Genomic DNA, 142,485 nt, shown 5'->3' on the forward strand with positions numbered 1-142,485 from the left:
ATCCCTCCCTCACTTTCTTTGAGAACCTGAATCTAATGTCATTCCAATGCCATAAAAAAAACCATAGTTCCCCCCTCACAGACCCTTTGTGTCATGTGGGATGACTGTGACAGCAGAAACTAGCTTTGCTCCCTCACACAATTAGAAAAGCCTCGAAAGTTGCCCTGCAGGCCAAGAGTTGGCATAACTGGGATTTAGCAAGTAAGCATGGCAGAGGCTGCCATGTGAGTCCTTTCGTGTTACAGCAGGAGGGCAAACTTGAGAACTAAGCAGCTGTGGAGATCCGAGGTGATCTGAAGCTGATCTCAAGGAAGGAAGCTGCTTCCCAGGGGACCACTGAGGGTGCCGAGTCAGGGAGGAGGTCAGCTGCAAAGCTGGCTCCTGCAGGCAGCAGAGCTCTTGTGTCTTCATTACAATGCGTGTGGAGGTGCGTGTGTGCATACGGAGGCCAGAGGACAACCTCTCATGCCATTCCTAGGAATACTAACCGCCTTTCCCCTGAGCCACGACCCCTAACTGGCTTGGAGCCCACCGTGTAGATTAGGCAGGCCTGTTATTGAGCCCAGGGATCCACCGGATCTGGCTTTTTGTGTGTGGGTGGGTGGGTGGGGTCTGGGGATAAAACTCATGCATGCAAAGAAAGCACTTTACTGAGTTGGTAAGCTGTCTGCTGTCACTAACTGATTTTTCAAAATACTATCAAGGACATAGACCTAAGGGTTCTCTTACACACTGCCGGTTGGAATACAGTCAGTCACTACAGTCAGTATGGAAGGTTCTTAGAAAACTAACAACAGATGTTCCACATGATCCAGCTCTAGCCTTCCTGAGTATTTATCTGAAGGACATCAACACATCACAGACACTTGGGCATCACTGTTTACTGCAGCAACAGTCATAATAGCCAAGTCAAGCAACCAACCTCTGTCCAGCAACAGAGGAATGGTTGAGGAAGGCGTGGCATGCACACACGGGGGAATCTTTCCCCTTAGGAAGAGCAGGGTCATGTCATCTCAGGGATAACAAACGCAAGTGGAGATAGGTGAATTAAGCTGATCCCGGAAAGACAAACACTGTGTTTTCTCTTGCTCGTGGCTCCTGGAATTCATATAGTTGAATAAAATCATGTATGTCTATATGACATGGAAGTACAAGTAAAGGGGCTGCAGTTGACAAAAGAACAAAGGGAGCTGGAGAGATGGCTCAGTGGTTAAGAGCACTGTCTGCTCTTTCAAAGGACCCAGGTTCAATTCCCAGCATCCACATGGCAGCTCACAACTGTCTGCACCGCCAATTCCAAGGGATCTGACACCTTCACACTAAAGCACATAAAATAAAATTAAATTATTAAAAAAAAAAAAGAAACAGAGGCACTAATACTTACACGATTATTTGTGATTTAGAAAGTAAACCTGCATTTCCATACAAAGTCTCATATCCCTTTAAATCGACCAAACGTAAACATCTTGGCACTCCCAGTTTAGTTCATTCATATGTAATGTGGCAGCAGAAAAAGCTCACTGTCAATTTTTGTTTGCTTTAATTCTTGAATATTCGTCAAGCATGTCTCTGTCTCAAGAAAGCTACCGACAGCAATCCTCAGTACAACGCTGTCACTCAGGGATGGGTGTGGGCACACCCCAACCTTCGTTTCCGGTTCCAGCCGATTCGTAAACAGGTGATTCACACCAGCTCTGTGTTTTCTGAACAGTTTTAACAACTGTGTCCACAGTTCCTTTCCATAGAGACTTCTTCAGAAAGCCACACACAGATTTTTCAGTACATGTGGAAGGGACTGTGGCCGCCTGAGTATGCCTCTGGCAGACCCTGCTCTCCCCATTCAGCCTTGCTAAACCTCATTAGGTCACATTCCTAGAGCTAGCCACCAAAGCTCATTCCCTTATTTCCTTCCTTTCCTCCGGAGGCTGACCGCCATTGTCCAGCTATCACAGTATTAAAATCCAACCATCAGAAGCCCTCTTTGTTCACTGAATTAACATGCCCCATCAAAATTAAACACTCATCCTAACATTGAGGTTCCCCTTCTTCTTTTATAAACTGTCATTTACCTATGGGCCATGTCTATTTCCTTTGTCCCCACTCCATTACATCCCTTTCTCCCTAGTCGTCAACCTCCAGTCTTTGTCTCTTATTTCCTGCTCTCTGTCCCTCTGGGGGAAAAAAAAATCTCTTTTGTGCTGAGAACTTCCTCTTGGGGATCCTAAGCTGATACCAATTCTTTCACTTGTCATATGGTCAAATAAGGCAAAAAAATGAAATATTAATTTCTCCCCTTTTTGGTGGTAGTATGGGAGTGGGGTAAGACAGGGTTTCCCAGTGTAGTTTTGGTTATCCTAGGACTCACTCTGTAGACCAGGCTGGCCTCAAATTCATAAAGCTCTGAATGCCTCTGCCTCCCAAATGCTGGAACTAAAGGTGCGTGTCACCACCATCTGGCCTTTTTTTTCTTTTTCAGTTTTTTTTTTTTTTTCCCCTTTTGAAAGTATCAGAAATCTTGGGTTTTTAAAAAGTTCCTGTGTGTATGAGTGCGGATGCTCTTGTGAGCCAGAAGAGGGCGTCAGATCTCCTGAAACTGGAGCAGGAGGCTGTGAGGCCAAAAGTATGTGCCAGGAAACAAACGCAGATATTCTGCAAAAGTAGCAAGCGCTCCTAACCGCCAAGACATCACTGGCCCCTGGATGATCTTTTTGTAGTTGTTGTCGTTTTAATCCTCCCACTCTGGAGCCCCACATCATGACAGAAGCTAATGGTTTACATCTAGTTCTGTCTCTAACTGAAATTTATTAACAGATGTCATAGATTTATAGATAGCCACAGCCTGAGTTCATTCTTTTAGGTTGAATTAACACTTCTTTCACAATTTGGAAGTCCTGTGAAATAAAATGGATCTGAATTATCTATTGAATGGTCTTTCTGTCGAATGTCTCACTTAAAACTAAAGAAAAGTATCAATTGAAAACCATTTCAGCCAACCAATCTTCAATATGGTTGAGAAGTTTTATCTTAGAGAGGCAATGGTTTGGTGGCTTAATTGAAGATTTTAAACTTTAGTTTTTTAAGAAAAAATTTTTTACAGCCAGAATGAATTCTTTTATAGTCTTTCCAGCTCAAGTTATTTTTGTTTGGCAACTGTCTGAGCCATTTCATTGCTCCCCAACGTTACAAAGCTCAGGTCCTGTGAAACATCACTCACAAAGCTGAGCCAGGCCAGGCGGCCCAAGCTGTCATAGAGCTACCTGGGAGGCTGAAGGAACTTTGAAAGTCCAGGTCCTGGGGGGGGGGGGCGGGTAAAGGCTTGCCAGCAAGCCTGATGACCGAGCTTTTTTCTCTGTGACCCACTCCTGCAAGTTGTCATCTGACCTCCACAGGTGTCCTGTGGCATGCACGCACACACACGTGCACACACATGATTTTGAAAAAATAATTTTGAGGCCTACCTGGACAGCTTTGTGAGACCTTATTTATAATAAAATCAGGCACCATTAGTCCCAGTACTTGGGCAGCAGGAACAGGTAGATCTCTGTGAGGTGGAGGCCAACCTGGTCTACATAGGGAGGACAGGACAAGATAGATAGAGAGCCAAGGCAAGATGGAGAGACCCCATCTTAAAAACAAAATTAATCAGCCAGGTGGTGGTGTATGCCTTTGACCTCAGCACTAGGGAGGCAGAGACAAGCAGATCTCTCAGTTCAAGCCCAGTCTTGTCTACAGAATGAGTTCCAGGGCAACCAAGGCTACACAGAGAAACACTGTCTTGAAAAACCAGCCAACCCAAAACAAAATTAATCAAAACCAAAGAGGGCTGGGGATACAGCCCAGTGGTAAAGCTCTTGTCTAGCAGGTAGAGTTCCTACATTTTTTCCAGTATTGCCCCCTATTTTTTTCCCTAGACATTTAAAACTGAACTAAATTAACTAAAAATGTAAAATTTTTCTGTTCTGTTTGGACTACCGTGAGGACATTTCTTAAGTTCACTGTGTGAGTTATTTATTGCTCCTTACCAAGTTAACCCAACACAGCACATAACTTACTTCACAGTTTCTGCAGAGTCTGAGGGTGATGTAGCCAGAGATTCTGGCCCAGAATTCCAAATCCCCAGGGAATCTCTTTCACACTCACACACTTAGCAGTGCCCATCACTTACTGTTTGACCACTGGCTAGAGGCCTTGGTGACAGCCTGGGCACTCCAGACTTGGCTTCTGGGCTTGCTTCTTCCAGAAAGATCTGGCAGAGAAAAAAGAAAAACTGGAAGCCCGACTTCCCCTGGGGAATGGTGTGCTTCTTCTCATACTGGAGGAGAAATGTATCTCCATTTGATTGCTGTGGGGTTGTTTGTTTGTTTTATTTTTCTATGTAGGCTGGGCTTGCTATGTTGCCCGACATCACTGTCCATGCAGTTCCCTGGTAAACATATAAGACTATGCACAGTGTGGGCTCTGCCCTCTAGCTTCCAGCTACCCTTCAAATAGATGATCTGCTGTCTTCCATAGTCTAAAACGTGGACACATGAAAGATCGGACACTTTCTGTGTTGTCTCATTGAGTAGAAAGGGACAGAATGAGATTTCAGGAAGGAGATTGACAAAATTTCTAACTGTGCTCCAGCCGCCCATGGGCAAACAATACCAGCCTGGTGCAGGAGGTGCTCCGCAGCCATTCTCATTTCCTTCCTCCCAACATACCTGACACAGCCACGGGGCTTCCACAGCTCAGAACTAGACAGCAGCCTGGAAGCCATCTGCCCAGACAAGGCCCATGCCCAGCCTGATGTGAACTCATCTGAACCAAGTTGCAGAACAGACGCCAGACTTCATTAGGAAAGAATAAATGGGGTGCAAGTCAGAGGCCTCTATCTCCGATGGGAAAGTTTGGGGGTGGGCTAGCCTTAAAGTCATTTTGTCCTTATCGAATGGGCCTACGGGACAGTTTCAAGGTAGGACCAGCTTTAGGGTCATTTTGTCCCTATTGAAAGGGCCTCCATTACTCTTCAGTAATGAAGTATATGTTCAGACAAGTGAAATCATCTATAATGCTATAGTTGTTGTGTAAGACCTGGGGTCTCACAGCTCAGGAGTTCACGATTGCGCCCTTCCCAGAAACTCCCCCAGACCAAGACTCGTTGCAAAAGCAAGAGGTTTATTAACCATTGCACAATGGGGTTACCCCTGCCGGTCAGCAAAGAGTGGCACCGGGAGACACAGGCCTTTAGGTTTTTAAAAGAAAAGTTGCGGGAGATTTGAAGTTGCAGTCTTGGCAATTTAGGATTGGATGAGGAAGCTAGAAAGTAAGATAATTGGTTAGTCTTAGGTGCTCAATCTTGGCCAGTCCTGCCAAGTGTGGATGCAGCTGCAATTTAAGGTGGGGGTGGCTAGCTCATCCTTGAAGATTAGGGGCTACAGACTTTTGGCTGGAGGTCAAAAGCTACTCAGAAGTAGTCTAGGTTCGTTGCTATCTCAAAGACAAGGGTCTGGTCCTTCTTTTGCTGAGTGAAGGTCATTGCTTGCTTGCCTTTTTTTATATCTGTCCTCACAGATAGGGTCACATTCCTCCATTCTCTGGAAAGATACTAAGAGGCTTTAGCTTAACCTGGACCTAAAACTCAAAACTATAAGCTTTAGAAGACATATAGGTTACAAAGTTAGCCTAACCCTTTCAGTTGGTCCTCCCGAACTGTGTAATTTTGTGCTTAAATTATCTACCGAGTCTGTCCTGAGCACACAAACAAAACATAGCCGTGGGAAGGACTAGAGAGGGTGCTCAAACAAAACATAGCCGTGGGAAGGACTAGAGAGGGTGCTCAAACAAAACATAGCCGTGGGAAGGACTAGAGAGGGTGCTCAGTGATTAGGATTACATACAGTCCTCAGATAGGACTCCAGTTGGATCACAGGACTGAGGTCAGGGCTTACAACCTTCAATGACTCCAAACTCCAGGGAGTCCCATCCCCTCTTCTGGCCTCTAATGACACAGCACTCACATGCACATACAATATGTATATAGGAAGGTTAAAAACCTCAGCAATCAAATAATCTTTTCATGCAAACATATAAAAATTAAAATTAATAGAAAAATAATCCATGATAGCACTTTAGATAAAAAACAAGATCAGAAACTGCATGCTCTGTGGAGCCATTTACAGCCTGACCAAAAGCCGGGAGAGGAGGGGGAAAGGGTACTGACTTGGGTAATTTTCTCATCCTGAGTCTTTCTGTTACTACTTATTTTTTAATGATTGTACTGAAATATTGTCTTGCTTTCTGAATTTTGTGGTGCCCCCATATGTTGTGTCCCAGAGGCAAGTAACTGCCGCACCCTAGGACCCCTCGTCCTGCAGAGGGGGCCACAGGAAGCAGTGAAGGGCAACCCACAGCGACTCACACCCACGACACGGGGCACTGGACCCTGAGACTCTCAGCAGCGTAGCACCGCGAAGTCTCGCGAGAAGACACGCACTCAGCGCTGGGTGCGCCCAATCCAAGCTCGAATTCGAGCCCAGCAGGCCAATCATGGAGCCGGCCTGCGCACAGCAGGCCAATGGGAGCGCGCCTCGGCGGTGGGCGGGCCGTCGGCAACCGTTACCCGACAAGCCCCAGGGCACAGAGGAGGCGCTGAGGGCAGCCTGGTGGCGAGGTGCGACGACGGGGACGCGACGCTCATGGTGAGCCCGGGCAGCCGGCGCCGGGAGCCTGTTCCCACCCGCGCCGTCCTGCAGCGAGCCCAGGGCTCAGTTGCATTGGTGATCCCACCGCGCAGTAGTAGTCTGCTCTTGTGCTCATTCTTGCAGCGGTTTCGTTGTTAAGACAAGCGCCAAGGTGGCCCAGGCTGGCCTGGGAGTCACACCTCTGGGTGCAGTGCTGGGGTCGGAACCCGGAGCTCCTGTTTGCTAGGCAAGGCCTCTGCCACAGAGCCACAGCGCCAGTGCGCGTGACAGGTACCGTGCTGGTGGCCAGAGAGACAAGTAGGCGCTAATTTCCCAAACGTACCGAGTTGTCACTGAGATCAAATGTTATGGCAATCAGCAAAGGTTGGTCTGTGGCATCTGCGCACACGTGGTGTGTGAGAATCCGTCAGCACCACCTGCACCTGGCATTTTCTTTGAAGGGAAGTTTTTAAATACAGATTTAATTTCCTTAGGAGGTAAGAGACTCTGGAGGCGTTGTTGTACCCCGTGTGTTAGTTTTGGAGGGAAGATTGTAGTTTTCAAGGACGTGTGTCCATCCGACTTGTAGAATTCGTTAGATTAAATTACGATATCCTCTATTATCTCTTTAATACTGCTGATAGGTTAGTGGTTTATGTTCTCTTAGGTAGGAAACAGTTTTTGGCTTTTTGTCCATTCAGCTAATTTTTACTTGTTTACTTTTTATAATTTCTATACTATCTTCTTTGGACTTCATTTATTGCTGCTTTTTCTAGATTTTAAAATCTTTTTATTTGCGCTGTGTATGTATATATTCTACATGTGTGTGGTTTCCTGCAGGGAGCAGAAGAGGCCAAGACTTACAGGTGGTTCTGTGTCACCCACTGTGGGTGCTGAGACTCAAACTTGTATTCTCAGAAAGCAGTAAGTGCTCGGTACCATCTTCCCAGTACATGCTTTTTCTAGTTTCTTTAGAACCTCCAGGCATTTACTGTAAGTCGTTTGTAATAAAAGTATGTAATACTCTCTTTCTGTTGATGAGGTGCTGGTTCTTGAACTCAGGTTCTGTGCATGAGACATTAAGCAAGCACTGACTTACATCACCCGACCCCTAAAGCTGTAAATGTTTCTAAGCACTATTTTAGCTGCATACTGTACATTAAGTTTCAAGATATTTTCCAGGTTCCATTTTGATTTATTTCACCCAGGGACTTTTATGACTGTGTTGTTTCATTTCCAAATTTAAGGAAGTAACATCTTGTATTGCTTTGGTTTTTGTTATTTGTTTTGTCTTTTGGGGACAGGGTCTCATAATGTTGCTCTGACTGACCTGGAACTCACTCTGTAGTTCAGGCTGGCCTCAAACATGGACATTTGCTGATACTAAAGGCAGTCACCACCACATCCAAGGACATGACCATATTAAATAGAAATTTTAGGGAGAAAGTTTGTCAAATATATATAATTTGAACCGAGGGCCTAATGCAGTCTAGGCAAGTGCCATACTATGGAGCTCTATTTTGAAACAGGATCTCAAGTTGTCCTGTCTCCTCCTCACAGGTAGTTTCAACAACACATTCAGGTGCACATGGATTGCTAGATTCCCAACACACTACTGCTAGAGGATTCCTGTGACTTTCTGAGTCCCAAGTCCATTGTAGTGAGTAAAAAGATCAGTGTAGGTACCATCTGTTCTGACAGGGTAGCTACTGACATCATCAACATAGAGAAAGTCAGCTCCTAGGTCACCTGCACAGTGACTGTTTGAAGGCCTGCACATCACGCCCCAATATCCACCTGGTGTCACCCACTAGGCAATATGATGGCATATGCCTATAATTTCAGGACTTGAGAGTTGGGAGACAGTGAGTCAGTGGTTCAAGATCATCCTTGACTACATACATAGTGAACTTGAGGCCAGTTCTGGAGACATAAGACCCCGCCCAGCAACCCTTCCCCCCAAGGTTACTGAGTGTTTTTTAATGTTTAATAGGCTCTGTGATAGTAGATTTCTAAGTTTTATAACTCCATGCCAAGTATATTAATAGTTCACTATCATACCTTTTCTAGAATATACATCTTTGAACTATGCAGGCCACTGCAGTAATAGAAACAGATTCTGATAAAAGCTACCACAAAGATGGAAGAAATCTCCAAAAAGGTAAGGATGCAGACCTGTTTGAGAAGGGTGCTAATTGTAAACAGAGCTTTTCTTTCAGGGTTGCTGTTTTAAAGCTGGGACAGTTCAGCATGTTTAACTTTGCCAACTCCCTCATGAATTTCTGGTAGCTATGGGCAAATTATTTTTATTTTACAGTAGGAAAGACAAAAGACACATCTTGTAAGTCCACAGAAGACAAATCTGTTTCACTAATCTGCTAAAATTGTAATATGACAAGACAACATAAAAAGTTAAAGTGTGCAATACATTAACTCATATCAGTGTCTCGTGTGAAAATAACTGCTGTGTAATCTCTGTGTTTATTACAGTTTGCTGTGTAGAGGAATTTTAATCCAACAACCTGGCTAACTCTGGCTGTAATCCACACCCTTAATTCCTCTGGCTGGAATTTAGACACAACACAGCTTTAATCCTTCTGGTTGGAGTATGGTACATACCTTTAATCTCAAACAATGATGTCTATTCGAGACAAGTGATAAATCAGAGAAATATTTGACAGAATGATTCAGAGAGACAGGGTACACCAACTCTCATGAGGACTTGACAGGAAAGAGAAGCTATTTAAGAGAGTGCATGGGGGGCGGAGTTCACAGAGACAGTAGAGATTGGGAGTACAGTACTTTTCCATACTGTTCAGTTCAGTTCATGGAGTTCAGAGGCAGTTTTTCCAAGCAGAGCAATTGAGTGAGAAGCTGAGAGAACCCAGTTTGTATCAGTCAGCTTGAAGAGGAGTTTTTAGTCAGAACAGCAGAGTTGAACCAGCCAGCCAGAGTTCAGAAAGAACTAGAAAGAATGGGTTTATTCAGCAGTAAGTCTCAGAGGCTGAAAACACTCTAGCAGATGGAGGCTGGAAGCTGAATCCTTCAAGCTCTGGGCTTGCAGAAGAGTAGATTGTACAGAGGCTACAGCTTCCAGGCCTAGGCCTAGGGTCAGTTGGATAGAAATGCTCTGGGCTCAGCCCAAGCCATGTATTCATAAAGCTTGGGTAAGGCTCTCATCCCAACCCCTCATCTGAGGAAATAAAAACAACATTTGCATTGCTGAGCGTTTACAGCTGGGTCTTCTCTCAGTAGCTTCATATCCGTTTGCCTGCGCTGAATTCTGTCTTCCTCCTCGCTTGTCTTACTTTTCCCTTCCCTCCTATAAACCTGCTCTTCATGGCAGTTCACCTCTTCAGCGCTGAACATTACTGCTCAGACGTATTGCCCGGTGAATCTGAGAGTGGTACTTGAGCAGGTAGTGACCCATCAGTGGACCATGAAATAAAGTGAGCTAATTGTGCTTTTTAGTAAAATGAAATAGAAGATTCCAGAACACATTGGAACAAGAGTGATTACTGTTCTAAATAGTTTTGTTTCACTTCTGTGCACATTTATTCAGAGACCGTTATTCAGTGCCCTCTCTAGTCTTAACTTTTGCACTCTCGGTCTACCTGCCTTCACGTTCCAAGCTCTTAAAAGAGCTCTCCACAGCTCAGTCCCTTCACATGACCACTCTCAAGAGGCTTGCAGTGGCTTCCCTTCTCCTAGGATGAGAGCCAGATGTCTTAGCAGCTTACAAAAGGCTTCACGAGTGCCCAGTACTCCACTCAGACAGCTCCTCTACTCCTTGCAGGCTGGATTAGTTTCCTGCAGCGGCTACGCTCATTTGCCACAGGCAGCTGCACTTGCTGTTTGATTTGTCTAAGGCAAATTTGTCTGTTTTGTTTGAAGATACTTGTCAGATACAAAGTTTTCCTCAAACTCTGCCCCCAGCATGATGCCCCCAGCACGATGCCCCCTGCTTGTCTTTTAACAGGGGTTGGTTCTGTGTGCTATCCATGCCGCTCAGGAAAGCCGTCAGACGCGGACACAGTGGCACAGCTCGTGCCTCATTTATACACTGCCTGCAACTGACCCCCAAAGGATGCTGTTTCTTATTAGACATATCCACAAGTGAAGTGGCTGTCCTATAAAGAAAAGACCTCTCACCACTGAAAGAATTCAGGAAGAATGTTGACACTTGTATATCTTGGATAACTATAACAAAATACCAGCAATTAAGTGTCTTAAACAACTTCGGGTTGTTTTCTCATAGTTCTGGCTAAAAGCGTGAGATTCAGATGCCAGGATGGTCAGATCCTCTTGAGGTATCTCTTTCCTAGCTGGTAAATGGCTCATATTGTATCTTATTGTGCTGTGTGACTTGACAACATTTTGAGGATTAATCCTATCATGAGGGTCCTGCCCTAATGGCCTCATCTAAACCTATTTACCTCTAATGGCCCATCTTTAATAACCATCACAGGGGGCTAGGGCTTCACTGTGCTTGCTTGGGAGATGGGCTTTAATCTCTTTAAGTTGGGCTGTTTGTGTTTGTCATTGATGATGTAAAAGTAGCCTAGGACTTGGAGGATCTAGGACCAGATAATATCTAGTTTTTTCCAATGTTTAGTTTCTATAATGTTGTTGTTAACATATTCTCTTCTACTATTTTGAACAGATAAACTTTGTAATCCTAAGAAAGAAAATGTGTTATTTTCCAATGGTTGCAATGAAATCAAATTGGCTTTTCCTGATGGTGAATGGGACTCCTTGACAGTAGAACAAAAAGCCAGTCACAAAGAAATCAGCAGTATTGACAAGATAGATTTATCAGAATCATCTTTTTCAGTAAATCAAGATACAAATGTAGAGAATATTTTCTCTCAGTCAAGTGAGTTTGAAGACAGTATTGACGATGCCTTTTTGAATGAGACGTACTCCATACATTATTCAGAATCAAAACTCAAGAATGAAAATCTTCCGCATTTATATTCAGAATTACGTCCCGAAGAGCACAAAAGAGTGGAGATGTTTTTTGATACTTTAGGACCTCAAAATAATAATAGTATTGGGCTGGAAGGGAGCCACGAGCTTTCAGGTGCTGGCCGTGGAGAGCTGCAGAAGAGTGACGGGGAGGATGACTCCCAGCAGGAGTACCACAGTGCAGAGCAGGAGTGCATAAGCACCCACCTGCCTTCCGGCCCGGCCAGGACAGCAGGCAAGTCTAATCTGGAGCTCCGTGAGTCGAAAGCACCAAGCTGCACCCCTAAGTGTGGTGATGACTTAGAAGACAATCATGTTCAAGTAGAGAGTGATTCTAGTCCCTCTTTGGGGTCATTTAGTGTTTTTGCACAAGAATGTTCTCCTCAAGTCTCCACATCTCAGAGTTCTGATATGTTAAAAGAATATCATGAACCAAAATATGAAAAATGTAAGGAGCAAGAGATTGATTTAACATACCATAAAGCATTTGATGACATTTTACATAGAAGCAGTTCTCCATTAAACCCGCAAAAAGTACCTCAAACTAAAATGTGTACTAAAGAAATGAATTCTCAGACAACTGAAAGTAAAGATTTTTGTGGAAACAGAATTTTCAAGAACAAAGCATTACAGCATCCTGAGAACCCTATCACATTTCCCCAAGGCCAAGCCCTTGAAACACAGCTACAGGCTAATAATGATTGCCAGACTTCCAGGACTTCTGTGTTTGATGACTCAGTCATTTCTCTCTATGGCTCTTTGCAATATAAAAGCCTCCCTGAGCCAGGCTTTTTTTCTCCTGTGTTACCAAGGGTGGCAGTCACAGATAATCAGGCAGAATTAGAAGGCAGCTGCCTACACCATCTAAAAGGCAGTGGCACAGATAAAACATGCTCTCTTGATGTGAAGGAAATATGTCTTAAGTCACCGCCCGACGCAACAAGCTGTGTGCTCCCGGCTCAGCGGACACTGGATGTGAGCCGCAAGGCAAACGCAAGGTCTTCCATGGTGTCTCCATCCAGCAGCGCAGAGGTGGTAAAAGCAGCGCAGCCTGAGGAGTGGCGAAGGGAGAAACAAAGTGTGGCTTGTAATACAGACTGGTCTTGTGGGCAGACGCGCACAGACGCTTGGATGGCTGCGTCAAGAGAACCGGAAAGGTCACTCTCAGTTGACTGCCTGAAGCCTTATGGGAATTCTCTGAATGAGGTAAAGTCAGTAGTATCAAAATCTTAATCTACTCTGCAGATTCTAAAGTTGTGCAGATGTGGCTGGGTTTGGAGTTTTGGAGTCTTAGCAGATGCTAGCAGGGGAAGGTGATAGGGTTCCACAGCTCTGTCTTCTGCTGGCAGACATTGTCACAAAATTGTTGGAAAGTTTGGCTTCACATTTTACCATTTTGGAACTCCATGTATAACATTTTTGTCATATATTTATATTTTTATTTTACATTGTTTACAGAATTCCTTGGAATTAAGAAAAACATCAGATACTACAGACAGAAAGAGACATCCTGAGAGGTAGGCCTATTGTTTAAATTCACACATGTTTATGGGAAGGAAAAGCTCAAAATTGTATTTATTTTCTGTGTAGCATATTTAACCATGTAGAACTAAAAGGACTTTAAGAAATTTGACATTTTGCCTGCTCCTTCTAGCACGTAGACACTAAAGCAACATAAAATGTTAGGACTCATCCTGAAGAGCCTGCAGGCGCCACCTTCAGGGACATCACCCTCCCTCAGGAGACATCGCCCTCCCTCATTCAAGCCTCGTCCATACTAACTTGGTTTTCTTCTTTTGCTTTGTCACCCATAGATTAAACAAGCTAGCACCTTAGGGAAAATGCCATATATTTAAAGAATACCTATACACATTAAAGTATTGTTAAACTTTCATCATTGGTTTTACTTTGCATTTTGTATTGATTAATGATCCAAAAGACAAAGTCAGAAAGTGAGAGTAGAAGAAAAAAGAGCCAACTATATTGCCATACCCTAAAATCATGTGTGTGTTTGTATGTTTGTTTTTGTCTCTTTTGGTTTTTCGAGACAGGGTTTCTCTGTGTGGCCTTGGCTGTCCTGGACTCGCTCTGTAGACCAGGCTGGCCTCAAACTCCCAGAGATCACCTGCTTCTGCCTCCTGAGTGCTGGGATTACAGGCGTGTACCACTGCATCTGGCTGTTTTTGTCAGTTTTTAAAAAATGAGTTTAGTCTAGTATCCCAAAGCTATAACATTAAGTTTAAAAATTAAACTTCCAAAACAGCAGTAGGTGAAACTGGTACTTGAGGGAATCTCCAAAAACTCTTAAACTAGAAACTCTAGTGACTTGGGCTCTTAAAGAAAACAACTTTTAAATTATATTTCTTTAGTAGAGATGGAGACGCATGTGGAGGTCAGAGGACGACGGCAGGATTTGATTCTCTCTTTCCATGGCGTGGGGCTCAGGGATTGAACTCAGACTGTCAGTTTTGAAGGGAGCATCTTCACCCACTGAGCCTTTGCACTGGTCTGGCTCGAGGCTTCTTGAAATATAGCAAAATATTGCTTTTATGAATGTCTTAATAATTAAGAAAAGTGTAAATTGTGTCTGTTTTCTATTAAATATATTTAACAGCAGTTTCTGGCTAAAAAGCCTGTGATGATAAAAAGCCTGGCCAGATCTTGACTGAGACTGAAAACAAAGCCGTCACCTCTGGATGAACAGAGCTGGGACCTGAGGGTGGAACCTCCTCGGGGAGGAACGGCAGCTTGCGAGCGGCTTCTAGCCGAGAATACACAGAGCTGCTGGGCTTTCACTTGATGACGTGTTCCTAGGAGTTTCCCCTTTTTAGTAGGAACTAAATTAAACCTGAATGTAAGAAATGTAAGAAATGTAAAATCTGGCCAGGCAGTGGGGGCATGCATGCCTTTGACCCAGTGCTGAAGAGGCAGAGGCAGGTGGATCTCTTGAGTTCAAGATTAGCCTGATCTACAGACCAAGTTCAGTCAGGGCTACACAAAGAAACCCTGTCTTGAAAACCCAAAAAAAGGAAGAAATTTAAAATCAGTTTTTAGAAAGAAGCCTGTCACTGCTACAGAAAATGTTCAGAATCTCATCAAATTCTGCGTTTTTATTTTAAAGGGCGTTTCAGCTTTGTGAAGAGATCAACTCGTCATCAAAGTGCTGTGAGAAAACCACTGAGAGGGCCAGGAAGGCGGAGAGGCACCTTTTGGATATTTGCTATCAGATGTGCCGTCAGCACTGCTGTCACATTTACAAACTTGTAATGGAGAACAGAACAGGAGCCAATAGGTGCTCGTCAATTTTAAGTCTAGATTTTCTTATTCATCACTCTGACGTTACTCTAGAAATCTGATTTCAACTTCTGAAAGAAAAAACATGGGTTATAACTAGATTTATCAGTTTCCTTAAAAGTAATAAATTTCAAAAAAAAAAAAAAACCAAAAAACTTCTGTTGCTGGGTATGGTTATAATCCTAGGGCTTGGGAAGCAGAGGCAGGGGTATGACTAAGTTAGAGGCTAGCCTGTTCTACCTGTGAATTCCAGGCCAGCCAGGGCTAAATTTTGAGATCTGATTCAAAAATCAAAAATAAAACACAATTAAATGTCATGGTGAGTTGTGGTGGAAATGATTAATCCAGTAAAATCCAGTGTTTGGTTATAAATTCAGAGAAAAGTAAAGTCAGTTGGGGTTTCTTGGGAAAGACTGTCGCAGGCCTTCTGGCTTGCCTCTTGGGGGTGGCTGACACTACCCCTAGAAAATGGATCTACCGTGGTTCATTTATGTAACAGGTGAAAGAAAGATCTGGTAGAGCTAGAACTAAGTGGGTGACAGTGTGTTGTGTTAGGTGAGTGACTTGAGCCTAAATAGTGTGGTTCTGTGAACTTCGTTTTGGACAGGAATTCACCAAGTGATTCTGCCAAGAAGGAATTAGGGTCAGCACTGCTGTCTGTTCTGAAAGACTTGAAAGTGAGGTACATGAACTTGAAAGAGAAAGTTCACAAGGGCATCCCGCTGGAAGAGCTGCCTCCACTGTCGATGGAGTCCAAACTGTTATCTGCCTTCTCCGATTTTGCTTCCAGGGTATGTATGTATTCTAGAATAAAATTTTTACTTTGTTCAGACAGAAAATATACTAAATCTGTTTTTCCCATTTTCAGCTAATGAAAGAAGAAGCATACAGGTAATTATAAATTATAGTTTTATCTAACATAGAACTTACCTGCTTTTCAAAACTTCTTAAGCCATATATCTAAGTTTTGTTTTGTTTCTTTTTGAGACTAATGATAAATTCTTTAAGGAATGTTTATTCAGCCTTTCAGGAGCAAATTCTGAGCTGGTTAATCAGAGTGTACCTGATGTTAATAGTTCTCCAAGCCTACAAAAGACCTTGTCCCAGGTAAGAATTGAAGAGGGACATCTGCCTGTTGGTGTGATGGGTGTGCATGCATGTGTGCACACGCATGTGAAGGCCAGAGGTCAAACTTGGATGTTACTCTTCAGATGCCACCAACATGTGGATTCATGGAGTTAGGGTGAGAGCACACTTGTCACACCAGACGAGTTCCAGGGCTGGTATGTGGACATCAGAAGATGGCCTCTGGTGTCAGTCCTCAACCTCCATCTTGAGACTGGGCCTCAGGCTCACCACTGCACTCTGCCAGGCTAGCTGCTCTGCAGAGCTGCAGGGAGTTCCCTATTCTCCACCTGCCCTTATGCAGTAGAGATCTGGGGTGACAGCCCTGTACTACCTTGCCTGGTGTTTACATGGTTTTGGTCACCCATAGGTCTCCTCGGTACTGGGCCTGCACCATGCCCAGCTTTTTACATGGGTAAAGCACACGCAAACTCAGGCTTCTGATTGCACAGCAAGGCTCTGCCAGCTAAGCTTTCACCCAATCATCTTATCCGCTTAAATCCGTAACTCTCAGAAACCCGCACACCCCATTTCCCACTCACTGACTCACTTCTTGCACTCGCATTTGAGGATCGTGACTGAGCAGAAGGGATGGGTGGCCTGTGTAGGTCCAGTCTTGTTGAGGCAGTAGTCATCAGCTGTGGTGAGAAAAGTAACATGTAATTCACATGAACCTGGAGACAGCAGGCGAAAGGAACAGGAACTTATGATTTACCAGTGTACATATCTGCGCTGTCCAGGCAAGCCAGCATGTGTTGTGAGCTAGAGGGTCACACTGCTGTTTAACTGTTTGTTTTGTGATGTCAGGTAATATTTCCTTTGTTTTGGGCAAGGAAAATGTTAGTTCTTCCCGTATGAAATATGTCTTGGGCTTCCCTCAGTCTGTCCCATCCCCAAGGAACTATTTGTAATGTGGCAGCCAAGAAAGGTGGTTTGTTACATATGAGCACATTGCAGACCAGGCATGGTGGCCCTGTCCATCATCTCAGCACTCAGGAGACAATGGCAAGAGGATCACAAGTTCAAGGCCAGTATAGTCATGTCCCGTAGTGAGATCAAGAAATGAATAAAGAACACACTGAAAATTGTAAGTGATGCCGAAACCTGAGTTTCTCCTTAGCCAATGAGAAGACAGCCAGTCCTGCTTCCCTGATTAAAATTCAGAATGAAAAGCAAAATTCTTAACAGTTTCTACTAGGAAAGTATGCAAACAAATGACACTGAAAGAGCGTCCGGTAGAAAATTCTTCTTTACAAAGAAGTAATAGCTTCAAAGCTAAATTTCATATGCTCAGATTTGTTGTATATTTTTAAAATAATTTAGCCATTTAACAGTCCATGCTGTTGTCCCAATGTATCTGGCAGTGTAACTGTAGTATAGCCTGTTGATTCAGGGGGAAAAAAAAACCTTAAAATACAAGGAGTGGTGCTGAGGCAGGGAGTGGTGCTGAGGCAGGGAGTGGTGCTGAGAACAGCTCTTGTAGAGAGAGCACTTGCCTAGCGTGCAGGAGGCCCCATCCCTAGTACTAAAAACAACATTCTTTCATGTGATAAAGTTCAAAATTCAGTAAACTATAAAACAGTATGAAGGTACTTTTTTATTTTGTGCTTACATGTGTGTAGGCATGTTTGTGTCACAGGCACATGGGAAGGTCAGAGGGCAGCTCCCAGAGTCAGTCAGTTGTGTCCTTTCACCATGTGGGCCATGGAGATCAGACTCGGGTATCCAGGCTTCGTGGCCAGCACCACTACCCCAGCGCCGTCTCACTAGCCCTGGAGTTAGTCATGCCGCTGCAGCTAGGTTGACTGGCTGTGAGGACACTGTTCAGATACTGTCTTCACAGTGTAGCACAGGCACATGTCACCTCTGATGGCTGTGACCTTCTTTAGATATCTCTGGGTTTTTGTTTGTTTGGAGTTTTTTTGGGATCTGGTTGGGTCTTTATTTGCTTTCTGTGGTATTAGAGCTCAAACACAAACCCTCACACTTTGTATGTAAACACTACCTTGAAGTACATTCCAGCCTATAAATGGCCTTTTCAAAAAATGTCAATGTAGAAAACAACTCAGGTCTACATATAGGGCTCTTATTTCCCATAAATAAAAGCTTACACACGGAAATGTATAAAAGGTTACTATCTCAAAAAATCATAAATAACAGTAGTATTTGACCAGCACTGTACATAGAATTAAAACCCAAAATTTACTGAAGTAAAAATTTTTACTGATATTGTCACTACAAAGTCAGAAGATAATGATTTTTTTTTTGTCATAGCCTTCATTATTTGTAGGGCAGAATAATGTAAGTGAAAAGTACCTGTCACCAGGGAGAATGCAGTGATTGTTAGTCCTTATCTTTGTTGTTTTTATTTAATCTTCAGATGTCTTTTGTATCTGTCAATAGTCATCTTAAGCAAGACAAATCTCCCATGAATGCTGTCTTTAAAAATGGTGATATAAACATAGACTTTACCCAGCTGAAACTCGATGACAAAGGTAAGGATGAAAACAGATTTTTTTGTGTAGCTTCCAGAAAACAAGAAATGAATGTTAGGCAAGGTGGTGCATACTTTTAGTCTCAGGATGTGAGTTTGAGGTCAGCCTGGCCCATATAGTGAGCTTCAGAGCAACCAGAGCGCCCGAGTGAGACCCTGTCTCCAAAGCCAAAGCACAGCAAGTAACACAGCATGTTTGTTGGGTTTATTATGGAAACATTTAATCCATAAAGGCTACTTCATTAAAGTGAGAGAGGAGGGCTTTCGACACACAGGACATCATTGTCCAGGGAAGGACATTGGGGAGAGAAGCATTTGACTGAAAAGAGCTGAGTGTTCAGTGCCTGCAACAAGACCCAGGCAGAGACTACCTGGCTCGCTATTCCAGGGCGCTCCTCTCTAGGTCCCTCATAAATGTCATCCTTGTCTTGACAAAGGTGGTATAAATGTGGTCCTGAGGGGCAAACACGTGCAGTTGATGGTTCTTTGTGCTCAATGCTTTAGAGTACAAAAATGCCCGTGAAGTAAGTGAAGACTGGTTTGATGCGACAGAGAGGCTGACTGGAGCTGACTTCTCCGGGACTCAAGAAAACATAACAGAAAACGATGACTGGGATCCAAAGAGTCCGTTAGGTTGGTTCTTAACAGTTTACAGGGAAAAAAAAAATGTTACCTCTCTCACCTGAAAATGGTGGTTACTTTTTCTGTGTTGTTTTGGGAGACAGGCTACAAAAGTATGTTCCTCTTTGTACCTGTTCCTTATTTTTTTTAAGTGAAAAAAATTGTCCAGTTGAGGGTAAATTTTTTTTAAAGAACAAGTAGTTATTAAATTCTCATCTCTTCAGACACAGAGCTCAGCCCACAGGATTGAGCACAGTTTTATTGGACTGGTGAAAGGAGAGGAGATGGGTAGGAGGGGCTTGTGGGTCTTAGTCATTGCTGCTATAGCTCTTGGCTACAGTGCCAGCATCTCCATCGTGAAGAAAGAGCTTAGCTGTTCTCTCTCCAAAACACACACATTATCACCTGATAGACAGATTAGTAAGTTAGTGAGGGAGGCAAGGTCTTAGTAGCGATGAGGGCCTGGGCCTGGATCCAGCGCTGCCTCCTAATAGATGAGTGACTGAAACTGCCAAAGACAAAAGTCGTAGCCTTTAATTTTCATGGCCATTTCAAGAGGCTAAGCTACCCTTATACTTACAAAAAATGGAATTCATAGGTCTTCTATTATTACATAAAAATTATAAAAGGTAAATTAAAACGTCTTTAGACAAGACTATGCACACCTTCTGTGTGCTGGGCGAGGGCTTGCCGGGAACCTGCACTCCGTGGGTGGGGTCTTATTTCACACCCCGTCTTCTCCACAGGAGACCAGGAAAATACAGCATGCAGATTTGTATGCTTTTTGTCAAATAGTAAGAAATCTATGATCCTACATAATGATACCTAAAATCAAGTTACAGATCCTGACAAGGTCTGCAACTTGGCCTGAAACAAAGGTTTCCCGGCAAGTAGACTTGGAGAGAGCTTCCAGGATGACACCAGGCATTAAGAACCTGTGTGCTCACCTGTTCTAAATAAATACACGAGAACGTTTTGTAGGAAAAATTCATGTGGTGAACGTATGCGTTCCAAGGGACTGGACACTGAGTAGCCCACCCTCTTTATTTTAGGGTGACACGAACAAGACGCAGAAAAGACTTACAGACTCTTGCCATCGGTCTGTGGTGTTTGCTTTTTCTAGTTGGGATTTTGTTTTCATTTTTAATCAGTATGGGGCTAGAAAGATGGCTCAAGAGGCTAAGAACACGGAGTTCAAATGGTCCTGAGTTCAATTCCCAGCAACCACATGGTGGCTCACAACCATCAATGATGAGATCTGGTGCCCTCTTCTGTTTCACAGGCACACATGCAGACAGAACACTGTATAATTAATAAATAAATAAATCATTAAAAAAATGTTACAGTGTGTAGCCTAGCTAGCCTTGAACCTAGGATCCTCGTGTCTCAGCTTTCTCAATGATGGGTTGCAGGTGTGTACCAACATGCTTGATTTAATGCGGGTGTTTTCTAACTTCATTGTTTTTACTTTATTTTGTGGGCATGTGTGGGTGTGGGTGTGTCATGGCATGCTTATGGAGGGCAGAGCACAACTTGAAAGAGGCCATTTCTCCTTCCGCTACGTGGGTCCTAAAGATTGGACCTAAGTTAAGAGCAAGTGCATTTGCCTGCTCTCCAGACTAAGGAGTTTGTTTCCCATAATCTGCATGGGAGAAGGAGAGTCCTGGCCCCTACAAGGTGTCCTGTGACTTGCTCACAGGTGCACCATGGCCGGCCTGTGACCATGCACATACGACACACACGTCAATAAATAAGCTTTGGAACTGGAAACAGTGAATAACGTTGCTGGCATTTTCTTAAAACCCTGATGTCACCATGGGCATTTCTGTGATCTTTTTCTATAATCAGAAATGAAGAATGTTGAGCTGCTTCGAAGAGGGAAAGGCTTTTTGATACATGTTGGTGGTCTTTGCCCTTCTGTATCTGAGGTATGCCCAGAATTTCTGTGGAGGCTTCACTTTCAAATTTAAAACTTACTGTGATTTTTTTTCAATCTTTCATAAATTTTATTTTTTTTCTTCTTTTAGGCTGATTTAAGGTTTCATTTCCAGAAATACCAAGTTTCTGAAATTTCCATTTATGATTCTCCTACTAATTACAGGTATGTTACCAAATTCAGCCAGTGTACATGACTGTCTGCTGCGCGACAGATGCAGTAAGCGGAGCTGTTCCTCGGTGGGTCCCAGGCTGGAGAGACGACTGTGGGCCTAACTGCGGCTCTCGCCAGGTCCTCTCCAGGGGCCTTGCTTCTGAAGGTGGTTGCACTGTATAGTCCAGACTGCTAATCCTGTTGTCAGAATCCTGGCTACCGGGATTACAGCATGTAGAGTCACACATGGCCTCTCTGTGGTGTGTAGGAGAGTTAACCGATCTTTGTGTATTGATCTGGCTGTGTGCCACTTCATAGCAGAAGCAGAGTGCATTAACTGAGGAGATGTACTCCAGAAATGGGACTGGGTCAAGTTTCAGCTCCTTTAGTAGCTTGAACGAATTTAAATGCATTACTTGACGTCTTAGTGTTAGCTTGTTTGTAAAGTGAGGCTAAGGATAATAACTATTCTCACACTAGAAGTTGGCTATGTAAAGTACTAGGAATAGAGACAGAAAGTTGGCTTGGAAAGTAATATTTAGCTCAATTCTTTCTGACTTTAGTTACTTTTGCACTGTTTTATTTTTTAAGTAGGTGGCTACATCGCCTCTCTATGGTGTCTGTGTGTGTTTGTGTTGCTGCTTTGATACTTACAGATTATTCAGAATATCCAATTACAGTGATAATTACTTCATGGAGATAGTATACTGTTCTGTTGTAAAAATGATAACTATTGATTTCAGAGGTCCAGACATCAATTAAGCAGGACTTGCTTGTGGTTAGGGTTTTAACTTTATTAAAATAAGCACTAATTTTCTTAATTGTAGTCACTTAGATTGTATGTTTATATTTGAAAAACCTTGCTTAGAGTTGGTATACATCTGTTAACACTGTATAGAGCTGCTGGCTTGACAGGATAGCTCTGGCCCAGCTTTCTCGATTACATAGTTCAAATTCTGATTAGATGTCTAATTTTTTATCTGAGTATTTTCTCACTACTGACTATAAATGCATTTTCATATATTCTGCTATATATTTTCAAATTTTGTCTTTAACATTTCAGCCTTTGAGCTAACACTTTATATTTGTCAGAAAAATTAGCCTGAATTTTTAGAATGTATAACTACTTGGCCCTAGGCCTGAGATCTGTTCAAGTCTGTACATATGTATCATATAGACTGCAATTTAATACACTAAACTTTAATAATTTATAATTATTACAAATTATTCCATTTCCCCTTTCACTTGTTCTGTATTCAGTTATCCTGTATATTTAGTGGTGCATGCCTTTAATCCCAAGCCTTGAGAGAGGCAGGGCCAGGCGATTCTCTGTGAGTTCAAGGCTGGCCTGTTCTACCTAGCTAGCTCCAAGACATCCAGGACTAAATAGAGAGACGCTGTCTAAAAGGTGAAAACCAAAAACAACGACAAACACCTACTTATCCCAAACAAGTGTAAGAACCTTTTTGAGAGCATCTAGCTGTTCTTGTGAAAGCTGCCTCAGTTTTTACAAGATCAAATTGGAGTTGGTCATTAACAAAGAACCTTGGTCTTCTGCTGTCATGTTTTAGATATGCATCACTTGCTTTTGCAAAAAATGGTAATGCAAAGATGGCTGTGAAGGAAATGAATGGTATAGAAATCAATGGAAAATCGGTGAACGTGCGACTGGTGAAAATCCCTGGAGAACACACACCACCACCACTTTTGTCCAAAACTGGGAGCAGCATTAGTGTGAATCATTGGGAGAAAAATACTAACAAAGACGGCACCTCTGCCTGTTCCACCTGTAAACTGCCGAGGGCTTGGCCACGGCATCTGGAGTCCGAACAAGACAGTGAGTTGCCTCCCTCGGAGCAGGTTAGTTTTCCTAACTGATTAGCGGTGGTCGTGAATGGGCCGCGCTGCTGCGCGTGCTGGTGTAATACGCAGCCTCGTGCTGGCAGCAGCCATGGGGCTGCTTCTCCTGTCCCGCCCTAACCTGCTCTCGCTGTGTTCAGAAAGCTAGACATCCCCTGCCAAGCTTTAGAGAAACAGTTTTTCGTTTTCGTTTCGCTGGGTTTCCTGTCGTCTTTCAGTCTTTGTGTCTTTGTTCTTGACAATGCTACTCTATAGTCACTCTTCATCAGTATTTTCTTTTTTACAGTAACCTCTTCCTTCTCAAAACTACAAAACATGGTTATTTCATTTTCATAACCTCATCTTCACCCCATTGCAGTTTTAAATACTTCCTGGAATGTGACAGTTTCACTCAACAAAATGTCTGGTATCCAGTGAGCATTCCATATTTTTATGTGCAATAAAATTCAGTCTTGTTGATGCTCATGACTAGACACATGAACTTGGGCAGGTGCCTCCCACTGACATCAGAGAGGAGAACCAGCATTCCCACAGCTCTTTCCTGTGCTGATGCCTGCACGTGGATTCCACTGTCCTCTGTCCAGCCCTTTCCTGACTCTTAGTTATCTGGTGCCTTTTTTTAATGCATTGATGACTGCATTTCTGTTCAGACCTTTCTCTATTTGTAGGTTTCTCAGCCCTTAATTGTCCTGTGATTTCATTGCCAAGGTTTTCAGTGAAGTACTTATGTGCATTGTCTTCGTTTATTTGATCATTCCTCTTTGTGCTATAATCTGACTTCCTCCTATGAAATCTCACTTTAACTGTTTAATCCATTGTCAGTGGTGACCTCACTCTTGGTCTCCATCTGCTGCCTTCATGAGCGCCTTGCCTCTTTGACAGTGCCGGTCCCTTTTTAAATGCTGCCCTTCATTTCATTGACAATTCATATTTAGGATGGGTTTTAGGGTCCGCAGTGTTCACAGTAGGACAGGAAGAAACAGTTTGCCAGGAGCTGAGCTGACTGTGTGGGAACCATGGTCCTCCCACTGTGGTACACATGGACATCACGGCATCCTTCAGCTCGTCCTGTCTCTCTTCATGTGGGTTTCTATGCTCGTTGCTGCATCCCACTTCACATGGCTCTGGCTGTAGCATTCAGTCAGGCTCTGTGAGTGTTTGACTGAGCTTGTTACCATGTTCCGGTTCCGTAGGTAGGAATGTGCTTGCCCTGTCCTGTGAGCCCAGTGCTGTCTAGTCTGGAGACAGCGCTCCTCGGTCCAGTCAGCTGGAGCTGTGGGCGTTGAGGCTGGCAGAGGGCAAGTGTAAAGAGCACCTCCTGCAGGCTCTGGGTGCAGGTGTGTGATGAAGAGGCCCCTCCTACCGTCTTCGATCTACTGTAGTGTTTAGGTCTCCCACCTTTCTAGACATTTCTTAAGCCTCTTTTGCTCATATTTCCAATATTTATCTCACTTATCTAGGGTGTCAAGAAAAATTTTAACAAGATTGAATCTGGTTATTTATCACCTGAGACACCTTTTCAGTTTATGCCTCCAAATACGTTGAACCTTCGTAGCTTCACCAAGATCATGAAAAGACTGGCTGAACTGCATCCAGACATCAGCAGGTACTAACTGAAGTTACAATTTAATTTCATACCTTTATGTAAGAATGTACTATTCAGAACTTGTGACACATGGGTGTTTTAGAAGCAGAATTGCTCATGCCTGTCTTCCTCTTGGATAGAGACCACATTATAGAGGCGCTTCAGGAAGTGAGGATAAATCATAAGGGTTTTCTGAATGGTTTGTCCATCAATACTATTGTAAAAATGACTTCGTCGTTTCTGAAAAGCTCTGCTTCCCGCTTAAATAAGCACAGAAGCAATACAGAGGTAATGTAGTCATTTGCTTTTATACTTAAATATTAAATGTATTAGTTTCTTTTATAAAGTAGTTGATCTTAAAACAGCAATGCAATAGTAAAATATTACATTTTAAAACAAGTATACTGTGTTAGTTACTGTGGTTTGAAGGCCAGTATATCAGTTACTCTGCTCATATCTGACAGAAACAATGGATCGGAGGGAGGGTTTGCTTCAGCCTCTAGTTTCTGAGGATATAGTCTGTGATGGTGGGGATGGCATGGCAGAAAGGCTCTGTGGTAGCAGAGGTGTGCAGATGAGTCCCTGGATCATGGGCAGACCATGAAGCACAGAAATCAGCAGTAAGGTCCAGGCCGCAACCTTCAAAAGCCTAACCCCCAGTTCCCCACTTTAGCCAGCCGGCAGCTAGGAGTTTGAGAGACCTTTCCAGATAGCACTGCTCCCAGGCAAAAGTGTTCTTGGTTAAACTCAACAAGGATGTTTTAACTGGCAGATGGCTGCCAGTTAAACAAAGGAAAGCACAGCCAGAAAGTTCCTGGTGGGGTACGCTCACACAGTAGCTCGGTACCTCACAGGAGTGGCGCTCTACTGGATTCTGCCCAGAGCTACCGCAACTTTACCACTGCGATGGCCGCTGATACGGGACAGCGGTGGCCTGTTTCTGCTACTAATTTAGTAATTCAGCTAGTGATAGGGTTCACCAGTGCATATACTGTAAATGAATGCATATTCTGGGCAGTGGTGGCACACACCTTTAACCCCAGCACTCGGGAGGCAAAGGAGGCATATCTCTGTGAGTTCAAGGACAGCCTGGTCTACAGAGTGAGTTCCAGGAAAGCTAGAGCTAAATAGTAAGATCCTGTCTTGAAAAAGAAAAAGAAAAGCATATATAGAGTGTGCAAGTGAGTTATAAAATGAATAATATAGTAATGAAGAATCCTGCTAAGTTTTTTTGGAATATGGTATTTGGCATAATCACATTTTATTGTTTTTTTTTTTTTTCTCTTGTGTTCTTGATCCTATAGAAAATATGAGTACCCTTCATCAGAGAATGTTCTACAGCACTTAGGAAAAGTTGTGGTAATACAGTCAAACAGCCTCTATAATTGGACCCAACACTTCAAATATTCTATTTCATAATTCTCCTTTAAAATCTGGCAACACATGTATCAGTAGTATTGAAACCTGTATCTTTTAATTACATTTATAAACTTTATATCAAAATTATTACTGAAGACTTCAAGCTGCATATTAGAATCAGAAAAAATGTGGACATGCCTATTTATAAATCATCATTAATAAGTCAATTTTAAAAATAACTACCCAGAAAACATTTTCTGTTACTGTTTCAAAGTTCATTGCATATGTAAAAATTATGTAAAATATTTATGCAATTGCAAATGTAAAAGTGGAATTTTTCTGGAGCTCACATTGTAGTTTCAGCTCTTGGGACTCGGGTGGGACCATGGGGTACAGATGCGCCATGTTCAGCATGCACAGAGACAAGGGCTGCTGTGATGCTGTCGCGCTCCTTTTGGCGACAGAGTGAGGCATTCAGGTGTGTCCTCCCAGCTGTGCTGTGGCACAGGACTGAAACTAAGAAGTCAGGCCATTTTCTAGCCTGGGTTTGTTAAGTTCTGTTGTACTAGAGTAAAACTTGAAACAATTTTCGAAGACTAATGTGGTTCCCTATCTCATAGCAATGTAGAATGTAAGCTTAACCCCATTCCCTTTCTAATAGTAACTAATTCGCTGGTTAAAGCTGCATTTGTAACCTTAACATTTAGTGCTTTTTTAAATGTTTAAACTGTTTATATGCAATACTTCATTGTTGTTGCTTGATTAAAATTTACCCGTAAGCATTTATATCCGATGCCCTTGTGTTTAATAAAGGTGGTCAGCCTGTAGCTCCTCTCTGACTAGTTCTTTTTGTAAATTGGAGTTTTCGAGTGTGAGCCGTCACCAGTATTTATGTGAATACGTAAAAGTAACTACTGGCTCAAGGTTTGTCTCTTTTAATAATTATTTTGCCTCATTTATTTCTATATTCGCTGCACATATTTGCCGAGAACTAGATTCCTCTGTATGTGTGTACCTAAACTCAGAGTAATTGGTTTGCTCCATGCATCAAATTAGTAGAATTATAAAAATCATGGGCGGTTTCCCTACATACAAAATCACATAACATTTCACTGAAAGGCTACATTGACATTTGCCCCTAATTAGCCTTGTGATACAAACTAGACTTTATCTTTGCAGAAATTATCAAACCTGTAGTCTTGTTTCTAAAGAATAATCAAATAGGGCTGGAGAGATGGCTCAGAGGTTAGGAGCACTGGCTGTTCTTCCAAAGGTCCTGAGTTCAATTCCCAGCAACCACATGGTGGCTCATAACCATCTGTAATGAGATCTGGTCCCCTCTTCTGGTATGCAGGCACACATGCAGGCAGAACACTGTATAAATAATAACTAGATCTTTAAAAGGAATAATCAAATATATATATATTCTCACAAGTGCTCTTTCTCTGTGTAACAATCCTAGCTGTCTTGGAACTCACGCTGTAGACCAGGCTGGCCTTGAACTCACAGAGATCCACTTGCTGCTCTTGCAGAGGATCTGAGTTTGGTTTCCAGCACCCACATGGAGTTTACAACCATCCTTAGCTCCCAGGGGATCTGTTACCCCTTCTGACCTCTGCAGGCACTGTGCATACATCTGGTGCACATACATACATATAGGCAAACACAGGAAGTTTCATGTTTACGCTAAGTAAAATGAATACATCTAATAAGAAAATTTAAAATATAGCAATTTTTAAAAGAAAATTGAATAGTTCTTTAAAAATCTTTTGGAATCTCAAGTGAAAAATCAATTTTTACTTAGGTTCTAAAGTTTCTAATATTATATAGTTATGCTGGTTTGATTTTGTTTTGTTTTTTGAGACAGAGTTTCTCTCTGTAGCCTTGGCTGTCCTGGACTCTCGTTGTAGACCAGACCCGCCTCAAACTCAGAGATCTGTCTGTCTCTACCTCCCGAGTGGGGATTACAGGCGTGTGCCACCGCTGCCTGGTGCTTGTTGAATTTTTAAAAGACTGACCAAGAAGAAAAAAAGACTGATCAAATGTGTCCAAATATCTTCAAAGACAAAATTTCACAAAATCTTAATGTACTTCAGTGTTATTCAAAATGTGTTTTTTTTTTTTTTATAGCAGAAGTTATCAGCAAGATGAAGAATGTCTGGTTATTTCACTAACACAGTTCCCTGAAGCGCCATATTGACTGCCTTGTACCTACCCTGAATCTGGTCATAGGAAATAGTGGGTGGACAGCACATGGTTTTATTAGACATTGTTCCCAGTCAGTATTTTTTAAGTACTGCATTTTCCCAGTTGACTACTGCTGATCATTATCAAGTAGAAGCCTGGTTCAGAATAAAGTGTTGGGGCTCGGGGCAACTTAGTGGTAGGGTGTTTGTCTCACACGTGTATGTCCTTGAGTTCTGCCCCAGCATTGTTTATGCCTAAGAGAGCTATAGACAGTTCACTGTGTAAGCAGGTGAATGAACTTGTAAGATGCCCTATCATCCTTTGTGTGAATGCAAAGAAGGCTGCTGCAAAGTTGGCCTAGTAATGGATAGGTTGCCTGGGTGGCTCAGCCCTTTGATGAGTTCTTGAAATAGCAGATAAAGAGACAAGAGATTAGGAGAGAGAAGCGTCAAGGACTAGTCTTGCACTTGCCACCTTTGAAGCCAGAAAAGCCAGGACTGCAGTCATCTCAGACAGGTGGGGAGGCCTGAGGAGCATGCGCTTCAGCAGCAGACGGAAGCCCTGTCGGCTCCTTGGTTTCTAGCCCAGTGAACCTGCATCAGACTTCTGCGTCCACAAGTGTCACACGCTTGGATTGTCTAGGCCGCTGCTTTGCAGTGATGGTCCAGCCATGGGCAATAGAAAGCAGCCAGCACCTTTCCCTGAAGTACCTGAAGAAGCAGACGAGGGATGAAGGGTCCCTCCAGCTCACAGCTGGACAGTCCATCATGGTGGGAAGTCAAGGCCGCAGGAGCTTGAAGCAGCTGACAATGTGTCCTTGCAGTCAGGAGAGAGCAATGAACGCTTTGCTTAGCTTACTGTCTCCATTTTACACACTCCAGAGCGCTGTCCCAGGGGTCCCACCCGCAAGTAAGATGGATCTTTTCACATCCTTTAACCCAGGTGATACACTCCCCCGAATGTTTGCTTTAAGGCCCACTTTCCAGGTGACTTCAGATCCTGACAACTTCACTGACACTGACCAGCAAAATAAGATTGTTCTGTGTATCTTTGCCTCCTTTTTGAGTCTTGGGGGAAAGCTACATGAGAGCTGTCTTGAGTTAGGTAAACTCCTCTCAGGCTGTTAGCAAGGACAGAACTCACATTCTGATAACATGGCGACAACTGGGGCTGACAGGTCCTAGACTTTCCTTGTGGACATTGACTATTACAAATGGCTTTTGTTTGCTCATACGTAGGGTTTGGTTTCAGATGTGTGCTGTATAGTAATGCAAGCTTCAAGCACTGGAGCCTGGTGTCCTGCTCCACTTTGTTACTGCAGGCATCCATGAGGAGAGGGGTGCCAGAGAGGCAGATGCTCATTGTCCAGGGCAGAGCCGAAGAAGCATAGCATCTGGGGCCATGGGCTCTTTCTAAAGCCCACAGCACTACCATGGGTCAGATCCGAAGGGTTCCCCACTCCCAGGAGAAGTGTCCTCTAACAGCCTCTGAAGGGGCTGAAGAGATGGCCCAGTACTCGAGAGCATTGGCTGCCCTTGCAGAGGACCTACCAGGGTTTGATTCCCAGCATCCACAGGTGGCTCACAACCATTCGTAATCAGTTCCAGGGGCTCTCACACCAGGCCATGCATATAAGCAGACAAATCATCCATACACATAAAATAACAAAATTAAAATTCAAAACAAAACACTGGACATCCTGGCTGGAGAGATGGCTCAGAGGTTAAGAGCAGTGCTTGCTCTTCCAAAGCTCCTGAGTTCAATTCCCAACAACCACATGGTGCTTCACAACCATCTATAATGAGATCTGGTGCCCTCTGCTCGTTTCAGGCACACATGCAGACAGAGCACTGTATACTGTATAATAAATCATTTTTTAAAAAAAAATAACCACTGGGATATATAGGCACACAAGTCTGTAAATGCTCAGTAAATGCTTGAACTTCTCAAGGTGATAATTTTTTATGAAAGCTGTAAAAAACAATACAATAAAAGTATATGCCTCTTTCTGCTTCTGGAATAGCTCATTCGGGATGATTTTTTTTTCCAGATCCCACCATATACCTGCAAATTTCATGATTTCCTTGTTTTTTATTGCTGAGTTAGATTCCATTGTGTAGATATACCACAATTTGTGCATCCATTCCTTCACTGAGGGGTATCTGGGCTGTTTCCAGCTTCTGGCTATTACAAATAAGGCTGCTACAAACATGGTTGAGCAAATGTCCTTATTGTGTACGTGAGCCTCTTTTGGGTATATGCCTAGGAGTGGTATAGCTGGATCTTGAGGAAGCGCTATTCCTAGTTGTCTGAGAAAGCACCAGATTGATTTCCAGAGTAGTTGTACAAGTTTACATTCCCACCAACAGTGGAAGAGGGTTCCTCTTTCTCCACAACCTCTCCAGCATGTGTGAAGCAGAAAGATGCATACAGTATATACTCACTCATATAGACATATAATATAGGATAAACCTACTAAAATCTGTACACCTAAAGAAACTAATCAAGAGGAAGGACTTGCTAAAAAGCTCAATTCCTATCCAGAAAGGCAAAGAGGATGGACATCAGAAGAAGGAGAAAAGAGGGAACAAGTCAGGAGCCTGACACAGAGGACCTCTGAAAGGCTCTGCCCTGCAGACTATCAAAGCAGATGCTGAGACTTATGGGCAATCTTTGGGCAGAGTGCAGGCAATCTTAGGAAAGAAGTGGGAAACAGCAAGATCTGGAGAGGACAGGAACTCCACAAGGAGAGCAACAGAACCAAAAAATCTGGGCACAGGGGTCTTTCCTGAGACTGATACTCCAACCAAGGACCATGCATGGAGATAACCTAAGACCCCTGCACAGATGTAGCCCATGGCAGTTCAGTATCCAAGTGGGTTCCATTATAATAGGAACAGGGACTGTCTCTGACATGAACTGATTGGCCTGCTCTTTAATTACCTCCCCCTGAGGGGGAAGCAGTTTTACCAGGCCACAGAAGAAGACAACAAAGCCACTCATGATGAGACCTAGTTGACTAGGATCAGAAGGAAGGAAAAGAAGACCTCCCCTATCAGTGGACTTGGGGAGGGGCATGCGTGTGGGGGGAAGAGGAAGGGAACCACAGGGGGGATACAAAGTGAATAAAGTGTAATTAATAAAGAATTTAAAAAGTGTATGCCATTCACACTGCTTCTCAGGTAAGCTTACATAGCCACAGTTCAATAATTAGAAATGAGGAAACTGGCATTGTTGCACCTAGCCAACCTCACTTGGTGGTGTCTGTTTCTCCTTGCTCGTTCTTGTTCCACTGTCAAGTCCTTCATCCCACATTACATTTGTGGGTTTTTTTCTTTTAACTTTTATTTTTATACGTATGGGTGTTTTGTCTGCATGTGTATCTGTGCACCACGTGTGACCACGGTGCCCGTGGAGGCCAGCAGGTGTTGTATCTGGGAGTTAAAGCTGGCTGTGACCTGCCATGTGGGTGCTGGGAATCCATCCAGAGTCCTCTGCTGGAACAGTCAGTGCTCCTCGCCCATCTCAGCTGCTGTCGTGTTTTCTCTATCCCATCCGGCCTGTGGTGCTTTCTTGGAGTTCATGACCTTGGCGTTTGTTGGCTATCCTGTAAATGTCCTTTCACCTGGTTATGCATTGGTCACTAAACTCAGAGGCCTGTCGCCTAAGCGAGCACATGTGGGGCGTGGCCCATTTCCACAGATGTTATCCTAACCACTCAGCTGAGAGGACAGCAGTCAGAGGCTGTTGTCTTCTGTTATGGAGGGAGTTCTTACAAGAATCTGAAGTTTCTCTTTCCTGTTCTAGATTTTCCTGCAACTAATTCCTGCCGTGTGTTTAATGGGGACTGTGTGACTTCTGGAAGGTCCTCCTCTCACCAGTTCAGCATCATTAGAGCAGTGTGCAGCCACTGTTCTGAGTTAGCGTGCGTTGCTTGAGTCTTATGCTGTTCACATTAGGTCCGTATTAGCACTCAACTCCTTTTTGTTGGGTTCTGCATCCTTGCAAATGCTTGCTTTCAGCCACCACGGAGCCCTCAGGGTCATCTTGCACATCCCCTGTTCCAACAAACTGTGTTCTTTTATGGTAGAGCAGCATTTAGAAAGCCACAAGGCCAGCAGGACACTCCCTGCCATTGGGTATCTGAGGCTCTCCTAAGCCACAGCTAAGCCCTGCATGTCTGTTGGGCCAACATGGTTAGAGTTGATGTGTATGTCCATGTATGCTCCTGACTATGCTTTGTATGTCTGTTCTTTCTGTAAACTTGGCTCATAGTTGCCATTTATCTGTCCAATTCTAGTCTGTACACAAGGCCATTGCAGCTTTCAAACCATTGTCTTTGAGAAACACAAATTGGCATACAGCATCTGAAAACACTTTTGTTTCATTTCTCCTTAGCCTTTCAAGCTGTAACTCTTCTTTCAGAAGAATTTCTAAACTGACATTGATTAGTGTCTTTTGTTCCCTACTATAATTATGCATTAATATATTTGTTGTATGGTTCAGGCATTTGTTTGGTTTGAGGTTTTGTTCCTGTTTGATACAGGTCTCAGTATCCTGGAACTTTACTAGGTAAAACAGGCTTCTGCCTCTTGAGTTTTAGAATTAAAGTCATATGCTGCCACATCCGCATTTGTAATAGTGTGCGTGTGCGCACGTGTGTATGTGTGTGTGTGTGTGTGTGTGTGTGTGTGTGTGTGTGTAGGTTCCCTTCCATTACATGTATGAAACTTGACTTCATTGTTTGTAGTAGGTAGAGATCTGACTTTTCTCTTGTTCAGCGCCAGGGTTTTAGGGCATTGTTTTTGTTTTATTTCTAGATCATTAAGATATTAACTGTAGTCATGTTTCCATCTCTCTCTCTGACCCTGGCCAGCCTCTGTCTCCTGCCTCCTAGCTATTCTCAGTCTATCCGTTCTCCGCTGTGGTTAGTTGGTAAAGGCTGGGCTGTCTGTCCCTGCTCTCTGCTGTGTGGCTGGTAAAGGCTGGGCTGTCTGTCCCTGCTCTCTGCTGTGGTTAGCTGGTAAAGGCTGGGCTGTCTGTCCCTGCTCTCTGCTGTGGTCAGCTGGTAAAGGCTGGGCTGTCTGTCCCTGCTCTCTGCTGTGGTCAGCTGGTAAAGGCTGGGCTGTCTGTCCCTGCTCTCCGCTGTGGTCAGCTGGTAAAGGGTAGGCTGTCTGTCCCTGCTCTCCGCTGTGGTCAGCTGGTAAAGGCTGGGCTGTCTGTCCCTGTTCTCCGCTGTGGTCAGCTGGTAAAGGGTAGGCTGTCTGTCCCTGCTCTCCGCTGTGGTTAGCTGGTAAAGGCTGGGCTGTCTGTCCCTGTTCTCCGCTGTGGTTAGCTGGTAAAGGCTGGGCTGTCTGTCCCTGCTCTCTGCTGTGGTCAGCTGGTAAAGGCTGGGCTGTCTGTCCCTGCTCTCCACTGTGGTTAGCTGGTAAAGGCTGGGCTGTCTGTCCCTGCTCTCTGCTGTGGTTAGCTGGTAAAGGCTGGGCTGTCTGTCCCTGCTCTCTGCTGTGTGGCTGGTAAAGGCTGGGCTGTCTGTCCCTGCTCTCTGCTGTGGTTAGCTGGTAAAGGGTGGGCTGTGCTCTGAACAGAGCCTGTGATTCCTTTGCCGCTCTTGAGTTGTCCCTGTGATGTGCAGCACATTATATTCTGTCAAATGGACAGTTTACTTCTTGGGGTTTTGTGTGCTTTTCCCTTGAGCACATTTGAGGGAGTAAAGTTCTAAGCTGCTTGCAAGCCCTGAGTGTTTGGGTTTTAACAGCAGCTCCCTTGGGATGCTTGACAAACTGATGCTTGAAGCTGAGTGCTCCTGAGATGCCTTCTGCTGGTCCTTATCTAGCTGTGCTTTAGAACTACCGACTTGTAGTGGCAGTGGCCGGGGTGTGGCCTCCCTTGGAGAGTGGCAGCCTCAAAGCAGCTGGTGCCTTTCCCACCTGTACCTGCAGCTGTCCCCTTGTTTGCTGCGTCTCTTTCCCTGGCTGCTGTTGAGGTTGCCTCTGCCACTGGTGTCGCACAATTGCCTGTGCTGTCCTTTACTGCATTTTCCTCAGGATTCTTGTGTTTGGGGGCTGTTGACATTTTGGGTTTATAGCCCCATGGGTGTATTTCACACTCTTCTTCCAGGCCACTCAAAGTGGAGCCACATTTCTCTGGTGTTTTGTCCTTTTGTGTGTGATCCTGTCTCGGCCGTAGTGGTTACTTGGAGCCGTGAGCTGTGTGGTCTTGCTTGCTGTCAAGCCCCATCAGGTTGTGCTTAGAGCAGCGTCTCTGTTCATCCCGATGCCTGAGGCAGCGCTGCTCTGCTCCTCGCTGCTGCTCTGTGGACCCTTTGTTTCCCTCTACAGTGGTGGGAAGCGGGCAGTTCCAGACTTGTGCGAGCTCTGGTCCTTTCCCTGCCCTCTGCAGACAGGTGTGAAGCCTGCACTCTGGACCTCTCGGTTGTGTCCTCACAGCAGTCTCCTTTCTGTTGCTTAGATTGGTTCCCTGGACCCTGGCTTTCCTCTCTCTACTGTGGTCTGGAAACTCAGTCGGCAGTCCCAGGCTGCCCTGATTTCCTGCTCTCGGAGCTCGCTGCTCTGTCCACCGTGGCGATTGCTGAGGTGTAGTTGCTCTGCAGTGTGCAGGCGGGAGCTGTGTCCACTGAAGATGTGGTACCAACCTGTAGACTGGCTCACTTCCACCGTTAACGGCATCAACGGCCCCTCTTCCTCCGCTGCTGTTTAACCTAGTGTCCCTCCGTGGGGGGAGGGAATCGGATGCTGCCAATTCCCGTGGACTTGGGGGGACCAACCTGTGGTCACGGGCATTCTCACTAGGGCCAGACATCAAAGAGTTGCTTCCTATGTGTGTGAACTGGGAGAAACTCGTGGCCAGTTACCGGGGAACCTCGTAGCCTAGATTCTCAGCTGTAGACATGAAAATAAGAGCTGCCCACCAGATTCTACAAGGCAGGGCTCTGAAGTTCCCGAGCACTGATTTGGGAGTAAAGCCATGCCAATCAATGACAGGCCCTGGCCTCCCAGTAGGTCTTTATAAGGTTCAAAATGAGGGTCCAGACAACCCAAAAGAATGTGTTCCCTTTTCCATGTCACCTTACTTTAGGACACTGGGGTCCTCCAAGTCATAGGTAAGCAGATCCCAAATGTCTGTATGGTCTGTGTTCAGGGCAAGTACCAGCTTGCTGTTAAAGGTCCTGACCACTTGGCCAGAAGGTGGCAGCAGCCCCTAGCCCTGGTCCCTTCCTCTGATGCACGCTGGACCAGAGGTATTGCAGCCCTACGTGAGGCCCTGCCGTTGCATGGGGCCAGTGATAATCTGCTCGGCTGCAGCGTGCAGAGCAGCCACCAGTGAGGTCTTGAGAGTGCAGGCTGCTCGGCCCCTCCGGGTCAGGCCCTACCCTGCACTTTGGGCATCTGCCCCAGGTTTCCCGGCATGCCAGCGTTACACAGCCTGTCTTGCCCCGCTACTGGTCCATTCTGTGTGCGTGTCTCATAGCCAACCCCAACGGAGTCTGTCACCTTTCTACCTGGCAATCCTTTCGTCTCTAAGTTCGGTATGTGTGGACTCTGCTGCTCCACCCTGGCCTATCACCACCTGCTGACAAGCGCACCTTTGTCCCTCCAAGGAACCTTGCTCCCACTGGCCATTCTTTGAGGCCCCAACGCCTACAGATGTTGCCAGGGCTGGTTTTGCCCCCACCACTCTGGCACCCCACCGGGAAAGGAGACGGGACAGCTGGCTGTTGCAGAGCAGACCACAGGATAACTGCGGAACCCAGCCCTTTGGATCGAGGTGCCCGGTCTGCGGACCCGGAGACCCTCCCAGCCCGTTCATCCTGCAGACGTTCCAGAAGACTCTCCTCCAGTCCCAGCTGCACTCCAGCCTCAGGTGCCGCCCGCCAGCTTCCGCCCTCGACAGCCGCGGGCGTGGAGCTGCAGTGGGCCGGGCGCGGCCTCTCCCTAGCTCCCGCCCCCGGCGCGTCTCCAGCGAGCGCAGAGCTCGGCAAGGCGCTGGGACGCTGGGACGGCGGCAGCGGGGCTCTGCTTGCCATGGCCCCGGGCCTGCGGGGCCTCCCGCGGCGCGGCCTCTGGCTGCTGCTGGGTGAGTAGCCAGGGCTGCAGCGCTGGTAGTGACCTGGGGCCGGGAGGGCAACACCTGAACGCACCTTCACTTTAACTCGGGACGTGGGCTCCCCCAGGACAGCAAAGGGTGATGCCGGGGGTTGCAGCACCTAATGCTGACTCGGAGATAGGGCGGCGTGGACACGTCCCCGAGTGGACACGTCCCCGAGCCGGCCCTCCGAAGACACCAACAACTTGTGACCATACAATGGGCGCCTTGCTTTCTGGGCGGGATGGGGCGCGGGGATCCCCTGCCTGCACTTCCATTCCCCAAACTGATGCTGAGCGCAGCTTTACGGACGCGCTGGACTTCAACCAGAGCCAGCTTAGGGATCTGGGCACGGGCTACAGCTAGAGCCCTGACTGTCACCTCCAGCAGTTGCTTGTTGAGACCTTTATTTCCACGGAGGTTTTATTGCTGGCTTGTTAACTTGGCACTTGTGGCTAATAAAGTTAGAGGTGGCACACTTGCTAGGGTTTTTGTTTTCGGGTGATCATGAACTGCAGCCCGTGGGTTGCAACAAGAAACTGTCCATCTCAGTTCCCTTGTCTGTAATGCGCTCAGAATTCCATCAGGACCCTGCGTTGCCATATCTGTTAGACATAATTCAGGTACAGAGCTACCTTTTAATGAAAGCAAATCAGTCCGGTGTCCCTGGCAAGGCCTTGTGGCTTCAGTGGTCCTTGTGCCCTTTTCCCACACCCTGGTGTTGGCCAGAAGCACCTGCTGCGCAGGCTCTGGTGTGGTAGAGGCTGGCCACTGGCACTGTTTATAGGCAAGGAAGCAGCGTGAGGCAGCGTGGCCTGTCTGCTGTGACTGGGCCGGAACAGCACTGAGAGACCTTCCATTTGCCAAGCCAATCTCGCCCATTTGTAAACCTCGCCAAGGAGTGCCAGGTCTGCATTAAAAAAAAAAAAAAAAAAATCTGCTTCTATGTAATAGACTCTGAAGGTGGATGTTACTCCTTACATGCATTAGCTTAACTCGAAATGAAAATCAAAAACCTTATAATAATGTTGGGATCTTTGTGTTAAGATCCTTTTGGCTTGATGAGGAATTTCAGCTTTGGTTTCCTAAGAAATGAACATTTCTGTATTAGCAAGGTGGGGGGAGCTGGTTGGGTAATTTTTTTTTTAAGAATAAGCAAATAAAGGTTCTTTACTAGCATCCCAGGGGTCTGTACCCTGGAAGGCTTGTGTAAATAGAACACTGTGTCTGACCACATGTAAGGCCCTCCTGTGTTTACCAGGAAAGGGCTCTGCTCACAGTCCAGTGTCCTATGCTTGACGTAGCCTTGAGCAGTCTGGCTGATGTTATGTGTTGGGAGAACAAACACAACTTTATGAGGTTATCGGTGAATTAATGTCTTCGGAGCCCAGCTGTGAGGAGCGGAGCTCACTGAGCTCACACTGTTCTTCCCCAGCCCTGCTACTGGCCAGATCTCCTTGGTGATGGAGTTTGATATCCTGCGCCGCTGTGTGGAAGGGTTTCTGTTTTTCCTTAGAGTATGCTGATCTGCAGGACTGAGATCTTAATCTGGGACGATTCATAAACAAGCTGGCTTTACTTGTAGTTATCCAAACCTCGGCAGATAGATCTTTTCCATTTCCCTCTGACTTCCCCGAGTGTGCTGTTGTGTTTGTAAAGCATCTCCTTTGAGACCACGTGCATTTAAAAAAAAAAAAAAATCATGCACAATCATCAAAAGGCTCTTCAGCAGGCAGAAAAAGGTGAGCCGCACTTGCGAGGCAGACCAGCGTGGGCAGCTTTGGGGACGGCCTCGCAAGCTCTGTTTTTGCAGGCTTCACTCGGGCACGCCAGCGGATCAGCTCCCGGATCTTCTGTACTGGGGAAAGCATGCCTTCCTTGTCTGTCATGCTGGAGCCCTAGAAGAGGGGGCGGTTTGAGAGTCGGGACTATTTGTTGAACTATATATAAACTACAAGTGAAACGAGCACCCCAGGAAGTCGGTGTGTGGCTCTGTTGCTGTTTTTATCCAGACCTAGGTCCAGTCGTGGAGTCCAGACCCAAGGACTCTGCTTGCTAATCGAATCACTGTGTTTGTTTGGTATCACTGTGAGCACAGAGGCAGAGAGGGTGTTTGTCTTATTCCCAGAACACATGCTGGGTCTGCGTTGGGACTGTCGGTCCAGCCCAAGGCTGCGGAACAGTCTTCCCATCCATGCTGGCTGCAGCGAGCTGTTACATAGGGAAACGTTTTAGATGCAGTTCTTACCTGGGGCAAGTAGCTCATTGGAAAAGTCTGTGATTTCCCCACACGTGCCCCAGAATGAACCAGTTTCATGGTTTCTGATCAGTCTTAGACTGCATTCTGGTAGAGTGGGTGACGTGGGTACCACATGTGGTATGAATTCCAGTGAAAACGCTGGGCCAGGGAGTGGCTCCCTAAAGCTCACCCTCCAGCACCCCTCCCTTGGGCCCACAGCCCCTCCTCTCTGAGATTCCGTGTGTCCATATGTACCCTCAGTGGGGTGCTGGCCACTGGGGTGGGCACAGGCTGGATAATCAGTTTTCTTCTGGAGCCTGGGAAGGGTGGGTCTGTTTTCAGGGTGATCTGAGTGCCAGTTGCCAGTGTGCAGCCTGCAGGCTACAGGCTCCTCATCTAGGAGTAAGAGAAACAGATGCGCTCCTCATACCTTTTGAGCCCCAGTTGGAATCCACTGCAAGAACCTATCTGTGAGTCAAGAATCTAACCTATCTGTCCCATCACCCAGAGGTCTGACAGTGTCAACACAAAAGCACCAGGCTAAAAGCTGGGTGCTGCTAACTAGCTCTCCTTAGTCCTGCCCTACAGCACAGGACATGCCGATGATTCTCTAGTGATGTCCTCAGCTGCTGAGGACATCTAGTGATGTACCAGCTTCGGGGGCTGAACTTCGACATCAGAAAAGCCTGGGGTTGACACTCTCTTCTCAAGAAACAATCCTGGAATGGCTCCTCTCTGAGGATTGCTCCTTTGGAGTCCTGTGTTTTCATCTGCTGCTACAAATGGAACGTGCTCCCTCAGTACATTCCTAACTGACTGAGCCTGAGCTAAAAAGCACACATTTTTAAATGTATTCATTTGCTTGCATGCGTATGTCTGTAGGCAAGTGTGTCACGGTTCACACTGGAGGTTGAGGGCAACTTGCAGGAAGGAGCTGATACTCTCTTTCCACCATGTAGGTCCCAGGAATGGAGATCACGTCTTCAGCCTTGGAGATAAGCACCTTTGCCTCCTGGGCCATGTCCTAAGTCCCAACAGACTTGTGTGTGCCCTATATAGTGTCTCCCTTCCCTTTATGTTTCTTGTTTGGTATTTAAGCTCCCTTCCTAAGCTTTTCAGACAGGTCACTAGGCCAGCAACAGCTAGGAATGTCCTCCCAGGCATCATGATTTTTTGTTTTGTTTTCACACTAAAGTAGGGAGCTGGCCACAGAGGCTTTCTGCTGTAGGCAGGCTGTGGCAGTAATTCTGCAAACCATCCACCTTCCTCCTGTGGTACAGGGGCTTTTTATCCCGCTGTCCTATAGTGAAGAGGGCAGAAGAATGCAGGATGCCGCATCTCTCTACAGATGAAGTGTTGTGTCACGTTAAGGAAGAGCCATTAATATTCACAGAGCAGCGTGTCCTGCTGGCCTGCGCTGGGAGTGATGATGGAGACTTCCACCACGTGCCTGCTCCCTTCCTGGATAAGGAGGGAAGGTCCCTGCTGCTCCAGGGGCTCCTGTTTGTTCCTGCCTTTGTTACTAATTATTCCTCTGTGGCTTTGTCTGGTGGACTGAGGTTCTCTTCCACATGAACCATGTCAGTGCTGCTTACTGACTTGTTCTCCATGGCTTGCTCAGCCTGTTTCTTATGGCTCTAAGAACCACCAACCCAGGGATGGCATTGCCCACACTGAGCCAGCACTTCCACATCAATAATATGTCAAGAAAATGCCCCACAGGCTTGTCCACAGGTGAGCTGCTGGGGAGCATTTTCTCAATTGAGGTTTCCCCTCTCAAGTGAGTCTAACTTGTATCAAGTTGACATAAAACTAGCCAAGCACAGCTGATGTTTCATCCCTGTCACAAAATACCTAATAAAACCAACTCAAAAGAGGAAGGGTTTATTCTGGCTCAGGATTTTAGAGGTTTCAGCCTGTGGTCACTTAGTTGGATTACCTCCGGACGGTGGTGAGGCAGATTATGGTGGCAGGAACCCTTGATAAAGCACAGCTGCCCAGCTCATGGAAGAAAGGCAAAGCAGTGAGAAGGAAAGAGCCCAAGGATCTGCTTGTTTCAAAGTTATCTGCCAAGAGTCTGTTAAAATGGAATCCCATCACTTACCTACCCAAAAGCCTCACCTCAGTGCTGTGCTGGCCCTTTCCGCATCATCAGGACCTGCCATGTCCAAACTCTAGCACAGAGAGGAAGGCAACACCTCTGTTCTCTATTCTGGGATGTTTTCAGGATCAGTTTTCACCGAATGCCTAATCTGCTTGTGTGAGCAAGTGTGCTCAGTCAGGCCTCTGCTTGGATGACTTGTGTGAGGTTTTGTCTCACATTATCTTCAGAATTTTCTGTTTGTGGTTTCCAGTTCCTCTTTGGCACAGAAAGCATTTGGAAGACAGTTTTTAGAACTCCCATTGGCCAGGCTTTGGGGATCCCAGACAGTCATTACTGGTTTTATTACACCGTGGTTGGGGCAACAGACTTGCCATGGCCCCCACTAAGAATGGCTTTGAGGTGACTCCTTGGCCCTAATCATTGGCTCTTGTGAATGGCCATGAGCCACTAGAATACAGCTCGTGTGTTGATTCCAGCCCTTTGATTAAAACTCCCAGCCCCTGAGAGTTTAAAAAAACAAAACAAAACTGTTTTCCAAATGCTTTCTGTGTTAAAGAGGAAATAGAAACCACTAACAGAAAATTCTGATGATACCAACAGCAGGCACAAGACAGACACAAACTTAGAGAACTCAGCCAAGCAGACTGGGCACGCTCACTCACACATGGGTAAGGTATTCCCTGCGTTAGGTTCAAAAACTTAGTCCGCTGTGTCCTTGCTCACCTTGCATGTCCAGATCTCTGAGCTCTGTCGACCCCACACTTGGGAACGATCCGTTGTTCCTGTCGCTAAGAGACAGATGTGAGCTTGTGCATACAAGCCTTGCCAGCCAGTGCAGCAGGGAGCCCACACATTGGGCCTTTCTGCCCACACGTTGCTTTTGACATTTTATTTTTAATTGTGCTTGTCTTAGTCACAGCTCTCTAGAACAGCAGAACAGACAGGATGAATACACACCGTGAAAGGGGGCTTGCTGGCTGGTGAATACCATGTGGGCTGGGTAGTGAAGCAATGGCTGACTGCTTCCTGAAGAGGCTGGGAAGCTGATAGCTACGCAGCCCACGGGGCTGCGCGCCTCAACAGTCCCAATCTGGCCGAGGAAATCTCGGGAGAGCCCTTGGTCTTCAGTCCACATTGGGAAGCCAGAGAAACTGGAGTCTGACATCAGTGAAATGTAGCAGTAAGGGCAGCTGTGGTAAGGTAGATGCACGCACCAGCAAGAAGGGAAGGCAGGCAAGTAGGCAGAGCCTTTCCCTAGGATCCCTTTATATATGAGCCACAGCTGGAAGGCATTGCCCACTGTAAGGACAGGCTTTTCTCTCCTCAGTCAATCCCTTCCGAAACCCCACACACACAGACACCACACAGACCTCCCTAAAAGCACATCTCTTAGTTGATTCCATATACAGCCAAGTTCCCTAGAGCACAGCTAAGTACTCCACATTCGTGGAGTCCTCAGCCCAGAAACCTCCAGGATGACTAACACTCTGTCCTCATAAAACACTAACCACTGACTCCCTCTTCCTCCATCTCCCAGCCACTGGCAGCCACCACTCTGCTCTCTATGTCTGTGGCTTTAACTATAGTGGTACCATATGGAGTAGAATCATGTGCAATTTGCCCTTCAGCATCCATTCTCAAGATTCATCTAGATTACAATGTGAGTCAAGCTTGCCTTCCTTTAGAAGGTCAAATAGAATTCCACTGTATAGACATACCACATCCTGATTATTTCTCCACCCAAGGAAATGTGGATCAGTTTCTTGGCTCCTGCTGGTCATGTGGTATGCAACTGCCTCTTTCGGTTCTCCTTGAAGCGAGGTTGCTGCATCACATGGTAGGTTTATCTTTGATTCTCTTAGGAGCTGCTGTGCTGTTCTCCGCCACAGCCTCGCCACCCCACACTCTGGCCAGCGGTGCACAGAGCCTCGTCCTCATCAGCTATAGTTATCTCCTAGTTTTGTGTTCACAACAGCCATCCTGAAGGCACCATCCATTACTCTATGGGTGGAGACACATTGTCGGGGACCATACTGTGATTCATCACTTTTAAGTCTTAGATTCTGGAACATCCCACTGCCCATCTTTGGGATGTTCTGGAGTCCCGTGGTAGTGTCTCTTCTTTGAATTTTTTTAAAAGGTTTTACACATTTTTTAATTAAAATAAAATTATATCACTTTTCTCCTTTCCTTTCCTCTCTCTAACCCTTTCTATGTGCCCCCCTCAAACTGATAGACTTTTTTTCTTTATTATTGTTAAAATACTTATGTGTGTGTATACGCACACGTGCATGCTTTGAACACATCCATCTTCACATGTCATGTGTACACACACACACACACAGAGACTCAGAATGAAGAAGAGTAGGCCTACTAACCTCATTGTGATACTGGAGAAAATACTTTCAATTTCCCTGTCTATAGTGTTCTGTGTACAACCTTTATCACGCTACAATCTACCAGAGGTGTGAGTATATCAGTGTGTCTTCAAAACGGGTGTGTAAAAGTGTGTTGTTGTTCTGGATGGTTATGTAGTTCCTGAATAATTCTGTAATTGCTGTGATTTGTCTTGTTATTTATTTCTAGTTTTATTCCACTGTGATCTGATAAGATACTAGAAAAATCTCCGTTCTTTTATATTTGTTAAGACTTGTTTTGTGGCCTAGAAGGTGGTCTAATTTAGAGACAGCCCCATGGCTGCTGAGATGTACATTTTACATCCTCTGCTAGGTGAAATACTTCAGACAGACCTCCTCACACAGCTGGGCTGCCAGCATTAGTGCCAAACAACGAAAAGCCTTTGTTCTTGTGGGACTGTTGGGGGGAGCCTTAGGGATGTCAGCACCGCCCACGCAGGCGGAAGATGCCCTGAAGACCTGGTGTGGGGGTAGAGATGGTGCAGAGGAGTGTTCTCAGTCTGCCCTCATGTTCTCAGGATGTCCCCACTCTCCTCATCCCCAGTTCCTGTGTGGGAGCCATCTGTCACTGAGGGTAGTGAAGTGCAAATGCAGTTTCCAGGTGCCTGGTTACTGCTGGGCACCACTACACTATGGCAGGGACTGTCATCTCCTGGGACGGTCCTATAGTCTCAGAGCCTCTGAGGACAGATGTTAGCCCTGGAGGCTAACCCTGGGGCCTAACCCTGGGGGCTAACCCTGGGGGTTGCTGCTGTTTGAGAGGCCCCAAGCCCACCTCTCCAGAGCTTCTGAGGCAAGCGCACTTCAGGATGGTGGCCGGCACCACTACTCCTGATGTCCTAGACCTGTGATGGCTTCTATCTGTGTGTGATGCTATCTCTGCTCGGCTGGGGCCTTCTACAGTAGTGGAGAGAAGGAGCAGAGCAGAGGTGTTCAATTCTTAAGTTATGCATAGCCGAGGGGAGCGCCTGCCCTGACAGGGAGCTCAAGAAGTCATATCGCCTCAGTCTGCTTTCCAGGAGGCAGCAGTCCTACGGGATTACACTTGCCAGCACACAGAATGGACCCTTGACTCTAAGGGGTGAATTTAAAGTTTGGGGCAGTTTTACTGTTTACTGTTGTCTGTGCTTTAAGAAAAATTAAGGCATTCTTCTGATTACAAAATGAAGCCACTCTCAGCCTGCAGAGCTGCCCATGGCCACAATCCAGATGTGGGCTCTGCACCCTCCAAAGCAGGAAAGGGTGATTACAGCAGAGGGATGATGGGGCTGGCCATAGCTGGCCCCCCCCTTGGGAGATGGAGGAAAATGGGAGGGACAGGGCCAGGTCAGATAGGGTCATCTCTGCAGCCAGACCAGGGAGGCACTAAAACTAGCCAGGAGATCTTAGTCTTAAAGCCAGAAGGAAGGAGGCTGGAGAGATGGCTCAGAGGTTAAGAGCACTGGCTGTTCTTTCAGAAGTTCTGAGTTCAATTCCCAGCAACCACATAGTGGCTCACTAGGATCTATAGTGAGATCTGGTGCCCTCTTCTGGCCTGCAGGCATACGCGCAGACAGAACATTGTATACATAACAAATAAATCTTGGAAAAAAAAAAGGCAGAAGGATGAGGGGAGGGTGGCCCTCCCATGGGAGTGTGACGGGGACATGGTTGGCCCTTCTGGCCCCAGCCTCTTAGTGCCCTTTTTCCTGTTAGGGACCATCTCTCCACAGGAGGCAACAGAGCCATGTACTGGGTTCTAATGCATGTCTCCCAGAACCTTTTCTGAGATATCCCCTTCTCTGCCCTAACATCAACTCTTCCAGAACAGGAAGGAAGGCCATGGTCACTCTTGAGCCTCTCTATTGCCTGGCCCATCCCTTGCACCAAGGGTGGCCCCAGGCGCCCTGGCTTCCATCCCTTAAGGGTGTTTCCTGATAGTTGTGTGTGGGCACCTTAATGTTCTGCTCTGCTGGGTGCCAGGGAGGACAACCCATGTGTGAGTCAGAAACCAGTGGGAGGTGAAAGCATAGCAAAGTTGGTTCAGGAAAAAAAAAAAAAAAAAAAAAAAGAACCTTTGCTCGTCACCCTGAGCACCCCGGATGTGGCTGTGGTTGTGGCTGTGGAGGGTGTGGTGGCTTCCTGCAGCTGTGGGCAACTGGAGGAGGACAGCTTGGGGCATGGAGTTTATGTGAGGAGGGTCAGGTGTGGCACAGAGCGAGTATAGGTGCCAGGAGCCATGAAGTAATGGAAATAGACGGAGAGAGGACCCCACACTCTCGAGGGGCTGAGGGTCTCATCTAGCCTCGGGAGCTTGCTGTGTACCTGCTGCTTCCTGTCTGCCACAGGAAGGCTTCCACAAGGGATCCTGGCCAGTTACGCCTTCTCCAGTCTCCCTTATGCTGGCATGACCAGCAAGTGTGCACTCTTGGATCAGAGGTCCCCAGGTGCACTCACTGTACCCATGTGGCCTGGGCATACCTACCCTATGCCACTGTATGAATCTAAGTGGGTACAGGGACTTGCTGGAGACTGGGGGTGGGTCCTTGCTGTCTTCTGAGCTTCTCCAGCCTCTGGATTAGGCCCAGAACACTTCCAGCAGCCCCTTCCATGGGCCCTTACTAATGGAGGTCTCATGTTGAAGGCTGTTCTTCTGAATCTTCTCCAGAGTGCCTCCCAGGAGTGATTTCCACCTGGCAGCCTTTCCCTTGGGCAGGCCTCTACCCACGCCTGCTCCTAAGCTTTTCCTAAAAGCCCCCAGCACCTCCCTTTGCTCTCAGGACTCTTGTGAGTCCCAGCCCTTAGCCCCTTCCTCAATAGTGCCAGCTCAGAGTTATGGCCATCTCTTTGGGAGACGCACTGTCCAGACACAATCTTCAGGCTCTCTTCCTGAGCAGCTGGCCTCCCACAGTACCCTGCCTTACCCAGCCCAGACCTATTGATTGATGATGCCTATGGGGACTCTCAGGCCAGCAGGGACTAGCCTGGTGGCAGGTTCACCTGCAGTGAGAGAAAGACCAGGTTTGCAGAGCTCTGCCACCAGGCCTCACGTGGCCCCACTTACTGCTGGGGACAGGGCTCTTGTGTGCTGTTTGGGGCTTTAGTTTTAATTAAACACAGGGCCTCACTTTCATTGCTTTGGCCACACCATCAGGACACATGGTCCAGGGTTTGTTATCACCATATGAGGAGGGCTCTCGCACCCAGCTCCTTTCCGGGGGAATTCACTGTGTGCCACCTCTGGCCTGCTCTGTGACACCCTGCCCCAGCTCCATCCCAGCAAGATGTGCGTGCTGCCTTGGTTTCTATAGCTCTGCAGGTATTAGGAGAAATGTGGTGGGAGATGAGACAGTGGAAGGCCAATGCCTGGTGCCAATGCCCATGGTAAGCTTGGGGAAATGGAGGCCATTACCAGCAGCAGAAAGTGTAACAAGGGGCCTCATGGGTCCCACTGTACACAGGTGGGGACTTCACAAATACACAATGTGACTAAGGAAAGAGTCTGTTAGGAGCCTTGGGCACAGTGGGAGTTAATTCTGGTTATTGACCTGACACAACATGGAATGCCCCGGGAGGAGAGTCTTTCCATACTGCGTTGGCCTGTGTCATGTCCGTGTGCGGTTGTCTTAACTAAGTGCTCCACCGTGGGCAGCACCATTCCCTAGGCAGAGTCCTGACTGCGTGAGATGGAGAAACTGAACAGAGCGCAAGCAAGTGAACAGGTATGCATTCACTTCTCTCTGCTCGTGCCTGTGAGCGTGACGTGGCCACCTGTGTCACGTTTCCTCCCTGAGTTGCTTTTTGTCAGGGTATTTTATCACAACTAAAACAGGAGAGATCTCCTCATCACACAGACACACGCTTCTGGCGATGGGTGGGGCAGCAATGGGAGAGGCCACCTACCAGGAGGGAGAGCCAGTAGGTAACAGCCCTCGTATGGTCTCTTGCAGCCCACCATCTCTTCGTGGTCACTGCCTGCCGGAACCCTGCCTATGGCACTCTCATCCAGGAGCTGTGCCTCACCCGCTTCAAAGAAGACATGGAGACCATCGGGAAGACTCTATGGTGTGACTGGGGAAAGACTATAGGGTGAGTCCTGTCAGGAGAGGAGGGCCTGGGAGGCAGGCCTCTCCTTTACATTGGGGCACCAGGCCATTGGGTCTAAAGAGACAAATTGAGGGCAAAGGGAGTACCAGTTTGGCAGGTGGACAATTCAGAGAGTGGAGGAGTTGTGTTCTCAGTGGCTGTCCAGGTAGCCATGGTTACCAGGAGAGCAAGGGATGAAGGGTTCAGATACCCATAACAGCCAAATGCAGGCACCTGGGGGCAGCTGAGCCTCATTCAGTGCCAGAACCCTCAGTGACTGTCTTGTGATAGAAGGCAGGCCTCCAGGGATCTCCCTGCTGGCTCCTTCCATCCTGCCATCAGGCCCGAGCTGACGCCCCATCTCTCTGCCCAGCCCACCCTGTTCAAGCTTCAGAATTGCAGGGCAGGTTATCACTGAAGGGGTGGGCCACAGTCCCACCAAGGGTGGTACACAGTGCACCCTTTCCCTGTGAGACCTGGCTTTTCAACCCAAGGCCCTTCCTTCCTGCTAACACAGTGTTTGCTCACTGTCTCTCAGGCCCCAGGCACCCCACAGCAGGCTGGAGGTTCTCCCTGTCAAAAGCAGGAGTAAGGATCAAAGTTTGCTATGTCCATGTTGCATTCTCTAAGCTTTGTTCCTACTTTATTGTGTGGGATTGGGAGCATCCTGGAGCTCTAGTGGGTGAGTGGGAGTGTAGGGGTGTGTGTATGTGTGTGCTGCCAGCTCCATCTGGGGTTGGGGTGTTACCCAGGTCTAGAAGTTCAGTCCTCAGACAAAAAGTGTTCAAGAGATGAGCATTAGAGATGAAGAGAGCCTTTGACTCATGGCCATAGAACAGAAAAAAAGGAGTAAATTTCTCCAACCCAGGGAGTCAGAGCAGGAATGTCAACAAAAGAGTGACTGATAAGGGGCAGGAATGTCATGTCTTTCTGGGAATTAGCAACTCCCTCCAAGAAACTCAGACATCCCGCTGCTGCTGTTACTGCTGCTGCAGTTGACGCCAAGGCCAACGCCAACGCTGCTACCGCTTCTTCCTCCTCCCCCTTCTCCTCCTCCTCTTCTTTCTTCTTCTCTTCCTCCTCAGCCTCTTCTTTCCTACTTTCTAGTCAGGGTGGCTGGTAGGTGTCCTTAGCCTCAAAAGGACAGTCAGCTGCTAGGCAAATCTAGGTCATGTTCACCCTGTACTACAGCCTGGACAAACTGCCTTTCAAATGACCCACATACTGTCCACACATGTGTAGAGCTAAGAGGAATTTGACCCAAAGCTTGGGGGCAGCAAAGGAAACAGACATGATATGAAAGCAGAGACACCAAGCCTCCTTCCCAGACCCAAACCCTGATGTCTGGGAAGTCAGTGCTATCACCAGAAGCCCCTCATGTCCCTGGGAGGTCGTTACCAGCACAGTAACCACCACATAGCAGAGCAACCATCTGCAACTGAGCACACAGGAACTGCGTGGCCTCCTAACCGTGCAATCTAGTCATCTACAAGCTAGTGAAACTCAGAGGTCTGGTAGCACAAGGAAGAGATTCATGGTGAACGAACTGTGACCCAGCTATGACAGGCCTGCCTGATGTCTGAACGGATTCTGAGGGTGATTGAGGGCATTTCGCAGAACAAGGTTTTCTCCATCATCATGCATAGCACATAGTAGGTGTTCAGTCTTGATGCCCTGTGATAACAGGCACTTTCTTCCAGTGTCCAGGAGAAAAGAGAGGGAGTCCTAGTGACCCATGGTGGGGAAGACAGGAAGAGGGGTCCAGTATCATTCACAAAGAGCATGCTAGGTGATGGGAGGCTCAGGCTTCACCTGGACTCTGGCTGGAGGCCCGGCATGTCCTGTGGGATGATAAATCTCCCATGTGAGCTTCAGAACCTCCCTGGTAGAGGGGGCTGGAGAGCATGGTGGGGAGTAGAGGTTCATGGGATGGGACCCATTTTCCCTCGGGCCCTCCCTGCCCTGCAGAGGCACCTTCTCTCTTACTAAGTGTGGCCAGTGACCTTGTCTTTCCCCGCATTCTGGGGACAGAGCCTTTGCTTCTTCTCTGTGAGATCCTTTGCCACAGCAGGGTGTACGGTCCATGCACACTTGTTGAAGACAGTCTGTAAAATGGAAAAATTAGTTTTATTTTGTTGCTGAGATGAAAGATAACCTGATGTAAAGCAACTTGGAGAGCCGGGGCTTATTCCAGGTTACAGTGATCACTGTGGGAAGTAGGAGGTTCACATCCTAGCCATCAAATCCGTTCAGAGAGAGAGAAACGAACGCATGTGTGCTCGCTTGCTTGTGCTCAGCTCTCTACTCCTAATTCAGGGCCCCTGCCCAGGTGACGGTGCCACCCACAGTGGGCTGGGTCTTCCTACATCAGTTAATAATCCAGATAATACCCCCTCAAGCCAACCCGATCTGGACAATGCCTCAGTTTACACTCTATCCCCAGGTGATCCTAGGTTGTGTCGAGCTGACAGTTAAGACCAATCACAGCACAAGCTGTCTGCCATGGTGGTGCAAGACGAAGGCTTGAATCATGCACCCATGCTCCATCTCCAGGATGGAGAGTTTTGCCAGCTGGGGTCAGCGATATAAACTCAGGCCCTTTGGCTCAGGACCTACAGCTCTGTAGACACAGGTGTCCAGAGGCCCCCAGCGAGCAAGGGGCATTGGGGGCCTGTCAGGGTCTTTATCCACCATCTCCTTACTCTGCCCTACTGGGCTGCTTGGAGACATTTGGCCTCCTCTTCTGAGCTGAGGAATGAATCAGGAGTTGTAAAAGAAGGGACAGGTTGTTAAAATCAGAACAGCCTGTTCTGAGGGCTAATTGGCTTCCTGGCTCAGCTGAGCAGTTTGTGTTTAAATGAAAGTTGCATTTATTATGATCCAGGGAAGACACAGCAGGGCCCTGAGGGGAAGCGCTCACTGCTGGCCCTGCATAGATCAGCGATTGCTCGTATGCGCAGACTGACAGCCAGGGAAGACGGGCAGGATGGCAGACGCTGGCAGGGTGGTGCAAGGGGGTTCTGAAGAAGAAGGGCCGTGGGCTAGAGCCGTGAAGAGGAACGATTAGCATCAGGCCAGGGAGAGGTGGCCGTGGTCAGAGCCTCGGGGTTGTGCAGCAGGGGGCGTCCACATTACAGCAGCACCTTAACAGGTCAACTCGAGCCTGCAAGCTCCAGGTCTATGGTCTACACGGCGATGTCAGGCCCCTGCCCTCCTCTCCGGGTCCTGTGAACCCACTGCATTCCACGGTGTGGGGGAGTCAAGGTGCAGATGGAACTGAAGACAGGAGCTGGATGTCCATACCGTGGAGACCACTCTGGATTCCCCAGGGGGACAGAGTTAATCCAGGGCTCCCTGAAGCCGTGCAGGCTCTTGCACTGCATGACTTTCAAACTGGCTTTTGCCCTTGGACAACACTGGTCCTCATCTGAGCACTTCCTTGCCTTCCTAGGTTTATCTTTGACGTCCCAGGCTGGGAATCCGCCGTTTCTCCAAGGACCCATCATTGCTCCCATCAGGGTATGAAATTCAGGACCCACAGCAGAGTCCAGGTGTATACACACCCATGTAATGCACACACATACATACACATGCAGACCCCGAATTGGATGGACTCAATGTAACCATACAAAGTTAGAAGAAAACATGGGTAGCCCCTCTTTGTAGGGACTTTAATAATTGGTTTATTGCACTGGAGGAATGGCTCAGTGGTTAAGAACACTTGTTGCTCTTCTAGAGGACCCAAGTCAGATTTACAACCTCACACAACTGCCTGTGGTTCCAGCTTCAAGACATCTGGCACCTTTTTCTGGCCTCCTTGGACACGTGTGTGTGTGTGTGTGTGTGTGTGTGTGTGTGTGTGCTCTCGCTCTCTCTCGCTCTCTCTCTCTCTAGAATCACCCTACCCAGCTGGAGAATTTGGTAGATTCCCCAGGGCAGGCAGCCAGCTGAGAAGGTATACAACAGGGCTTGCATATATGTGGATTCATTAGTCTCAGGGCTGGATTTCTTCCCATGGACCAGGTAAGGCCCGCTCACCTCACCGAGATTCTCTCTTGATTGTCAATGTTAAGCACACACCCCAGATTCCCTCAACAGCACCCAGACTGCTGTTTTATTTACTAAAAATTGAGTCCTAGGCCTGGCCATGTGGCTACCCCGGGTGGAGTCAGAGCTCCCTGCCGCCCGCCATCCCTTCCTACTTCTCTGGCCACACCCACTTCCTGTGTCGGATGTCTCATTGTCTCCTTCCGTCCTTCCTGTGTTTCTTTTGCACAGATGAGCAGGTGTGTGCGTTTTTCTTTTATCTTCATTCTTACATAAAGGACAACGTAAAGCTAGGCTGTGATGGTGCACTCCTTTAATCCTAGAGCTCTAGAGGCAGAGGCAGGTGGATCTCTGAGTTCAAGGCCAGCCTGGTCTACACAGTGACTTCCAAGATAGCCAGGGCTACACAGAGAAACCCTGTCTCAACAAACAAACAAACAAACAAATGGGTAGCATATGCATAACTCCACCTCTTCTTGGACTTTAGATCATTTGTTTACTTAACAGTACATTCTGGAACTTCCTCCCTGGCCGTACGTGGAGAGCTTCTCTGTTTTCATAACTGTGTAATATTCCACTATGCAGTTTCTCAACTGGGTTCCTACGAAGAGTCACTGCGGCTGTGTCGGGCATTTTCTCCCTCAGATGACATTCGCACCGGCTGCCTGTGCCTCCCACTGTTGGATAGCTGGGACGCAGGGTCAGAGGTGGTGTCACGAGGGTTGCAGTGCCCGGCCATCTGTGTCCCCAGGGGTTTGCCAGCGGACTGCGCTGTCAAGACTGTCGCCGTCTGGGAAGTGGCCTTTCTCTGGTGACATGAGTCTGAACATCCTTCAGGTGTTTCAAGGATTATCCTTTCCTTTCTGTGACTTGTTTGCTCAGGTCTTTTTTCAAAATTCCTGTTTTTGGTGCTTTCTGAGATCTGTGAATGCAAAGGAGACTCTGGGCATGTCTCCCTGACCCCCTCCAGCTGTCAGCCATCTTTTGACATACTTTTTGTTGGCATGCATTTTTTTTTTTTTAATTTTGACTTGTTGCTGTTGTTTTCTTTTGTGTTGTTTGTTTGTTTTTGAGACAGGGCTTCTCTGTCCTGGAACCCTGTAGACCAGGCTGTCCTCAAACTCCTAGATCTGCCTGCCTCTACCTCTGGAGTGCTGGGATTAAAGGCATGCACCACCAATGCCCAGCAACATGCATTTTTTTAAACTTAGATTTGTCACTCTTCATCATGGCTGAGTTCAAATCAAGGCTAGAAAGTCCTTCCTCACCCTGGCTTTCCTTTGAGCTTATATGGTTCTGCTGGCTGCAGCCACATGCAGGCCAGGCTGGAGCTTATTCCTGTGTACAGGTGTGAAGTAGGAATCCAATTGTATCTTTTCCCGGGTTGTTTTGTTTTCTGCATACAGTCTGTCTTTTAGCTGGTGGCCTGAGATGTGTGCTTTAAAGGACACAGAGACCCTCCAGGGAGAGTTGGGATGATTTCAATCCAGCCAGATCTCTGTGGCTGATGGCCTGATGGTCTGTGGCCATGACAAAAACTGGCCAAGAGGAGGACCCCTGCCTGCACGGAGGGGCCACTGGATTATTTTTAGAGGACTCGGTGGCCCAGGAATACGGCTCAGTGGTGTAGCATTGTTCCTGTTTCTGGAAGGCCCTGGGCTCTATACCAAAACACACACACACACGCACACACACACACACACACACACACACATATATATACACCACACACACACACACACACACACACACACACACACACACACACACACAGCTCTGTGTGTCTCACACACAGAAATAGCCGATAGCATTCAGGTACTGTCCCACAGCAGAAGGCTTACCGGAGTGACTCACCTCAGCCTGTGGCCTGCTTTGGTTTTTTTGCATGGTCAAGGTGTGCAACAATTCTGAGTTTTGTTTTTTGAGACAATCTTACTCTGTAATCCAGGCTGCTGACATGGAACATTCTACATAGGCCTAGTTGGCCTTGAACTTGTGGTCCTCCCCTCAGCCCTGAGGGCTATGAACATAAACCTGGCAAGGTATGCAACAATTACAGTTACCTGAGAGCCTAGCTACTCGCACGGGCCAAGGCTCAAAAGTAGCCCTCCACTTTGACCGTGACCCCCACAGCCCTGCTCCTCATCTGTTACCTCCTAGGTGGATCTGTCAGGAAGCTTGATGGGAGAGAGGCTCGGGATTGCCCGAGTCCTTGATGGTAGCACAGGGCATCTCGGGGTCAGCAGCATCCAGCATGATCCTGCAAAGCCTGAGAACTTAGCACCAGGCCTCTCTGTGTGCTGAGCTGAGATATGTCATTACTGGGATCATCTCATTAAACCACAGCCCTGGCCTGCTAATGGAGACATAATGTCATCTATGTATTAACTGGGAATCTAATCTAACTGGGGAACGTAGAAAGAACATGGAAAAAAAGTGTCATGGGAAGCTCACTACCAGAGACCTCTTCACTGCAGGTGTTGGGAGAGAGAGAAGGCAAAACGACAGAAGGATCCGGAACTTGCGGGATCCAGCTGGAAAGCAGATGCTTTGGTTCTCTTTAACCTACTTTCAATATTTTATTTATCATGACTAATGCATGTGGAACATACACCCCACGACCTATCTGTGGAGGACAACTTGGTTCCCTCCTCCTACCATGTGGGTCCCAGGATGGAACACTGGCTGCCATGCGTGGTTGCAGGTGCCTTTATCCACTGAGCCATCTTGTCAGCCCTATGGTACATAAAACCGTAAGGACCGAACGTGCCAGGTGGCACCGTGTGATGTTTGACCCCCACGTGAGTCAGGTTAAAAACCCTGTCACAGCGTTTATCCTTAGAGCGTAGGGTGAGAACATCCACCACCACTCCTCTCTCTCTTTAAAGAACACGTAGATACTGCTTTCTCTGTGACCCCACTGTGACCCGCAGCCCAGCATTCCTTGCTCCTAGCTGTTAGTTAACTCCGACCTTTCTCCACTCCTCCCTGCCCTTCTGCACAACCCTTAACCATGAGTCCTTTGTTCTCATGTGTCTTGTGGCCAGTTTGTGAGATTCCATGTGTGAGTGAGATCATCTGTTTGTCTTACTCTTCCTGGCCTCCCTCACTTAAGGATCTGGTTCCATCCCTGTCAAAAAATGGTGGCGCCATTTAGTTCTTCCCGATGGTGGGATAAGTGTCCCAGTCGTCCAGTGACAGACACGTAGGTTCTCTCTGTTTCTCAGCTGGTGTGACCAGTGCTTCAGAGGAGGTGTGAGCATGGGTGTCTCTTCAACAGAACATCACTTCTGACAAATCGGAAGCAGAATGCTGGGCTGTGTGGGACTGTCTTCAATTAAAAAAAAAAAACAGTGGCTGTTTCTCACCTCATGAGAAACATTAAACTGGTATCCTGCTTTGCTTGCAATTGCCATAATAAAGAGCTCGGCCCAAAGCAGCTCAGAGAGAAAAGGGCTCATTTCAGTTCAGAGCTTCCATCCAGGGAAATTAGCCTAAGGACTCAACAAAGGCAGGAACCTGGAAGCTGGAACTGAAGCAGGCGCCATTGAGGAGTGGTTTGTTCCCCATGGCTTTCTTAATTTGCTTTCTAACACCCCCCAGGATCACTTGCCCAGGGTGACACCAGCCACAGTGGGCTGAACTCCGTGTCAATCATTAATCAGAAAAATTCCCCCCACAAGCTTGCCTACAGGCCAATCTGTTGGAGGCAGTTTCTCAACTGAGGTTTTGTCTTCCAGGATGACCTAGTTTGTGTTCAATTGTCAAAAGAGCTAACCAGCACAGCTGGTTAATAGTTTCAGGCTCTGAGATGTAAACGTGGGCAGGAGAAAGACACTACAGACAGAAAGACACCAATCTAGACAGGGCTACACCTGCCATGACCCTGTCACCAGACCAAAACACTGTTTACCCTCGTCGCAGGCAAGGTGTCTGCTCTCTGCATTAGGCCATTAGCGTCTGTGACTGCAGGCCCCACCTGCCCCACTCACAGTATCTTACACTGTCCTGGATCCCAGGGGACCGGCTCTCTAAGGGCCGATCAGAGTCCGTGAGGCTGAGGGCCCAAGGCTGCTTCCCAGCAGTGGAGCTGAGCCCAATCTGAGCCACAAAGACTCTCCAGCTGGCTTAGAAGCTGTGGGGTTATGGGTAGCGCTTCCTGGGACATCAGGAGTAAAGGTGGCCGTAGCATGGGTTAACAGGACACCTATCTGAAACCTACTGTGTAAGGCTACCCAGAATCCCATGCTCTGAATAGGAAGTAATATACCCGATCACCGTTTTCAGTAATCAATTTAGGCAGGGGGGATGGCCCACGTGTCTCACTTGGGCTTGCTGTCTGCCCTCCTGTGCCTGGACCTCACAGCCTCCTTTGTCTGACCAGGGCATGAGTTAAGGCAGGAAACTCGGCTCCCAGTTGGCTGAAGGAGTTGCCTATGTTTTGAATTTCCACAGGAGCTGAGAGGGAGGCTTCTTCTTAGCCCTCCAGAGGCTATGAAATGGCAGTTGAGCAGCAGGTAGGCATATGAGCTTCTCTGGGCTCGTGCTCTGCCTGCCTGCCTCACAGAATAGTGAGGTATGCTTTCCCTGTGTGCTCTACGGGGCAGCCATGTTGCCAGAATCATGGCACAGGAGGCTACCCACTGGCCTACACCCCTCCCACTGCCATGATGGGACTTTCTCACTTACCATGGGCATGGCCTCACAAAGGCAGTCATCCGGGAATTTGTCATGTGCCAAGTGAGTACTGAGGTCACCTTTGTGCTGATGACTTCATTTGTGGTGGTGAGAAATTGGGGATGACATAGAAGGGCTTCCTGGCCTAGCAGGACCAATGGATGGGTACCCTGGGAGGCCACGTGGTGCAGGACCTAAAGCAGGCACTGCCTGAGCCAAGGCTACTCCCTGCCCACCACCATACTGTCTGTCAGGCTCTGGGCTTCCCTGTGGCAGAGTAAAGATTGTGAGGAAAAGCCCTTACCTCAGAGGTGACAACTGGCTGGAGCTGTGGAAATAGCTGGCGGTGTGTTACATAGCATAAAACACTCGCACTGAGCTAGGTCAGCCATTGCGCCCACCGTCTGCCCTACTTAACGCTTCTCCTCTCGCTGTAGTCCACAAACTGAAGGGATTGTCTTCGTTTTGAGAGTGACAGGAAGCCCTTCCGGGCTGCAGTAGCGTTTCAGTTGGGATCAGCTCACTGAACCGTGAATGCCTGCCCCACGGTGAGTTCCACCAAAGATCCCCAGAGAATCTGTGGAGCCAGCCTGCTGGGATGGGAAGGCAAGAAAGGGAACCCCATTTCCTTCCTCAGCTCCCAGAGAGGTTGGTGAAGGAGCTGCTGGCAGCTATTTCTTTATGCCCAATGGCCGTTGCGTCATTCTTGGCTCCCTTTGTCCCCGTTTCTGGGCATCTTCCTTGTAGGGGATATGGCTGAGGGAGTGGCACCAAGCCCTCGGTGTTGTTGTTCCCATCTGCTTTGTTTTAAAACCTCAGAGGCAGGGTGCAGCCTTACCGTATGTCTGAAAGTAAAAAGTTCAGACTTGGGACACCACAAAACAGTCCCCACCACGTTGGAAGGCCAGCCAGGTGGGATGTGTCCAGTCATGTAACTTGCTCCCACTTCCCCGTGGACACACTGTTTCCTGCCCCCCCCCCCCCCGGAAACTCCAGAGCCATCAGGCTGTGCAGACTGAAACAGCCAGGTGCTCACACTTGGGCTGCAGTGAGCCTCCTCCCAGGCTGCCTCCTGAGGCTCTGGCAGAGGACAAGATGAACGCATGCTGCTGGTGCCACATCTTGTGTGCTGTGGGGGATAGCTGTGTGGGTGGAGGCGGCAGCCAGCATCTCCCCCGCATGCTTCCCTTCACCCCAGCCATCCTCTGGGCCAAAATTCAGAATCTCCCAAAATCTACCCCCTCGTCCACGACGCAGCTGGTGGGCCTTTCTCAGGGACACGCAGGAAGGGGCCCCCGCCTCCCCCGTGTCCTCACACACCGGCAGCCTCCCTGGGTCTAGTTCGAAGCTGCAGACGCTGAGCCGTCCTCCCTGTGCTCAGTCCCCTCGCCTCCGGAAGTGGTATGTGCCACTTCAAGCAAAGCCAGCATGTGCTTCAACGACGGCTCCGGGTTTCTCCTTCCTATCTCCTTTAGGACCCGGAGCACAGGCGCCGTGTTTGCTCAGTCCTGCACTGTCAGCCCCTCACTTCACCAGGACACACAGAGGTCCTTCTAGTGTTTAACTGCCTACATTCTCAGGCCTCCATTTTTATCTTATCTAGTTTTTCTCTCTTTTCCCCTGTTTAGTTGCCACCTTCTTCATCAGACAGATCAAATGCGGATGGGGCTGGATGGGGCTGGAAAGATAGCTCATCAGTGAAAGCACTGGCTGCTCTTCTGGAGGACCTGCGTTTGGTTCCCAGCACCCACATGGCAGCTCACAACCATTCATAACTTTGCTTCCAGGGTACCCAGTGCCCTCTTATGACCTCCACTGCGACCATGCATTCACATAGTACACACACACACACACACACACACACACACACACACAAGCAAACCACCCATACACACACATACAATAATTTTTTTAGTTTAAAAAATGTTTTTAAAAAGGGAATGAGGAGACCCATTCACTCCTTCATAGCTGACCGGGATGGTCTAGAAGACAAGCTTTGCTTCCCAGAGAGGCGGCTTTAAACACTGTGTTTTTACTTTAACTTTTTTCTCTCTGTGTAGCCTTGGCTACACACTTTGTCCTGGACTCACTTTGTTGACCAGGCTGGCCTAGAACTCACACAGATCCGCCTGCCTCTGCCTCCAGAGTGCTGGGATCACAGGCGTATGCCACCACACCTGGCTTAAAAGTGTTTTTATTGTTTTGTGTTGTGCTGTGGGTTTTTTGTTGTTTTAAACAGAATCTCAGCATGTAGCTCTGTCCTGGAGCTCCCTCTGTAGACCAGGCTGGCCTTAAACTCAGAGCTCTGCCTGCCTCTGCTGCCCAAGTGCTGGGATTAAAGGTGTGTGCCACCACTGCCCAGCTTTACTTTAACTTTTCTAATTCACTTTACTTCTTTTAAAAAAAATTGTCTTTAGGGGCTGAGAAGAGGCTCAGTGGATAAACATGCTTATTACGCAAGCATGAGGCTCTAAGTTCAGATCCCCAGCACCTTCGTAAGAGCTGGCTGTGGACACGCATGCCTGGAACCCCAGTGCGGGAAGGCTCTGAGATAGGAGGCCCCAGGCCTGGCTGGTCCACCACTCCAGGTGGAACCTCTAGTGTCAGCTCCAGTGGGAGACCCTGTCTCAAAATGAAGGTGGAAGACACAGGACATCTTCTTGTGGCCTTCACACTGTAGACACATGGAGACACACGTGTTCACACATGTACCAACACACACATAATTTTAAGGGATTTCTTTTGCTTTTTTCCCTAAGATTTAGTTTCCCCCTTCAGTATATATATTATATAAACTATATATATTATATTTATTTGGTTATGTATGTATATATTTGCTTTCTCGAGTTTCTCTGTGTGTAGCCCTGGCTCTGCTGGAATCACTGTGTAGACTGGGCTGGCCTTGGATTCACAGAGATCTGCCTGCCTCTGCCTCCCGAGTGCTGGGATTAAAGGATGGCGCCACCACTGCCACAGGCTTTCTCTCAGGCGTTTGCATGTGGGTTCTGTTCTGTTCCAAGATGGCCACAGTATGAGCTGCTGCTATCATGATTGCCTCCTGACTCGCCTTATCACATCACATGATCACATAGCAGGAGGTGATGCTTAGACTCCTGTAGACAGTGAAATCCGGCCTTTCAGCAGCTTGTCCTCTGCCTGTTCTTTGATCATCTGTGTTCCTGTACAAGTGCTGGATTTTTCTTCCACATGGATGGCAGCAAGCCTCCTTCCAAAGGCGCTCACATGGAGTTTGTGCTCTTTGTTCTCCCAGGCAATCCACTTTTTGTCTTCTGAAGGTTTTTCCCCCCTCCTTCTATGCTGTTTTCCCCCCTATTGTTGAGACATGATGTGTTTTCTCTTTTTAAGTGAGACTGTAATATTGGCAAGCTATTTTTACCCAACCAGCCATGATGTGTGTGAAACATACATATTTGTATGCTTGTGTTTATTTCTTACTTGTCAAGCCACACAAGTTGGGCCCCTCTCCATGAAAAAGCAGCAATCTCTGACTTCTATTTCCCCGGCTCCCTCTCTCCCTCCCTCCCTCTGTCCCTGCCTCTCTTCCTCTCTCCTCCCCCCCAACTACATCTCTATCTTTCCCCCTTCCACTCCTCACTGACTGCAATTATACATTCTCAAATCTGCCCCTCCCTCTGTCCTCTGTTTGGCTTGACTTTTTCACTGCGTCTGTCTTTGACAGTCATGCTGTCCAGTTGGCATTTCATCCTGGCAACGCAGGCCCTGATCTGGCTTCTCTTCACTTTGCAGATGGCTTGTTGATGTACATGTGTCTTATTATTTTTAATGCCATCATTCCCTCTAATACAGAGCTTTTTCATTCAGGGTGTTGTTAGACATAAGCTGTGCGTCTAAGACATTCACAAGATTCAGATTGCCTGAAGCGCTTCCAGCAGCCTTTGTGTGTGACTGACAGCTTGGCAGGTAACAAGCCTGCGAGTTTTCTAAGTTCCTCTCACTGCTACTCCATTGCCTTTGGTGTCCATGTTAGGCAAGAAGGTGGAGCAATTACAGTTGATTGACTGGCTGCTTGATTGATATGTGGCTGGGAGTTCCTGGCTTTCAGCTTAAAGTGTTTAAACCTTAAAATCTTAAAACCTTAGGGTGGTGGCTTCCTTCAACTATGGGGATATCTGCCCGTTTAGCAACAACTAGGTGTGGTCCTTGAAGGGTGGGCAGGGTCCTCACACTGCCAGCCTAGGGCACTGCCCATCCAACACTTTCTTCCATCTCTTGGTCCTCTTCGGTGTCTGCGCTCCACTCAGCCTTGGGTCAGACTTACACTGTTTTCACTCCTAGCTGCATTTCTCTCTCTGGCTGCATTCTTCGCGAGAGTCTGTTTTTATTTCTGGCCTTTCACTTTTTAGAAAGCATTTCCTTGCTGGATATTGCAGTGACTATCAGTTGAGTCTGTTTTTATTTCTGGCCTTTCACTTTTTAGAAAGCATTTCCTTGCTGGATATTGCAGTGACTATCAGTTGACACCCTAATGCCATGAGCTGACCTTTGTCACTCCCTCGGTCTGAGGACAACTACCCTCAGAAGACCTGATTGCCACCACTGGTGTCACGTGGGTGGCCTCCTGGGGCATTGACACAGTGCTGTCTCTGCCTGGTCTTCATGACTCCAGGGCCCAAGGGGTGGCAGCATTTCAGCAGACTCCTCCCTGGAGACATGGCCAGGCAGGAGGTACAGACAGAGCCTGGTACCTGCATAGAGACCACTTATAGATAAGGAACACGGGCACCTGAGACCTCCTCCCTCCGCAGCTGACCCTGGTTGGGAGTAAGCTCCCCGCCTAGCCGCTGAGTCTAAAGCTCTGTGGGTTTTGATACATGGCAGCTATTCTGTGACCCAGACTTACAATCCAGAGTGACAGGGTCTCCATTTCAGTGGGGACCATGGCTCCCCATTGTGCCTGGCATGTTCAGAGGCTGAACAGACAGAGATCTTCGCAGGAGCTGAGGTGCCAATGCAGTGTAGCTATCACCCTGTGTGGAGTGGGTATCTCTGATATCTCTGACAAGTCATGTAAGGGTCTACGCACCTGAGAGGACTTTAGAGACAAATGATTGACTCAGCTCAGCAGCTGCTTGCTGGGGATGTGGTAGGCATGTGGCCAGGAGTTCTGGCCACCACGTACTAGGCAGGACAGAGCCTTCTGTGCCCTCCTAGAGCCGTATTACCTACTCCTCAGCCTTTGAAGAACCCATGTGCTTCATTGGGATCTGACCCAACAGCAGGTGGGAATGGACCCCATCACCTCTAACCAGCATCCAGCCCATGCCATCAGCTGGGCCAGCCTCCTGCCTGGAGCAAGGGCAAGACAGGAAGTCAAAGGCCACAGAGAAGCCACATCCACTGTCCCTTCTTCAAGGGGCTTTAACCTCAAGTCCCTTTCTGTTTCTCTCAGGGACAACTTCCCCGCTGTCCCATGTCCCTAGATCACAAAGGAGTCAAGGACAGTCCCTTCTTCTAGCTAGTCAGGATTCCTGCAGGGACAGTGAGCACCGGGAGATTTTTGCCTCAGTGTCTCCATTGCCACTCTAGGCTCTTGTGACGCCTGCTGCATGCTCATCCTGTCCCACTGGGCTCACCCAGCTTTCTGACTGGGTTTATATCCTTGGATCAGAGCCCAGGCACGTCCCTTCTTTATGTCCTTCACACTGGTCTGCCTGCCATCTTACACACCTGACAGTGGAAGGTTCTCACACCTGTGGCAGCTAATGAGGTACCAGGCTCTAGTTCTGGTACAAATGGTCTCACCTGGCAGCACGTTTCAGTGACTTAGTGGGTTAGCAAGAGGAGGAAGGCTGCATCACAAGTAGCATAAAACCAGACACAGAGGGATACTCAGGAAGCAGAGACCCTCGGTGGAGGGTGCCACTACAAGCCCCTGGCAGCCCCTGGACCACTCTAAAGCTAAAAACTCCAAGGCTCTATGAATAGGAAGTTGCTATCTCAAAGTCACATTGACGAGGGGCACTACAAGAGTAGGATGTTCCTGATCTTTCCCTTTCCCCCACACTCAGGATTTCTCTAATCCCCAAAAGAGGTTGGGTTAGGACAGGAGGGACAGGGTGGCACAGGGGGCGGGTTAGTGACATGTGTGATGGGTACAGCAGGGAGGACAGTTCAAGGGCACATTCAGGAAGCCCTACAGATAGTCCCAGGAAGTCCCCTGGCTGCAGGCTTTCTCGGGAAGAAAGGCATGGGGAGAGCCAAACTTTGGATGGCTGCCTGGAAGCTTGGACAGAGGGTAGACTGGAGGAGACAGCCCCCTCCTTCCAGCCACCATTGCGTGCTTCATAAGGACAACAGCCCTGGATGGCAGCATCCAAATATAGCATCCCCGGCTGTCACGCCTAATCCCAGGCTTGGACACATGCATGTCCCCAAGAGTGTGGGAGCTGTTGGGCCTCACCCTGCCTGAGTCCCCTGCTCCCTACCCCCACTCAGCTGGACTCAGCTTCTGTTTTCTAGACAGAGGGTCCCCAATGGGGGGGCAGGGGGGTTCTAGGAATGCTCTGGTAACTGAACTCAAGCCACAGGGGAGACACATGTTCCCAGCCACAGAAGCTCAGTCATCAGCCACTGCACCCTGTGTCCTCAGCCCCCAGGGCTGGGCTCACTGACATAAAACAACCCCTTCCTTGCCCAGACCCCGATGCCAATGCTGGGAAAGAAATCTGTGACTTTGCCTTGGACGCTTGCTGAATGTTAACGCTGCCTCATCTCACAGCCCCAGGAGCTGGTTCCTGATCAGGCCTGTTCTCAAAGGTGGCATCGTGCCCACCCTCCTGGTAGGGCCTCTCCATGGGGAGCTGGTTTGGCATCGATGGGCTGCATCTGTGCCAGAGCCAGCTGCATGGGGGGCCGCTGATGGATTTAGAAGCTTCTCTTCCTTCCAGCCTGGGCAGAGGTGCCCAGACTCCTCCCTGGGCTGAAGAGGGGGATAAGGTGCCAGGACAGAAGAGGTTTCTCGGGGCACAGAGGAAGCAGCCGCATGGGTAAAAGGAAAAACAGCATCCGGCACGTCCAGCTCTGCACTGGCCCTCCGTGACCTCTCCAGAGGTCTCCTCACCAAGTACCCTGGTCTGTAAAAGGAACTTACTGTCCCAAGGCTGGGTGGAGAAGTGAGCCCACCATGAGAGTAGGTACCAAGGTTTCCTGCCCTCTGAAAGGCAAGACTTCAGCCATCTCAGGAATATGGTGTGCGAGCAAGCGAGCTATGAGGGTATGAGACCGTCACCCCGCCTAAGTGAGCTCCATTTCACCTGCCTCTAGTTATCATGAGAAGTCCACCCGTCCCGAATAGTGGGGACTTGGCTAGGCCTGCCTGGGCCTCAGCAGCCCTCTGGGGTTCTGGTATCCGCTTTGTTTCAAATCCCTGTTGCCTTGGAGCCTGCATAGCCCCTTTTGTCCTTTCCCCCTACACCCGATTCTCTGTAGGTTGGACTTGGCTGAGGAAGCCTGGGAGGGCATCAAGGCCCAGGGGAGGAGTAAGTGTCTGAGCTACAACTGCCCTTTAGCCAGAGGAGCCTAGGCCTGGGCTCAGAGCTAATGTGTGGCATCAATGTGCTACACTCCCCTACGAGTGGTGTCTCAACACCTAGAAATGTATGAGCAAAACGCAGGATCTCGGGATCATTAGCAGTGCCCTTGGCTGGGCACTTTTCTCTGTGGGACAGTGGGGGCCCTCACAGGCTCTGTTCAGTGACCTGCCATTTAGCCTGAGGCCATCATTCCAGATGAGCAGGCAGGAACGGCCATTTTAGCACAGCTCAGCAGTCACACAGATGATGTCACTTGAAGAGGTGAGGACGGCAAACTGATAACTGAGCAAGCCCAAGCACCCTTTGAGGAAGAGGGACACCCTTCTCCAAACAACGTGTCCCACAGGCAGAGCTGGCAGACAGCAGGGGTGGGTCTGACTGTTCCGCCGAGGAATATGCCCCTGATGTCTCCCACCCCACCCCTGCCTTCAGATCTTTCTTCTCTTCTGCCCAGACCTGAAGGCCAGAGTGGAGCCCTCTGGTGGGCACGGGAATCTCAGATCCCGTTTCATCGTTGTCCACTGGGCCTCTGTGTGGTGGCAGAAATTGGGTGGAGGTACCCATGACTCAGCGGGGAGTCTCTCTCTTGCCACTGGAACCCTCCCAGAGTTCCTTATCTCATGCATTGTTCCTGTTTTGGGTTTCGAGAAAGTAGAGGTGCCCAGCAGTGCTTGGCCAGTGTACCCGGGAAGTGGCTGCAGACTGCAGAGGTTCTGCGCTAAGCTGGTAGTGCTGTTGCTGGGTACTGAGCTCAGGGTCTTGGCAACCTCATCCATGCTGCCATGTCTTGGACAACACCCTTGTACTGCCTGGGAAATGCCTTTGCTCCCTTGTCAGAAAATCATTTTATGCAGTTCTGGGCAACACCATCTTAAAATATTCATCTACCATCACATGGTGGGTGGAATGCTCAGGCTGGCAGAGCACAGGGGCCTCTTACTCCTCAACTTCCCCTTGTAGCCCAGCTCAGGAGGATCACCTGTAGAGTGTCATCCTCCCCCCCTCCTCCCACTGCATGGCCTAGCGGACCAGCCACTGTGTGTGACTCAGAAAGACACAGCTGGCTAGAGCCCACTGGCTTAGCATGCATTTCCCTAGCCTGGGAGAGTGTGGAAGTGCTTTAACCCAACAATTAGCAAGACTTCCTCATACATCTGCCCAGACTCTAGGAAAAAGTGCCCCATTTTTCCCTAACTCCTATAGCACTGGGCAGCTCCCTGGCTTGTCTGAACACCACCAGTAAACTGGATGGGCTGTGTTCTCCCACACCGGAGCAGAAACCTTCTGCATAGACTCGCTGCCCCGGGGGTCAGGGGCTGGCTATTCCCTCCACGCCTGACCATGCTGGACTGAGGAAGTCAGGACTTTCTGCAATCAGGGAAGCATCCTCTGCCCACTGAAGAATAGTCCCTGCTGGCTATTTTGGGGGGTCCTGGGTAGAGCTCTGCCACCAAGGGCAGAAGCCACCATCCATCCAGAAGGCAGCCGAGCCCAAGTGCTTCAAAAGGATCAGCCTCTTCCTGACTGATGGAATGACTCCAGACACCATGATGGAGCAGGTACTTGCTAAGGGAAAGGGCCTCTTCATGGAGAGAGGAGGTCTCAGAAGTAAGTGTTGGCTGGGATGGTGGTACAAGCCTAGGCAGGAGGATCATGAATTTGACGCCAGCCTGGACTACATAACAAGACTCTGTCTCAATGTAATAATAAGGAGAAAAAGGAGGAGGAGGTTAAATGAGTTTTATCAAAAGCTTCTCAACATCAAATTTTCCCGCTTGACATGTTGAAGTATGATTTTACGACAGATTTAAAGCAGTCCTTGACTGTGTTCTGTACAGCTAGATGAAGGTTTGGGGCACTTTGGGGCTCCCTTCTGCACCTCTTCCCTCTTCCTTTCTTCCTTCCTTCTTTCCTTTTCTTTTCTTTCTCTTTTTCTTTCTTTATTTTTTGAGACAAGGTCTCACAACATAGACAGACCAGCTTCACACTTGCAGAGGTCCACTTGCTCTGGAGTGCTGGGCTGACAGGTGTGTGCCACCATACCCAGCCCACTGAATATTGTTTACACGTGAACCTGATGCTCTCTCTAATTTACCTACTCATCCTATTGTTGGTTTTCATTTGTTGTTTTCTACTCTCCTCCCACCCACAGAGACTCTTCAGTCATTCCTGTTTTGCTGTAGCTTTTTTAAATTGTTGTTGTTTGTTTGGTTTGGTTTTTTGAGATCGGGTTTCTCTGTGTAGCTTGCTTATTCTCAGGAACTCCCTGTCCTGGAACGCCCTCTGTAGACCAGGCTGCTGTGGAACTCGGAGATCCGCCTGCTCCCCCCCAAAACCCCCCACACCCCCCACTTCCCAAGCGCTGGGACTAAAAGTGTGCGCCACCACGCCTAACTATTACAGCTGTGTTAGAGAATCCGTGTTTGAGCTGGATGTGGTGGCACATGCCTGTAATCCCAGTGCCCTGGGAGGCAGAGGCAGGAGGATCTCTGTGAGCCTGGTCTACGAAGAGAGAATAGGACAGCCAAGGCTACACAGAGAAACCCTGTCTCAAAAGACAAAAAAAAAAAATCAGCTTTCAAATTTTCTTATCCCTGTTATTGGAGGGTTTTTTTTTTTTGTTGTTGTTGTTTTGTTTTGTTTGTTTATTTTTCTGGTTTGGTTGTTGTTGTTTCAAGACAGGGTTTCTTTGTGTAGCCCTGGCTGTCCTGGAACTTGCTCTGTAGACCAGGCTGACCGCAAACTCACAGACATCCTCCTGCCTCTGCCTCCTCAGTGCTGGGATTAAAGGCCTGTGCCACCACAGCCTGGCTCCTGTTTTAATGCATCATTAAGTTAGTTTTTAGTGGTTTTTAATAGTTATAAATGCGCGTGCACGCACATACGCGCGCACACACACACACACACACACACACACACACACACGTGTGTGAATGGTGGAGGAGGGGGAGGACAAGTGCCACAGCATACACGTGGTGGTCAGAGGACAGCCTTGTGTCATTGATCTCTCCTTCCACCTTTCTGCCAGGAACCCGATTCATGTTGCCAGGTTTGCACAGCCAGAGCCTTTCACCCCCTGAACCATCTCACAAGCCCTTTCTACAGGTCTTGATTTGGATACCCACTTGACAATTTTCTTTTATCCAAGGTCACGACACCTATGGCCCGTGTGGCCTTGAACTCACTGGGTAGCCCAGGCTGACCCCCAGCTCTCAGTGATGCCCCTGCCTCAGCCTTCCAAGTACTGGGATTACAGGGGTGCTGTGTTGACGCTTGGGCTTTTTGTTTACTTTTGTATTTGTATCATAATCATAATTTACAATGGTACATTTTTCTCAGGATTTATTTTGGAGCTGATTTCGTTAACTTTTATATGCACGTAGTGTGGCCTTATTTCCATGACTGCCTCTAATTGAATGTTTGAGTTCACTCTCGGGTGACCCTGGAACTACTTGCACCTTTCATGTCTATGGACTACTTTCTTTAAAATTATCCCTTTTTTCTCTGCTAGAATTTCAGTTTTTAACATTGCAGCCACTGAAATACAGCCTTATGACTTTCACTTTGGGAATTTGTTGGCTTTTTTCCTCTGATGCCTAATATGGATCTGGAGACTTTTGTCAAGATTGTTGGTTCTTGTAGAGTCACAAGGTCTCTTATTATTTTGTATTCATTTGCATTATTTTTGGGCTAAACTTTGGAGGCATGCTAAGGCCTCCTCCCTGATGAAGATGAGAAGGTGTGTATGTTTATCAAACCCCAACACAGACAGACAGACAGACACACACACACACACACACACACACACACACACAGACTGGGATTTGCAGGCCATGGTGCTGCAAAGGTCTCTGCTCTGCACTGTGGTGTCTGCCCTGGTCAGCTCCACGCCTGCTCTCCTGCCTGCCTGACCCTCTGGTTTTGTTCCCCTCTACTGTCAAGGTGACTGTTCTGAGCAGGCTAAGTACGATTAGGCTTTTGCTGGCAGTCTCAGCGATGAGAGTGGGGAAAGCAGAGCGGAGATGTGCAAAGAGCCCTGTTGTGAGTGAGGGTCTTAACAGTTGGTTGTGACCACCCAGGAGCCAGCATGCCTTAGCTTGGGAGGCACAGGCATGGAGATAGAGCTCCTGTGTGGTGGAGACAGACAAGGAGGGAGGAGTTTTATGGAGAAGGGGCAGCCACAGCTCCCCTCCTACCGACAGTGCCCCACTCTGCCCCCACCCCAGGCATCCCTAGTCCCTGCAATGCCCAGGAAGCTGCAGAGACCCCCTGCTTCAGGAAGCAGGAAGGAGACCGTCCCGTGTGGTAGCCACTGCCCACCTCCTGCTGTCCCAGATGTGAGGCACTGGTTAGAAATGCAATGGCCTCTGCTGCAGTTTTCTTCCTAAAATAAACTTCTGTACAACCATAAAAATAATGTATACTAAGTGCAGAAAACCACAGCCTACTGCCCCTGTGTTGGGAAGAAGGCTGGAGGGATGGGCCCTCCTGCAGGGACCCTGCTCCAGCACTGCAGGCTGCCATGTGAACCTGCTCATTTTCTGTATCAGCATCTCCACATAGAGCTGTACCTGCTGCACCCTAGAATTCTGAGAGTTGTCTTTGCAGTGTGCTGGTTTCTGCTTTTCGTGGCTTCGGCCTACACTTCCTCTTGCTGCCTTTTTCCTCATTTCATACATTTTGTTTTGTTTTGAAATAGGGTCTTAATGTAGTCCAAGCTAGCCTCAAACTCAGTATGTAGCCAAGGATGATCCTCCTGCCTGCATTTCCCAAGTGCTGGGATTGCAGGCATGCACAGCAAGGATCAGTTTATGTAATTCTGGGTAGAACCCATGCCTCCTGACTTTTCTTTTTTCCTTAAGGGAGGCTATACCTACGTATTCCTATGGATTGGAATTTGTGACCCTCCGTTCTTGACCTCTTGAGTGTTGATTACAGGTGTCCCTCCAGTCCTGGCTTCCTTCATTTCCGAATAAGTGAGGCTAAGCATTTCTATCTGCAGAAGCAATGTGCAGTCAATCAACCAAGGGCCTCCCTGTCTGCATGTCTGCAGACTCCCACAACCTCTCCATCAACCCGTGTCAGCTGGCATCTCTCCAGCCTCTTGAGGCTGGCCCCAAGTGGGTCAGCTGGGGGCTGGACCGTATAGAGAGCACCCTGTCTCACCAGTGTCAGAAGATGCTGGAGCCTCTGGGCTGTGACTGGACTGGGGAATGGAGGCAAAGGCAAGTGCCAAGACAGTGAACCAAATCTCAAGGGTTTCTCCTGGGAGTTTCTGAGGAATGAGATGCTCCTTGTCAGTAAGCTTTGTCAAGAGTTTATAGGACATAAAGCATACACAGAGTCTTTCACTAGTGGCTGTCAGGGAAAAGAAAACTTGTGGTGTTGAAGTGCCCGTTCTGTCAGGCCGTTGACGTCACTTAGATCCATCCAGCCACCTGGGGAAAGGGCTGCTCTTCCTTTGAAGGCGAGGCTACCGACACAGGGGCATGCGAGATGAAGTCCTTAAGGTTACTTGAGAGAAAGGGTGATGCAGGTACTCAAACCCAAGTGATGGGTGCCAGGACACAGGTTCAGATAGTTGGTGTTAGGGGCAGTAGGGCCAGAAGGCTGACAACTGCAACCTCAAAGTGTCCCTAGAGGAGTAGACTGGTTGTGTGCACTAGTGGGCAGCAAGTCAGTGACCATGAACTGTGGAGCCCACAGCCATGACTCAAGACCAGAGGTCTGGAAAGCTTCCACTGTAGTGTTCAGGAACATTCCAAGCCAAGTTTGCTTAGGGCCTCAGAATAGCAAGCCCTAGCCAAAAAAGGATAATTATTCAGTTACATGAGAGATGAGAATTAGGGAGTTACAGCCAGAGCATGCTTCGTAACTATTTTGAGTTCTCTGGCCATCTCTGTGTTCTTTTAGCAGAGGCATGTCTGCCCTCCAAGGGGAATTCTTTTATCTTATCCTCACTGAGAGAGCACGCACAATTGTCACTGAAAGCCTCCGATGTCACTTCTGCATAAACAAACGGGATGCAATGGGCAGCCATCCCCAGGCTGCAGATATTTTTAGACATAGGTGGCTTCGATCTAGAAGGCTCACGTATCAAGGAAAGAGTCCTGGCCCCAGAATAGCAGGTTGCACGCTCAGCCCCATGCAGCCTTAGAGCAGTCTGTGGTGACCTGGTTTCCAGAATCAGGGACTCCTAACCATTCTGGGCAGCTGAGAAAGAGACGGCACTTCCTGCCAGTGACATCCGCAGGCTGCAGTGGCCAAAACCGTCTCTGGGTTTGGGTGAATCAGGACAGTCTACACCACTAGCGTCCAGTTGACCAACATCGGTTCCAAATGTGGCCTTTGACTTTAAACAAGACATACGTAATAACTGCTATATCGAAGTCTTTCCTGATGAGATCCTGGCTGTCTCAACTTCCTGTGGCTTTTTGCACTTGTGTTTTTGTTGTTGTTGTTAAACTGAACCATGAATCTTCTGCTTCCTCGGAAAGAGCCCAGTGCCAGGGAGCAGTGTGGGCAGGCCTCTCGCGTCCTCTCCATGTCTCGTCCACATTAGCTCTGATGTGGTCTGGGAGAGGCCCTGGTCAGGGTGCCTGACACAGAGGCAGCTGGGGGTGGCGGGGGTTGGGAAACAAACTGGCCCGAGTGTTTTAGATGCCACATGACGCGCTGGTGGAGGAATGCCTGGATTTGGCAAAGCCCCGACATTTGTCAACAAAGCCTCTCAGATGCCCTGGGGGTCTCCTCAGGGCTAATATGTGGCCTTTGCTCTATTTATACACTTTCTAAATTAAAGTAAGAAAAGATATTTTTAATTCCTTTGCCGCCACTTTTGGGCTTTTCACTTATTTTTCTTTTTGGTATGGATCCAAAGTCCTCCTTCAATCTTCTAGTTGAAGAGCTTTCTTTAACCTTCTTTAAAGCACATGTCTGCAAACTCTCTCAACTGCTTTTGTTGTTGTTTTAAGGCTTTATTTTATCCCCATATTTAAAGGATGTATTTGTTGAGTGTTGGCTTCTGGGCTGCCAGCAATGTGACTTCCTTGGCCCGGGGTGTCCCTGGCTTGTCTGTCTCTGGAAAGAAGTCATTAATTCCTATAGGAATTCCTGTTCCTCTGTGTGTTTTTATGACTGAGACTCTTTCTCGGCACTCAGGCTTTGATGCATGTTTGATAATCTCTGTGTATTTATTGATTGTTGCTTTGCCTTTAACCCTGCTTGGGTCCTTCTGACCTTGAGGTTTTTTAATTTAATGTCTTTCATTAATCTGGGGCAAGTCTCAGGCCATTATCATATCAAATACCTCCTTTGCTACATTCCTTCCCACCTCTGGGACTGTTTGACAAGTTGGAGTTTGTCATACACAATGGTATGATTTGCCCGTAGCTCTTGGATCCCTCTGCAATGCCCTCCCTTCTTTTTCCTCTTTGTCTTTCAGTTTGTCCTCCTTCTCACCGACTCCTCCTCCAGCCATGCAGCCCCCTGCTGGGCTGCTCAGCAAAAGAATGGTCTTTTAAAAATTAGATTTATTCATTTTATTTTATGCACGACTGTTGTGCCTGTTTGTTTGTGCGCCACATGCACTCTCGGTGACGTAGTAAATGATGGTTGTAAAGCACCATGTGGGTGATGGGAATTGAATTCCAGTTCTCTGAAAAAGCAGCAAGTGTTCAAAAGTATGATCTTTGATGCTCTTTAATCCCAGTAATCATTCTTGCCACGGCTTCTTCCTTCTACTTCTTCTCCACTTCCTCTTCTTCTTCCTGTTTCATCCCTTGCCCTGTTTGGAAACAGAGTCTCAGTATGTATTCTAGGCTGGCCTGGGACCCTCAATTCTGCTTCTTTTGCTTCCACACCACACCTTTGACTCCCTAAGCTTCCAGCTGCTGAAGTCCCCCATCTGCTTATGTACAGTCCCTTCCTTTCTTGCTGGACCTGTTACTGCCATCATTATCATCATTGTAAAGCCCTTGTCTTGTCTTGCCTTGCCACAATGATACCCAAAGGCACAATGTTGGAGGTTCTGGTGAGGGACCGGTGGCAAACAGCAATGTTGGGGTATGTCCAGAAGCAGGTGCTGCCATCGCCAGAAAGAAAGCCAGAGAGGCTGGTGGGCTGGGCTCAGGCCTGAGAAGATCCCACAAGGCCCCACCTGCCAGAGGTTAGTGCCAACTCCAAAGATCACTATACCACAGTGCTGTAGTCACAGTCTAGAAATGTTGGAGGAAATGTATCACTGTGGAGGCAGGCTTTGGGGACTCCTATATTCAAGCTATGCCCAGTGTGACACGGAGCGCCTTCTGCTGCCTGCAGATCAAGATGTAGAGCTCTCTGCTCCTTTTCCAGCTCCATGTCTGCACACTGTCATGCTTCCTGCCATGCTGATAATGGACTAAACCTCTGAAACTGTAATCCAGCCCCAATTGAATGTTTTTCTTTACAAGAGTTGCCACAGTCACAATGATAAAACTCTAACAAAGAAGACACTACATAAACGTCTGCTCACCTCAGAAAGGAAAACAAGGACAGACCAAAGAACGGCCATCTCCAAAGTCCAACATGGAAGGGGAGAAGTTTGTTGGGGTTACATACGGAAGGGGTACTTCAAGAGCATAGATGACTCAAAGGCAGCTGCACTACCAAAAGCCCACCCAAGCGTAGGTGATTATGACTCAGAAAGGCCTTGACCTTGGAGCTCACTGCTTGACTCAGAGGCAGCTTAACAGGTCAGTGACTTCTAGACAGCTTGGCTGACCTGGCCTGGGCTGAGTCTCCTCGGTGGGTACTATAGCTTAGATAATCTTGGGGAGGGAGGGACTTTACAGAGTCTCCAGACTACCCCCATCTTAGAAAAACCTCTGTCGGGGCATGGTGCAGGGTGCTAGGCCCACAACAGGAGGGTAAGGGCTGCTGCTGTTCCAGGAGACCTTGGGAAATGTGTGGTGTGCTGTGCCTGTCCCCTGCCCTTCCCATCCTGATCATCAGCACCCAGTGGAACTTTCCTCTTGGGAAACTGGGCAGTCAGCAGCCCTGCCAGAGTTTCAGGCCCTGGCAATTTTATAGAGGCTCATGTTTGGCTGCTGTCAGTTGCTACCTGGTGGGGAAAGTGGGGAACTGGTCCCTCACTTTCTCTGGGTAGCATCCTCTTCCTCCTCTGCTTGGCCAGAGTTCAGTGCTCCCTCATGAAACTCAGGTGACTCAGCTCTGCAGCCCAGCTCTGCTAGATCCCAACAAGTGTGAGGTTTTATCGTTGTTCAGTGAGAACTTACCACTTGTAGACTCTAACTGGAAACAGCAGTGAATCACCTTATTTTCTCTCTTCCCCAACTTCCCCCTCCCGTGTGTGTGTGTGTGTGTGTGTGTGTGTGTGTGTGTGTGTGTGTGTGTTTGACATATGCATGTGTCCACATGTGGATACATGTTCCTATGTGTGCACAAGTGGAGGCCAGAGGTCAGTACCAAGTATTTTCTTCCCTCATTCTCCACTCCATTTTTTGAGACAAGCTCTCTCAGGGAACCTGAGATTCCAGTTCCAGCTACCCTGGCTGGCCTAGCCACTGGGCATCCAGGATCTGCCTGACTACCCTGCCTTTATGTGAATACTGGGAATCTCAACTCATGCCCTCATGCTTGCACAGCAGGACTTTACCTACTGAGCCACCTCCCCAGCTACAGTCCACCTTATTTTCTTTTTTGTTGCCATGTTAGGAATGACGAAGGGTCCCCTCTGCCATTGATCTAGACCCCTATCCTGATTCACAATCTGGTAATGACATTTCGGTTTGCTCATATTTGGAGAAAAGTGTCTCCTGGATGTTAGATCCTCTGGACTCCCCAGGCATGTGTACCTCATGAGGGGCGATATTTATGCAAGATTGTATTTAGGGGGCATTGTGTAGACTCAAATGAGACTCATGCCTGCCTCTGGCCTCATGATGCTTGCTTAGCCACATGTGCCCCTGTTACAGGTAGTTCCCAGGCCTGCTTGCTCTGCATAGTTCTCCTAAGCATGCACATCTGAGACCTAGTGACAGTCCTGATGGGCACCTATTCCATCCTGCCACTTACCACACCTGTGCTGTGGATACGCAGAAGCAGAGGGAGCTTGCTCACTGGAGAGGAGCTTGGGAACCCCACGGGCTGGATCTCATTGGGAACCCTGGCCTTGCGGCCCATTGAGGTTTCTAAACCCCCAGAAAGTAAGATTGGGCCCAGACAAGGAAAATCTAACATTCAGCCAGATCTAGGCCCTGAAGCCAAATGGAGAAAACCCTGGTGAGCTTGTAGCACTCATATCCTCCTATATAGCTCCAATTCCTCTTCCATGAGGTCTGGGATTCCAGAGTACCCCAGAGCAAATGAGGCTGCACACAGAATCTGCAGGCCCGAGTCTGGCACACGTGAAAGAATACCCGGGGGATGATGGCTATTGTAGCCATTGTCGTGGGGATATTTATGGAGATGTAGAAGGCCATAGGTTTCTTAGAACAGTCACTGCCTCCAACCCCTGGTAACGACCTTCCGGCCTGAATCCTATGGTCAGCCATCAGGTTTCTATCGAGAAGAGGTATGGAGGCTTGTGAGTTGGGGAGGCAGATGGAGCCCATGTCTTTTTCTTCCGCTTCAAGAACGTGGGATACTTGATTCCCACGTTCTAGCCCAGAAGGTACTCGGGAGAGTGCCAAGGGCAGGGTTCACTTGGGAATGATTTGTTCTACTTCATTTAGTGAAAGTCCATAACAAGAAGCTGTTCAGAACCAGCCTTCACTGGCTCTCCCTAGGGAGCCTTGCCTCCCTATGCCACGGTGACGGGGAGTCCTAAGACACCCAGAAAGGCCTGGAATGGGCTTGCTCGTTCCATTGTCTCTGGAAGAAGTAAGTGCCCGTGGCTTCATTCCAGGTGACATTCAGGTCTTTCCTGAACCCAGTCATCACTACCTTACTCAACCAAGCAGCCAAAACAGTGGTATCGCAGGGTCTCACAGACATGTGAGCGCGCACATAAGGTGTTCCTTCCCTTTTGCCTTGCTGGTGGCAGGCGAGGGCCCCTCCACTCCTATAACAACAGTATTTGCAACCCTGGCTGTTACACAGTTGAGAGACCTATAGTTCAGTGACACAGACACATGGATACACACACATAGCCATACAGAGAGTCACACACACACACACACACACACACACACACAATCATATAATCACACCTGGAGAATAGCAACCACACACATTCATACCCACAAAGAGTCATACAGAGAACAACAGTCTCATCTATCAGGATCAGTCAGTCAGTTTTGCAAATACTGTACCAATAAAATTCCTTCCCTGAGGGAGGGATATGAAGAGTTGCTGATTGATTAAATATCCGAATGAGCTAATGGTGAGACAAAGCTATATTATATAAATGCAGACTTATTGGGAGCAGCGAGGGAGGGGGAGAGACACAGAAAAAGACAGAGAGGAGGATGGGGGAAAGGAAGGGCTGAGAGAGGGAAGGGCAAGAGGAACCAAAATGTCTGCAGTATACAGTGAAGGCCTCTGGGAGAGGGAAAGCCCCGCCCCTAGGTAGAGGGCAGGGTGTGCCAGCCACGCCCCATCTCAGGGACCCTAATCTCTCCTCATAAGGTCCCAATGACAAACCAAAGTAGATTCCCATCACAATTCCCATCCCTGGGAAACTAATTAACCTATCTGGTTCACCTACAGAGCGTGAGTGAGGGGTTATTGGCAGAAACATGAGTGACTTGAAAGCAGGACGCTGGAAAGTCTTACCCAGCATGGATGACGGCTTCCTCACAGCTCAGCTGCACAGACAAGACTCCCTTGTCCTAGTTGTCTCCAGCCTATAGACTCTTCCCCACCTCCAAGACTACCAAGGCCATGAGCAATTGGGAAAATGGCATACACGTAGCTGGAAGAAGTGGCTGGGCAGGCAGAGGACAGCCTCTTGTCTGCAGTCAACAGGCAGCTTGCTGATGGGCACTCAGTAGGCCCAGAGCTCATGAAGGTGGAAGCAGTTCAGCAGGCAGCTTGCTGATGGGCACTCAGTAGGCCCAGAGCTCATGAAGGTGGAAGCAGTCAACAGGCAGCTTGCTGATGGGCACTCAGTAGGCACAGAGCTCATGAAGGTGGAAGCAGTCAACAGGCAGCTTGCTGATGGGCACTCAGTAGGCACAGAGCTCATGAAGGTGGAAGCAGTCAACAGGCAGCTTGCTGATGGGCACTCAGCAGGCACAGATCTCATGAAGGTGGAAGCAGTCAACAGGCAGCTTGCTGATGGGCACTCAGTAGGCCCAGAGCTCATGAAGGTGGAAGCAGTCAACAGGCAGCTTGCTGATGGGCACTCAGTAGGCACAGAGCTCATGAAGGTGGAAGCAGTCAACAGGCAGCTTGCTGATGGGCACTCAGCAGGCACAGATCTCATGAAGGTGGAAGCAGTCAACAGGCAGCTGGCTGATGGGCACTCAGCAGGCCCAGAGTTCATGAAGGTGGAAGCAGTTCAGCTTGATGGACGGTGCCTGTGTAAGTTAGGGCTTCTAGGGCTGTGATAACCAGAAGCAATTTGGAGAGGAAGGAGTTTATTTCAGCTTACAGATCTCAGGTCACCCTTGTCACTGAGGGAGGGCAGAGCAGGAAATCAAGGCAGGAACTGAAGCAGAGGCCACAGGGGAACATTGCTTACTGGTGTTCTCTATGCCTTGCTCAGCCTGCTTCTTTATACAAGTCAGGACCACCTAGCCAGGGGTGGCACCTTTCTCCACCCGCTGTGGGCTGAGCCTGCCCACGTCAATCATGAACCAAGAGGAAGCTCCACAGGCCGCCTACAGGCAAGAAGCTCCACAGGCCGCCTACAGGCAATCTGGCTGAAGGTGTTTTCTCAACTGAGGTTCCTCTGCCCAGACAGCTCTAGCTTGTGTCAAGGTGACAAAAAAACAACAACAAAAACAAAACAAAACAACCCAACAATCATGACAGCACCTTCCATCACTAGATCACTAGGTAGGTCAGAGTCATATGTACACAGTCACTGACACATATACAGGGTCACACACAGCCACCGAGAACAGCACACACTTAGAGTGTTATACGCACTTACAAAAAAGGAGCGACATACACACATATGGACAACCCATGCCTATCAGCTGCACGCCAAGCCATACTGGGTGTCATGGATTCCACTGCTCCTCCATGGACTGTCTCCACAGAAGTCAGGAGGCTTAGAGCTGGTAAGAGGGTTCAAGGAGGTAAAGACCCATGCTGCCAAGTCTGGAGACCTGAGTACAATCCCTAGGACCCACATCGTGGGGAGAGAATCAATTCTTGCAAGTCAGCCTCTTACATTTACATGCGTTACACACACATGATATCTCTCACACACTCACTAAATCAACCAATCAACCAACCAACCATCCAACCAACCAGTAAGTAAATAAGCATGAAAGAAGTCAGAGGACTTTGCCTAAGCAAGCAAGCATGTCTCTCTCAGATCCTGGCCTACTTGTTACAGAGTCATGTAGGTGACCAGCTCAGTGGGAACTTTTGGTAGGCTGACAACAGGAGCAATGATGGGCACAGGGCTTGTCAGCTTGGTCCCCAGTCTTATGGCCTAAGACAATTGGCACCTCACCCCAAATAGCTGGACTTCTGGGACTGGCTGTGAACTATCTAGGATCCTCCCCTGCTAGAGCCAGGGCTCTGCCTTTAGGGCCTGCAAGTCAGCCCCTTGCATCCAAGGAGGAGGGAAAGGACTGATTTGCCTCTAGCTACACAGGCTGAGTCACAGCTGGGTCCCCTGACAGCCTTTTTTTGTACCCACAGGAGCTACGGGGAGCTAACTTTCTGCACCAAGCAAGTGGCAGACGAGATTGGCTGTTTCTGGCCCAATCCGGAGCTGGACAAATTCTTCATTGCTGTCCACCATCACTACTTCAGCAACTGCCCCATCTCTGGCAGGGCCCTGCAGGACCCTCCCAACAGCATTCTCTGCCCTTTCATCATGCTCCCCATCACAGTCACGCTGCTTATGACTGCACTGGTGGTCTGGAGGAGCAAGCACACTGAGGGCATCGTGTAGGTGTCCCAGGCAATGGGGGGGGGGGGCGGTTGGGGAATCATGGGCCTGGTCCAGCAACAGCATCAGGGGCTGAGAGCAAAGCAGGCCCCACATTGCATCCTGCTCTAGCCTAGTTAGCACAGGACTTCAGAGTGGCTCTGCATTAAGCTGAATGTGTCCCAGCTGGAGGCCTCTAGCGGGGAACAGGGGCATGCCTCTACTTACCTCTGCAAGAGTTCTAAGTGCCAGTTCTCTAATGTACTTCATCATTACTGTGGGCATTCTGACCTCCAAGCAAGACTGCTCAGATGGGTGTGTAGATGCATAGTTTATGATTAAAAGAATATTCTTAAACTGGGGAAGTGTTCTAATAATCCATATGGGGAGGCAGAGAGTGGGAGAAAACCAAGCCACACCTACAGACCTGTCTTTTGCTGGTGGAAGTTTATCTCGGAGCCTCTGACCAGGTGATATTCAGTCAAAGGTCCCCCGTGTGTGCTCAGGGGTTCCCAAGTGATTCTGTGCCCTTGGCCTGTACTACACAACCCCCTCCTTTCTTTGGTTTTCCAAGACAGGGTTTCTCTGTGTAGCTCTGCCTATCCTGGAACTCATTCTGTAGACCAGGCTGGCCTCAAACTCATAGAGATCCACCTGCCTCTGCCTCCTGAATGCTGGGACTAAAGATGTGTACCACCACTGACCAGCACAATCCCTGCTTTTAGTATAAATTCAAGACTATCAAGAACACCTACCATAAGCCAGAACCATGTGACAGATTCATGTGACTGAGCAACATGTGGGTAAATTGATGTCCCTTTCTCCCCTTCCCTAAAGGATGCTTCAGTCATCCTACCTTCCCTGGGAAACCCCAATACACAGCATACATGAATACCAAGAAATGCCAGGGTGTGACCTCCTGTTCCCTTCAGCACTGCCCTTTCATCCCTGGGCGGCCAAGACAGCAGTAACAGCATTAATTTGAAAAATAAGATTGAGCTGTGGCAGTGCATGCTTGAATCAGCACTTTGGGCTGTTGAGGTAGGAGGATTGCTGTGCGTTTGAGGTCAGCCTAGGCTACAAGGAGACCCCTGTTCAAAAAAAAAAAAAAAATAGAGCGGGGAGAGAAAGGGGGGAAGCAAGAAGGAAGAGGAGGAGGGACGGACAGAAGAAAAAGGCAAAGAACAGCAAGATTGGACTCATTTGTGATTTGAACTGGAAACCAGCCTGCCTTCCAGGGCTTTGACATGGAAAGCCACAAGGAGGGGAAAAATGAGGCTCTGAAAGTCACAGAATGGAAAAGCAGCAAGAGAACCAGGAAGCTCAGCTTGGGAGATGACACTGACCTAGTGATTCCTTCCCTGAGCTGCTCAGGGAATGAGCTCTCAGGGTTTCCAGAAAACCAAAGCCTGCCCTCTGTGCAGCTAAGCAGGGGCGGGCAGGGAGGTGGTGAGCCCGGGGCCCCCTTGCACATCAGCATTCTAGGGACTCCAGTGGATCTTGATCCATTCATCAAAAAGAGCATGAATGGTATCCTCCTGAGGACAAGTCATAAGTGTAGACCAAGAGTCTGGAGTGTGTGTTCAAAGTGATTTCTCTCCTAGGAACTCATCCCGAGTACGTAATTAACATGTGCATAAGGGCCCGTGGGACCACAAGGGAGCAGAGAGAGGAGACACCCTCCGTGGCCTCACAGGAGGACCACTCTCAGATTAACTCCAGATGACAGAAGACAACTGTTCCCTTGAATGACATCCATGGAGTGTTTCTCATCACTTGGAGTTCATTGAGAAAAAATGCAGAATTTTTTTTAAACAGGAAATCAAGGTGACCTCTATGTTGGGTTTGTTTACACACTTAGTCCCTGTCCTAAGCCACATTATGCTGTGGGAAGCTCATGTAATAGGCCTCCCACAAGACACAATAATGCACTCAGGTCCATATCTGGATGTCACCATCTCAGCTGCTGGACCTCACTTCCTGGTGAAGGATGATATGGTCAAATTCCAACTGGCCGTTGTAGCTGTGTATACTTGAAAAACTAATTCATCTCTGGGAGCCATGGGGGAGATGACCTGGCATGCGTGCACCATCTGCCTTATCCAAAGGATGGTATTTGCTCTCCTGAAAGACCAAGTGGCCAGTCAGAAAAGCCCCATCCTTACAGTCAGGCAGGAAGTGTGATTCCCAAGGAAAGACTGGCAGCTGAGCTAGGAGAAGCAGTAAGACTCACCCTCCCCCTTCTTTTCTCAAGACAGGGTTTCTTTGTGTAGTCCTGGCTGTCCTGGAACTGGCTCTGTGGAACTAGCTCTGTAGACCAGTCCTTGAACTCACAGAGATCCATCTACCTCTGCCCTCTGAGTGTGAAACACACTTTTAAAAAGAAGTCAAAAAATGTGTGTGTATGTGCATGAACATTTGGCCTGCACATATGTATGTGCACCATGCGCATGCCTGATGCCATTGGAGGCCAGAAGTAGCTTTCAGCTCTCTGGAGGTCACAGATGGTTGTGAGCTGCCCTGTGGGTGCTGGGAACTGAACCCAGTTCTCTGCAAGAGCAGCAAGAGCTTTTAACCAAGCCATCCCTCCAGCTCTGAGACACTTTTCTCTGGCTCTGGACAGCCAGGACTACACAAAGAAACCCTGTCTTGAGAAAAGAAGGAGGTGAGGTGGGTCTTACTGTTTCTCCTAGCCCAGCTGTGTGGTGAGCACGAGAAGGCCTACAGCACAGCACTTTTTAAAGCTGTTCAGAAAAGTGAACTCCGTAGGGGAGTAAGCCTAGACGGGCCAAGGGGTTGCCAACGTCACTGCATCTATTCACAAGTGTTAGAAAGTTCCTGAAAGAGGCGACTCTCAAAATGATTCCTCTTCCTGAACCCACCCCAGTCACACCTCCTGCCTGGCCACATGTCATGCAGGACTTTCTCCAACACACTGGCAAGAAGCTGAGGAAACTTGTTCCCTGATCACTGCTGATGTTAGGGCATGAGGCAGGCAGGAGTTCCTAGAGGTCCAGGGCAGGTGGCGACTGCTGTTCATGGTCAGTACAGGCTCTTGTGATAATATCCGCACTCTATACAGGCTCATCCCATCCAAGGCACAGAAAGATACAGAGGTCCACATAAAAAAAAAAAAAAAAAGGACAGGAGATGGTTGAGTTGGTCAAGTGCCATGCAAGTATAATCCCATCACATGATAAAAAAGAACAAAAACAAGTAGGCCTGGTGTTGCCCACTGGTAATCCCTGTGCTGGGAAGGAAGGAACAGGTGACTTGGGTACCTGGCCAGCAAGCCAACCCAGACCAATGAGACTTCCATGTGCATATCTGTTGCCCCCCCCCCCCCCCACACAAATGCAAAGTTGGCACATACAAATGATAGCAAACTGACTGGATAAAGTCAGATGCCAGCTCCGCCAGTGGGGAGGCAAGCCAGTGGCTTGCTACCCAGCAAGGGATGAATGTGGACCTTACACGGTTCAGTATTTGCAAAGACAGCCCTTGACATGTCTCAACACTTCATGAGCGGTCTGTGCACTCTGGCCATGAGGACTCACCTTTGACCTGTGACCCTACAATTACAGCTGTGTCTCCTCTCCCCCAGTGTACCTTTCTACCTCTCAATGTGTCCTTTTTTGTCACCCAGAGGCTAAAAGATGGGTGGTTACTGGTGGTGACAACAGGAACTACTAAAATGGGCACCTTGGAGAACTTTCCTCCTTCCGTTCTGCGTCAGACAGACCTAAAACACTCCCTCATGCTGCTTTGCAGACCCCGCAGGCACCTGCTGTGGGGAAGCTTGCTTCCTCTCCATTCTACAGGCTGGGAGCCTCACATCCAGGGGTCAGCAGGCTTGGCTCCTCCCTGGGGCTTGCAGATTCCAGTCCTGGGGCAGGGCCCACCCAATGGCCTAACTACATCTTTGAAGACCCGCCCTTTAAACGGGATCTGAGATCCTGGGACCTCAACACATGAATTTGGAGATGAGACAGTTTGCCCATGACAAATCTGCGTCTCCCTGCTGCCAGCTGGCTCCTTGCAGCCAGCTGAATCTGTTATGGGCTCGAGTTGCAAATCTCCATGAAAACTAGGGGAAAACAACTCTGGCAGAAGTGCTCCAGAGACAGCATAAGAGGGAACAAAAACCTGCTTCTCATCAAAGCCCATCAGCTTGAATTCTTGTTGGGAAACGCGAGGCTCAATGAAGAAGGCGGGTGGTGGGGAGGGTCTCGGGGGAGAGTCCTCGGAAAATTCCAGGGCCCGTGTTCCTGGCTTTCACTTTGTCTCGTTTTCAGAAAAATAGACAGCGTTCCTCTCCTGCTGCTGTGTTCCTGACCAGATAATGTTTCTTGTTCCTGAGCTGATAATGTTTCTCTCTGCTACCATCTAGACAAGAAAGAAGAGATGAGGGTGGAGGGAAGAAGAAAGAAAAAAATTGTTTTTTTTCTTGGCTTAAGTGGGTCAGCTTTCGGGGAAGCAGGAGTTGGGGTGGAAGATATTCAGGAATGTGGAGGAGGTTTGAGGATACAGAGTGATGAAGGAGGCCAGGAGGCACGCTATTGTAAGAAAAGAGCTGTCTTTGCTCAGGCGTGAAGAAAACACTGGTGCCAAGTCTCCAGGAAGGGTTACCACCTCACTCCCCTCTGCTCCCTGTTGTCCTCGCTCAGAGGTCAGAGGTCATAGACTTACTAGGATGACTGAGGTACATATAGGGCTGTAACACATACTTGGATATCCCTGGGCATGATGGCAGAGCCTGCCTGTGAAGACTGAGCTCTCTGGCCCTGAGAGAGCTCATAAACCTGTGCTGCCCCTTCCTATAGAACTGTGGAAAACCGGAGATTGAGCTTGGCAGGGATGAAGGTGGGGAGTCTGGCTTCCTGAGCTGGAGGTGTCTCTAGAGGGATCACAGCTGGCTGTTTCCTTTTTTTGTTTGTTTTTCTTCCTTTTCTGTTGTTTGTTTTCCTTCCTCCCTCTTTTCTTCCTTCATCTGTCCGTCCCTTTCTTCCTTCCTTCCTTTTTTTTTTTTTTCTGAGACAGGGTTTTTCTTTGTAGCTTTGGCTGTCCTGGAACTCACTCTGTAGACCAGGCTGGTCTCAGATTCAGAGATCTGCCTGCCTCTGCCTCTCAAGTGCTCGGATTAAAGTGTGCCACCACTTCCAGGCTGGCTGAGTGTTTCAACCCAGATACCAAAAACCCAAGTAGGGCCTCCCTCTGCAGGATGACAGCCCTTTCCTGTTCCGCCTTTTCAGTCTGGGTTCTCGGAACTAAGGGACCACCTCTGCAAATTTCACATGAGTCTGCAAGCCTCACCTGTACTTACTGGTGGTGCTTTCTGCTTCAGTTTCCTGTGCTCCCGGAAGGCTGAAGGGCTGGACCCCAACCAGAATAAGCCATTGGTGTGTCCTAGAACAGTCCCAAGCCCAACATCACACTGACCCTAAGATCCCTTGCTGTCTCTATCTCCAGCCCTCTACCTTACCCAAGACTGCCCATTGAATAAAAATGAGGTTATGTCTGTTCCTAGGTATGGTTGAGGAGAAGGGTTTATTATAGATATGAGGTAGAGTACAGCCAGAGGCATCTGGAAGAGTCCAGACTAAACTGGATGATTTGGTTGGGATGGGGGTAAGAACAGAAGAGAGAAGAGAAGAGAGAAGAGAGGGCAAGCAGACCAAGAGAGGAACAGGAGACCAAGAGGCCAAGAGGGAGCCAAGAGAACAAAAAACCAAGAGAATGAATGTTGGAAATGTCTGGGTTATATAGGAAAGAGAAGCTGATGTAAAAGTAGCTTTTATTAGCCAGGAGTAAATGTCTCAAGGCTTGCTGCTGAATAAGCTCACCCTTTCTAGTTCTTTCGGAACTCTGGCTGGCTGATTCAACTGAACTATCCTGTAGGAGCATGAACATAGGAATTAGCTCAATTCTACTTTTTGGTGCCCCCTTTCTCCTCAATGTGTACATTTTGTAGTTTTCCATGTTCAACTTGTTCCTTTTTATCAGAACACTCTTCATAAGATGGAGCCACATGACAGAGTCTGTGCTAGGCTGTTTTGAGATTTCCTTTCCCAAAGCAGTTAATCTAAATCTCTCCACCTTAGCCTCAGGCAGATTTTTGGACAGCAGAAAAAAGCAGTCACATTCTTCACCAAAATATCACAAGAATGATCTCTAGGCAGCATACTAAATTTCTCCTCTGAATACTAAAATTCTCCTCTGAAACCTCTTGAGCCAAGCCCCCACAGTTCAAATAACCCTCAGCACCAATATCTACCATATTTCTACTAAGATAGCCCATCAATCCCCACTTAAAGTATCCCACAGCTTTCCTTATCCAAAGTCCTAAAATCCACATTCCTCCAAATAAAAGCATGGTCAGGCCCATCACAGCAATACCCCAGTCCCTGGTACCAGCTTCCGTCTTAGTTAAGGTTTTATTGCTGTGAACAGACACACCGTGACCAAGGCAACTCTTATAAAGGCAAACATTTAATTAGGGATGGCTTACAGTTTCAGAGGTTCAGTTCATTGTCATCGTGGTGGGAAACATGGCAGCACCCAAGCAAACTTGGTGCTGGAGAAGGAATTGAGAATTCTACATCTTGATCTGCAGGCAGCAGAGACTGCCCGTGCTGGGCATAGCTTGAGCATATATGACCTCAGAGCCCGCCTACACAGTGACACACTTCCTACAACAAGACCACACCTACTCGAATAAGGCCACACATCCTAGCGGTTTTACGCCCTTTGGGCCAAGCATTCAAACATATGAGTCTGTGGTGGCCAAAGTTATTCAAACCACCACAGGTATGTGCATATATGGGTGGTGGCGGCACATTCTTTTAATCTCAGTACTCAGGAGACAAAGGCAGGTGGATCTCTGAGTATGAGGCCAGCCTGGTCTACTGAGTGAGTTCCAGGACAACCAAGGCTACACAGAGAAACCCTATCTCAAAAACAAAAGTTAGAAAATATGTATCATTTTTTTAAATGACCACAGAGTTTTTAGAAGTCCCAGAGGCAAGGGTTTTATCTTTTTTGTTTATACTTGTATAAATAATGCTCTGAAGTGTGCTTCCTTATTTTCATCCTTAAAATAAATGTTTAGAAACAGACTGATGGGTCAAGGAGATCCTTGCGCTTTGAGTAAACACTGCCAGTTCTGTTACAAGCGCTTACATCACACACAGTCACCGTGTCAGCTAGAACTTCTGCTTAGGCTTTTGCCTAAAGGGGACTTGATTTCTTTTCTTTAGCAAAGGGAAAAATCAGTTGTGTGAGGAAAGATGTTCTCATGCATGTCTGACTGGAGTAGCCAACCTGTCTCCTGTGGATACTGACCATAGAAAATCTCAATGAAGTACCACAAAGATCCTTACCACAAACGAATTCCTCCTCTCTTCACCAGAGTGCTCCACTCACAGGCTGATTGTGGTCAAATGGGCACAAAATTCGGTTTTCTTTAACATTTTTTTGAACATCAAATATGAATGTGTAGCTCTTTTTTAAAAGCTGTGTTTTCCTCAGGATTTTGTGAGCTACCCTGTTCATGTCATTTGGTTAAGTAGATTAGAAACTTTCATCTTATTCTGTGCCCTAAATGGTTTGCGGGGCATAAGAAACACAGGGAAGGACCATGGAGGTGCTTGACAGACTTGAGAAGACACCTCACCTCTCAGTTGTGAGTGGCGTCGAAGAGGGTGAAACGGGAAGATCACCTTAAGCGAGGAGTGGTGGTGCACAACTACAATCCCCACACTTGGAGGTGGAAGCAGGAGAATCTAGAGTCCAAGGTCACCCTCAGCTTCCCAGCAAAGGCAAGGCCAACTGAAAACAAACAGCAACAAAAACACCACCAACAAAGGAGGTACAAGTTAAAGAATGGAATGTCATTTCATTTTGTGGATGTCATATTGGCAGGGTTTTTTTTTTTAAGTGATAAAATCCAGTATGTCAATTGTAATCAAGATGTAAAGAATTGCAGCTTTTGGCAAGGTCAAATTATCAGATCTTATCAATTTTTTTTAACGTTTATTAATTTCTTGGAGAGGGTAAAAGTGAAACAACTGAGCTTGTCAGGAAGCTTACTACAATCAGGAGAGACCTTGCTTGGTTTGTACTGAGACAGTAGGAAAAGAACCTTCATGGCAAGACTCCCTCCATAAAAGAACCTACCATGGTGTAAATGTGATAGCTTACTTGAACTGTTTTCATTTAAAAAGAGAATGGTCGGTGACCTGAGAATGGACCCGATTGCTTCCCACATCTTGGGTTTCCTCTCACCAGAAATACAATCACTGGTGTTTTAGGGCCCACAGTTCGGTCTGTTGGTCGCTGTGCAGTCACTGCTGTCCTGCTTATTGGACACAGTATCCTCTTGGCATATACATTCACTAATAAGTGGATATTAGCCATATAATATAAGACAGCCATCTACAGACCTAAAGAAGCTAAAAACTAAGGAGGACCCTAGGGAGGATGCTTAAATCTCATTCAGAAAGGCAAACAGGATAGATACTAGATATGGTGGAAGAGAAGAAACAGGATGGGAGTCTACTATAGAGGGTCCTCTGAAAGGATTCACCCAACAGGGGATCAAAGCAGATACTGAGACTCAGGACCAAACTTTGGGCAGAGCACAGGGAGTCTCATGGAGAAGGAGAGGGTAGGATTAGGGAGACCTGGAGGGTACAGGAGTCCCACAAGGAGATCAACAAAACTAAAAGATCTGAGCCCAAGGGCCCCTGCAGCAGCTGATGTGCCAACGAAAGACCATTCATGGAGAGGACCTAGACCCCCTGCTCAGACATGGCCGATTAGCAACTCAGTCTCCATATAGATCTCTGAGTGAGGGGGATCAGGGGCTGCCTCTATCATGAACTCAGTTGACTGTTCTCTGATCACTCGCCTCTGGTGATGCAGCCTTGCCAGGCCACGGAGGAAGAGGAGCCAGGCAGTCCTGATGAGACTTAACAAGCTATGGGTAGATGGCAATAGTGGAGAACTCCCCTTTCAGTGGACTAGAGGAAGGGGATGAGGAGAAGAGGGAGGAAGGGTGAGACTGGGGGAGTTGAGGGAAGGGGCTTCAATCGGGATATATAATGAATAAATTGTGAAGAAAAAAATTATTAAAAAGAAGAGAATGGCTGAGAAGGTAAATCTTAGGCACCAAGTTCCAACAGGACCACCAAGGGAGATGTTTGCCCAAGTTCAGTCATGCAGGGTCTCTGGGTACACTGCAGCATGGCCCAAAGAGGCCAGACTTCAGCTCAAGCTCACAATAAGATTTGGAGTTGTCCACATAAGACTGGTCTTAAAAACCTGCCTACAGGCAGATGTGAGGAGTGGCAGGCTTCCTTATCCTGGCATTGCTAGATGGAGTGATTCCAGCAACAGGTCTGAAATGTTCTTATTGATCTGAAGGCTCTCCCTCTCTGTTGAAACTGATCCTGTGTCTAGTGCACAAAATGCCAAACAGAAAAAAGATCTGTTGGTGGGTGGCTTCAGCCTTGAGCATGGTTTCTTTTGCCATGCATACATTTAAAAATTGTAAATTCAGCTTTATCCGTAGTTTCTTTCATGCCTTATACTGCTTGTCCTTTCTTTAAATAAAAAAAGACATTTGTTTTCCTTTTATGTATATGAGTGTTTGCTTACATGTATGTCTGTGTACCATGTGCCTGCAGTACCCACAAGGCCCAAAAAGTGCATCAGGTCTCCTAGAAGAGAACTAGTGCCCTTAACCAGTGCCTCAAGCCCCATGCTGTGAAGTGCAGTTTGATAATTCCTACAAAGTTGAGAATGCCTTTTCTCCACCATCCAGCCATTTCAGTTGTGGGGCCAGGCCCCAAGGACTCACCACCTGTCCTCCAGGTGGCTTCCACCAGACAGACTTTAACTGTAATCATTTGCTACTTCAAATAATTGGCAGCAACCAACATACAACATACACAGCAATAGGAATTTTACATTGAGCCTAAAGGTCAAACTGTGAGTTTATTGTGCTTGCCATGACTGGAGCTGCTGGACTGTAAAGGTTTGTTTGTTTGTTTCTGAGACAAGGTTTCTCTGTGTAGCCTTGGCTGTCCTGGACTCACTTTGTAGACCAGGCTGTCCTCAAACTCATAGACATCTGTTAGGGTCTGAAATTCACTAAAGGAAAGACCCAGACTCAAGTAGTTTGTAAAAGCAAAGAGCATTTATTCTGCAGAGAATTCCAGCATTCCCCTTCACAAAAGGGGAGTTTGAAGGCCCTTTTAAAGCCAGAAAGGGAAATTTCTACTGTGGCTATGTGACCTCTGTTGGGATTGGCTGGTCCCCGTGGAGGCTACGTGGTTCCAATTGGGACTGGCTGGCTCTTTGGAATTAAGTCCGCTCAGACCCACCTGCCTCTGCCTCCCTGCGTGCTGGGATTAAAGCTTTGCACATGCCAGCACATGCCGGACTGTAAAGAAGTGCTGGCCAGTGCTGGTAATATCCACTTGCTTTCCAAAGCTGAGGACTGATTCCCACTCCAATTGAGAGGTAGCACATCTGTCATTGTTGGCCTTCTCGTGTACAAAAAGCATGTCAACTGGCCTTTTCCTGTGACTAGTGAAGAGGCACAATGTCATGAGTAGTCAGCTTTTGTAATCTCTCCAGTAACAACTGTGGCTGGTTTTCTTGGGGAAACTGCCTCTTAATTCATGGTCTTCCTAAGGCCATTAATGTCATCCATACACAAATCCTTTCTGTATGTGTATCATGGGCATCTTTTCCCATTCTGCCTTTTTAAAAATTCCTTTCTTCTTAAAAAAAAAAAAACTGTTATTTTATCTATAGGAAATTTTTTAATGCATGTATGTATGTTCATCCATCATCCATGTGCTTGGTGCCATGTGTGATGGAGGTCACTGGATCCCCTGAAACTGGAGTTGTGGTGATTATGAGCTACCATGTGGGTACTGGGAACTGAACCCCAGTCCTTAACAAGAACAAGTGCCCTTAACTGCTGAGCCATCTCTCCAACCCTTCTTTTATTTTCTTAGTTATGTCACTTGGTCAAAAAAAGTTTCCTTCTTTTCTTCCTTTCTTTTTCTTTGTTTGTTTTAGTTTTAGTTTTTTTGTTTTTTGTTTTAAACAGAATCTCAGTATTCAAACCTGACCTTGAAGGGCCTCTAGCCAACCTGAGCATGGCCAATGTGGCTCTGTCAGGCTTTGCTCTTCTCGCCCATTTCTTCTGCCTTGCTAAAAACCATTAGATCACATTCCTAATGTTGGCCATGAAGGTTTATTTCCTCATTTGGCCACATCCTCCTCCTGAGCTGAGGTCCAGCAAAGAGCTCCTTTGGCTCATCTAATTAACATGCCCAATTAAAATTAAACAATCATCCTAACACAGGGTTTCCCCTTTTACTTTTTATCAACTGCTATTTTCTGTGTACAGCACCTGTCTCCTCCCTATCCAGAGGCAGTCCTTTCTTCCCACTCCGGCTCCTCTCCCTTGTTCCCTTCCCCTTCTCTCTTCTATCTCCTGTCTTTGTCTCTTATTCCCTGCCCTCTGTTCCTCCGAGATAAATAAATCTCCTTTGTGCTGAGACCTTGGTTTGGGGGGTCCTGGGCCAGTAGTGGTCCTTTCAGATCTCAACCTTCAACTTTTGATCCTCCTATCTCTATCTCCCAGGTGCCAGGATTATAGGTCTATTCCATCCCTGCATCACAAGCACTAGGCTCAAACGTGGGACGCTTAGGTCAGCACTCTCCCAACTAAGCTACATCCCTAGGCTTGGAAGGGAAGTTTTAAATTCAGTTCCCACAGTGTCCTTGCACCCTTTGTGTGTGTGTGTGTGTGTGTGTGTGTGTGTGTGTGTGTGAACTTTTGCCTTCCCTATGACAGCATTCCTCTGGCGAATTCTTCAGGAGCTGGGAAAGCTTGCTCTTTTTCAGTTTTCATGTTTAGATCTACAATCAACTTGGAAACTAAACCCCTTTGTAATCTCTCCCTTGAAGTGGTGAGCAGAGAGGGCCTGAGGGTTGAGGTTCAGACCGACAGAGCTCCGTTGGCAAGTGTAACTCACTTCTCCACATGGTTATTCTTGGGCTTTGCTCGCTCTGTGTCCTTGGGATGCCCCCTGGAGGCCAGAGCTGTGCTGCAGCCGGACCCTTCAATCCTGCTGCGGCACCAGGGGTCACGGTCCTCCCCTGGAGAACCTCTGCCAGGGTCGCAGCTAGCCCTACAGATGTTGGGGTGGATCAACTCAAAGCCCTGGATCCAGGCTTGGGTGGTAGTTGAGCTGCTCAGCCTGCCCGCTCTCCTGCACCCACACCACCAGAGCAAGCTCCTCAGCACTGCCCCAGCTAGCTCATCCAAAGCTGCCAGGCTGCAAAGAGGCAGGGCCAGCTCTCCCACTCTTGTGCCTTTTGGGCTAGCTCACCTGCCTGCTGCAGGGGGCAAGGAAAAGGGGGTGTACAGACTGACATAAAATTACTTTTGTTGCCGAGTGTGGTGGCTCATGCCTTTAATCACAGAACTCAGGGAGGCAAAGACAGGTGGATTGATGTGAGTTCAAGGCCAGCCTGGTCTATAGAGTGAGTCCAGGACAGCCAAGGCTACTCAGAGAAACCCTGTCTTGAAAAAAATATATATATTTTGTTGCTACAACATAACACTAATTTTGCTACTGTTATGAATCATAAATATCTGATATAGAGGATATTTAATATGTGAACCCTATGAAAGGGTCATTCCCCCTCCCCCTCCCCCGAAAAGGGGCTGAGAACCACTGACTGAGAAGAGGCAGAGGAGAGGGCCCTCAAGTGTTCAGCATATGGAAACGTCCTGCTTCAATCCAGTAGCCCCACTGATGTCCAGACTGGGCCATATGTGGCCTGTGCGGTAGACAGCCGTGCTCCATGTATACCCAGTGGCCCCTTATAATGGTGGGGCTCGGGAGGAAGTACTATAGCCTGTTCAACCCCACCCCACCCCCACAGCCCTGACACTGTCTCCTGTTTGCTGCTGTGCTGTGTCCCAGGGAAGGGCAGTCCACAGTGTGGACTCTGGAGCCTCAGGACAGTGTGGCACGGAGCTCACAAGGGGCTCCACGCCAGCAGGACCACAGGGACTAAGGAGGAGGTGGAGAGGAAGGACCCAGAAAGGGCAGCCACTTTCCACAGTGCAGGGCCTACCCTGCCTGTGTAGACGCAGACATCTGCAATCATCAACACACTTGTGACCCCTGGGACTCCCCTGGTGAAGCTCCTGGCCCTGGCATGCAGGGGACTCGGTGGGACCAGTTCAGGGTAGGGGATGCCTAAGTCCGATTAGAGCTAGGGGTGATGGCTTCTCTATATGAAGGATAGCTGCAGCTGGGCTCAACGAGTGTTTGCCCAGAGCCAGCAATGACCACACCCTCCAGTGAACCAACCTGGAAGGGCTAATCTGGCTTGCCGTTAGCTATCCTCCTCCATCTTGAGGGTCTCCAGTGAGGCCCCAGAGAACGAACAGATACCAAAGTGCAGGAGATAGGGGGAAGGGATGCTTACCCTAGGACCTTTGGTTTTCCAGACCTCTTCTAGAGGTTTCTGTGAGATGCCCTCAGTATCAGGACCTCGTGCCCTGTACATAGCTATGCATGCACATGGAGGTCAGAGAAAGCACTGAGTTCCACCATTCCTCAGGGACTATCTCCTTTTTTTTTTTTTTTTTTTTTTTTTTCCAGGATCTTCTTAAGGAGCCATCTCTCTCTGCCTCCACAATGATAGGATCATAAGTGAGTGTTAGCATGTTTGGTGGTTGTTTTTTGTTTTTTTGTTTTTTTTATTTGATTCTGAAGATGAAACTTTTGCCCTCATTCTGTAAAGGCAAACACTTTACCAACTGAACTATATCTCCAGCTTCCAGCTTTCCTTTTTTTTTTTTTTAAACAAGACAGGGTCTCATTATATGTAGCCAAGCTAACCTTAAACAAACAGCAATCCTCCTACCTCAGCCTCCCAAGTATTGGGATTAAAAGCACATGTCACAGCACTGAAATTCTACTTTTTTGACGTGAGAACTGTGTTCCAGTTTAAAGATTGGTCATTTTTGTTTTGTTTTGAGCCCAAGCCCTCTCCCAAGCTAAGCAAAATGCCCTACCACTGAGCTATGCCCTCAGCCCAGTCATAGTTTGTTTGTTTATTATTTTATTAGATTAGGCTGATCTTGAATTCATGGATGCCTCTGCCTCCTCTGCCTCCTCTGCCTCCTCTGCCTCCTCTGCCTCCTCTGCCTCTGCCTGGAAATAAAGGTGTACCCTACCACAACCAGCTTCCAGTTCTGTTTTAAAAGAAACTTAATTGTCATTATGAAGACAATATAAACAAAACTGGGTTCTTTTAAAGCCAGGTATGGTAGTGCATGTCTTTTATCCCAACAATCCTGAGGCAAAGGCAAGCAGGGAGGAGGAGGAGGAGGAGGAGGAGGAGGAGGAGGAGGAGGAGGAGAGGGACTGGAGAGATGGCTCAGTGGTTAAGAGCACTTGCTGCTCTTCCAGAGAACCCAACTTTGGTTCCTAGCACTTACGTCAGGCAGCCCACAACTGTCTGTAACTCTAGTTCCAGGAAATTAGAGCTTGAATGCCTCTGGCCTCCAGGGACAACTGAAGTCATGTGAACATACCTACATGCAGACACACAATTAAAAATAATAAAAATGATTTTTTACTCAAAGGAGAAAATTCACCCCAAATGCTCCTGCCATACACAAAAACTACACTCATTTTTGTTTATTTTCTTCTAGTCTCTGATTTTCATTTGTCTTTTTTAGGTTGTAGTCATTGACTGTATGCAATTTGAATGATGCTGTTTATTTTAATAAGCAATTCCATGGCTCCACGCAGTCTGTGTAATGATAGAGACACATGGCTCAGCATCGTTCCCACAGGCAAACGTGAGGTGGCTTAGTGATCCATCCCCAGTGCTCCCTGAGGGCCTTCCAAGTCTCCACTGTTACACAATGGGCGTCTTAACAGCCACAGTTTTCCTGCCTTTGGGTTACTTTCTCTGGAAAAGAGTGGAAGCACTGGGCCAAAGTTTCAAAGGGTCTGTGCGTGCGTGCGTGTGTGTATGTGGCATGTATGTGGAGGCCAGAGGACAACTTTCACAAGTTCACTCTCTCCTCCCACCATATGCGGCCTGGGAATCAAACTCAGGCCATCCTTCTTGGTGGCAAGTGCCTTTAGCTGTGGAATTATCTCACCCTCCGTTTTAAAACTGTTTGTTTGTTTGTGATTTTCCAAGACAGGGTTTCACTGTGTAGCCCTGGATGTCCTGGAACTCACTTTGTAGACCAGGCTGGCCTCGGAAATCACAGCGATCCACCCGCCTCTGCCTCCCAAGTGCTGGTACTAAAGGCATGCGCCATCACCGCCGGCTGTTTATATTTGATGTGTATGTGAGGGGTACATGCGTGTGTGGGGGCATGCTGAGGTTTGAATGTAGAGATGAGAAAACAAGTTGCGGTGGTCAGTTCTCTCCTTCTACCATCTGGGCTCCAGGTTTTGGACTGGGTCCCCGGGCTTGGTGGCAAGTGCTCATTCCTGCCAAGCTATCTAGGCTGCACCTCCCTCTCTTTGCCTCTGGTGTTTTGTCACAGCATCAGGAAGCTGAGTAGCGACCTAAGTGGTTGTGCTGAGTCTTCTGCTGCCAACACATCAGTCTAAGTGGTGGCTCCTCCTCCTCATGGATGACACCTGAGCCGCACTCCTGTCGCTCCTGTTTGGGCAGCTCTGGTTAAGGAGGGGATCACTGCACCTAGGTTGTCACTCCCCCATCCCCAGGCTCTGGGGAAAGTAGAAGGCCTCTAGAGGTTACATAGAGATGCAGACTGTGTGGGCACATCCTAGTTTCAAATACTCAGGAATACCAGGAACGGGCATTCATGTTCCTGTTTGTTTCACTGAAGTATTTGCCTCCCATCTCAAACCCAAAGACCCTATCTCCAAAGGAAATCCCATGCAAAGTCCCATTCTGAGGCAGTAGTGTTAGAACTTCAACATGTTCGGAGAAGAAGCAATTCAGGCCACAGCATCAGAGAGTCAAGTTCCTTCTGAGGCTCAAGAAATTGTGTTTTTAGCTTGTAGAAGCTACCTGAACTCCACACCCCTTAAATGGCCCAACACTGCTTACATCTTCACATCTCCCCCTGCTGCTCTGACTCACCACCTGCCTCCCTCATGTGAGGACCCTCGAGGTTTCCCTAAACCCACTTGAAAAAGCTAAGACAAACCCAACCCGGGAGCCTCAGTTTTCTCAAATTTGCAAAGTCCACTCCCAAAGTAATATCCCAATATCAGAATACATGGCAATCATGCTAAGCAGCCATTATTCAGATTGCCAGTCACGCTCTGCCTCCCTCCCCTAAGTAGCTGAGGTCCTCTACCAGAACTAAACTGTAAAAGGCGGCATGCTTTTGTTGTTGTTGTAAATAATTCTGGTTTGCTTGTTGAGAGAGGTCTCTCTGTATAGACCAGGCTGGCCTTGAACTCACAGAGATCCACCCAGTCTGTCCCCCAGCGTGTTTTGTCCCTCTCCTTACTGTTGGCACCAGCAGCCTGTCTCTGGGGCTGAATGCCAGATGCAGATGGGCTGGATCCACATTCCAGCGTGCCATGCTGGGCAAACTTCTTGACTTCTGTGCTTCAGGTCTCTTACCTATAAGTTGCAGCTAACAGAAAACTGTTCACAGGGGTTGTTGTGAGGACTGTATATGCTAACAACACAGTAGGCCCTTGGTAAGTCATAGGTGAGCACATGAGACTACCACATCCAATGGACCTAGAAATGAGTCACTTCTCTGCAATGTTGAGATTCAAGCATATTGATGAGACACTGGTTCAAGCCAGTTGTCTCTGCCTCTGCAGCCTGGCTTCAAGTCCTTATCTTCTCTCACCAGGACTTTGCACAAGCTCATGCAGAACTTGCCTAGCCAATGGGTTCTAAAAGCCTGGCACAGGCCCAAGAAAGAGCAGGGAGAGCGAGGAGGAGAGGAGCTCTAAGAAAGTGGTCTAGGCTTAGGAAAACAAGATGGGAGTAAGCTGAGCCAGGAACAGATGTCTTCCTCAGAAAATAAGGTGACTTGTCAGAATTCACTCAAATACCGTCTCTTCTCTGGTCACAACCTCCCTTAGATCACAAGCCATTTAGTTTTTGTTTTGCTTTTTGTTTTGAGACATGGTTTCTCTGTATAGCCTGTCCTGCACTAGATTTATAAACTAGGCTGGCCTGGAACTCACAGTGATCTGCCTGCCTCTGCCTTCCTGAGTGCTGAGACTAAAGGTAGGAGCCACCGTGCCCTGCTTGCTTGTCTCACTGCCTAGCCCTGCTTGTTCCGGAATTCACTATGCAGAGCAGGCTGGCAGGCCTGCCCCTGCCTCTGCGAGTGCTGGGGTTAAAGCCGTGTGCCGGCGCGCCTGGCTGCCTTCACTCTTTGCACTTGTGAGTGTGCACGAGGGCTGCACATTTAAGTTTGTGTGGAGGCGCACAGCCGTGTGCACAGTGCATGCGGGTGGTCCAAGAGTAACTTCACGCTTTCACTTTCTCGTGGTTTGCTTGTCTGTCTTTTTTTCTTTATTAATTACACTTTATTCACTTTGTATCCCCCCTGTGTTTCCCTTCCTCCTCCCGTCCCAATCCCTCCCTTCCTCCCCCCTCTGCACGCATGCCCCTCCCCAAGTCCACTGATAGGGGAGGACTTCTTTTCCTTCCTTCTGATCCTAGTCAATTAGGTCTCATCGGGAGTGGCTGCATTGTCTTCTTCTGTGGCCTGGTAATGCTGCTTCTCCCTCAGGGGGAGGTGATCAAAGAGCAGGCCAATCAGTTCATGTCAGAGACAGTCCCTGTTCCTATGACAATGGAACCTACTTGACACTGAACTGCCATGGGCTACATCTGTGCAGGGGTCTTAGGTGAGACAGGGTCTCATTAGGTAGCTTTGGCTGGTTTGGAACTCTGTGTAGTCTAGTCTGGCCTCAAACTCCTATCTGCTACTCAGCTCAGCACAGGATCTCCCCTCCCCTCTATGTAAGCCAAGGTACTTGGTTCTAATCTTTTGAGAATTCTGAAGCCTCACATCTTCCCCATCTGAGTTTGGTAACCGGGTCCTCATGCTGACAAATGCTTCACTGTCTGGGTCCAAGTACCTCCCAGCCCAAATGCCTCACTTCAAAAGAAATTTTAGTGTCTAGGGGGATGTAACTCAGAGGTAGTGTTTTGTATGTGAGATTTCCCAGGATCCATTCCCCAGAACCACAAAGAAAAATAAATGGAAACCTTGACACTCCTTGGCCTTTTCCATGGCAAATATCCTCTTCCCAAGGTCCTATCTCTCTAGGAGACTTGCCTTGTTCGGCGACAGTTTCCTGAGTCCAGCCATCCCACGAACAAGTTCCATTTTGCTGGCAGGGTCAGAACTTAATTCCCAGGTCCCAACTCCTATCCTCTATCTTCAGATGTTTATCATTCTAAATTCCAGGTCAGTGTCCAGGAGGGGACCTGACTGGAAAAGCTGTACCAACGACCCTGAAAAAACAGGTGACCCTTCAGCCAGTCACCAAGGTTAAGTTCCTTGCTTAACCCCTTGTGTCAAAATTTGGTTAGTGAATGCAACAGCCCACCCTGCTCCCCCCTGCTTTATATTTTCATCCTTAAAAATGTTTATACAATTTCCTTTCGGGGACAGTTCAGATCCCGAACGGGCCACCTCCCTGCGCACGCAGAAAACAAAGCTTTCATTATGCTTCTGTCTCTAAAGTGAGTTTTCTTGGCTTCCACTGGGGACCCAACAGCCTTTCTCTGACAAAGTCGACTATACCCAGTTCACAGAAACAGAGAATTCATACCCCGAGAGCTGCAGGTCGGATGCTGCACGCGGGACTGTAAGGCCTCACATATGCTAAGCAAGTTCCCTACCGTTGCTCTATATCCAGGGACCTGAGGCAGATTTTTGTAGGGTCTCTCTACATAGCTCTGGCTCTCCTGGAACTCACTGTGTAGACCAGGCCTTCCTCTACCTCTCGAGGGCTGGGATTTACGGTGTGCACCACAACTCCCAGATTTTTAAACTACACATGGGAATACGAAAAAAAAGCAAGCAGAAGAGTGGCCCCCACTCCCAGCAGCCACATGGTGTAATTTGCAGCTCTAACTACCCCACCGCCCTAATGCAGCCGCAGACAGGTCGGGTGGTGTACATTCAGGCACGGTGATGGAAACGGGCCACGGCTAAACCCGCAGGCACTGCACTAGCACGCTACTCCGAGGCCACCAAACCACCAAATGAATGGAAACAAGCAGGGAAGCCGCGCTCCGGGCTCTGGGACGCAGGCGCCTCCGCGCCCAGTCAGCGAAGGCTTTGGCTGCCCTCACCAATGAGCGACGGCCTCTTGGTTGCCCGCGTACGCGGCTGTCTGTGCGTGAAGCTACCAATAAAGTTCTTTACAGCTTTGAAAAAAAAACTTTTTTTTTTTTTTTAAAGCGCCCGCAGCGGTCACGGCGCAGTCCCCGCCCCTTCACTTCCGGTCCCGCCGCCGGGAGCCGGTGCGGCTGTGAGGGCTCCGCGTCTCGCCCCGCTGCCGGCCGGGCATGATTTTGGGTGTCGGCCCGCCTCGCCTGACTCGCGGTGCTCAGGTGAGCGGGTCGCGCGGGCTGGGCTGCGGCGCGGCGCGGCGCCGCTGCCGGGTGCCAGGCGGGACCGCGCGGTCGGCGGCTGACGGGAAGCGCTGGGCAGGCGGCGAGCCCCCACGGCGCCGAGGGCCGGGCCGAATAGGACCCCGCGCCGCCCCGCCGCCCGCAAGGTCACGGTGGGGAGCTCGGGCCGGCGGGGAGGCCGCTCCCCCGGAGGAGGCTGCGGTGGACGCGGCCGGCCACGGCGGCGAGGAGGGGCGGCCGACCCGCCTGGCCCGGTTCCGTCCGTGACCCGGTTCCGCGGCGTGTCATCTGGGGTGTGGCCTTCTCCTCGGCGGGCTCAGTTTCCTCCGTCTCGGGTGGGCACTGGACCCGCCCCTCGGCGCTGCCGGTGGTTCGGAGTAGCCGGTGAAGCTTTCGCGGAGGGGAGCTCGGCCTGTAGGTTAAAATCCGCTCTCCTCTAAAGCCTGGGAGGGGAAGGTGGCGAAGGGAAAGAGGGCGTCCCAAGGCCTGGTTGTCAGATTGAGCAGAAGGTTCCAGAAATGAGCAGGGCAGTGTTGAAGAACAGCGAGGCGGCTGGTGGGCCTGGTGCCGAGGCGTCCTAGCTGGTGGGGCCGAAGGTGGGGATCTCAGCGGAAGGAGAGAGATTCGTAGGTGGAAATTAAGAGGGATAGTGATGGGGGAGCTTCAGGAGCCCCACTTGGACGGAACTATATGACATTTGAGACCCGAAACCGAAGGTAGACTCCAGAGGTGGTCAGTCAGTAATCCTGAAGGGCGAGAGACAACTGGGCACTCGTGCCGGTCCTGGGATGTGGACATTTTTATGTCCATCTCTTGTTTCCCTGTCCCTAGTGACCTGTAGTTCTCTCTTAAATGGCCTATATTGGGATTTGGATTGGAACTGTCGGTGAGGCGTTAGCCTCATCTTGAGCTTATTGGCCCTGCACAGGTGACTCGGACCTGATTTCACCACAGTTGCATATGAATGATGAGTAAACATAGCTTGGTGAGACTCGTAAATAATAATCGGGAATACTCTTTGGATGGCCTAAAAGGCGGTCCCACCCAGAGGAGGAACTAACTGGGCCAATTACAACTTGTGGAATTTAGAAACTAAGCATGCTGTTCAGAATAGCTGATCTGTTCCCAAAACACTGCCTTAGTCACAGTGCGATTTTCGAGAAAAGGGAAGTTTTGGTCAAAAGCGGGTTTTCCAGAGGTAGGACATGTTGGGGAGGGAAGAATAGGTAGTTTTCTACCCTTGATAGTTTGAATAATTAGTTTTGTTTGATTCTTTTGTGTGTAGATTTAATTTTCTGATGGGAACATTTCGACATTGAGACTTGGTTTGTCCCTTCCATGGCATCTGAAAGTGATGCAGATGATAGAAAAATAGGGGGATAGTCTGAGATGCCCTAGAATATTGGAAAGTGCATGTTGCATTTTCTGTCAAGACAACACCAGTGTTATTTTCTACCCTGCACAGTCTTTGCACAACATGTTTTATTGGAAAAGTCTACAACTTACTGACGATTACCAGCTCGAACTGACAGAGTGGAATACCCAGCCTCAGATGAGGCCTCAGTGTAGAGGGGTGGGAAAGCATTAAGCACAGCCCTTGGACAGCAGTGGTGGGGAAGGCCTGACTCTTGCCAGATCTTAGCAGCCCAGTACTGGTCCTTAGGGTGTAGAGCAGCTTGTGCCCTGGCCTCATTTTAAGTGAAGCTCCTTTTTCACTTCATACCTTTTCCTTCTCTGACACCAAAGTTGAAAACCATCCCATACTCCTCACTGACTCCCAGAGATAGATAGGCTTGTTATCCTGGTCCGTTGTCAGACACCCCTGATGTCCCAACGTTTGGGCACATAGTGATGGACATAGACTTGGCCAGGGTGGCAGGCATTCCCTCATGATCCTGCTTGAGGAATTCCTGACAAGATGGTTCCAGGTGGGGACCATTGTTATATGTTCTGCTGTTTTGTTTTGGTAGCTTGTGGGCTGAAGCCCCCTTGGAGGACAGGGCACTTGGCAGTAGAACTGAAGATCTGTGTGTGGGCTCATCTTATAACATAGATTGCCCCTAAGGAGAAGGCCTTGTAGAGTGGGGCTGCAGAAACAGGTGCTAGTGTGCTTTTAAGTGTGTGTCAACTTTATTGAGGTATGATTGAGCTGTCCCGTCACTTCTTGATTGATCAGTGTTTGTGGAAACCGATGCCATGACACATACTGCTAAAGGAAAACTAGGTTTTTGTGGTGAGTGCTTCTTGTCTTGGACAGTCACCTTCCAGGCCTGTTGCTCTAGAGTGAGGGGGGGGAGAGAGAGAGAGAGGGAGAGAGAGAGAGGAGAATCTTTCTTAGATTTCAGTGCTGTGAGCTTATGTGTACTGACATGCAATACAAGAACTGTTTGGTGCATTTAGAAAAGTGCTACTTTTTTGTTTTGTTTTGATATTTTTATTTTGTATTTTTGGTATATGATCTCCCTGTGTAGCCCAGGATAGCCATCAACTGACAATCCTCCTGCCTCAGCCTCCCAAATATTGATGTTCCAGGCCTGTATCCCTGTGTTGTGTGACCAGTCCTCAGTATGGCAGAGTTACGTGCAATATGGAAGATCATATTCACTGTCCTATTCTTATGATATGTGGTACAAACTCAAATCTGACCATCACTAGGGATACACAGAAGGTGGCATGAGAAACTAGGCAAAGACCTGCATGAGATGCTTTTTTAAAATATCAGTGAAAGGAATATTCTTGTTTTCAGGGTCTTAGCCTCAAGTTTGACCTCTCAGGTAAAAGTTTTCATTTGTAAATTTTAGATCCTTTCTGACTGAAAAATTATCAAACTGGTATTGAAAGGAAGTGCTGTAAAATAAGAGAGAAAATTACGCAAATATTGACCCACTTACTCTTGCAGGAGTCCTTCTTTGAGTGTTGGTATGAGGAGTGTCTGATTGATGGAAGTGTGTAATAGGAAGAGAAGGCAGATTCTGGAGGTAGGAACTGCTGACATCTTAGTGTAAACTGTACTGGGTGATAATGCCTTCCCTCAGGTCCGTCAGAACAGTCAACCTTGTAGGGAATGCTGGTGATAAGAGTGGGGAGAGGAATGCATGGGGAGTGCCGGACCTTCTGCCGGATGATTCTTTTGCTTTAATGGTGCTCTTCGAATAAACAGTTGAAGGATTCTGGGTCGAGCGGCAGCCCTTTGTGCATGCAGTCAGGAGCATCACCTGCCTTTAGATTTTCTGTCCTTCCCAGGGAGTTTGCAGCCAGGGAACCCAAAACTTACACATTCTAGAAGCTGCCAGTGAAGAGTCAGTTCACTTTGGGGTTTATAATTTGCTCTTGACGTTGACATTGCAAATCAGTAAATGCAACAGTCCTTTGAAGGCACTGTACGCTTTCCTCTAAGGGAGAAGGAAAGCAAAGCACAGGTGTCCCCTCCTGCCCTAGAGACTTCTGCTCCCAGGCCACATCTTGGATCCTGTTGCTTTGGGGACAGTTACTTCATGAAATCAGTCGGGATAGAGAATGAGTGCTAGTTGGAAAGCTTGGGGTGGGTAAGGCTAGACTGTGGTTCAAGTAGCACCCACCCTGTGCCTAGTGAGTGTGAAACTTGTGGCTCCCCTAAACTTACAAAGAATCACAGACCTTACTCAGATTCCTTGTGGAGTTTGTTAATATGTGTAGAAAGTTTTTACAAATTTTAGAGACTTTAAAGTTAAAACACCTGTATATTTCTTCTGTCTAGTATTTGGAGACATGGCCCTTAATCCTACTCTTGCCTGTTTTCTAGAAGAAAGGTGGCAGTAATGCTAACGTTGGCAAGCAAGTTGAAGCGGGATGACGGTCTCAAAGGATCCCGGACGTCAGCCTCCACATCTGACTCTACTCGGAGGGTTTCTGTGAGAGACAAGTTGCTTGTTAAAGGTAATCATCAATCATGGGAGCTGTTTTTGTACCTGAAACAAAATGAAGCTTGCCTGGAGGCTCTTTGGAGATGGATGTTGAATGAAAATACTTCAGAATGATTTTCAGTATGATTATCAGCTAGGCATTGTGGTACACGCCTTTAAACCCAGCACTCTGGGCTAGAGACAGGCCAATCTCTGTGAGTTCAAAGCCAGCCTAGTCTACACAGTGAGTTCCAGAACAGCCAGAGTTATGTGGAGAGACCCTGTTTAGATAGATAGATAGATAGATAGATAGATAGATAGATAGATAGATAGAAAGTGATTGTCACTTACAGTGGAAGAATTTATACCAGGCAAAGGATGGGAAAGGATGGGATTATAATAGCAAGGAGATGGTGTTAGAACTGTGGTGTCTGACACACCAGGAGTATTCTTTGTTGGCACTGATATGCTGTGCTGTGGAAAGAGTAAGAGAGTACGAGTTGGCAGGCCTAAGGCATGTGGGTGCTGCTGTTATTTTCCTCTGCCGTCCCCTTTCCTGGGGGATGCACAGCAATAGTTTCCATCCTGGAACATGTACTCTCTTAGGATCCTTTTTTGTTTCATGTAGGACACAGCCTAAGGAGTCCTTTGAGTATCTGGTGTCTTGTCAAAATTATGTCATACAATACATAAGTGCACATACACACACACAAATACTATATGAACTGTTAATAATGCGTATTGTAATTTTATATTAGAATTCACAGAATTATGATTAAAATTGTCATAAGGTCATAGTCACTGTCCATATTTATAAAGGAAAACTATGCGTGATAGTATCCGTTGTGTGTGTGTGTGGGCGTATATATGTGGTCTGTATATACTTGTGTACAGGGGGGACAAGGATGCACAGATGTACATGTGCAAACATATACATGTGGAAATGCAGAGGTTGAAGGCAGTGGGTTTGTAAAGATTTAATAGGGTCTCTTATGTACTTCCTGTACTTAAATCTTGAATTAGCTTAAATCTTGACAAACTTATGGATAACAGGTTAAAAATAAGAATATTGTTTGCATCTTGTTCTTGCCTATAAATCTAGAACAACCTAGATTGTAAGCCTCAAAGGGTAGGATATGGCCTGGAGCACCTTACTTGGATGAGCCTAATAGCATTTGATTTCTCAGAACCCTGGAGGTTCCATCTGTGGAGGCAGCCCAGAGTCAAGAGAGCCAAGCTAGGAAGTTTGGGGTGTGACTGCAGTGCTTAGTGCAGGGTTTTATTGCAGCAAAGAAGTCTTAGGGCGTCAGCCAAGCACAAACTCTCCCTCCTTCACATTGTTAATAGCAGCTTTGGTACAACAAAGGCATCGTATGCTATGGCAAAATTTTACCTTGTAAACAATTGGAGTGTCTTTCTCAGGATCTGTAGTCTGGGAGGCTAGGGGTAAGAATGCAGAATTCTGGGGCTAGAGAGATGGCTCAGTGGTTAAGAGCACTGGCTGCTTTCCTAGAGGATCAGGGTTTAGTTCCCAGCAACCATATGGCAGCTTACAACTGTCAGTTTCAGAGGATCTGACACCCTCACAGAGACATGCATACAGGCAAAACACCAACAAACATAAAACAAACAAACATCTTTTAAAAAAGGAAGAAAGCAGGATTCCTTAGCACTTGGGAGGCAGAGAACAGCCTGATCTCTGCAAGGTCAGCTCTGGACTACAGTTCTAGGACAGCCAGGGCTACCCAGAGAAGCCCTGTCTCCAAACAACAACAACAACAACAACAAAAAAAAAAAAAAAAAAAAAAAAGAAAGAAAGAAAGAAAGAAAGGAAAGAGAAACAGGAAAGAAAAAAACAAGCAGGGTTGAGCTGAGTAATAAAACCACCTGTACTAGGCAGTGGGTTCCATCCCCACTATCACAGAAAAAGACTGGTGAGAACTGTACTGTGCTTCTAAGATGAGGCCTTTGTGGCCACATCTTAGGAGAAAAGGGACACTGGTCCTTTGAGAAGGAAGAGACGACAGTTTAATGTGAACAGAGCCCTCATGACTTAATCACTCAAGGACTCTACCTTCTAATACATTGGGGATTAGGTAAACTTTTGATACCTTCAGACCATAGCAGATATTATATGTCAAACTATAGCAGGCACTTTAGGGTTAATTCTTGGTTTACCTTTAAAGGCTTGCCAAGTGGGTGCCTCATTTTCCACCTGAAGAGCTGAGGCTATAAAGCCAGTGATAGTTGTAGCAGGATGACCAGATCCATATCTTAGGGGTGAAGCGGGCTCTCAGAGAACAGATTCAGTGTGTAGTTTAAAGAGCAGAAATGCAAGTTAACAGAAAACAGTTTTGACAGTCTCTACCCGTCCTGTGCTCAGGGACTCTCCTGGGGTGATCATGGTGAAAAACTTTTCCAGACAAAAATCCCTTTAGGGATTTTGAAAGAGTCTGAGTTTAGCAAGATTGCTCTAATTGGTATTATTGTCCTGGGCCGTAAAGTGGACTCCTATAAAGATGTCTTTCATGGGTATGGACAGATTTTAGGAAATTGTGTGATTCTGTCTAGGACTTAATACTGCAAGTGGCATTGGTAAAGGGGGAGGCAGGGAGTTTGTCATACAGGACAATCAAAAAGAATCTTGAGACAGTACAGTGAAAGGAGTTGAAAGAAGCAGTGGGCTGGAGAATGATCACACTTTAAGGAGAATGCTCAGTTCTTAGAGGGGTCACCAGGCTGGCAAAAGGCTCGGGCCTCCCTGCTCTGCTTCAGTCAGGTGGGGCTGTGTTGGGTGGTATACAGTCTGTAAGCCATAAAACCCTAGAACAAAGGCCACATGTCCATAGCCCCAGTGAGGGCATCTGGGCAGTGTTATCAGAGAAGACTCATCTATACTGGCATCCCAAAGAGCTTAGGGAAAGCTTGTAGACACTAACAGGCCAAAAATAAGTGCTTTGCTAGATGGGGGAGGGATTTGCGGGGTCTGTTACTAACTGGTAAAGTGATTCTAGGAGAATGGAGACAGAACAAGAAAGGCTGGGTGCTGACTCATGTCCTCCTTGAGCCCAGGCCAGGCATATTGGAGTGTGAGGGAGTATGTGTTCATGTGTGATTCGGCCCTTACTGTCTACCAGGGGCATTAGCACATGCTCCTATGCTAATGTGGCTCCTGAAGGAAAGAGACCACCAAGTCTGTTCTCTGTGCTAATCGCCCATACTAATCTCTGATGCGTCATAGGCTGGTATGACACATTGCTAAGGCTGTCACAGCATTTGACAGCATATGAATCTGAGGGGTAGCCTAATGAGTCCTGCTAACAGTCAAGTAGGTCAGGCATCTGACCAAACACAGTCTTACGTGATCTGTTGGAGGTTCAAACACCATTGCAACTGTTCAGGGAACTTGGACAGTCACCATAAGTGCACCAAACAGCCGAACAGGGCAGCAGAGTCTGTGGAAGCCATAGGCGCCCAACTTGTTATTTTCTGTGTTCATGTCAAAAGTAGGTAGTTTGAAGTCCTGGGCTACATTCTCAGTGATTCTAGGCTCTTGTTAGAGGAAACTGCCTTTGAGGGGTTTGGTTTGCATTTTAGAGTGGTGCTAGAACTGAGCTGGTTAGCTGGATCAGTGCTTTCTCTAAGGGCTGAGGCCCATGAATGGCATGCAGATGCAATAGCAGTAGCAGATATGGGAGACACAGCTGGAACCCAGTCTGTGAGCTGCTCAGAGTAAGAGGAGCTTGAGTTCCTGAGGTGTGGGGCCGCTGTGGCACCTGGGTAGGTTTTTTTTGTTTTTGTTTTTGTTTTTTTGTTTTGTTTTGTTTTGTTTTTTCAAGATGGGATTTCCCTGTGTAGCTTTGGCTGTTCTGGACTCACTTTGTAGACCAGCCTGGCCTCGAATTCACAGCAGTCCACCCACCTCTGCCTCCCAAGTTCTGGGATTAAAGGCGTGCTGTCACCAAACCCGGATGAATGGGTAAATTTTGTAATCAAGCTGTGGTCAAGCTTCCAGTGGACTCTGTGGTTTGATCTTTACTCAGAAAGGAAAAGAATTTAATTTCTCAGAAGGAAGTTATGTAACCACTTACCTGGGAGGCAGGGTGCCAGGTGCCTCCCAGAAATGCTAGGCCACCTAGCAAAATTGGCATTGTTATCTTGTGAAAGCAAGCCTTTAGCAGTTTAAAAATACTTTTCAATTTTTGTTACTTTATGGGGAAATTGGTGTTCTTCAGGTGTGACTTACATTGAGGCCCTCAGGCTTACCAAGCAGCTGACTCACTATTTGGCTTTAGTTTCATTTGTGTTGACACTAAGATTATACTTACTGATGTTAGAGTTAGTATGCCATCATTTGAAGGGTTGAAAACCACTTGATGTGTTTGACAACTCTCCTAGAGGAGCACTGTGCAATTTGACCAGGTATTTCATATTCTGCACTGGGCTAGACAAAATGCCATTCATTTTTATTGAAATCCCATGTCCTGAGGGTTCTATTCCTTGCCTATTCTGACAATTGGAACCAAGAAGTCTTGGTAGGATTCCTGGTGTTGTCTGTGTTTGGGGCTGTCCTCAGCCCTTGTCTTCCTTTCTTGGGTGAGTTATGCTGAACATTATGAATACAGGCAAATCCTTAAATATAAATAATTGACTGGCATGTAAAATTTCAACTTTGAATTAAGTTTGTGTGTGTGTTTGTGCGTGTATTGCTATTATTTTTCACAGGTAGTGGTCTAAAGCAATCTGAATGACTGACCTCCAGATTTGTATGTTTCAATCTAAACACGTGAGTGGTATTAGGAGGTAATTACTTTTGGGTGGTAATTCACGAAGGTGGAGTTCCCATGAATGGGATTAGTGCCCTAGTAAGAGAACCCAGATATAGCAAGAATTTGCTATCTATAAGGACCCTGAGCCCTCACCAGATTCAGAATCTGCTGGTACCTTGGTCTTGACACCTTCAGAATTATGAAAAATTCGTGTCTGTTTAAAAACCACCCACATGTGAGGTATTTTGTTATAACAGGCTGCGCAGATCAAGAGTTGGAGGATAACGCTAACTTAGTGCCTAGGCCTACCTAGGATTTTTTATGGGACTGTAGTGAGTGCATGAGGACTGGTACGTTCGGGGTTTAGAGTACCTGTAGCTCCTGGATTGTAGGGATAAGATACAGAATTCAGATTACTGAAACAAGTGTTCAGTGTAGAAGGCTGGCTGTGTGCTGAAGGCATGGCTGGGACTGTAAGTAGAAGCCCAGGATATGGGAACCCTTGGGTTTTAGTGTGTGTGAGATGACAGAGCCTTACGGTGGGGCCAGGTAGCTAGCTGCTTTCTATCCAGACAGGCTGTGCCAGCCTGCTTTTTGTGCCATGTCCCGTGTTCTCCCTGTCCCCATCCCCACAACATTTTACTTGTGATTATGATTTTACACCTAATAAAACAATTACTATCAAGTGAATTCATAGACATTTTCTCTGTGGCCACATTAGCACACATTCCTTACCCTGCCTAATCCTGACTTTGTGCCCATTGCCCTCGCCCTCATACCTTGTCACCGTTGTTTGGTTTCTCTGTATTCAACAGTTTGTTTCTTCTCTGTTGGGCTTATTTCACTTAGCATGATGTCCTTTGGTCCCTCCACATTGTCACAAATGACAGGGGATCATCTTTGCTAATGCTGAATAGTGTTTCTTACATATCCCACAGTTTCATCATTAATTACTAAGGATACTTGGGCTGATTCAGTATCTTGGCTATCATGAAAAGTAACTGCAGTGAGCATGGGAGAGTTTGTCCCTTTAAAACAGTGGTTTTCAACCTTCCTAATCCTCAACCATAAAATTATTTCCTTGCTACTTCATAACTATAATTTTGCTACTGATATGAGCCGGAATGTAAATATCAGATATGTGACCCGCCCCCTTCAAAGGGGTTGTGACCCACAGGTTGAGAACCACTATTCTAAAAGGTGATGATCCGTTTATTTTGAGTACATATTCGGAAAGGTTGCTGGGTCATGTGGTTGTTTTGGTTTTCCCTCTTTTTAGCTTTTTGAGGGACCTCTGCTTTTTCATAACTGTGCTGATTTACGTTCCCATGCATATTGTGAGAGGGTTCCCTTTTCTTTGTATCCTCACCAACAGTTGCTACCTCCTACCTCTAGTAGTAGCCAGCCGGAAGGATGTGAGGTAGCCATAGCTTGTTTTGATGTTTGGTGACACTGCGTATCTTTTCATAAAACTGTTGACCACTTTTGTCTCTTTGAAGAAATATCTGTTCAGGACCTCTGCCTGATTATTTTCTTTCTTTCTTTCTTCTATTGAGTTGTGTATATTCCAAATTTTTTATGTTAAACCCTTATCAGCTACATGATTTGCAGACATTTCTCCCAGCCTATATAGGACTACCTTTTCTTTGTGCTATCTATAGTGTTTTTTAGCTTAATGTACTCTCATTGTTTAATTTTTGCTTTAAAAAACAGTCAGGGACTGGAGAGATGGCTCAGTGGTTAAGAGCACATACTGCTCTTCCTGAGAACCTGAGTTTGATTCCCAGCACCCACATCAAGCAGCTTACAACTGCTTGTAACTCCAGCTCCAGGAGGCTCTCACACCTCTGACCTTTTAGGCACTTGCACATACTACCCCTCCCAATACACATAATTAAAATAATAAAAATTTTTATTAAAAAATCATTGCTAAAGCCAGGTGGGGCAGGTTAGCCTCCCTCCTGTGAATATAATAGCCTGTGTTTAAGCCTTTATTCATTTTGATAGTTTGTGTGAGGACACCTCGTTCTCTACAGAGGAGGTTCCATTTCCCAGCTTGTCTTTCTGATGCCCTTGGTGTAAGCTGACTGTAGTGCTTATTAGGGTCGCTCTAGCCTCCCTGTTTTGTTCTTTTGGCCTGTTTTTATGCCATTTCATTATATCTCTGTAATATAAGTTGAAGCCAGAAAGAGCAATGCTAACTTTGTTCATTCCTAAGATTCTGTGAATCTTCATCTGGTTCTAGAGATTCTGTGGAGAAAGCCACTGAAATTGTGATGGGGATTACACCGGTGAACATCTTTGGGTAGTGGGTTGCATTTGGTCTTTAGTTTCTGTCCTCAGTTACCTTACAGTTTGATTTTGGTGTTTTTTGGTTTTTGGTTTTTCAAGACAGCATTTCTGTGTGTGTAGCTTTGGCTGTCCTAGAGCTCTGTAGACCAGGCTGTCCCAAAATTCACAGATATTCTCAAGCCTCTGCCTCTGTCTGCCTAATGCTGGGATTAAAGGCGTACACACACATACACACCCTTACAGTTTGAAAGATAGACATTTCATCTCTGTAATTAAATTTAGTCCTGAGTAATACTTTTGGAGAATAGAATGGCTTTTTCAGTTTCTGTCTTTCTGTAGAGTGTTGGAGACTGAGCCTAGGGCCTCCCACATACACCCTTCTACCCCTGAGCTACCTCAAGCCCTCGTTGGTTTGTTTGTTTTGTTTTGTTTGTTTGTTTTTTCTCTCCTTCCCAACTCATTTTCCTTTCTTCCCATCCTGTTTTTATATACTTTTTATTTTTTAAAGTTACAGGTGTGTATCACCATACCTGGTATTGCTTTCTTTTATTAATGTAACATTGGTTTTTGTGTTTTTGATTTATTAGTTTAAATGTATGTTTCCTTGCTTTGGAATCACTAATGCCTTCTTGGTGTAATATGTCTTCTGTGAACAGCTAACTGTTCTTCTAATAATTCTAGTATTCTGTGGGATAGAAGTGGTGAGAGTAGGCATACTATTTGTCTTATACCTGATTGTAGAGAGGTAGCATGATGTGGGAAAGGAGAGCTGTAGTTAGTTTTACCTCAGAAGGATGCTGGGCTTATTTAAACACCCAGCGATTTTCTGAGGATGTGAACTGGATGGTCTGAAGCCTCATGGGAGAGGACTGAGGCTGAGAAGTATAAGTTACAGGAGGTAATATGAAGGCACATTTGGGAAAAGACATAAACACATGGGGGGTGAGTGTGTGTGTGTGTGTGTGTGTGTGTGTGTGTGTGTGTGTGTAGTTAGGCTTAAACTATAAATTCTAAGCCGGTTTCAATCCATCTAGCTTACTCTTTTTTCTTCTGTAATCTAGAGGGAATTGCTAATTTAAAACTGACATTATAAAGATTACTATTAACCACGGTCTCTTTATTTCTACAGAGGTTGCAGAACTTGAAGCTAATTTACCTTGTAAGTATAGCACTCCAATCAAATTAGTACTATATAATAATGACGTGAAGAAAACTTGTTTTTAACAACTTTGCATAGCAAAAGCCTATTTTTGTGTATGTTAGGAATGAATTTTAATTTTATACAAGAGTTTTTTGCAAGATCTAATAAAATGAGGCTGTAGCCAGGTATGGCACATGCCTTGAACCACAGCACTTAGGAGGCAGGGGCAGGTCACCACAGTGAGTTCCAGGACAGCTAGGACTACATAGAGGGACCCTGTCTCAAAAAAACAACAAATGTTTTAGTCCTTCTGAATTGCATATGTAGCATGCTCTCTTGTGTCCGTGAAATAGAGCTATATTTAGTTCCTTGCCTCCTGTTCCACCCTCTCCCTGAGTGGAAAGGAGTGTGAGTCAGGAGCACACAGCCCTGTTTGTTAAACGAGTGTGCTCCCATTGGGTTCCCAAGGTGTTTATTGGTGGCTTGTTATATATTTGAGAAAAGGCGGTTACTCGGCCTTTCTCCCACCGATGTGCTCCCTTGCTCTGTCTTTCCTGCTGACATATGGGCCTGGCTGTGCACTTGGATAGTAGATATCAGATTTCTCTTTTTCTATCATTAATCTTCTCCCAGATTTTACATTTCATATGTTCTATAAAAGCCTGAAAGCTTTGACCATTTTAATATTTTTTGTTAAGCTTTTTATTATAAAATTGGTTTATAAGTAGTTCTAAGTCTAAGGGTGGTTGTGAAGTTAGCTTGTGAGGGCGCAGACAAATTGTTAAAGTTCATTGTGTAGCCTTGGCTAGCCTGGAGCTTACTGTGTAGACCAGGCTGGCCTCAAACTCACATAGCTCTGCTTACCTCTGCCATGTTAGTGCTGGTATCAAAGGTGTGCACCTTCTGGGCAAGCTGAACAATTGCTTTAAAAAAACTATATATATATATATGGGTACTTTGTCTGCATGTGCATCTGCACACCTGAAAATGGTATCAGACATTTGTGAGCTGTCATGTGGGTGCTGGGAATTGAACTCGGGACCTTTGGAAGAGCAGTTAGTGCTCTTAACCACTGAGCCATCTCTCCAGCCCCCTGAAGAGTTACTTTTGATGTCTGACGTTAGTGTGGGGGAAGAATGGGTTATGACAGAAAATATATTTCTTCTATGGTTCTCAGCCAAAACATCTTAATTCTGTGGATTGACCTCAAAGTTGCTTCCATTCAGAACTGAAGGTTTTGTCTGGGAATCTTACTGAAAGGTTAATTGTGAAGCGGGGATGGCTTGGTAACAGAGGACCTGCCTAGCATGTATAATGCCTTGGTTTCAATCCCAGACACTGAGTGGGGAAGAGAGTGGAACACATTTCTCCCTTATAAGCAAAAAGTCAAAGGGTGTGCTTTAAAATGCTCAGGAAAGTAAATGTGCATGGATGTGATAGACAAGCAGGGCGGCAAAAGCCTGCAGCCGGCTGATAAGCCTTGTTTGCCTGTCTCTGCCTGTGTTAGTTAGAACACTTTCCTATAAAAAGCATCATACGGTGATTTTCTGTTTTCTAGTCCAATCAGACTTTTCACTGCCTGTGACTCACAGATGTATGTTCACATTCATCTTTTCACCAGTCTCTCCACTGTCCCTGACTCACGTGCATGTTCAAAGTGTCTTTTCATTAGAGACCACAGAAAGATTCCCCTTAGAACTATCTTGTGTGTTTGCTGTGAGTCTTGCAGGATTTGGAAAAGATGTGAGCCTGTTTTCCTATCCTTTGGCCATGATATCAGATAGCACACATTTGGCACACTTCTTTTTACCTTTTCTCTCTGCTTTTCCCCTCATGTTTTCCACACATCTGTCATTCATCATGCTAAAATAGAAACAAGCCACCACAGGCTAATTCTTTGCTGTCTGGTTAAAACCTTTATAAAATATTTAGAGGCCCACAAGGATAACTTTCTATATGGCAGTGTGGTTAGGAGCTGTAGAGTGACCTCAGAGCTCCGTGTGCAGGTGCATAGGAGTGGCTCTGAAAATGTACATCTCCTTAGAAAGATCCTGTTGTCTGTGAAGAGACCAGTTCTGGAGTTCTGAGCTCTACGTTATATATGTGTGTGTGTGTGTTATATATAAGGATATGTTTAACACAGGTTTTATATAAGGGTAAGTTAACATTTTCACATTTAATATATATTATATGATATATAATATAAACATAATTTTTTAATTTACTCTTTCCTGAGCTTTAAGGTTAGTTATTTGATTTTGGTAGATTAGTTAATTTTTAAAAGTTGTCTTAATGTCTGTATTCTTGGAAGGCTAATCCATTTCAGAGATTCCACATTTATAACTTTAAGAAAAAGAGTCCAAATGGGCAGTGCCAACCTCAAATAATGATTGAAGTATATAGTAAGCCTTCATCTTTTTTCTTACCTACAACAATAGGATATTGTTTCTATTTTCAAAATAAGGTCAAGGTAAAACACTAAGATAGACAGGATTCTCTGGAAAGTCATTCAGTAACTCAGGAAATAATCCTAAGAGTTAACGAGTAGAATTAGAACACAACAAAGGAAACAATTACCAGCAAGAATATGCAGCCTACACAATAGAGGGAAAATTCTTTGCCATGGTCTGTGAGATGGCTCAGAAGGTAAAGGCACTTGCCATGCAAGCCTGGAGACTTGAGTTAGATCCCTGGAACTCATGTAAAGGTGGATGGAGAGAACCAACTCCTTAAAGTAAGTTGTCTTCTGACTTCCTTTTTTTTTTTTTTTTGTGCCATGGCATGAGCACCTACATACATCATGTACACATAAACACACACAAATAATTTTAAATCATTTAAAAAAATCTTTGCCAACTATGCATCAGACAAGGGATTAATAAGGATATATAAAGAACAAAAAACACTAAACAACAAAAACCCAGATCAGTCGGTAAATGGGCTAGTGAACTTTATAGACAGTTTTCAAAAGAAATACAAATTGGCAGTAAATTCTTGAAAAGGTGTTTAACATGCTTGGCCATGAGAGAAATGCAAATTAAAATGGTTTTGGGATATAATTTCAACCCAGTTTCAATGGCTGTTATCAAGAAAACAAATGACAAGACATGCTAAATACAGAGGATGTGGGGAAAGATGACCCCTACTCATTCTTGATGAGAATAACCTTTTGTGGTCACTGTAGAAATCAGTATGGAAGTTCTTAAAAACAATGAAAGAAAGAACTTTGATATAACCCAACTATACCACTCTTAGGTATATACCCAAAGAACCCTAAGGTAATGCAGCACAGAGTTACTTGTACAAATGTGTTTAGCCAGGAAATAGAGCATACATACAATAGAATTTTATGCAACTGTGAAGGAAAATGAAATCATGGCATTTTCAGGAAAGTGGGTGTAGCTGAAGATCTTTATGGTAAGAGAGATAAGCTCCATGTTTTTTCTCATATGCAAGAACTAAATTTAAAATTAAACATGCATGAATCTGGGGGGGCTCACACAAGATAGAAGAGACTAAGACAGATGGAAAATAGGGTAATGTATTCCATAGAAAAGGAAGCTGGAAGTAACTGGAAGAAGAAAGGAAACCAGCTTGACAGGATATGGGGAGAAGGCTAGCAGGGAAGAGGACTAATTGAGAACAATGGATGCATGAAGATCCCATGATGAGACCCAATACTTTGTTAGCTAGCCTAAAAAATAACTTTGAAAAGATAAGGGAATAAAGCCTGTTATCAGTATACATAGTTCTAAATGTGATTTGCAGGAAGTCTTGACCTCTTCCTTTGACTCTCTATTTCTGGAGGAAGAATGTGGTAGTGTGTTTCAGAAACTGCTCTGACCTTTGTAGACTGAGGGCTCCCTACCCCCACACCACTGTAAAGAAAAGAAAGCCCACCAGTCTTCAAGTTGCTCTGTTTTATCTCAATGTTTTATGTCTGACATGCTCATTAAATACCAAAATGAAACAAGACCAATAGTAAAATTGTGAATTCATTTACTACTTTGGGGCTAACCTTGCTTTCATGAATAGCCTGAACCTTAATGTCATTTGTCCCAGTCAATAACATTGGACTAGATGGTCTTGAAGGCTGTTTTTAGTTATTTTTGAATCCTGTTTTTGTTGAATACTGTATCAGTGTAGAACTGAACAAGTAGGAGTTGTAAGCAGTAGCGTTAGTAGATACACTAAAGAATTTTATAAGTGTGTCTTCTGAGCTACAATAAGAAAATTTCCAGAGCATTTATATAAGTGATAGTTGTCCTTCTGTATCCTTTGTGAAGGAGGCAGAGAAGTGCAATAGACAACTTCTCTGGACTGTGTGGTGGCTCTTCTTGCTGAGAGCTTGTCCTGACTCAGGCTTTTTCTTGCTTGGTGATTGGTAGGCCTAGAACGTTGCTTGACTCAGCAAAGCCTCATTTCATAAAGCCAGCTGAGTTACCAGTTTACCAGTTATGGTGTAAAGTTTTTGTTTTTTGATTTTCTGAGACAGTGTTTCACTATGTAAATTGGGTTGGCCTTAAACTCAGAGATCTGCCTGCCTTTGCCTCCCAGATGCCAGGATTAAAAATGAGCACCCTGCACTCAGGAGACACAGGCAGGTGGATCACTGAGACTATTTTTTCCTGTAATGTTATGGTAAATGCTGGGTGGCAGCTCTTAGGAATCTCACTTCTTTCTAACTTCACTTCTGATGGGCATGCATGTCTGTGTGAATCTCTGGGGGACTGACTAATTTGAACCGTTTGACCTGGTTTTTCCATGATTAGTTAGCCTTTACCCACATTCCTTAATATCTTTGGGAAATAGTTTCCTTCAAAGTAAATAGCACAATTCTCTAATGAAAAGAACTCTTTAGTGACTGTTTAAAAGTTGAAGTAAATGCCTTGATTTGGAATTAACTAGTTAGGCTAAGAGGTTGAATGGCAAAAACAACAGAACCCTCGTTTGCTATTGGGTGTGCTACATTAGAGTGCAGGGACACATTGGTTGCCTTGTGAGCCAGCACCACTGCCTTCTGTGTGTTCAGAGGTTAGCTCAGCATGTGGACAGCTGCTCACTCCAGACCTTCCTAATGGCGATTTCTTTTGCAGGTACATGTAAAGTACATTTTCCTGATCCAAACAAGCTTCATTGCTTTCAGCTGACTGTAAGCCCAGGTAATAAATACTCCTGCATACTTCAGTATTCATGTAATCTTCAAAAAGCAAGCATAAAGGTCTGCTTAAATATGTCTTTCTCTGGACTTGTCTTGTAGTACGTTAGTGCTCTCTCATTCCCTGTGATGACGAGGCCTATGTCTTGCAGCCAGGTAAAGCATAGCGAGTATGAGGTACTCAGGGTCCTGGTGACTTTAAAAGTCAGGCAGCTAACACCAAGGAAGACTGACTGCAGCCTACTGTTGAAGTTGGGCTTTGAAGTCATGAGTGGGCTCTGACACACTTCAGTGGAGCTTGGCCTGGGTGAGGTTGCTTAGCTGCAGTCCCCATCTGTAGAGTTGGGGGTCAGATGAGTCCTGTTTGGGGACAATGTCAGGATTAAATGGAATTTTGTCTGAACACCACTTGGGCCCAGGTTCCAGCAGACCAGCTCATCCTCCTTAGGACCTCATGTCTCTTTGGTCAGACTTTTCTAGTGAAAGCACTGTTAACAGGAGTTGCTGACCACCAACCCATGTCAGCCTTCAGCAGTCAACCATTGGCAGCCAGTTCATGCTACTTCAGGGTAGGAAGAGTAAGGGAATCAATTCTCACTGGTTTTCCAAGAAAACCAGCCCATTGATGTTTGTAAAGGGGTGCTACACCGGTTGTTTCCCCTTTTACTATTTCTATTTGAAGTGCAAGTGTTAACGTGTCCGGAGGAGGGCCTTATTTAAATGTTATCAGCACTTCAAAGATGTGAAAATTATCCAAAGGATTATGATGCAGAGAAAAGGGAGAGGAATAGTTTGTCTTCAGGTCAAGGTGACAAGATAATGTGACTTGTTAAGGCTGTAGTGCTTTGATCTTTGGGATTTACCCAAAGCTGTTCTGGGCCAGTTAGTCCACAGATGTTTCTGGCATCATTTGGCAACTGTAAAATTCATATTGTTAACTTCAGCTGAGATACACAGAAAAAGAAGAAAACAAACATGACAAAGTTTTGTTGTAGAAATAGAATATGTTGTCTTATTTGAGAGGGGAAAAAGGAGTGAGGAACTGAGATAGTGAGTCATGAACTAATTAAAAAGTGAGGGGTATAGAATTTTGGGACGTGATAATGAGTCCATGAATAAACATGGTCTTGTCTCTCTGCAAGGAGAATAGCTTGTTTCTTGTTGAAAATGTTCTATAATAATAAGTGTCCCTTTTCAAAAATGTTTTTGATAGTTTGTAATAATTTACATCTTGCTGCCCAGATGCATCCACTCATGAGGCTGAGGCAGGAAGTTCTCGAGTTCAAGGCTAGCTTGAGTATCAAGGAAAAACCTGCATTAAACCTATGTGAAGGTTTTACAGAGCGCTCTGGGACATACTTGTAACTTTGGTCTAACAGTTGCTTGGAGACATGAGGATATGGTTAGTAGCAGGATCCCATCCTTAGAAATGGGGTACTTTACATGCCTGGTATCTTTGATTGGGTGAGAAGACCCTGCCCATTCTGAAACATTCTGTGTTCTCTTTGTTGTTGATAAGGGGGAATGAATGAGTCCACTAAGAAACTCAGACTGGTATATTGTAGTAAGCTAGGCTTTGCCAGTCCACAGGTTCCTTGAGCACACCTGCAGTCCTTGGCTGTTTACAGGCCCTTGTTTTTCCCAGACTGTCGTTCATTGTGTTTTTGTAATTTCCCTGGAGTGTTTCTCCCCTCCCCTCCTTGTTTTACCTGTTTGTTTTTACTGGAGCTTATGAATATGTGGACACTGAAATAACATGATCACACCTTCTTCCTGATTATCTCTGACAGGTAAACAGCTGTTGTAGGTTCAGTATTCTTACATTTCTTCAGGTGATAAAAAATTTTAGTGTCTGGGAATACAAATTTAAATAATGGTATCTGGAAGAACAGACATCTCTTGGTCAGTGTTCAGTTAACAGTGTAGAGGTCTTACCAGAACTGGGTTAAACTTTGTGCTAATTTCAATAGTGGTGATTGGTTGGTTTTTGAGATAGGGTCTTACTGTGTATCCCAGACTGGCCTTAAACTCCCCATCCTCTAGCTTCAGCCTCTTAAATGATGAGATTACAGGTCTGAGCCACTACACCACAGTAAAGTGTTTTTAAGACTTTAGTTAGTTATAATACCATATAAAAATGGCAGATTTTAAAACACATTTAAATATATTATTTATGTGTCTTATGATCTGGCTAAGTTTACTTGTTTATACTAGTAGCTTTTAAAATTTATTTGTTTATTCTTATGTACATTTGGTGTTTGGCCTACATGAAACTCAGCATGAGGGAGTTGGATCCACTGGACTTTGAGTTACAGACAATTGTGAGCTGCCATGTGGGTGCTGGAAATGGGACTCAGATCCTCTGGAAAAGTAGCCAATGCTCTTAGCTGCTGAGCCATCTCTCCAGCCCCTATTCTAGTAGCTTTTAAAAATGCTATGGGGCCTGGATTATAATGAGATCTGGTGCCTTCTTCTGGCATGCAGGTGTACATGCAGGCAGAACACTGTCTAAGTAATAAATAAATACATTAAAAAATAGTATTGTGGCTTGTAAAGATTTATCATCAGTTAAGAGCACTTTCTGCAGGGCCCTGGTTAAGTTCCCAGTGCTGCATGGTAATCCACAACCATTCACTGCCCCAGTTCCAGGGGACCCAGTGCCCTCTTTGGTCTCCTTGTATCCCAAGTTTAAATGTGGCGTACATATAGACATGCAGGTAAAACACTCATACACAAAATAAACATAGCTCTTAAGAGGCAGTATTGGCTTTTGTGATCACTGTCATAGAAACAAATCTTTGTTCTGTGTGTGAGAATGTGTGCCTTTACTTCTCAGTGCTATCTTCTCTCATAGAGAAAGAGCTGGGTTCCATTCATTAGTATTTTCTTAAAAATTTTTGTGTCCGTAATCATGAAGAATACTTTGTTTTGTTTTTCTTATAACTTCTTAGGTGCTGCTATCAGTAGCACTGATCTATCAAAATAAGTTAGAAGTGTTCCTCAGAGTGGCTTTGTGTTATTTCTCACTGAAGTGGTGGGCAAGGTTAATTTACCAGTGGTCAGCCTGGAACTTCACTTTCAGGAAAGTCTTTATGAATGAAATTTGTTTAGGAGATACAGCATTAGCATTGATTTGTTTCTTCTAAGTCGGTTTTGGAATAGTTTTTTAACAGAATTGGTCCATTTCACTTGCACTGTAGGGTTTTATTGAGGCAAAAATTGTTTGGAATGGTCTGTTCACCCTACTAATGTCTAGGATATGTGGTGATCACACAGAACTTTGTATGTGGTTTACTGTGATGTGTCACAGTTTTCACACATGAGACTGAAGACTCTCATTCTCATCCCTGGTTCTTTCTAGTGATTTTTTAAATTTCACTGTGAAGTTAACCACTATGAGAACAGGGCAAATTTTAAGAACAGATTTTTTTTCCCCTTGGTGAGTCTTTCCTTTCAAATAACCCTAAAAACAGATGGCAATTTGCTCCCTTCTATGTATACTAGAAATGTGTAAGCTGTCTGCCAGCAGTGTCTTCTGACATTGAGGAAAACACCCATTGCTCTTTCCTTGCTCCTTTCCAGAACTCTTGGTTTGATGTCTGCTTGTGATGGTACTCAGGTGGGCCACTGTGTCACCTGATGGGCAGGCATGTTATCTGTTTGATGCTGATTTCTCTTCTTCCTTAGCATACAGCTTCCAGTCACGTTCTCCTTGGAGGATTCTCAGGCCATTTGATGCCATTGTTATAAATAACTTCTGAGGGAATTGTGGCATAGTATTAAGAGTGCTTGCCCAGCATTTATGGACATTCTGGTGGCCACCAGAAAAATTACAGTGTGGGCCAGTGAGATAGCTCATTGGCCAAAGGCACCTGCAGACAATCTGAGCTCAGGAAGGAGGCTCCTGCAAGTTGACCTGACTCCCAGTTCACATCTCTCTGTGCATCTGGCCACAATAACACACACTAAACCCACAACACACTACAATAAAATAATTGAGTAAAATAAACAGTGTATGTTAAGTGTCCAAAAGTGGCATGGCATTTAAGTGGTAAGGTTTTTGTTTTTTGTTTTTGTTTTTAATTAAAAAAAAATAACCAACATTCTATTTTTGGTTCCAGGTGTATCTTTATATAGCATTTTATGTTTCTAGATAATTGTGTAGACCCTTATTGTGCTCTTTGCCTCATCTCCTTCTCTTAAATCTTGCTCTCACCCAGAACACTTCTGAATTGCAGCCGCTCTTTCTTGCTGTTCACTTACTGTATTCACCTTACACTGTACAACTTAGTTGTCCTCTTTTCCATCAGAGTGTAAGCTCCACAGGGCACTCATTGTCTTTTACATCCCCAGTGCTTAGAGCAGTGTCTGGCACGTGGCAGACGCTTACCAAGTCTTGTTGGTGGAACTTATAGTTTAAGAAATAAAGTCACAGGTTTTTATGCTATTGAACATGAGATCAGATTTCATGTACAGTGATCTCTGGAAATGAAAATGGCTACTACCAGCGAATGAGTATTAATTGAAGCCAGAAGCAGTTCATTTAATACCAGTCTCTTTTGTCTTTATCCCTTTAACTACTGAGAACAGCTTTTTCATATTTATAAATAAGTTGATTGACATGTTACGGTTTTATGTCTCTTGTCTTTTTATTTCAGAGTGTCAGTCTGCTTTCTATTGCTGTGGTAAAACATGATGAACAAAGCAATTTGTAAGCAGAAGGGGTTATTTGAGCTTATGGTTCCAGAGGGTTGAGAGCACCATCCTATCGGGGAAGCATGGCAGTAGACAGGCATAGTGGCAGGGACAGCTGAGAGCAGGAAGCAGAAAGAGTGAACTGGGGATAGTAAAAGGTTTTGAAGCCCCAAAGCTTACCCCAGTGATATACTTCTCTAGCAAGGCCTTGTCTCCTTATCCCCCACCCCCCAAACAGTGCCACCAAATGGGGATCAGGTCTCAAAATGACTGAGACCGGTGGACATCTTATTCAAACACTGCATTCCACTCCCTCGGGACAAGACCCCCACACTCAGCTGAGCTTCCAATGTGTAAAAGGAAGGCCTAAGGAATTTTCTGCTCCTAGAAAAGAAACAGCAGACAAAAGCTCTGTTGCCAGAGTGACTCAAGGATCTAAGTTGGTAGCCAAACTTGTCAGTGTCGTCCATGGGGTGCTGGCTTTAGAGTCTTAAGGATACTTGAAGCCAAGTGTGTAACAAGGGAGGTCCTGAATGGAGGCCCTAAGAGGCTATTACATGAGTGTTGGGAAATGAAGCCTGAGTTGCATTTGAGACCCCAAGATGTTGGAGATTCTGTAACAATGGGCTATCCACCAAGGAGAGTTGCACACAGCGATTAGAACTAGCCCAGAAAAGAGATAGCAACACCCAAACGATGAACCCATCTAAGCCTTCCAACATCAGATGTAAAGGATTTGGGGTTTACCCTTCTGGGTTTCTGTCTTGCTCTGGGCCCATGTTTCATCACTGTCCTTTTGGAATGGAAATTATGTTCTGTGCCATTTTATGTTGGAAGTATTCAATTTGCCTTTGATTTTTACAAGGGGCTTACAGTGAAAAGTCTCAGAAGAGGCTTTGCTTTTCAAACAGCTGGGATTGAAAGACCATGGGGACTCCTGAAGGTGGACTAAATGCATTTTGTAGTATGATTTGACCCTTAGACTATGGGGCAGGGAGTGGAATGTGGTGGTTTGAATGAGAATGCCCTGTACAGGCTTAGTCACTTTAAGTCATGGTCCCCAGTTTTTTGGCACTGTTTGGGAGGCTTGGGAGGTATAGCCTTGCTGGAGGAAGTACATCAGTTGGGGAGGGGCTTTGAAGTTTCACTGCCTCCTGCCATTCCCATTTCCTCTCTGTTTTAGCTGCCATGCTCCCTGCTATGATAGTGATTAGCTTTTATCCCTCTACAACTACAAACCCAAATAAAATCTTCTGTAAGTTGCCTTGGTCATAGCAACAGAGAAGTAATACAACAGAAAAGTTCAAAATTAAAACCAAATTTCATGGTCTTGGAATTGATTGCTAGATCTAGTACATTGTTTGGCTATGTTGAAACTAGGTTAGAAGAGGCCTTGCCAGCCAGGCACTGGAACACGTTGGTAAGGTTTCTGAGTCCTGCTTAAGCCCACTTTGCTGACTCCTGTCATACCTGCCACAATTCCTGCATAGCGTCTTGTTTTACCTCGGGTACTCAGAGATGAGAATATTGACAATTAATCATCTAGTGTCTTGCTGGCATCATAGTGAGTCCCACCACCACATTCTTAGTGCTTTCATCTAAAACTTGGTGCTGTAGATTCCTCTCATTCCAGGTTTTCCAAATTGCCTGCCATGAACATTAACTGTCAAAGGAACTCTCATGCTCTCTGGTGAAGTCTTCCCTCACTCCTCACTTCCAAGAGTCTCCTGAGAGCTTTGTCACTGGGAGTTGTGACTCTTGCTGGGTGGAGAGCATGGAGTGAGGCACTGGGTTTGAGAGGGTGCCCTGGTAATTGCTTATTGGCACATTGTTTGCTTTTTGCAAGGGGAAGCAATGTATTCTTTCACAATAGCTTAAGGTTGGCATTGTTTTGGTGTGTGTGTGTGTGTGTGTGTGTGTTTTGTATTGTGGCTTGGCTGGTCTCTTAATTTACTATGTCACCAGAGATGTTGAACTTCTGATCATCCTGTCTATACCTTTTGTGAGTGATGGGATTACAGGTCACCCAGCTGCAGACTGAACTACCTAAATGAAACATTAATTATCTCTGAATCATGTTTGAACCCATGGCAGGAACTGTGATATGATGTGTCCAGAGCTTCTCTCAGCCCTTTGGGTCAGTTTATACCATGATGTAGAACATCATAGTGGCCAGTGGGTAGGGAGGCGTTGGGGTGCGGTGGAAGTGGGTGTATCTTAATTAGGGAAAAGCTGTAAAATGGGAGGAACAAAGTGGAGCTGGTCAGACTTCTGGTTCTTGAGAGCACGTAGCAGTCATTCTGGCGTAGGGCAGGTGCGGCCAAGGGTTAGTGTCCATGAACCCTTAGGTAATTTCTTCCCAGAAGTCATCCGCCTGATCTGTGATTCCTTGAAGGCAAGAAGGAACAGGCTGTAAAGCTCCAGTGGAAGGAAGAACTGTAACAGTGGGCAGGGAGCCAGGAGCTTTCTCCTGCTGTATTTCAGGATTCAGTCCCAGCTGCCAAGAAGTAAAATGCTTTTGGCTTCAGCAACTGTGGCTAGTGGTACAGAGTTGGTACACTGTAGCCTGTAGTCTGCAGCCTGTCAGCTCCAGAGGAGAGAAGCCTCCTTATCGGGCTATATAACTGTGGAGCCAGGTGTAGGAGGGGAGTCAGAGACACTCAGCAGCTGTGGTCATCATCCTGAAGCCTAGGCCAGAGTTGAGTGTTAGTGTTTGCAGTGTAAGCTGTGGCTTGACTGCATTGTAAGTTGCAAGTCAGTAGGAGAGTGAAGTGGGTCAGGTCTGACTTGGCTTTGAATAGGAAGTACTGACTAAGAAGCAGGTCATTTTCATAAGAAAAGAGAGCTCCATTAAAAAAAATAGAGCAGTTTATTCTTAGAGCTTAGTTACTTGAGACATAACCTAATTATTAAATGAAAACTTTTCTGGGACAGAAGAAAAGTGATGGAAGAAACACACTAACATCTTTGTGACTGGTAGGCCACAAAGTTAGGGTAATTGCAATCAGTGAAATACAAAGCCAACTAGAGAAACAGTATAGCAGGATGAGGGTAGCTGCAGCACAGCCTTGAAGGGGTCATTGTGTCTTATGTGGGGCACAGTCATTCCTAAGGAGAATTTAGAGTGGACTATGTGGTCTGCGGAATAAAGCAGACTTTCGTAAAGATTCTGTACCATGATGGTTGAAGTCAAATTACAAGGGAACAAGATCACTAAACTTGGCGCTAAATTTACCAAACAACTTGCAAAAACAAGTATCTTTTCCCAAGACTGTGTCACAACTGCAGATTATTTACTAAAGGTAAATGATTTAACATCTTAAAAGAAGAATGATTTGTTTTGCTCACCATTTTAGGGGTGGCAGTCCATTTTTTTAGGGAGGGCATGGCAAACAGGAATAAAAACAGCATAAGAAAGAACCCAGGCAAGATGCAGCTCAGAGTACCTCGCACAGTGTCATGCCATCTGGGTCACACTTCCACAGTCCCATCAACCTCCCAGTTGTGTATTCAAACCCTGAACTGAACAAACAGCTCCTTATGTCAGAGTCCTTATGGTTTGTTCCTGGAAAGGCCTCACAAATACTCCCAAAGCTGTACAATCTCCTAGGCTGTTCTCAAGTGAAACTGACATCGGGATTAATGTATCAATCAGAGGAAAGAGAATAGATTTGATGTATCAGACAGAAGAAAATTAACAAACACCATATTCTGTGAAATGAGTGAATTAACTTTTTTTACTAAGGCATTCATCTAATCTTGGTTGTGAAAGACCTTTTTAAACCACTATACCACAGACTGAATCCATGAAGTAGAACTGGCTTCTTAGAAATGGAAATTTAGCTGAGTGTGGTGGCCAATCTGAGTTTGAGGCCAAGTGTGATCTACAAAGTGAGTTCTAGGGCAGCCACGGCTACCCAGGGAGACACTGTCTCTAACTCTTCCTTTCCCCACAAAAAGTAAATAAAATGGCAAAAACATTCTGGAGTGAGAGTTCAGTGATAGAGTTCTTGCTGCTCTTCCAGAGGATCACAGTACCTACTTTGGTTCATATGGCATGTAACTCCACCTCTGGCACGCGCGCACATACATGCACACAAGCATACACACACAGGCATACACATTAATTAAAACATTAACAAAAGCAAAGGCAAATGTATGAACCCTTTACATCTGAGACCCATATATATTCTTGCAAACAAGAGCTAGACACCAGTTCTTAGGAAAGAAGTGGAAATAACCCATAATCTGGACTTTAGCGAGGACTGTGAAAAGTGCTTGTTTTTTTATGAGGTTTCCGGAGTCTTAAGTGTAAAGATCCCATAATGGCTGTTTTAACTGTTGGATAACAACACAGCCACAAAATTCTCTCTCTCTCTCTTTTTTAATTTATTTTTGAGTGTGCATATGCCACAGTTGGTGGGTGGAGATCAGCGGAAAAACTTGCAGAGGTTGGTCCTGTCTACCTTGTGGGTCCTGGAAATTGAACTGAGGTTTCCAGGTTTGGTAGTGAGCACCTTTGCTTACTGAGCGAATAAACTAGCCTACAGGCTCAAAATTCTTAAAGGAGCCTACTTTTGGTGATGGTGTATTTACTGATAACTTGCTTTATGTGCTTAATTTATGTAAAAAGTTGGAGCAATTGGCCTTAGTGTGTAGCTTAAAGATGAAGACTGCACTACTCATGCCACAGTGAGACTGAGACTCTGGCGCCCTCTGCTGGCTGCTTCCCCTTCAGCTTCTTGAAGCTAGGCTGGCTCCAGTTAGACAAGAGGGACTCTGTGCTGTGGTGTTTGCTAACCTGAAGAAGCCTGTACATCCTCCTGGGTTCTTGCCAACACCCATTTCCTAAGGTTGCACATTCTTTCCTGGAAGATTCACCAAGCATGCACTGAGGCAGTGGGTATAACTCTCCAGTTCCCAACTGTGCCCCTAAGCCCTGAGCCATCTAGCAGTGGCCGTGCTGGGTAAGCATGTGCTGAGTGGTTGGAAGTTGTGCACAGGTGCTGGGGAAACAGCAGACAGAGCTCCAGCTTTCCCCCAGAAATGGCATCTGGAAGCTGGCTTCTAAAGAGGTAACTCACACAAGGCAGGAGATGGTTAAGAGGGAACACACCAACTGTGGTGCTTTGCAAAAGAGCCAGTCTTGCTGGAGGACACACTCCCCTTCTTCTCTGAGGGTACCTTTGCCCTGGAGCAGCTGGTGAGGGTGGCAAATTTGGCAGGACAAGGCTCTGCGGTGTCAGCTTTGCTGAAGGAACCTGGGAACTCTGGTCCTAGTTTTAACCTCTTCAATCTGTGTTTCCCATATCCTAATTCATGTTTGCTTTTGTTTCCTTTTTTTTTTATTTAAAGATTTTTTTGTTTTGTTTTGTGTTTTTAATAGATGAGGGTTACTACCAGGGTGGAAAATTTCAATTTGAAACTGAAGTTCCCGATGCCTACAACATGGTGGTGAGTAGCTTATACCTAGCCTCCCCTTCCTCAACACGCACTAGAGACAAGGCACGCAGACATGTCTTGGGGACACTGCCCTGGGAGCCATTTTCCAACACAGACCTACTTGTGTTTCTTTTGTGACATTAGCAGCAGTATGAGGGTTTTAGTACAGAAACTCATTTGTCTGACGGGTAGTTATTGTACAGATATTCTGCCTGTGTGTTTTATGTAAATGTTTTTAAATAGGGGAATCATGTTTTTAACTTATTTTATTTATGGTATAGTGCCAAAACTCCAGGGGTCAATAATTTTATAATTTCAGATAAATAACAGTCTACAGCTCTGTTAGTCTCTTAAAGACCATATTATATACTAATTATATTAGAGACTGTCACGTGGCTTTTGCTTTTGAGGATAGCACAGCAGGGAAGTAGGTGGTATATAGAAAGTTGAAGTGATAAAAATGGTAAGTGGCTAGACAGATGGGTAAATGGTAGAAAGCAGATTTACAGGGATTCCTTAAAGAAGAGTAGAGCATCACCTTTGGAACATGGGGAAGGCCAGGAGCTACCCTATCTGGTCCAGGGCTAGGGAATAGGTGTCGTGGGCTTTGTGGAACTATGGTTGAAATTCGAGCACAGATACCAGTAACTCTGCCTCTGAGGAGTCTCACACCACACTTGCACCTCACACTCAACCTGTGAGGTGCTCAGCCACACTGGCAACCAGGAAACATGCAGGAACACCATGAGGGGCGTTGGGGTGGGTAAGAGGGAAGACTGACTAGCCTCAGCATTGGAAGTGCAGATGTCACAAACTTTGGGGAAATATAACCTTCTTTCATAAGTAAAATAGTTTTCCCTATTGGAGAAATTATGTTTGAATTATGCCTGACACACATGTATATGCAAATGGGCATATACATTCATGTACACATATGAATGTAAATAAATAGAATAATAAAGTAGACTAAACCTGGGCTAGGAAACTATATTTGGCACTAGTGTCTGCAAACACCTCTGGCTGAGAAGGTGGTTTATTCTTTGGAGTAGTAATGGTCAGCTGTGTATCTGTGACTTAGGCATAACAATTTAGGCTCAAATTGGAGTTTGAGCTCGGGGGGGGGGGGGGAGTCGGTGTACATGCACACACACTGCCACCTACTGCTCTTCCCTAGCTCCATGTGTTTGAACGACGCAGATGTGGGCTGGGAGACTTGTGACTGAATCTCTCTCTCTCTCTCTCCCTCCCTCCCTCTCTTCCTCTCCCTCTCTTTTTTCCCCTCCCCCTTCCTTTCTCCTTCCCTCTTTCCTTCTTTCCTCCCTCCCTCTATGTCTGTCTCTGTATGTCTTTCTCTCTGTCTCTCTCTCACAGCCTCCCAAAGTGAAATGCTTGACAAAAATCTGGCACCCCAACATCACAGAAACAGGGGAGATATGTCTAAGGTGAGTCTCTTCCTCCGTTCTGTACATGTGAACCTTTTCGCTCCTGTAAGGAGATCTTGTTTGGCTACAATTCAGAAACGGCTGGACCTAACTGAAGCGACTGCTTCAGAATACATTTTCTACTGGCCTCTTATTGCCGGGGACTTGCTAGTCCTCACTGTGCAGTGTAATGGTGTTTCCACCTCCTTTAGTGAGCAACCGCAGTCTCGATTTACGGCTGATGTTAACTAACACAGGGGTGAGTGGTAGTGGGGTAAGTAAAACCCAGGAGAAAAACTGCAGGAATCTAACCTCAGTGATCTCATACCTGCACTGAAGATACTTTCCGTAATGGTCCTGCTCTCATGGAAGCACAAGGTCAAGGCCTAGCAGTTCCAACTCTCCCTGCTAGATGACTACGCTCCAAGGAAAAGAACTAGAGAAGATAATGTCTGGTGTAGACCAACTGCATTTGATGCAGAACCTCTGTGATAGTAGGACTTGGACAGGCTGTGAAGGCACTGCCCTCATGTTCATCTGCCCTGGGAAGGAGACTTCTCATGTGCATTGTAATGTGCTGTTCTTAGGAGTCCTCTGTTTCTCCACTCTCCTCAGTAAGCATTAGCCACCATGTAAAGATTAGCTGCATCTGGATGCCTGTCTCTGCTCTTTTTTTGTCTGAGAAATGCAGTCAGTACCAACACTCATGCAAAAGCCTTAAGATACTGTCAGGCATGGTGGTACATGCTTTTAATCTCACACTTAGCTGGCACGGGCAAGTGATTCTCTGAGTTCCAGGTCATATATGGTGAGACCCTGTCTTAAAGAACAAAAAGCAAACCCACTAAAACAGCATATAACAAATCATAAACACAATATTGAAAGAGGGGATCCCTAGACTACTGATTGTGCTTGTATTTCAGTAGTCATTCATTTTGAAAAAGCTGGACACTGATACTGGACAAAGGAGTTGAGGCTACAGAAGGACACCACTCATCAACCTGTGAGGTGCTCAGCCACACTGGCAACCAGGAAACATGCAGGAACACCATGAGGGGCGTTGGGGTGGGTAAGAGGGAAGACTGACTAGCTTCAGCATTGGAAGTACAGATGTCACAAACTTTGGGGAAATATAACCTTCTTTCATAAGTAAAATAGTTTTCCCTATTAGAGAAATTATGTTTGAATTATGCCTGACACATAAATTATGGACTTTAATCCTCAATAATTCCTTTATAATTCTTGTTGCTGTCATTGTTTCCTGGCTATTAGGCAACTTATTGTGTGTATATTGTTTTAATAATATTGTTTTATATTATACCCATGCTTTCTGATGGGTATGGTGACACACACCTGTAATAGAATTACTCAAGTGGCAGAGACAGGAGAATTGCCACAAGTTTGAGCTAGCCTGGAATATATAGTAAGTTCCAGGCAAGCTAGGACTAAGAGGAAAAAAAAAAGTTTTACCTTTGCTTAGGAATTCCATGTGAAGAATTAATAGTCCATACACAGTCAATAGTCAAAATAACAGGCATTGTAACCGAAATATAACTGAGAGGTGAAGACAGTCCTCAGAGGACAGAAGACTGAGCAGCCAAGAAGAGACAGGTTTCAAATATGCGATTCATTCCTTGGTTGTGAATAGAGACTCACAGTATAGCCTGCGGCTCCTCATTAACGTGCGTTTCTCTCTTTCAGTTTACTAAGGGAACATTCAATTGATGGCACTGGCTGGGCTCCCACTAGAACATTGAAGGTGAGAGTCAGCGCTCCTCCTGTAGACCTCAGGCAACCAGCCTCCTGTAAGAAGTGCATCCTTGTCCTTCCTCCCAACCACACACTTTCTGGGTCTGCTCCACCAAGTATTGCTTAGCCAGTTCTAATGAGATGAGAGTCCTGTTGATCAGCACCATATCATTCAAGTGTCATCAAGCTGTAGATTGCAGAACCACAAGAGAAAGCCTAATGGCTTTGTTCATTCAACAGGGATGTCTTGAGCCTTTCTAGTTGTCTGGAAGAGCTACAAAGTGTGTAGTCACTTCCTGAGTCAGAAAGACTATAAAGCGATGGTAGATTATTGCTAAATAGGCACCATAGGGGAGAAAAGTGCAGGGAAAAAAATTGATCCAGTGTCTGAATATGCAGACTTCATGTAGCTCTGTGCTGTTCCTCCAAAACTGGTCTCTGACACATGAACTACCACCTAGCCTTCTGTCTAGCCTTTCCCCATGTCTGTCCTCAGGATTTAGCCCTGCCAACTTGTCTCACCTACCTAGAAGGTAGTTTCCTCCAGTTCTGCATTCACGATACCTGCTCCTCCTGCAAGTCTCTGGCAAGGCTGCCATGTCCTCTGCAGTCTTTTTACTGCTTGGGGCTCAAATGCCTAGCCCCTTTCTTCAGGTTTAAGGCTTATCTTCACCTCCAGCTCCAGTCACTAGGCAGCTCACACCCAAAGGTCAGATCTGACAAGACAGATAGGAGGGAGAAAACAGGGATGTCCCTGAGAATCAGATTAAAAGAACAAGACTTTGGAGTTGAAGAGTCATGTAGAGAAGGCAATTGTGAGTTCAGGTAAACAATGGTTTTCACTGCTATTGTAGTGGGAATTAGTCATCTTAGGAATGTGACTGTCCCTTATTTCTTAAAGTAACTAGAGAAGGTTAAGATGTTGTGGAGTAACTTACCTACGAACCCCAAAATGCAGTAATGTTTCCAAGCAGCAGGTTTTTTCTTCAGATAAATTTCAGAAGTCCAGTCTGTGTGACAGTAGGAGGCAGAGCATGCATGTGACTTGTGGTGTCTGCACCTGTCTGAGCAGGTACAAAGTTGGTTAGAGCTGAGACTTGAAAGATTGCATTTTCTGTCTTGAAAAGCACTATGGTGCATATTTTGATAGCCTGTGATGCTTATTTCTCGGCTACATGTTTAAAAGACTTTGGCTAGGATTCTGAGAATTGTTTTCTTTCTTTTTGTGTTACAGGATGTTGTTTGGGGATTGAACTCTTTATTTACTGTAAGTATATTATTAATTGATTTTTTTTCCGGCTTCTGCCTTTGAAACACAACCTTAAAGAGCATGGGGTCCTAGAAGTTAGCCTTCTTTTCCATTCTTTATGACCAGGTGTTGCACTGATGCACAAACCTAGGGGGATTTAGAGACATTTGGAGGTTTTCTGCCTTCTAGAACATATCTGCTTCTCCCCCTGTCCTCTGGGGTGCAACATGCTTGTTTTTAAGGTTCAGAAAAACAAAAAATAGTAGAACTTGGCACTAACTTTTGAGGCCCTGACCAGTGTTGCTGTGTTCCTGGAGAACACACACCTCCAGAGAAGTCAGCATTTGCAGGCATTTCAGGTTCTCCCTTGCTCCTGTGAAGACACTACCTACTGGATTAGGCCTGGACTCCCCCACGCAGATGGTTTTTCCGGTGTGCTCAGCCATTTTGGTGCGAGGCTTGCCATCCTCAGTGAGATAACAAAGGATATAAACCCCAGAGGCTGAGCCTGTTCAGAATCTTCCCAGCAGTTAGGCTTCACTGTCTTTTTATTTATCTTTATGTGTGTGAGTGTTTCACCTATACCAGAGTCTGTATACTGTATGTGTGGCTGGTGCTCAGAGGTCAGAAAAGAGTGTTGAATCCTGTTACAGGTTACAGATGGTTGTAAGCCACCATGTGGTGCTGGGAATCAAACCAGGTCTCACTGTAGGCCTTGGCCCACTCTAGCCTAGGTAAGGCATGAACTCATGTTACTTTTCCTGCTCAACTTCCTAAGTGCTGGAGTTAACATTCACATTTTTTTTCCTAGTTAGAAACACAGTACTGCAGGTAATGTTCCTGCAAAAGAATATGGTCATCTCTGCAACAAGCCATTTTCGGGTGCCCTTTGAAAAGCAGTGACTCACTATAGTCTATCTGGGCTGTTTTTCAAAAGGACTATGCGGGTCAGCTGAGCTGAGCCTGGTGTATATGGTGAAGTAGAAAGAGTTTGCTCCTCTGAGTTTGGGGACAGCAGATACTGTTCCCTTTGTAGTTTTGAGTTAAAGTCAAAGATCTTTGAAGGAAAGTCAGGGGGGTAAAAAAAAGAAAGAACATTCAGGCAAGGTTAGAAGAGAAAGTATGTGCACACTGATACATTATATTAGCCATTATATTAGAGAGAGAGAGAGAGAGAGAGACTAATGCTTTTAAAAGGAAATGGAGCTGGGTATGGTGGCCTTTGTCCTAGCACTTAGACTAAGTGCAAATGGCACTTACAGAGACAGATGGATCTTTGAGTTTGAGGCCAGCCGATTAAATATAGTGAATTTCAGGCTAGCCAGGGATACAGAGAGAAACTCTTTCTCCAAAGGAAAAATAAGTGAAGAGCCAGTGAGATGGCTTAGCAGATAGAGGCCCTAGCCTGATGGTGGTCTAAGTTAAATCCCCAGAAACTAACACTCTCAAAAGTTACCCTCTAGCCACATGTATATACATGCATACATGTATATACATGCAGGCAAAACACTACATAAAATAAATAAGTCTCTTTAAGAGAGTGGTTGTCATTTACCAGTTATCACATAGCATCAAATTAATGTGATTGCTATCTTTTCCATTTCCCCAGAGTCCCCAGAGTCATGTGTAAACATACCCTTGACTTTTACTTCATTCACATTTTAAATGCCACCACATGCTCAGCACTCTGCAGTGAAGGTTTTGGAAGCTTGGAGGTCGCTAAGCTGCTCTGCTCGGTACTGGTGCCCTGAGACTCTGTGAAATGAGGACTTGGTACAGCAGAAAAGAGGTTCTCCCACACTCATTATAAGTTGCTCTTTTTCAGGATCTTCTGAATTTTGACGATCCCCTGAATATTGAAGCTGCAGAACATCATTTGCGAGACAAGGTGAGCTGACAAGTGGACTGTTCCTAAGTAGACACATTAGGTAAAAGGTAGCAAGAGTCTTTCCTGACTCAGTATGTGAGAACTTGCGTGGTAAATGCTGGGCAGCCACTTAAAGCAGTGTATACATAATGTTACAGTAAACGTGTGGTTTGCTCATAATGAAAGTGGTTTTTATGACAGGTGAAACCATGATAAAATTTCATTACCTCATTAGCAATAAGGGACTGCTGAGGGTATAGCTTTGTGGTAGAGCACTTGCCTAGCAGCGCAGGACAAAACAACACACACACACACACACACACACACACACACACACACACCCCTGCACAATGGTTCAGATATGGAAAAGGGAAAATGGGTATCATCAGGCTACCTGCCTCTTTCCATGCTCTTTGCTGAGATCATGTGCATTTGATTTTACTCTTAGCCTTTTTTTTTTTTTTTTTTTTTTTTAACCTGGTAAGTTCACATGCTCATTCCTGGGATATTTTCTTTGATCATTGAGGTTTTCCCCCACAGGATATTTTTCCTACTGTAAGCAGCAAGTCAGTAAATACAACTATATTCTTAAATACTGGTATTTGACTTAGTCCTACAGCCAGATCACTGGATCAAAGATATGTGTGCTTACTCTGAGTAGTGAGCTGGTTGTTTACCTTTAAGGTCAACAGGGCACAAGTCCATACCTGTTGAGTTGGTGTTCTTCACTACTCACTGCCTGGGAAACTTCTTGGCAGATCAAGTGTTGCAGAGCATGCTTGCTTTGTGCCTTAGAATAGTTTGCTCTTATTTTTGAGCCAGTCTCATAGAAAATGAGTATTGGGTTTAAATTTTTTTTCTGATGTGCCTCTGGAGCCTGACCCTGTGTCTCTCTTTGCACACGGAGGGGCCATAGCTTTTTTTTGTACATCAAACACTGTTTTTGTCTTGTCTACTTCAGATGAGTATGAGATGCTTCTGAGAAAAAGCCTGTAAATCAAATACCCAAGCCCCCTAAGAAGGAACTAGTGTAATGTACCAAGCTGGTAGAATTGCCATCACTGCATTTGTGCCTGCACTGTGGGGCCTATGACTAAGCGGTGTGTGGGTCTATGAATAGAACCTCGGGAAGACAAGGGATGGAGCACTGTTAGAGAAAGGCACCTGGAATGACTTTGTATAAGGGACTCCTACAGAAGACCATGTGTCCTGAGCAGGAATGTAGAGAAGCTTCCATGGTGACCTGGGCTGAGGAGGCTCAAATTGTTCAGCCTTAGAAAGTGACTAAGAGGCTCATCCTGTGTATCCAGTCATAAGGGCAGACCCAAAGAGTTGGGCATAAGAATCCGTGGTGATCTTCATTCTAAAGTCTTACGTTCTTAAAAATGAAAGAGGGAGTTAGAAGCAGCAGGAACTGCAGTAGGAGGCCTCCTGTGGGCCTGGCACTAGAGTCACCCTAAAATGAACAGAACACAGGGGGGCAAGGTGGAATAGAAGTCTTTTCATCCTGGGTTAAGGATTGCTGTGGGTAGGATGGACTGTCCATTTCACCTTGTAAACCTTGTGGTAGTTCCTGCTGAGCTCACAGTATTATCCAACTCTGGAAAGTAGAAGTGATCTTGAAGATATTTTGGGGTTTCTACACAGCCTTCCCCAGTCACCCTGTCTTGAGTGAATGGCCTATGTGGGAACCCTTGCATTCTGCCCTGTGCACAGATGTGGGGAGGCAGCGACAGTCATCTGGAGTCAGATCACCACTTAGATTGGGAGCAAGTCCCCGACCTTTCATAGTGTTCGAATTGAGAACATGCTAGGCCTTGAAAGGATAGCTGTGCCAATTCAGCATGTAACAGGAGGGCCCAGCACAGAGCTGGCCAGAGTAGGCCCCTCATTGAGGAGAGACAGTTCTAGGTAAGCACACATTTAATTGCCTAGGAGCCCCTTGGGATATGCTGAGCTCTTGCCTGTATCCTTCTCAGTACTGTGTAGGGAGCAAGTCGAAGAGCCCTCCATGCTTCAGGACTTACTTGGGAAAGAGCTTATGGTAGCTGTGAAGTGGGCACAGCAGTAGCCTATAGCTGAGTTGTACAAATAAGCTAAGAGCTTCCGCCAGTGGGATTTGGCTTCTAATATTAAAAAGAACCTTGGGCAGTGGCCCAGATCTGAAAAGGCTATCCTACTCATATGACCTGGATGAGTCTTAGCGTCTCTGCTCTCTTGTCATCTGAGGAGCCCAAGTGACTATTGTTTCTTGACATGAGATGATGGTAAGCTCTGTGGCCCATTTGCCTTTCCTTCAGATTGGGTGCGTGCAGGGAGGGTGGACTGTGGAAGTGAGCACAGTATAAGTGGACAGCAAGGTTCAGGGAAGTTACTTTTGGAAAATGGATCTAGAAACAAAGGCCTATCAGAGAGAACAGTCGTGTGGCTCATGCTCCTTGCAGAAGAGTGTTGGCATTGGGACCATGAACATGCTTTTCTAGACTTGATGTCCTATTGGCAAGGAGGGGGAAGTTTGAGCTGCTCTTAGCATCTCCACTGCTCAGGACTGTTCTGTGCCCCTCCCCACCACTCCCTACACAGTTTGCGTTGGAGTCATGAGAAGTGGACCCGTGGTGACAGAAAGCCGGGCTTCTCCACAGGCTCCTTCACTTGGGGAAATTTGCTGTGTCCCTCAAGTGTCACTTGGCTCTCTCACTCTTTGCTCTCTTACTTTATCCACAGGAGGATTTTCGGGACAAAGTGGACGAGTACATCAAACGCTATGCCAGATGATAAGAGGAGAGCTTGCAGGTCTAAGGACTTTGTCACAGTTGTCTCTGATGTGAAACAGCTCGAGGTAGCCCTCCTCCCCATCCTCATACTCCCTGTTGGCCCCTTGGGATTGTCCCAGTCCTGCGCAACCATGCTGTCCTGAAGAAGACCCTCCTGACTACCCACTGTAGGTGGCAAACAACATAATACAGCAAGAAAGTGTGTCTGGGCATCGAAAGGGTTGCCTGCTTCCCTTAACACGTTCACTGAAACTCCTGTCTTAGGCTGTCTGCTGGGATTCCTCCGAAGTTGTAATGAACTCACCACTGAGGATAGCGCTTGCTTCCCTTCCCCCAACAATCGGTGTCCTGCACAAGTGATGTAATGACGTGTTTGGTGTGACTGGCAGATTGGCAATAAGAAACCCGCTATTAACTGTGATTGGATGCACATTCTCTTAGCTTCTTCCACGAATGTTGGCCCTGCCTAGATGTGAAGCTTCCCAGAATGCATAGTCATTCACTGTAGATCTTACTGAAATGCGTATTTTATTTAATGTAAGTATATTTTGGAACAGATTTGTAATTTGTACAATTTGATGCTTTAATTATTTTTTTTTTCTATTCTCATTTACTTTGTATTCATTGTATAGAGCAAACACAAAGATATTGGGTCAAGCAACTATTGAAGAGAAATACAAAGACCATGCTAGACACATAACTGCAGAGGAAGCAGGACTCTGGCTCCTAGACACCAACTCTTTCTCCAGTTCTGCATGTGGCAAGGATGTCTTGGACCTTAGAACCTACACCCGGATGATCAAAACCAAAGGCAGGGAGGCTTCCCTCACATGCTACCCAGACACAGCAGGCTGGGGCTCCCTAAGCAAGGGTGGTGGGTGATTCTGCCATGACCTCAGTGTAAGCCAGGGGCTCCTTAACCATCTCTATCTTCACTGTCCTGCCTGGGGAATCAGCTCAATCTCTGGTGCTGCCAAGACTGCACTGTAACTGTCTTCCAACTTGTCGGTGGTTTCAAGCCCTAGTAGGGGGGTGGGTGTGGGGGAGGGGCTTACAGTCCTTGGCAGGCCAGGCAGCAGCATATGCTATGCTCAGTCAGGGCAGTGCACTTTGGGGTCAGCCCTGGAGAGAGACCAGTGGAATTATTCTAGTTTTAGACATTTGAATCAGTGAAATCTAATGCAAAATAAAAGTATGTCTGGTTTTACTCACTGCCTGCCTAGCATTCACACTTAGCTGCCAGTCTTCCTGCCTGTCATCCTGGGATTAGTGTGCTTTGCAAGGTCAGTCTTGCTTCCCATTTGGCATCAGAAGTAGTCCCAGTAGTCCCATGAGAGTGGCCTCTGCTAGCAGGCCACATACCTAGATGAACAGAGCAGGAAGGATGGGTCCAACAGAGTGACTGGTAGTGCCCTAGTGGTTTAGGACTTGCCCAGGAGCCCCAGCATCCTCCTCTCAGAGCCTGGGAGAATGCTGTGACTTAACCCTCTGCCAGTGTTGGTGTCATTGGGTGCTCAGCAGCCAGCTACCATACACACTTGTTGACATTCCTGGTGCCCAGCAGTTGACCAAGGTACCTGGCTGGCAGTGCTGGCATCAAAGGTAGGACTTCCTCACAAGAGTGCTTCAGTGGAAGAAATGACACTAGTGTCTGTCGGTGTGCTCAGAAAGGGAGAACAGCTGGCCTCAGACTGTGAGGAAGGTGCTATCCTCAGGGTATTTATTACATGGTAGTAGCACTGGGTTAGAGGTCAGATATTTGTTACATGACATTTCCACGTAGGGAGTGCCATCTCATTCTGTTAAATGGAAATCACTCTCCCCAACCCACAGACCCCCTTGCCTTGCCTCGAAACACTGAGCAGTGGTGCTTGCCTGGCCTCCAGACTGCCAGATCTGGGTCACCTCCCTACTCTGGCCAAAGCAGCATTCTGACTAGTCCTTATGACTCCAACCAAGCTGGTAATTTCCAAGCTTTCCACCTCCTGCCAAGGAGGTGGGATCCCCAAATGTGTGGAGAGGCTGGGCCAGCCTCTGTGGGAAGCTGGGAGGACTGGTCTGGCCCGGGGCAGGGAGCTCTTGGGCAGCTTGGATGCCGCTGGCTATCGGCCTCTGCCTCCTGGGTTCTGGCTCTGCTCTGGAGACTGCTGCTCAGACTTTGGTCTAAGTTACGTGTTCTCAAGAGCCCACTTGTAGGCTAGGCCTCTCAGAAGTAGGGTCACATCGCAGTTTGTCCCTCAAATACCCACCCCAGCAGGTTACGTTTGTAGTCCAAGGAGCTGAGGCAGGGGTACCGTTAGGTGGAGTCCAGGTCTTGGCTGTAATAGCTGTGTGTCTCTCTCTTCATCCCTGCTCCTGCTTATTTGTTTCTTCCATTTTCAGTTCATTGCTGTATGGTTCCAGCTGGCTTTCTGCCTCAGTCTCCTAAGTGCGACAATACCCAGCTGACTTTGTTTTTTTTCCTTACTGTTTAGGAATCTTGTGGGCAAATCCCAGAGAGCAGGGTCTTCGGTGGTGGGTAACCCTCCTTTTTGTCCCATTCAAGCACTGAGAACCTTATTGTAGTTCCTACTGAACACAGTCAACAAGGCATGCAAGAGCAGTCAACACTGAAGAGCTTTGTGGTGCTTCTTCCCAGGGAACACCGCTGTACTATCCCAACCCCACCCACTTCTGTAAGTGCACAGCAGTGAAAGCTCTCAAAGCAACCTAAAGCCACTCGTTTGATTTTCCTCTCCCGTGAAGTCTGTGATCTGGGTTATATTCTGGTTAGCTTTTAGTTGAATCTCGTTACTCTTGCTAACCCTTAAAAGTCACTCACAGATTCCTGTGGGCATCAGGGTTGTTTTGTTTGCTTATTTAGATTTATTTGGCTTTGGTTTTGGTTTTCTCGAGGCAGGGTTTGTATGTGTAGCCTTGCCTGTCCTGAACTCGCTTTGTAGACCAGGCTGGCCTCAAACTCACAGAAATCCACCTGCCTCTGTCTTCCAAAGTGCTGGGATTACAGGCGTGTGCTGCCACCATGCCCAGCTATTTATCTATTTATGTATTCATTTATTTAATGTGTATGAGTGCTTGGTCTACATGTACTCCTGCATGCCAGAAAAGGGAATTGAACCCCATTGTAGATAAATGTAGTTGTTAGGAATTGAGCTCAGGACCTCTGGAAGAGCAGCCGGTATTATTAGCCTCTGAGTTGTCTCTCCAGTCCCAACATCAGGGTTTTTGCTGACAACCCAGCAGAATTTTCTTTTTTGTAAAAATACTCTTAATAAGCTGGCGAGACAGTGCAGTGGTAAAGATGCTTGTGTACAAGCCTGGCGACCTGAATGTGATCTCCCCTCACCCCCAACAATGTAAAAGCAGAAAGAGGAGTGACTTCACAGTGTCCTCTGCCCTCTCCATGTGTTATGGCCATGCTCACACATGAATAAGAAAAGACTTTTTAATAAAAACGGCAAAAGGCACAAGCCAGCGGCCACAGCCTGCTAGAACTGTCTCATTGCCTGTCCCCGGGTGGCCTTCACCTTTATTTACTTACAGATACTCCAGATTTAGACTGCCACAGTCCCACTATTCATGAACTGAGGTGTGCTTAGTAAAATGGGAGAGTATGGTAACATTGCTGGGAATACTTTTGCCAAAGAAAATTTTGAAAACTAAAGCCTGTGACCCCCCCTTCCTTCCAGGACCTGTATCAGACACTAAACAGCACAGGGGCCTGATGCAGGAGGCCGTACTGCCTGTCCGTGCTTACTGAAAGAATTACAGTTTGAGAGCACGTGGTGGAGGCCTTTGTTAAGAATGTGTTTGTACATGTTGAGTGATATAAAGAACTGAATTATCTTAAACCTTGGCTGTGGACTCATTTGCTCTCGTTCTCAAATTTCCTGAGCCAAGAGTTTTTCCCAAAAAAAATGTCTTGGGTTTTTAGATTATCAAGATCATTGGCCACAGCAGTGCCTGCCCTCTGAGTGCTTCAGGGCTATTGTAAACAGGGCCTTTTGCACAGCTTCAGACAAGAGCACTTACTTGCCAGATAGGTATCTGTACAAAAGAGAGGTGCTAAGGTGACTTAGTTCTTGAGGATTTGACCTATAGCTGACATGGAGTATGTTCAAGCTATATTGCTAAGCAGTGGGCTCTGGCAGGCCTAGGCTATCTGGCTGTCATTTTCTCCACAGCGAGTTTTTATCACCTCTTCATCCTTGTTGCACTTCCTAGCCACTCCTCACTGATGCAGTTCGTGATGTTGGGAGATTTGGTATCAAGCCAGCCACTTGTGTTAGCAAACATTTCTCTCTAGAGAAGAAAACTCGAGTTCTAAAACCCAAACCCTTCCTTCCTTCCTTAACTGTGGGAGCTGAGGGTCCATGCTGGGTAGAGCTGTGGTAAATAGCCTTGTTCCCATTCCAGAAGCTTTGCTTCACACTAGTGTCTGAAAGGAAAGAGTTATGTCCCTGGGAGGACTGGTAGGAACTCTAAATGGGTCAGGAAACCATAAGCAAAATCCAGTGAGTCCATTGTTCTCAATGTGGGCATGCCAAACTGGTAATAGTGGAGTGTTAATACACAAAGGACCTGGCTGATTTCCATGCCATGGCAGAACACTAGGTGCGGCAACAGCCTTCCCTCATCTTTTTCACCTCCTGTAGAAAAGGTTCTGGACACCTTTGACTATCTCACTGCTTCTCCCGCCCTTCAGGATAAGGCCCCTGTGCCTGTATACTGCGCCAACCTCACAGGAAACAGCCACTGAGGACTCTGGCCTCAAAGTAGTGTCTTCATGTCCTGAGATGACATCTACTCAATTTAGTCAAGTTTCGGCTTTCCACTTGGGGCTCTGTCCATATTCAGTTCACACATTCTAAGGGCTCTGGCTGCTCTTGCATGTAGCTAGGCAGTTCTGAGACCTCCAGTCTTTTCCAGCCATCAGAAAACAGGGTGGGGATGTTACCTGGCTTGGGAGCCTGTGAGCACCTGACCCCTGCCTTGGCCATTTGAGATAACCTGGGAAGGTTATAGGGTGTGGCTCTTCGCTGTTGAGCAAAGGAGAGAATATGGAGTGTGTACGCACGGAACTGTTGCCCAGAAGCTGCATGCTGTGACCAGCCAGGCAATGACTGAGAGGATGTAGGTGCAGAAACGGCCACCAGTGAGGGAGCTAGCTAGCCTGGATGGTCTGTGCAGTTTGCTTTGCCTGAGAAAAGAGCAACAGAAAAATCTTAGCCTAGAGGCTCAGCTCTATCAGTGTGAATAGAAGTGAAGTGTAGGACTGACAAAATTTAGGAAGCCCTAGTAAATAACATGGTGACTCAGCCCAAAAATGTCAGGGAAAAATAGGCTAAAGGGAAAGGCAACGGAGGAAGCCAGGCCATGACAAAACCCACCTAGCAAGGAGAGATAGCTCAGTGGTTAGAAGTACTGGCTGCTCTTCCAGAGGACCGGGGTTCAATTCTCAGCACCCACATGGCAGCTCACAACTGTACCTCCGGTCCCAAGGGATCCAACACTCTACATATATGCAGACAAAATACCAATATACAGGAAATTAAAAAAAAAAAAAATTTGGGTTTTGTTTTGTTTTTAAAGGTGCTGCCTTGCTTAGGGTTTCTGGTGTAACCTAACACCATGAAAGAAAGGAAGCAAGAAAGGGTTTCTTTGGCTTTCACTTCCATGTTGTTGGTCATCAGTGAAGGAAGTTAAGAAAGGAACTCAACAGGAGGCAGGAAGCCATGGAGGGGTGTGCTGCCCTTTAGCCTGCTTTCTTACAGAACCTAGGACTACCAGCCCAGGGATGGCAGCACCCTCCATGGGCTGGGCCTCCCCCATTGAGCCCTAATTGAGAAAATGCCTTACAGCAGGATCTCATGGAGGCAATTTCTCAACTGAAGTTCCTTCCTCTCTGATGGCTCTAGCTTTTGTCAAGTTGACACCCAAACCAGCCAGTACAGATGGGATCAGTGACGTGGAGACTAATCAGCCCCTAAAGTGTGCAGAAGACAATGCAGGCCCCCAAAAGGTTGCAGAGAAGACTGGGTACCTGCTCAGTAGCTGGAGAAACAAACTGGAAGGACCCTCCTGGCTAAGCCAAGCGAATACCTGGCCATATTACAAGTTTCCCGATTCCGATTGCCAGGCTGTGTGACAGTGCCCTTAAGTGAGACTCGTCAGATTCTGGCTCATGGCAACCATAGCTCCCCTGCCTGCAAGGGAACTGAGTCTTAGGTTGTGGAACTCAGAGTTGAGCTCACCCAGAGGGTTATTTGGCCTTATCTGTTCCTGCCATGTCTGTCCCTGAGTTCACCCAGGCCCAGGAAAACTGCTCCATGAACTGGAGCCTTTGAGCACACTGGGTAGAGGTTAATGGCTACAACTGGCTCAGCAATGGGAAATACTCGACCTAAAGGCTATGCTGGCCCTGCCTGAAAGTATTGGCAAGATGGCTAAACAGATAAAGGTGCCTGCCAAGCCTAATGAGCCCCTGGGACTCGGGATGGGAGGAGGGAATTACCTCTTCCAAGATGTCACCTTGGTGCACATGCAAGCTAGCGCTCAAACACAACCTGTAATTTTCAAAAAGCAATTCCCAGAATAAAGCTTCTAAATATTTGAATAAATTAGAATAAAGCTTCTAAAATATTTCTAAAATTGTATCATGCCACAAGAAGCCACCAAGCCTGCAGTTTTCTGTCCCAATGTAGCAGGATGGCTGCAAAGCTATCCTGTAAATACCATCATGAACAGCAGTCTCTAACGCTGGTCATGCAGAAACGCAGGCACTACTGAGAGGGGTGGAGAGGAGGAGCCCTTCTGAGTGACTGTCCAGACAGGCACAGCTCTGGCTTTCCATCTTGCAGACTTAAGGTTGCCCTCCTAGGAGAGAGAAAGGTAGGCAGCCAGAGATTTGTCAGATTGTCACCAGCTCCTGTGTACTGAGCTGCAACCCATGTTTCCAGGCATAAGTTCCTAGTCTTCTAACACAGCATGTGTCAAATAGCCTCAAAAGGCCATCCTCATGCCAAACACCAGGAACTTAGAATGACAGCCGATACTGCTGAGTCAAATATGAAGAACCTAAAAGATTTCAGAACATCCATCATAAGTTTCCAGATTTAGGAATCCTGAAACTGGAAAAAAATCCCTACAAATATTCAGAACTTACAAAAAACCAAAATTACAAAGCTGGAATATGTAAAGACACAAACTTTAAAACTTTTGCAGTTAGGTTCAGTGAAAACAACAGACAGTGAGTCAGTAAGCCAAACAAGCCCTCACAGCCTCCAGGCCTGAGACAAGAACACATGACCCAGTGTTTATATGATTCAAGCCACAGGTGGAGAGGAGAGCAGAGCCACAAGAGAAACTGAACAACTCGGATTCGGTGAAGGACTCAAACATGCAGATCCCTGGAGAAACAGACCCTGAGCAGGATAGTACAAAGCCACATCAAGAAGCACCCATCAGTCTATGAACACTAAACACAAGAACTGGGTGGCAGAATGGCTCAGCATGTAGAGGCACCTGCTGAAACAGGTCAGCCAGGACACCATAATAAGATGGTGTCTTTAAAAAAGAGAAAATGAAAGCCTGAGAAAAAAAGGGCATTCCCTAAAGACACTAACCTGAATGACAGCCGGTCTCAGAAACTACAGGCCAGAAGGAAAATACATGATATTAAAGTGCAAAAAAGGAGCACCTGGCAAGTCTATATTCAGGAAAACCCTGTTTCTGGAAACAAAGTGAAAAATCAGTTCAACTCCTCAGATGAAGTAAAACAGTGAATTACTGACCTAGTTGTAATGGGTGGCTAAAACCTTCAATGTCGGTGCAGTGGCACACACCTTTAATCCCAGCCCTCAGGGGTCAGAGGCAGGTGGATCTCTGAGTTCAAGGCCAACCAGGGCTACATAATGGTCTCAAAAAACAAAGTTCTTCAAACACAGGAAATGACGCGTTTAGAAGTTACAGGTGGTGGTTAAATAGAAATGGCCCTGCCTGGTGCCCTGATAGTGATGCTGAAAGTAGAGAAGAGGATGGGCGAACGAGGAGGCAACAAGGTAGAACAGAAATACGCATATAAATGCATGTATTCTCAAAGGGCAGGGGCGGGGTGCAGCAGTGGGGGTATGCTTAACCTAGCATGTGTGAGGCCCTGGGCCCCATCGCAGTAGTTCCCCACAAAGCAGAGGACACAAAATCCATCAAACATGGTAAAATGTTGGTGCCAACTCACCGACCTTCCCACCCCTAAGGGAGGAGCAGTCCTGCTAGGCCACAGAGGAGGACTTTGCAGCCAGTCCTGAAGATACCTGACAAAACAGGGTCAGATGAAAGGGGAGGAGGAGATGAGGGAGGGAGGGAGGGTGGGATACAGCTGGGTACAGAGTTAATAAAATGTAACTAATAATAAAAATAAAATTAAAGTGAATGTTGGTACCCGGGAGCAGAGAGAGCTCAGGACCTAAGAACATGCCCTGCTCTTCTGGAGGACCCAGCTTAGTTCCTAGCATTCACATGGCGCCTGTAACTCCAGCGTCGGGATGCAAAGCCCATTCTGGAATCATGAACGTGTGCTCACACATCCATACCTACGCACACACACACACACAATTAAAAAGTGTTTCTAATGTTGGTGCTAGCAGTGTTAATTCACATGTGTATCATAATACCCATAGCAGCCAGTAAAAGCTGCAGAAGATACACTAAATGATAGCTTGAACAGATGTGAGTACAACATGCTACCACGTCCAGCTGAGTAGGCATCTTCTCAGATAAGCCAATGAGCACCTGACAGGGTGCCCAACAGCATTCGTTGGCAAAGAACTTCTGAGACCACTCTCCAAGAAAGTAACT

General features: G+C 46.6%; 3 protein-coding genes across 8 annotated transcripts; all 3 read left to right on the top strand.

The window, feature by feature from the left end:
- The first annotated feature begins 8,750 nt into the window (after window positions 1-8,750).
- On the top strand, window positions 8,751-26,256 carry Rbm44 (RNA binding motif protein 44). The gene is made up of 15 exons (XM_060368845.1): window positions 8,751-8,823; window positions 11,326-12,836; window positions 13,089-13,147; window positions 14,752-14,922; window positions 15,532-15,715; window positions 15,793-15,815; window positions 15,947-16,031; window positions 18,430-18,544; window positions 19,048-19,176; window positions 21,013-21,092; window positions 21,192-21,265; window positions 22,825-23,113; window positions 24,574-24,719; window positions 24,839-24,986; window positions 26,003-26,256. Exons 1-15 carry the CDS (start codon window positions 8,751-8,753, stop codon window positions 26,009-26,011), a joined length of 3,096 nt encoding a protein of 1,031 aa, XP_060224828.1. The 3' UTR covers window positions 26,012-26,256.
- Window positions 26,257-35,788: 9,532 nt separating this feature from the next.
- On the top strand, window positions 35,789-77,891 carry Ramp1 (receptor activity modifying protein 1). Its single transcript, XM_021646900.2, has 3 exons — window positions 35,789-36,341; window positions 47,040-47,178; window positions 77,295-77,891. The coding sequence occupies exons 1-3, from the start codon at window positions 35,912-35,914 to the stop codon at window positions 77,548-77,550; spliced, it is 825 nt and encodes a 274-aa protein (XP_021502575.2). The 5' UTR covers window positions 35,789-35,911; the 3' UTR covers window positions 77,551-77,891.
- Window positions 77,892-97,015: 19,124 nt separating this feature from the next.
- Window positions 97,016-134,187, top strand: Ube2f (ubiquitin conjugating enzyme E2 F (putative)). Of its 6 annotated transcripts, none has more exons than XM_021646903.2 (10): window positions 97,016-97,170; window positions 100,973-101,106; window positions 109,263-109,292; window positions 114,371-114,436; window positions 124,514-124,581; window positions 125,941-126,011; window positions 127,692-127,749; window positions 128,974-129,006; window positions 130,814-130,876; window positions 133,580-134,187. In XM_021646903.2, the coding sequence occupies exons 2-10, from the start codon at window positions 100,989-100,991 to the stop codon at window positions 133,628-133,630; spliced, it is 558 nt and encodes a 185-aa protein (XP_021502578.1). In that variant the 5' UTR covers window positions 97,016-97,170; window positions 100,973-100,988; the 3' UTR covers window positions 133,631-134,187. The 6 variants fall into 6 exon arrangements, with proteins under 6 accessions (XP_021502578.1, XP_021502583.1, XP_060224831.1 ...); XM_021646907.2 differs by having other exon boundaries at window positions 97,036-97,170; window positions 100,976-101,106; XM_021646904.2 differs by lacking the exon at window positions 97,016-97,170 and adding an exon at window positions 97,306-97,605.
- Window positions 134,188-142,485: the final 8,298 nt, after the last annotated feature.

Source organism: Meriones unguiculatus, chromosome 15 (genome assembly GCF_030254825.1).
Source record: "Meriones unguiculatus strain TT.TT164.6M chromosome 15, Bangor_MerUng_6.1, whole genome shotgun sequence".
Lineage (NCBI taxonomy): Eukaryota > Metazoa > Chordata > Mammalia > Rodentia > Muridae > Meriones > Meriones unguiculatus.

Excerpts from the sequence above, each read along its gene's own strand:
- Rbm44 (XM_060368845.1), top strand. The coding sequence starts at position 8,751 with ATGCAGGCCACTGCAGTAATAGAAACAGATTCTGATAAAAGCTACCAC. Across the intron at positions 15,816-15,946 it reads ATGAAAGAAGAAGCATACAG|CCTTTCAGGAGCAAATTCTG; the intron begins GTAATTATAAAT and ends ATGTTTATTCAG. Across the intron at positions 21,093-21,191 it reads TTTGCCCTTCTGTATCTGAG|GCTGATTTAAGGTTTCATTT; the intron begins GTATGCCCAGAA and ends TTCTTCTTTTAG.
- Ube2f (XM_021646903.2), top strand. The coding sequence starts at position 100,989 with ATGCTAACGTTGGCAAGCAAGTTGAAGCGGGATGACGGTCTCAAAGGA. Across the intron at positions 129,007-130,813 it reads GATTGAACTCTTTATTTACT|GATCTTCTGAATTTTGACGA; the intron begins GTAAGTATATTA and ends GCTCTTTTTCAG. Across the intron at positions 130,877-133,579 it reads AACATCATTTGCGAGACAAG|GAGGATTTTCGGGACAAAGT; the intron begins GTGAGCTGACAA and ends CTTTATCCACAG.
- Ramp1 (XM_021646900.2), top strand. The coding sequence starts at position 35,912 with ATGTTGCCAGGGCTGGTTTTGCCCCCACCACTCTGGCACCCCACCGGG. Across the intron at positions 36,342-47,039 it reads CGGCCTCTGGCTGCTGCTGG|CCCACCATCTCTTCGTGGTC; the intron begins GTGAGTAGCCAG and ends GGTCTCTTGCAG. Across the intron at positions 47,179-77,294 it reads GACTGGGGAAAGACTATAGG|GAGCTACGGGGAGCTAACTT; the intron begins GTGAGTCCTGTC and ends TTGTACCCACAG.